At 39.0% G+C, this 144,179-nt stretch overlaps 4 protein-coding genes and 2 pseudogenes across 6 annotated transcripts; 3 read left to right on the forward strand and 3 right to left on the reverse strand.

Annotated features, from left to right (window-relative positions):
- Positions 1-41,938: 41,938 nt before the first annotated feature.
- LOC109193233 (probable acyl-activating enzyme 18, peroxisomal) lies at positions 41,939-60,101 on the forward strand. The gene is made up of 12 exons (XM_019344072.1): positions 41,939-42,458; positions 42,625-42,729; positions 42,867-43,233; positions 43,325-43,463; positions 43,572-43,774; positions 44,084-44,178; positions 44,275-44,466; positions 57,446-57,470; positions 57,744-57,869; positions 58,183-58,281; positions 59,189-59,395; positions 59,724-60,101. Exons 5-10 carry the CDS (start codon positions 43,610-43,612, stop codon positions 58,240-58,242), a joined length of 663 nt encoding a protein of 220 aa, XP_019199617.1. The 5' UTR covers positions 41,939-42,458; positions 42,625-42,729; positions 42,867-43,233; positions 43,325-43,463; positions 43,572-43,609; the 3' UTR covers positions 58,243-58,281; positions 59,189-59,395; positions 59,724-60,101.
- A 63-nt stretch (positions 60,102-60,164) lies between these two features.
- LOC109193232 lies at positions 60,165-61,563 on the reverse strand (annotated as a pseudogene).
- Positions 61,564-79,430: 17,867 nt separating this feature from the next.
- LOC109193234 (kunitz trypsin inhibitor 2-like) lies at positions 79,431-109,276 on the reverse strand. Of its 2 annotated transcripts, none has more exons than XM_019344074.1 (2): positions 108,376-109,045; positions 79,431-79,503 (listed from the first exon to the last, which is right to left on the reverse strand). In XM_019344074.1, exon 1 carries the CDS (start codon positions 109,040-109,042, stop codon positions 108,377-108,379), a length of 666 nt encoding a protein of 221 aa, XP_019199619.1. In that variant the 5' UTR covers positions 109,043-109,045; the 3' UTR covers positions 79,431-79,503; position 108,376. The 2 variants fall into 2 exon arrangements, with proteins under 2 accessions (XP_019199619.1, XP_019199618.1); XM_019344073.1 differs by lacking the exon at positions 79,431-79,503 and adding an exon at positions 109,270-109,276 and having other exon boundaries at positions 108,377-109,045.
- LOC109193237 lies at positions 92,527-93,876 on the reverse strand. The gene has a single exon (XM_019344079.1). The coding sequence runs from the start codon at positions 93,874-93,876 to the stop codon at positions 92,527-92,529; it is 1,350 nt and encodes a 449-aa protein (XP_019199624.1).
- A 1,084-nt stretch (positions 109,277-110,360) lies between the features above and the next one.
- On the forward strand, positions 110,361-116,785 carry LOC109193235 (miraculin-like). 2 transcript variants are annotated; one of them, XM_019344076.1, is made up of 2 exons: positions 110,361-110,509; positions 116,273-116,785. In XM_019344076.1, exons 1-2 carry the CDS (start codon positions 110,392-110,394, stop codon positions 116,704-116,706), a joined length of 552 nt encoding a protein of 183 aa, XP_019199621.1. In that variant the 5' UTR covers positions 110,361-110,391; the 3' UTR covers positions 116,707-116,785. The 2 variants fall into 2 exon arrangements, with proteins under 2 accessions (XP_019199621.1, XP_019199620.1); XM_019344075.1 differs by lacking the exon at positions 116,273-116,785 and having other exon boundaries at positions 110,361-111,022.
- Positions 116,786-139,016: 22,231 nt separating this feature from the next.
- Positions 139,017-140,068, forward strand: LOC109193240 (annotated as a pseudogene).
- The last annotated feature ends 4,111 nt before the right edge of the window (positions 140,069-144,179 follow it).

The raw sequence follows: 144,179 nt of genomic DNA on the forward strand, positions 1-144,179 counted from the left end.
AGTTATATATGTCTTGCCTCGTTTGTATCTTAAACAAGTAGAAGAAATTCAATTGACATTGATGCAAGCTCTCAAACCAGCATCAAAGGAAGAAATCAAAGAGAGAAAAGTGGAACCTCCATGTTTGGAATTGCAATCACCACTCCAATCTTCTATTTCGGTTTGTAGCCAAACAAAGGGACCACAATCAGTGATACAGTGGAAAGGACCAGCCCAAGGTGTCAAAGTGTAACCTCTCTTGGTAACTACAAAGGATATTAAGCAAGAGAAAAGAAGGGGAGTAACTATTTACTCATTTTTATTTCAAAAGCATGCATTAAAATTCTCTAGATTTGTTTGTCATGTTTCTATTAATGAGCTCCTTGCTAGATGTGTTAGAAATTTGTTTGCGCCCATACATCCGAGATTCCTTAATTTTGATTTTACTAAAACTTTATTTGATAGAGATAAGGAATCACTGGGAAGTTATAAGGCACATTTGAAAACTTCTTATGTGAAATACTACTTGCTCAAGGGGTTTTCGTTCAAAGTCAATGGGATTGGCACTTTTTGCTTGGATTTGAGCAATGATTTAATTATTGATCCACATAAGGGACAATTTGATTTTCCAAAGAGTGATGATGTTTTGCATGGATATTTTCATTGGCCAAAGAAGAAAAAAGATGTAGAATCTTATGTTCATAATTGTGCTACTTACCACCACAATGCATCTAAATCATTACTTGATATTTTCATGGATTTTGTGTTTGGTTTAGCCTTAAGCTCTAGGCGGAAAGATTTTGTGCTTATTGACAATTCAAACAAGATGCATAAATTTAATATGTCTCGTTTTGTTGAATTATTACCATCCAGAATGTTTAAATTCCCTGATGTGTCATTAGACTTAATTGCCTTACTTGTTGATTGTAGGATGATGATTGGAGCGACTCATGTCAAGCATCCGAAGAAAAAGTTCCATGAGCGTGATAAAACAGAAAGTGAGCTTGCTACTTTGTCTTTCACTGAAGATTTGGATTCGAGGATGAATCCTTTTCAAGAATGGGAGAATAATAGGAACCAGTACACATGGAATCCAGAAAGGGTAAATAGTGGGCTCATCACAAGGCCCATAACGACGACCTTAAAACATCATTGGTGGAAGAAACAACAATGACCAATAATAAGTCCATTCGATAGAAGAAAATATTATAGTGGCCAATTTCAAGTGATATCATGGATCGAAGACAATACTTACAAGATTCGAGGTCGAATCATTTTCAAGAAGGGGAGGATGATGCAGCCCAACATATAAAGATCCATTAAGAATACTAATTGGGCCAATCACAAGGCCCAAGTCCAAACAATTAAGGCAACTCTTCATTGGTTATGTTCAAAGATGGTGGAAATCCAAGTCAAGCCCATTTGCAAAATATGAAGAATAACTCAAGGCTTTTTTATAATTGTTTAAGTGCTGATTTTGGTGATTAAATTAGGCCCAAATCAGCCCTATTATTTTTGGTCATCATTAATTTAAATTGTTTGGCATAAAAGAGAAAACACTAGTTGTATTTAGAAAGGATTCCTTAAATCCTATTCTAAATAAAACTCTATTTACTTGTTTTCTAGATTAGGTTTAGGACTCTTTTTCCCATTGTATTTAGATTACAATGCTGCCCTATACCTATAAATAGGGCACATCCATATCAGTTTTAGACAGACTTTAATTCAATAAAATTCTTAAGTTTTTCTTTACACTTGTGTAAGAAACCTTATAGCTAATTGTGGACTCAATTAGTGACTAGTCGTGGACTCGACTAGCAAATTGATTCGTGGACTCGAATCAATCTTACTTTCTTCAACCTTAGATTTAGGTTCGTGGACTCGTTCTTGAATCGAAGGAAACTAGATCCGACTCTAGTTGATTGAAGATTGCATCATCGAGGTACTTGAAGCTACAATGGGATTCTTCCAAGTCTTTGAGGATTCGAGACAAAGGGTTTCTCGTGAGGTTTAAGGTATTTCGATCCATCTCTATCTTTACATTGAGAGCAATTCTTGGGACAATATTCCATCTTATTTCAACCTTGGACTAGGTTCATATCACTAACCGGGAGGCCAAGACGCGGGATGCCCGGGGGTGAAAGAATGGATTAACACACCCGGCTTCGGGGACGAAGCCCCTCAAAAGGTGGGGAGAGTGTAACACCCCGTGTTACGACCCCTAAAATCAATTAAATCATTTAATCAATTACCCAAAAGAAAGAATTAAATCACAATAATTAATTATGAAAGGCCCACCATAGTCCACGGGCCCTTATCCCTAAACCCAATCCTTAGTCCCAAAAGAAATAGAACTAGCAAGCCTACAATATTAGTTCCTAACTAGGACTCCTAAATATATAAATAGGGGACTTAAAAGGCACCTAGAACCCCCGACCACAATAAACGTCCTACCACCTCAAAGAGCTCCAAGAATTCCCTTAGAAGAAATCAAGAAAACAAGAAAGCTTAAGAAAGACCCTTCATAGCCAAGGAATTAATTAAGGCTAAGAGGTAACCCATGTCTCAACAAAACCTATTTTCATAGTTATGATTCCTCCTTAGGATCCCCCATATTATTGTATGTTGATGATTTGTTATATTGATAATTGGTGTTATGATCCCATTGATATTCTTGATAATCTTGACGATGATGGGTTCTTGATAATTATGGCGTTCTTGATGATTATATGACGTTCTTGATAATTACATGGTGTTCTTGATGTTCTTAATGATTATATGAGGTTCTTGATAGTTGTATGATATTCATACCGAATCTTGATTTTGGAAGGTGAATTGTAATTAGAACCCTAGGTTATATCGTGGAATTCGTATGGTATTATTCTTAGTATATTGGGTGGGATTTCGCATGATTGGGTGTTTATTATGTTTAGAAAAGCATGATAGGTTATGTGCCGTTTGCTTCTTGATTTCGATCCGTTAATTGTCTACGTGTGTTACCAATTGCGTTTGAAAGTGTCTGAGCATGGTTTCGGGTTCCACAAAGGTTCCCGGGGCCTTTATTGTGTTAATGAGTCAGTGGGGGGTAGGGGACCCGCCACCTACCCGCGGCCAAAAAGGGGAGCTCCGGCAGCGGGCAGCCGGCGGGCGGGCAGCTGCCCGCCGGGCACCCGTTGCCCGGAACACTAGATACCGGCGGGCAGCCGGCGGGTAAACCCCCACCCACCGGCTACCCGCTGGAAATTCCCACACTTCGGGACCCCGGCTTCCCCGTTTGATGTTTCCCCCGACCCCCGTGGTGTCCCAACGGACTCCGTCTATCGTGCCTATGTCTAGTTTGATATTTCGGGTACCGTTCGTAGGTTGTATGAGTCTTATATATTGCATGCTAGTTGATTTGGTATCCCGTTGACCTAGGTATAAAAAGTATGAACCCCTTAGGAGTATTCCTAGTTGTGGATGACCACGCATAGGTTTCGTTATACGTTTCCCCCCTTCCCAATGTGTTAATATGGGCTGCATGTGCTTGCTATGTGTTATGTGTGCATGTTACCCCGATTTGGTTGAGATCAATCGGGCTATACGGGCTGTCGGATGGGCTGAGAACCATACCGGCTGTTAACCAGGCTGGTAAAGACCGGTCAGGTATATAAATATTATATAGGACTAAGGTCCACTATACGGGCAGTCGAATGTGCTGAGAACCATACCGGTTGTTAACCAGGCTGGTAAAGACTGGTCAGGTATATAAATATTATATAGGACAAAGGTCCACTATACGGGCAGTTGAATGGGCTGAGAACCATCCCAACTGTTAACTAGGCTGGTAAAGACCGGTCAGGTATATAAATATTATATAGAACTGCGGTTCATCAGTCGGTTGCGATCGACTCCTCCGTAGTGTGAGACGGGGCAGGGTGCTGCGGGGCCGTGTCAGAGCTATATGCGCTGACCCTCATGTATGGGCATGCGATTGGTCCTGTGGCGCCAACAAAGTGTGCTATGTGATGAGATGAGAAGAATTGATGATGTGACTGTTATGGAAACGTGACCATAGGACTCTTACTAGTAATGCTTAATTGTGATCATTGGTTGTGCTTATCTATAACTGTTCCCTATGTGAGAATTGTTTATGCTTGATTATGACTATTGATTGTGTGTACCCCTATCTGTCGAGTCGGTTCCCTGATTTGAAAGCTAGAGTCTCGTAGGATATATCTTCATGCTTCGAAATGACTTTTCGTATATCTATATATATATATATATGTGTGTGTGTGTGTGTGTGTGTGTGTGTGTGTGTGTGTGTGTGTGTGTGTGTATTGTATTTCAACGCGTTGGAGTGGGTTACCAGCATCTCTCGCTGAACAGATATATTTGGCTTTCAGGCACAGAAGAATAAGTCACTGGAGCGCGCTAGAACTTGGAGCGTAGAAGTAGATAGTTTCCCTTTCGTCCTGCGTGCCATGCTTATGCATTTACATCATTGAAGATATTAGTTAGTTAGCATGTGCACCTGAGTTCTCTAGCTCAGGTGTGGCATAGCACCCCGTACTCTTGTATTATGTTTTGGGATTTAATGAGATTTCACCTTTATTTTATAAGATTTAAATGTCTTGAAAATCTGGGGTGTTACAGTGTTAATGCTACAAGCATTGACCCTCATGTTCGGGGCATGCGATTGGTCCCGTGGCGCCATCAACGATTATGTGATATGAATGATGATTGAATGATGATGTGTTTGAATTGAAAAGTGAACTGTGACCTTAGATGCGTATTCCTTATGATGTTATCTCTACTTAACTGTCTATTACTGTTTGATGTGTCGCTACTTGTCGAGTCTATTCCCGATTTTAAAAGCTAGAGTCTCCTAAGTATATATCTTCTTGCTTCAAAATGGTTTTCCTATATCTATATCTATATATATACCTATATTGTATTTCAACGCGTTGGAGTGGGTTACCAGCATCTCTTGCTGAACAGATATATTTGGCTTTCAGGCACAGATGAGTAGACACCGGAGCGCGCTAGAGATCTGGAGCGTAGAGTAGCTAGTTTCCCTTTTTGGCCTGCGTGCCATGCTTATGTATTGACATCATTGAGGATTTTAGTTAGTTAGCCTGTGCACCTGAGTTCTCTAGCTCAGGTGTGGCATAGCACCCCATACTTTTATGCTGGATTTCGGGATTTAATGAGGAATTACCTTTATTATCTAAGTTTTAAAAGTTTCAAAATTTCGGGGTGTTACAAGATCAGTTGAAACTGAGAAAGCTGAGAGTGATCTTCCTGTCAGACAAGTGTTTAAGAACTTGAGATCTTCTGTTAAGGGTAAAACTCCTGTTGTTGCTTCGTCTACCAAAAGCAAGAAAAAGAAACTTGTTACCAAGCCAAGGGGAAGGAGTGTCACCCCTGATGTGCCATGTGATCCTATCGAAATTCCATAAAGTCCTGATTCCTCAATCTACAAGCCCATGTTTGTATATGAAGTTGCTCAAGATAAATGGCCTACAATGGTCAAAAGGGAGTTGATTGTCCAAAGATCGGTTGATGAAAATCAGCTAAACTCAGTGTGTGATGTGCTGCCCCTTCTATGTGAAGTTGGCCTTCTGGAAACTGTGAAGTCTGTCTGTGACTATTCTAATCTGCTCACATATGAATTCTACTACAATTTGAACGAAGATATTGATGATTTGACAAGTGAAAGATTCATGCAAATTTTCATCAGTGGTATTTGGTATGTGTTTGGCCCTGATGTGTTCAACGAGTATTATGGTTTGAAGCCTGTTGATGGAGAAGAGATCACTGACTGGGATCTGGTGGCTAAGACTCTCACAGGAGGTGTGGTGACTAAATGGCCATCGACTGATGCTGATGCTTCGTCCAGTTCTGAATTCACCTCAAAGTTTGTCATTCTCCACAAGATTGCTCTGCACAACAGGCTGCCTTCTGCTCATTTTTATACAGTGAGTAAAACTCTTGCTGGTATGATCTATCGAATTGGCACCAAGAAGACAGTTGACCTAGGGAAGTGGATCTTCAATCATATGCTCGCCTTGATTCATCCTAGAGAACAAAAGGTTAAACTTCCTTATCCCAATCTTATTCATGGTGTACTAATATTGTAACACCCCACTTTTCTGAAACTTACTTAACAAGTTAAAACCAAAAATAAGATAAACTAAGCAGCGGAAAAGTAAACTTAATTAACAAACTTAATGGGAGTGTCACCGCCACAACCACCTTCCTACGGTGATTGCACAGGCTAAGAGTAAAACTAAACACCAAGTCAAACTAACATCCGAAATTTACTACATTAAAGTAACTTGGGGAAATAAGTTCTCCATGGTCTGTCACCAAACAAAATAACAAGTGTCTACATCCATAAATCCAAATCATCATCAATAAAACAAGAGTTTAGACTAATAGCAACAAACTACACTAGTCTAACTCGAGCACTCTCAAACGCTGGGCCCACCTGGAAGGGGTTTTGCAAGACAACAAGTAGACAAGTAGAAAACACCCGTTAGCACGAAGCTAAGTATAACCACACTCAACCCTGTAAAATACTACAATATATACTTTGGAAAAACATTTGATCACATTCCCAAACTTAAGCAATCTCAAACACTTAGACAAAAACCATAATAAAAACCACAAAGCTTTCTATATGCTCACAACCTAATTTATCAATAGACATACTTTAACAATAAACAACTTATCAACATGCTCATACCAACACATAATTAACAAGCAAAACACAACTTTATGGAACAACTCCTTAACTATCTCATGCTAGCAAGTTCTCATTATGCAATTAAGTATAATCAAATATCCAATATACGATCTAACAAATTCATATCATGCAAACTCGTGCAACCAGATATCATTAGGCAATCTAGTACAAACTTCCTCGATATGCAAACTTGTGCAACACTATACTCAAATGCAATGAAATGCTATAAGTATACATATAATCTCATTTCTAAATAGAGTACTTCTCTGTGGAGGTTTCTTAGAGCCACAAGGACTCGCTTGCTTTTGTTTCTTAGAGTCGCAATGACTCGCTTTCTTAGAGTCTCCATGACTCACTTTCTTAGAGTCGCAATGACTCGCTTTCTTAGAATCGCAATGTCTCGCTTTCTTAACAAATGGATGAGGTAGGAACTTCACCGTAGCGTGAACGAACCTATCCGGGTCCGACCTCTAGCCGACCCATGCTCAATCTCATCCACCGAACCACTCTCTTGTTTCTATGCTCAACTCCGTGGGATCAGGAATCGAACTTTCAGCGTGCACACCCCCTGACCAGGAGTCCAAGCCTGGCGGGCAGTTTCCAACCTCGTAACATGGGAATAAACCGCGTTACAAAACATTGGATCTCAATATCCTGTCATCATCATCCGAAAGGACATAGTCCCAACGGGTCCTCCGAAACCTCACTTATATGGATAGTATATATATATATATATATATATATATATATATATATATATATATATATATATATATATATATATATATATATATATATATATATATATATATATATATATATATATATATTTCTCAGGTAACTCTTCTACTTTTGCAAACTTATGCATGTCACTTCTCAACAAACTCTCAATGCAACAAGGAAATGACATTACACATGCTCATGAGTTTTGGAAAATAATACTAGGCTCACGCTGGCTATTTATGCACTTTTAAAACATGAAATGCTTGGAATGTAATTTATTGGACAACATGCTTTTATTCCATATGCAACTGTGAACTCTCAAAAGCACAATATCATGCTTGAACACCAAAACAACAGACTCTGAATACTTCCACAATTATAAACAGACTATAATTTCCATGAAACATAATATACACTTGAGCCATGCTTTTCTAACAAAACTTAATCACTTAATGATCATGCTTCTCTATTTAAAACTCAAATAGCATCAGGAAGTTCAAATAGGCAGTCTTAGTATGATACAACTCGTTTGCATATTACTGTATACAATTCCAACACAATTTCTATCATAACTTGCTCATTTCTAATCCAAATTCAATGAAATCAAAGCCCAAACGTGCGTCATAACAGCCCCAAGGTACCGAGCTACAAGGGCCCGTGACACCCGGTCCGAAATGACATGTAGCTGAGCCACAAGGGCCTGGTCACTACGTAGGTAACCATCAACGGACCTAGTGGCGGGGCTAGGGATGTGACACCCCATAATCCAAATTCAATTAAGGGATTAATTACGTAATTAATCCTAATCCAATTGGTAATTTAATCCCTTAAATTCCCGAAAATTAAATAGTCGGGGACTAGTAATTGACTAGTCAACCCAAAGTCAAGTGTTGTACCTAAAGCTTTGTGAGTAGTTCCCTTGTTCCCTTACACTTCTTTAATTTAGTAAGGGTAATAAAGACATTTCACCTCATGTTAGTATTGCAAGCTAACCTAGAAGACACCCCTCATTCTTTCCCTTACACTTTCTAAACTTGAGCTCCTCTTTCTCTCTAAAAGTTAGATAGCTTTTCTTCCAAGCAAAGTTGGAGCTTTACCAAATCTTCAAAGTTTGTCTTCAAGATTTCACCTTTCTTACCTTTGAGCATCTAGGGGGGTAAGATCTATGTTTTCTTTGTGTTTTTAGTGTTTTCTAAGGTGTCTTTCCTTAAAGATAGAATCTTTATGATCTTTTGGTGTGTTCTTGAAGTGGGTGAGGAAGGTGAACCTTGTTAGGAGCATTGTCTTGTGAAAGTGCATATATAGAGTTTATTATTAGGGTTCTTGTATGCCATTGCTTGGCTATTCCTTTGACTCAAGTCATTTTGTTTTGTTTGGTGAGATTTGGCATGTTTTGGACTTGAATTTGAGCTTGGAGTTGAAAGTCCCCGAAGGGATTAATTTTGGTACAGGTGTGTACCCGCGGGCGGAACGGCGGGTAGAGCTACACCCGCCGCCCCACTCGCGGGGTACATGGCTTGGTGGGTGTGGTACCTGTGGGGTACATATGAGGCTTGGACGGGGATTTGTTCCCCGTGATTCTTTTGACTCGATATTTGGTCTTTTGACTTCCCGATGTTCTTTTGTGGAACTATTTGAGTGTCTTCTTGATGTTTCGTATGTGTAGAACTATATGGTAGGTTTCCATGTAGGTTTTGGTGTCTTGAATCGTGCTAAGTGTTCAACCTTGTGATTCGTTGAACCATTGTGAGTCTTGTGTGTTCTTCGGAACTACTTTCGGTTTACCCGTTTGATTAGCATGCTAGTTCGGTGTTTAAATGCTAGCGTGTGTGTTGTTTGTCCCTTCCTATTGGGGATGATGACTTGTGTTAATCTTCATTGGAGTCGGATGGTGATCCTTTTCCTTGATTGAGTATGGTTTCATATCTTCCTTGTGATCCGTTGATTGATTCCTAATGTGGTGTGGTGTGTGTAGTTATACCTGGATTGCACAATTAATGGTATGGGACATTAGTCACCAAGGTACGGCAGTGGTCCTCGTGGTGGCCATGACGCGATTATGGAGTTTGTGACCTTTGTGTAAGGTTCACGTATTTGTTAAAGGGTAACATGTGTTACCAAGGCATGTGTTGCCGTGTGTGATCAGTACCCTCGTGTAATATGAAATCGGTGTTATTGTTGGAGATTGTCGGAGTTGGGACGACGGTCCTCGGGGGAATAAGGTTGGACTTAGTGTACAGGGGTCCTGGAGGTAAAGGTTGGAACTAGATATAAGGTCGGGGGTAGCCATAAGGTTATAACCGGGCATAAGGAAGGCATCTCAATTCGTGATGGGTGATGTCACAAAGGCTTGTGTAGCCATTATGTGTGTGATTCTCTATTTGTGACATGTGTTGTCACAAAGGCATGTGTTGCCAATGGTTGTGTCCTTATTCTCTTGTGCTGTGCATGTCGTGTGTTAATCTACTGTGTGATGGTAGATTATACCTTGAGGCGTTCTCGTGAATCGTGGTACTTCTTGTTGTATTGGGATGTGTTCCCTTATCTTTATTGTGAGTTCAAAGAGTCTTGTGTTTGACTTCTACTCTTGGCTTTGAACTTATATATACTATATTCCGTTTCGCAAATGATTTTGTATATATAAAATATCTACATATGATATTTCACATGTATTGGTGGGTTACCAGCATCATTCACTGACCAGGCGTCGTCCCATATATCTATGTGTTTCTGTCAGGTTCTGAGTAGACGAGACCGCGGTCTAGAGACAGTTAGTGTAGATCCTTTCCCTTGTGATGGCTTGGGCCTGCGTGCCTTTGATTAGACTCTAGACATTATGTTGTTGACTTTGCTTTTGGATTGATAGATTATGTTGCAGATGTTTACGTCGGTGCGTTCACCGATGTGTGAGCGTGGCATAACACTCTACGTTTTCCATCTATTTCATGCCTAAATCTTCCGCTGTGTTTACTTTTATGGTTAGAATTTATCTACATGTCTAAGGTTTAAATTGGTATGGAAATCGGGGGTGTTACAGTTGGTATCAGAGCCTAGGTTTGAGCCTAGGATGATAGAGTCTAGACTTCTAAGTGGCTAAGTGTGGTTTGAGACCTTAAGGTGACCAAAAGAATCTAAGTGTGTAGACTTAGGATTCTTAGGATGCGCGGTGAGTTGAGTGTTGTTTATAAGTTGCTTGCTTGTTTGTTGTTCTGCTGGTAACCATGTTGTTGTTGTAGAAGCTTTGCGATGCCTCCTCGTTAGCGTGCACGTACACCGGAGACCCTGACGAATGAACAACATGCCCAGAACCTACACCCGTTGACGCAGACTATGCAGACCCTCAGCGAGGTGTTGTTGCACAACAACCATCCCGTGCCACCTCCGCAGCCTGCCAGGCATAGGAATATAAGGCGCCTTGTGTCGAGCCATAGACCTCCGACGTTCGCGGGTGAGGAAAACCCCGTTGTTCTCGAAGAGTGGATAAGGACGTTGGATAAGATCTTTTCAGTTGTTGGATGCCCAAAGGAGCGGAGAGTAGAGCTTGTGACGTTCTACTTCAGCCACGAGGCCGACTTGTGGTGGGTGCACGATGGCCCAGCTTGTCTTGAGGAGCCTGGCTTTGATTGGTCTGCCTTGAGGGATCGAATGCGTGAGAGGTTCTACCCAGCACATGTTAGAGCTGCAATGTACGGGGAGTTCCTTCACCTTCAGCAAGGGCCTTTATCGGTGGTTGAGTACCACAAGAAGTTTCATGAGCTTGCGCGCTTCGCCCGGATGCTTGTGCCCACCGAGCTTGCCAAAGTTGAGAAGTTCGTAGCTGGCTTGAACTACGAGGCACGAAAGGCCCTAACCGTGAGTAAGCCAAGCTCTTTGAAGGAAGCATACCTGAGTGTCGCGGATTTGTATCGTGTTCAGCAGCTGCAGCGAGGGTCTTATGAGCTTGCAAGAAAGAGAACCGAGAGTGGAGGCTCTTCCAACTACAAGAAGCCACGACCAAGTTTTCAAGCTAAGAATGCATCATCTCCAACCCAAGGACCCAATCGAGCGGAGCATGGAAATCAAGCCAAGACGTTTCCTTGTCGTAAGTGTGGGAAGGTGCATAAAGGCCAGGATTGCAATGGCTTCGCGTTTCGATGTTTCCGTTGTGCAGATAGGGGTCACAAGATCACCGAGTGTCCTCAGCAAGCCAACAAAGGGGCGTTGCCACCACCCCCACGAGCCGGAGGAGCAGCAGGAGGAAGCTCGAGCCGTGGAGCATTCGGGGCCAGACCATCGGGGAGAGTTGTGACACCCCGAAATCCAAATTCAATTAAAGGATTAATTGAGTAATTAATCCTATTTCATTTGGTGATTTAATTCCTAAAAATCCTGAAAATTCAATAGTCGGGGACTAGTAATTGACTAGTCCACCCCAAAGTCAAGTTGCACCTTAAGCTTTATAGGGAGTTCCCTTGTTCCCTTACATTTCCTTATGTTAGTAAGGGTAGTCTTGACCTTTCACTTGGTGTTAGTATTGTAACCTAACCTAGTAGACCACCATCATTCTTTCCTTACACTTTCTAAAAATCTAGCTCCACCTTTTCTCTAAAACGTTGGATAGCTTTTCTTCCAAGCCAAGTTGGAGCCTTGCCAAAACTTCAAGAGTTGCTTAAAGATTCAACCTTTCATATATTTGGGCATCTAGGAGGGTAAGATCTAAGTTCATCTTGTGTTTTTAGTATTATGTAAGGTGTCTTTTCTTAAAGATAGGATCTTTATGATCTTTTGGTATGTTCTTGAAGTGGGTTTGGAAGATGAGCCTTGTGAGGAGCTTGTTGATGTGTAAACTGAAGTTTTTAGTCTACAAGAGGTAACCCATGCTCTACAAAATCTATTTTTCTTACCTCTATGTGATTTCTTGGATTCTACATGTGTTTTGCTATGAAATGTGAGTGTTTATGCATTATCTTGTGAAAAATGCATATCTAGAGCTTGTGTTTAGGGTTCTTGTGTGCCATTGCTTGGCATTTCCTTTGATTCAAGTCATTTTGTTGTATTTGGTGAGATTTGGCATGTTTTGGACTTGAATTTGAGTTTGGAGATGAAATCCCCGAAGGGATTTATTGTGGTACAGGGGTGTACCCTCGGGCGGAACGGCGGATAGGGGTCCAACCCGCCGCCCACCCGCGGGGTACACAGGTTGGGCAGCCTGTACCCGCGGGCGGAACCGCGGGTAGAGGCCTACCCGTGGGCCTACCCGCAGGTACGTGTTGTGATGGTGGTGGGGCTTTGTTCCCCGTGATTCTTTTGACTCGGTATTCGGCTTTGGACTTCCTGATGTTCTTTTGTGGAACTATTTTAGTGTCTTCTTGATGTTTCGTATGTCTAGAACTATATGGTAGGATTCCATGTAGGTTTTGGTGTCGTGAATCGTGCTAAGTGTTCAACTTTGTGTTTCATTGAACCGTGATGAGTCTTGTGTGTTCTTCGGAACTATCTTTGGTTTACCCGTTTGATAAGCATGCTAGTTTGGTGTTTAAATGCTAGCATGAGTGTGTTGTTTGTACCTTCCTATTGGTTGATGATAACTTGTGTTATTCATCGTTGTTGTTGTTGGACTGTGATCCATTCCTTGATTGAGTATGGTTTCATATCTTCGTTGTGATCCGTTGATTGATTCCTGTTGTGGTGTGATGTGTGTGTGTGGCTTTACCTGGATTGCACGATTAGTGATATGGGACACTAGTCACCAAGGTATTGCAGCGGTCCTCGTGGTGGCCGTGACGTGATTATGGAGTTGTAACCTTGGTGTAAGGTTCACGTGATTCTTGGGTGGCATGTGTTGCCATGTGTGTGATCGGTACCCTCGTGTACTATGAAATCGGTGGCTCTGTTGGAGATTTGTTGGAGAGGGAACAACAGTCCTCGAAAGAATAAGGTTGGACTTGACGTACAGGGGTCCTGGAGGTAATGGTTGGAACTAGATATAAGGTTGGATGTAGCCATAAGGTTGGAATCGGGCATAAGGAAGGCATATCAACTCGTGATGGTGATGTCACGTGGGCTTGTTTAGCCGTTGTTGTGAGTTCTCTTCTTGTGACGTGTGTAGTCACAAAGGCATGTGTTTCCTAGGCATGTGTTGCCGTTGGTCTTGTCTTTATCCTTTTGAGTCGTTGTTGTTCTTTGTGGTTTTGGGATGTGTTCCCGTATTCTTGTTGAGAGTGTTGAGTCTGGTGTTGACTATTACTCTTGGTTTGTACTTATATATATGTATTCCGTTTCGAAACTGGCTTTACAACTTATATCTTACTTATGTATGTTATTTCACATGTATTGGTGGGTTACCAGCATTATTCGCTGACCAGGCGTCGTCCCATGTTTTATTGTGTTCTTTCAGGTGATGTCTAGACGAGTGCGCGGTCTAGTGCTTGCTATATAGCTTCTCCCTCTTTGTTTTGTGGCCTGTGTGCCAGTTTAGATGTAGCACTTTGAGACTATGGGTTTAGATGTAAACATTGCAGATGTTGCCGTAGCGTTCATCCTTTTGGTGAACGTGGCATAACACCCCGTGTTTAGGATTATGTTTATCTATCTATCTTTTAGACTTCCGCTGTGTTTGTTGTTTAGTTCAGTTATCTGCATGTTTAAGGCTTTTAAATGGCATGTTTTTAGGGGGTGTTACAGTTGGTATCAGAGCCTAGGTTTGAGCCTAGGAGGGTTAAGTCTAGACTTTCTAAGTTGTTAAGTGTGGTTTGAGACCTTATGGTGACCTTAAGGACTTTAGGACTTTAGGACGTGTGGTGAGGTTGTGAGTTCTTGTGTTGTTTTCTGTTGTGTTTATGTGCTTGTTTTCCTTTTAGCTTTGGTTCTCTTTAGTTAAGGCTGCAGGTAAGGGTGCAGGCCCTAAGTTTCCCTTCCGTTACCGTGTTGTTGCTATAGAAGTCGAGGATTACTCCATCGAGACGTCATGCAAGGTCTTTAGAAGCAATCACCAGTGAATAGTTAGCTCAAAGTCTTCATTCACTGACGCAGATCATCCAAACGCTGAGCGACGCCCTCCTCAACAACCACCCTCTTCAGAATGGGAATCGTGACATAGTACGCCAAGTCGCAAGTCTCCATCCCCCGATCTTCGCCGGTGAAGAAGATCCCGCAGTGCTGGACGAGTGGATCCGGATGTTTGACAAGATCTTCGAAGCTATGGTTTGCCCGGAGGATCGCAAGGTAGAGTTGGCTACGTTCTACCTTTAGCAAGAAGCGGACTCGTGGTGGATGCTTGAAACGCCAGCTTGTAGACAAGATCCGGAGTTCAGTTGGGAAGACCTGAAGGTTAAGTTACGTGAACGGTTCTATCCTGCTCGTGTCAAGGATGCCTACCTTTGTGCAGCCGACCCCTACCGAGTTCAGTAAGTACAAAAAGGAATCTGGGAGGACCGCAAGAGGAAGCTTGATGGAAGTGTTTCACCTGTGGTTAGGAGTTTGATGGCTTCTAGTGTTGTATCAACTAGAAGCTTACAAAGAGACGACTCTAAGAGAGGTAAGGCTCCCAAACCAATCCGGAAGATCAAGGCTAAGGGAAGGCGTTCCGTTCGCTAGAAGTGTGGAAGTGACCACCTCGGCGTTGTCTGTCATGGTAAACTGATAGAGTGCTTTGTTTGTGGTAAGAAAGGTCACCGATCCTTTAAGTGCAGGACTAAGAGGAAGACTTCAGCGGACTCAAAACCAGCTGGTAGTGTGAGACCCCGGTCGGGAAGTATGCATCGAAGTGGAAGCAACGATGGGCTATGTGGAAGTAACAACCAGGACCTGTGTACGAAGTCGGGACCTCGGCAAAGCAAGACCTACAGTCGTGAGGCAGATGCAAGTGGAAACCGTTGAAGTGAGATCTTTTACCCTTTTTGTTGCACCTCCCTTCGTCTTTGTGCCTTTCCTTGCGTGTGAGCTTCGAGTGTTAGCTTGTTTGAGTGTTACCCTTGACCCTCGTTGATCTCTTCTTTCCTTTAGACAAACCCAATCACCCTTTTTGCCAAGTGATCCTTTTCTTCCGAACCTTGTTCTTGTGTTCTTTCCAAACCATCTTGTGCATAGCGGCGGTGACATCAGTTATGAAGGAATCCGGCAAGGTCTAAGAGTTAAGTCGCGTTCGAGTCGAGGAAGAGAATCCTTAACCCTCTTTAAGCCGTCTTTCTATCATCTTCTTGTTAAATCCCTTGTCTCTTTCCGAGAAATCTTTCCTATCTCTTCGAGCGTCGTTCTCGTTTCCTTCTTAATTTGATTCTATACAAGATGACAACCTCATTCTCCTAAGTTGTAATCTTGAAAATCTTGATTTCTTTCTTAACCTACGCTATTCTTGAGCCTAAATCTGGTACCCTTCATTAGGAAATCCTTTCAATTCTTTCAAACCTCGTTCTTGTTCCTCTCTTGATTTGACTCTATTCAAGGTTACGGCCTCATCTTTCTTAAGTTGTGACTTTGAAAATCTTGATTCCCTTCCTAATTATTGCCATCCTTGAGCTCAAACCGGATACCCTTCGTGGGGAAATTCTTTTCAACTCTTTTAAACCCCGTTTTGATTCCTTACTCCTTGAGTTGTACCCTTGTTTACAATTCTCTTTTTCTTAATCAACATGGCCCTCGAATTGTTGAACCTAAATTCTTACCTTGATCGTCCCTTTGAATCGAACCCCGTTCTTGTATTCCCCGCTTCTAACGATTCTGTGCAAGGTGGCAACCTTATTTCCTAAGTTGCAACTTTGATGAATTTGATCCTACTCCTAAGTAACGTGGTCCTTGAGTTTCTGAACCTTAAAACCCTTCACTCTAATCTTTCCCTTTGAACCGAATCTCTTCTTGTGAGCCTTCTTTCCCCAGTTATACCTTTCTCCTTTGTTATCGTTCCTGTTTGAACCTTTCATCCGAACCGGAGTTTTGAAGTTTCAAGCGTTGCTTTGTAGAGAGTTGTGGGCGGTGTGCTAATGCAAGTGTTAAGTCGGTCGCCTGCATCAATTTCACCCTAGAGCTAGAGGGAATGACATCCAACTCGTGTTTTGGATCTAGCAATTGAAGCTTTTGTCGGAAGTGTTGGATCAAGTTCAAGCAGATGCCGAGCTCAATTTATGAAGTGGGGGTACCTTGTTTCCTTTCGTTGAAGAAGCCAGCAGAGATCAGTTGAAGATGCAACCCTAGTTCCGTGATCTCGAGTGATCTAGTTTAGAGTTCTTGTGGTGTCAGTTTCTGTTTGTGCCTTGTGCCTTAGCTGAGCCGTCTCGTTTTGAGCAAATCGTTGGCTAGTTTTGAGCAGGAGATAGGCTCGGTGAGAAGTTAGCTTTTCTTTCCGGTAAATCTTTTATCTATCACCTTATCTTTCTTTCTTGACTTACTTTTGTGAACCCTCAACCTATCTCTAAGTCTTGTCTCTCATTTTGTTAACCGACGGTTTTGGTGTTGAACTTCGTTGTGTCCAAGCCGATCAATCTTACCACCTTAATTTGAACCATTGATTTCCCTAACCTTGGTTAGTTGGCAAGCACCTTTATTGCTTAAACCTCGTTTGCAACCCATCTCTTAAGCTTTGTTATCTGTTTCGCAAGTCGACCGTTTTCGTTGTGGAGCCTTGTTGCGTCCTTTGCTTGTTTTGTTAGTAGGTTCATTGGTAGCTGTTTTCTCAGTTGTGCGTTTAGTCTTTCTCTTTTTTGCCGTGGTTGTTAGCTTATAGTTTGAGTAGTTGGTTTAGTTGCTTCGCTTTTATGAAGACGCCGTTCGTCGCAGTTAACCAGAGGTTGGACCAGCTTGAGGCCAGTTCTAGCCGAGGAAGAGCCGACGAAGAATCTGAGGATTCCAAGTCGTTGGAGAGCGAGTCCTTCTAGAGTGGAGTTGTGGCCGTCTTGTTTGCTCTTCTTTAGTTGTTGTTATCTTCTTAGCTGTTGTTACCGTTTAGTTGTTACTTGCCTTGTATGCTTGTCTTTGCTTGTTGTTTGTTGCTTAGTTAGTTTTGTAGTTGGTGTTTGGAGTTAGTTGCTTAGTTTTTAGTTGTTATCTAGAAGTTGATGTTTATGTTGAGGCTAAAGTTCTTGATGCTCAATTATCCGTTTGTTTAACTCTTGTCAATCCTTGATTTGAAATGCCTTCTTTCTTGCTTTGAAATTCTTGTGAATCCTTTTTAGTTTTGACCAAAAGAGTTTGTTTTTGAACCTCTTGTCACAATGCTGTTTCCGTTCACCGTTTGCTTTTAATTCGTCGTACCCAAGCTTCTGGGACGAAGCTTCTTTGAAGGGGGAGAGGATGTGACACCCCGAAATCCAAATTCAATTAAGGGATTAATTGAGTAATTAATCCTATTTCAATTGGTGATTTAATTCCTAAAAATCCTGAAAATTCAATAGTTGGGGACTAGTAATTGACTAGTCAACCCCAAAGTCTAGTTGTACCTTAAGCTTTATAGGGAGTTCCCTTGTTCCCTTACATTTCCTTATGTTAGTAAGGGTATTCTTGACCTTTCACTTGGTGTTAGTATTGTAACCTAACCTTGTAGACCACCTTCATTCTTTCCTTACACTTTCTAAACATCTAGCTCCACCTTCTCTATAAAAAGGTGGATATCTTTTCATCCAAGCCAAGTTGGAGCCTTGCCAAAACTTCAAGAGTTGCTTCCAAGATTCAACCTTTCATATATTTGGGCATCTAGGAGGGTAAGATCTAAGTTCATCTTGTGTTTTTAGTATTAGCTAAGGTGTGTTTTCTTAAAGATAGGATCTTTATGATCTTTTGGTATGTTCTTGAAGTGGGTTTGGAAGGTGAGCCTTGTGCGGAGCTTGTTGAGGTGTAAAGTGAAGTCTTTAGTGTACAAGAGGTAACCCATGCTCTACAAAATCTATTTCGCTTACCTCTATGTGATTTCTTGGATTCTACATGTGTTTTGCTATGAAATGTGAGTGTTTATGCATTATCTTGTGAAAATGCATATCTAGAGCTTGTGTTTAGGGTTCTTGTGTGTCATTGCTTGGCATTTCCTTTGATTCAAGTCATTTTGTTGTATTTGGTGAGATTTGGCATGTTTTGGACTTGAATTTGAGTTTGGAGATGAAAATCCCCGAAGGGATTTATTGTGGTACAGGGGTGTACCCGCGGGCGGAACGGCGGGTAGGAGTCCAACCCGTCGCCCACCCGCGGGGTACACAGGTTGGGCAGCCTGTACCCGCTGGTGGAACCGCGGGTAGAGGCCTACCCATGGGCCTACCCGCGGGTACGTGTTGTGATGGAGGTGGGGATTTGTTCCCCGTGATTCTTTTGACTCGGTATTCGGTCTTTGGACTTCCCGATGTTCTTTTGTAGAACTATTTGAGCGTCTTCTTGATGTTTCGTATGTCTAGAACTATATGGTAGGGATCCATGTAGGTCTTGGTGTCTTGAATCGTGCTAAGTGTTCAACATTTGGATTCGTTGAACCGTGATGAGTCTTGTGTGTTCTTCGGAACTACGTTTGGTTTACCCGTTTGATAAGAATGCTAGTTCGGTGTTTAAATGCTAGCATGTGTGTTGTTTGTGCCTTCCTATTGGTTGATGATAACTTGTGTTATTCATCGTTGTTGTTGTTAGGATGTGACTCATTCCTTGATTGAGTATGGTTTCATATCTTCGTTGTGATCCGTTGATTGATTCCTTTTGAGGTGTGATGTCTGTGTTGCTTTACCTGGATTGCACGATTAGTGGTATGGGACACTAGTCACCAAGGTATTGCAGCTGTCCTCGTGGTGGCCGTGTATTGATTATGGAGTTGTCACCTTTGTGTAAGGTTCACGTGATTCTTGGGTGGCATGTGTTGCCGTGTGTGTGATCGGTACCCTCGTGTACTATGAAATCGGCGGTTCTGTTGAAGAGGGGACGACGGTCCTCGGAGGAATAAGGTTGGACTTGGCGTACAGGGGTCCTGGAGGTAAAGGTTGGAATTAGATATAAGGTTGGGGGTTGCCGTAAGGTTGGAACCGGTTATAAGGAAGGCATATCAACTCGTGATGGGTGATGTCACGAGGGCTTGTGTAGCCGTTGTTGTGAGTTCTCTTCTTGTGACGTGTGTAGTCACAAGGCATGTGTTGCCTAGGCATGTGTTGCCTAGGCATGTGTTGCCGTTGGTCTTGTCTTTATCCTTTTGAGTCGTTGTTGTTCTTTGTGGTTTTGGGATGTGTTCCCGTATTCTTGTTGAGAGTGTTGAGTCTGGTTTTGACTATTACTCTTGGTTTGTACTTATATATATGTATTCCGTTTCGAAAATGACTTTACAACTTATATCTTACTTATGTATGTTATTTCACATGTATTGGTGGGTTACCAGCATTATTCGCTGACCGGGCGTCGTCCCATGTTTTATTGTGTTCTTTCAGGTGATGTCTAGACGAGTGCGCGGTCTAGTGCTTGCTAGTATAGCTTCTCCCTCTTTGTTTTGTGGCCTGTGTGCCAGTTTAGATGTAGCACTTTGAGACTATGGGTTTAGATGTAAACATTGCAGATGTTGCCGTAGCGTTCATCCTTTTGGTGAACGTGGCATAACTCCCCGTGTTTCGGATTATGTTTATCTATCTATCTTTCAGACTTCCGTTGTGTTTGTTGTTTAGTTCAGTTATCTGCATGTTTAAGGCTTTTAAATAGCATGTTTTTAGGGGCTGTTACAAGAGTCTTTGTCATGGGAAGATTGCAGGCGGAGACCAAGGGCTTAGTTGAGGAGGAGTTAGCAGGTAACCCTTTCTTAACCTACCCCTATCTTTAGAACGCATCTTGTTCTTTGTTGTCTTCGTGTGCTGTCTTGTTCCTTCGTTGTTGTTTGAGTTGCCTTGTTATCCTTGTTATGTTTTCCTCCTTGGTGAATGATTCTTTTGGACTTAAGTGTAAACCTTTCTTGATGGATGATTCTTTTTAGTTGTAAGTGCAAGCCCTTCCTAGAGATAGTTGTTTATCCCTAAAATGAGTCATGCTTGAGTTAATTCCATAATCTTTGCACATGTATAATTTGCAACCTCCCCTTCTTGTGAGTCACTTAAAATTCTCCAAGCATTCTTCGAATTTGGAATGAAAAATCCATAAAATTCCTTTCTTGTGAAGCCTAAAAGACCAAATAGCTTTTAAATTGCAAGTCTTGTATTTCGAACCCGAGTGTGCCATTTGCCAACCTAACCCCTTAACTACTTAAGCTAGTTATGCTTCTTAAAACCTACCTAAATTTAGTTCCATCTAAACCATAAATTTCCACTTTACGTATTTCCCAAATTAAATCATCTTCTTTCCCCAATTTTTCCCCCAAATCCCAAAAACCCTTATTTTTCCCTCTCCTCTCTCTACCCGTGAAGCTCAGCCGAACCCCCCCCCCCCCCCCCCCTCTGCCCGTCGCCGCCGAGACCAAGTAGCCGCCGCCACCTGAAGTCGTCGTCGACCGCCGGAGCACCGTCGCTGTGCCGAGAAGCCGACGCGTTGCGAGAAGAGAAAAAGAAATAAAAGGAGAGGGAAGTCTTGGGTCCTTTTTGTTGAGCTTTGGGTCATCTTTAATCATTCCTAGAAGATCAAGTTTGGCAAGGAAAGCGGAATGGGTGGATGCCCATTATCTCGTTCTTGAAGGTAAAGCTTTCGACCCGGAATCTTTCTCTAGTTCTTTGCTGGATATGCCTAGATACCAAGGGTTGTTAGATGGGTTTTTCGCCATAAGGGCCGAGACCTACCCAAGTTTGGTTAAGGAATTTTATCGTCACATGGTTGTGACAAAGGATGGTGGTAAGCTTGAAATCACCTCTATAGTGAGGGGTGTGAAAGTGGTTTTGTCTGAAAAGAGGTTAGCTCAACTTTTGAGTTTATCTGCTTCGGGAGTTGCTTAGTACAGTGGTAACTCATGGATTAGTACAGATACAATGGGGTACCGGGACTATTTGAGTTATTTGTTGGGTCGCACGAGTGGTTTCACTCAAGCTTCAAGACCGGAGAAGAAGTGGTTATCTGCCGTGCAAAGGATTCTGGTTATGCTTGTGTCAGATTGTTTGTTGCCCAATAGCAATAAAAGTCGGCTGTTGGGGAAGTTGGAATACACCTTTGCTTTTTATCTGAAGAATATGGTAAAGTTCAATCTGCCGGCTTTGATGTTGCAACATATGGCCTTCTGCCGTGATCACAACCGAAAGAGCCTACCGTACGGCACGGTGTTGAGCTGGATTTTTGTAACACCCCGAAATTTTTCAATTTTTAAGACTTATATAATAAAGGTAGATTCTCATTAAATCCCAAAACATAATATGAAGGAGTACGGGGTGCTATGCCACACCTGAGTTAGAGAACTCAGGTGCATAGGTTAAGTAACTAATATCCTCAATAATGTAAATACATAAGCATGGCACGCAGGCCGAAAGGGAAACTATCTACTCTACGCTCCAAGTCTCTAGCGCGTTCCAGTGCCTACTCATCTGTGCCTGAAAGCCAAATATATCTGTTCAGCGAGAGATGCTGGTAACCCACTCCAACGCGTTAAAATACAATATAGGTATATGTATAGATATAGATATAGGAAAAACTATTTTGAAGCAGGAAGAGATATCCTAGGAAACTCTAGTTTCAAAACCGGAATAGACTCTACAGATAGGGATAAGAATATCAGACAATAATAACAATATCATAAGGAATACGCATTTACGGTCACAAGCCACTTCTCAATTCCAATCCACATCGTCATCCAATCATCATTCATATCACATAATCATCGATGGCGCCACGGGACCAATCGCATGCCCCGAACATAAGGGTTAATGCCTATAGCATTAACACGGCCCCGCAGCACCCTACCTTAGTACCGCAGTACGAGGGGAGTTGATCACAACCAACCCTTGGAGAACCGCTGACGAACTCAACGTCGGACCACGATCCGACACACCGCTGACGCGCCCAGTCGGTGGACCATGATCCCCTTTACAAGGGGGGACTTACGACCCTACACACCGTTGGTGCGCACAATTGGCGGGCCGTAGCGGATCAAGCCCGACACACCGCTGAGCTAAACTCTGTCGGTGGGCAAAGATCCTCGGAGACTACGGTCCTGCATACCGATGTCCCACCACTCGGTGGATCGCAGCCAGTCGTAGCCCTACAGACCGCCTGATTACTCAGGTCGGTGGACTACAACCTTCCTCGGCTTGTTGGCCTCATACCGCCTGGCGCATCCCGGTCGGTGGGTCATATCACCGAGGCCCATGTGGACCTTCAGTCCTATACATAATCTTTATATACCTGACCGGTCTCTACCAGCCTGGTTAACAGTTGGGATGGTTCTCAACCCATTCAACTGTCCGTATAGTGGACCTCAGTCCTATATCATATCAATATCCCTGACCGATCTTAATGGGCCTAGTTAACAGTTGGGATGGTTCTCAGCCCATGCAACTGCCTGTATAGCCCAATTGGTCTTAACCAAGTTGGGGTCATGCATCACGTAACACACAATAGCACATAATGACACATTGTTCACATAGGGAAGGGGGAACATATAATTAAGCCACAACAGGCAAGACAGATAAAGCTGAGCATAATTAATAATCATAACCCAACATAAACAATCCCCAGCATAAATCCTTTAGTCACATCCCCCAATATACTCATAAACACAACTCCTCCATATCTCGTCACATAGCACACTTTGTTGGCGCCACAGGATGATATGAATCTAGTCCAAGATTCAAATAAGATGAGTACTATCCCAAGAATTGCTCTCAATGTAAAGATAGAGATGGATCAAAATACCTTAAACCTCACGAGAAACCCTTTGTCTCGAATCCTCAAAGACTTGGAAGAATCACATGTAGCTTCAAGTACCTCGATGTTGCAATCTTCAATCAACTAGAGTCGGATCTAGTTTCCTTCGATTCAAGAACGAGTCCACGAACCTAAATCTAAGGTTGAAGAAAGTAAGATTGATTCGAGTCCACGAATCAATTTGCTAGTCGAGTCCACGACTAGCCACTAATTGAGTCCACAATTAGCCATAAGGTTTCTTACACAAGTGTAAAGAAAAACTTAAGAATTTTATTGAATTAAAGCTTGTCTAAAACTGATATGGATGTGCCCTATTTATAGGTATAGGGCAGCATTGTAATCTAAATACAATGGGAAAAAGAGTCCTAAACCTAATCTAGAAAACAAGTAAATAGAGTTTTATTTAGAATAGGATTTAAGGAATCCTTTCTAAATACAACTAGTGTTTTCTCTTTTATGCCAAACAATTTAAATTAATGATGACCAAAAATAATAGGGCTGATTTGGGCCTAATTTAATCACCAAAATCAGCACTTAAACAATTATAAAAAAGCCTTGAGTTATTCTTCATATTTTGCAAATGGGCTTGACTTGGATTTCCACCATCTTTGAACATCACCAATGAAGAGTTGCCTTAATTGTTTGGACTTGGGCCTTGTGATTGGCCCAATTAGTATTCTTAATGGATCTTCATATGTTGGGCCGCATCATCCTCCCCTTCTTGAAAATGATTCGACCTCGAATCTTGTAAGCATTGTCTTCGATCCATGATATCACTTGAAATTGGCCACTATAATATTTTCCTCTATCGAATGGACTTATTATTGGTCTTTGTTGTTTCTTCCACCAATGATGTTTTAAGGTCGTCGTTATGGGCCTTGTGATGAGCCCACTATTTACCCTTTCTGGATTCCATGTGTACTGGTTCCTATTATTCTCCCATTCTTGAAAAGGATTCGTCCTCGAATCCAAATCTTCAGTGAAAGACAAAGTAGCAAGCTCACTTTCTGTTTTATCACGCTCATCGAACTTTTTCTTGGGATGCTTGACATGAGTCGCTCCAATCATCATCCTACAATCAACAAGTAAGGCAATTAAGCCTAATGACACATCAGGGAATTTAAACATTCTGGATGGTAATAATTCAACAAAATGAGACATATTAAATTTATGCATCTTGTTTGAATTGTCAATAAGCACAAAATCTTTCCGCCTAGAGCTTAAGGCTAAACCAAACACAAAATCCATGAAAATATCAAGTAATGATTTAGATGCATTGTGGTGGTAAGTAGCACAATTATGAACATAAGATTCTACATCTTTTTTCTTCTTTGGCCAATGAAAATATCCATGCAAAACATCATCACTCTTTGGAAAATCAAATTGTCCCTTATGTGAATCAATAATTAAATCATTGCTCAAATCCAAGCAAAAAGTGCCAATCCCATTGACTTTGAAAGAAAACCCCTTGAGCAAGTAGTATTTCACATAAGAAGTTTTCAGATATGCCTTATAACTTCCCAGTGATTCCTTATCTCTATCAAATAAAGTTTTAGTAAAATCAAAATTAAGGAATCTCGGATGTATGGACGCAAACAAATTTCTAACACATCTAGCAAGGAGCTCATTAATAGAAACATGACAAACAAATCTAGAGAATTTTAATGCATGCTTTTGAAATAAAAATGAGTAAATAGTTACTCCCCTTCTTTTCTCTTGCTTAATATCCTTTGTAGTTACCAAGAGAGGTTGCACTTTGACACCTTGGGCTGGTCCTTTCCACTGTATCACTGATTGTGGTCCCTTTGATTGGCTACAAATCGAAATAGAAGATTGGAGTGGTGATTGAAATTCCAAACATGGAGGTTCCACTTTTCTCTCTTTTATTTCTTCCTTTGATGCTGGTTTGAGAGCTTGCATCAATGTCAATTGAATTTCTTCTACTTGTTTAAGATACAAACGAGGCAAGACATATGTAACTCCATTCATGTGAAACACATAAGTGTTCCTCATTCCATGATAACTTATTTTTCTGTCAAATTGCCATGGTCTACCTAACAAGATATGAGCATCCTGCATTGGGATATTATCACACAAGATTTCATCAGAGTAACTATTAATAGATAAAGGAATAAGAGCCTGTTTGGTTACTCTAGCTTCTCCTACATCAGTTAACCATTGCAAACAATAAGGATTTAGATGATTAAGCAAAGGTAACTGAAGAAATTTAACCATAGTTGCACTAGCCACATTTGTGCAACTTCTAGAATCTATTACCATAGCACACACATTCTCTCTAATTGACCCTTTGGCACAAAATATATTTTCTCTTTGAGACTGATCTTCTTTTAAAGGGTGAACATTCAAAACCTCCTTAACAACAACAATATGACTAGACTCACTATCAACATATTTAGAATCAAAATCTAGAGGTATGGATGGTTCTCTCTCAACATGTTCATTGGGGGTTTCAAAATGGTCACAAACCTCATCCTCAGATTTATATTCAAGACAAGAAGTAAAATTTTCAAATTGTGTTGTTATCTTAACTACCCTCTTGTTAGGGCAATCACGAGCTATGTGGTCTCTCCCATTACATCTATAACAAATCAATTCTCTATCATGTTGAGGCCTTACTGACTCACTTACCTTTTCCTTACCTTTGTCTCGTGAATCATCTCTTGGAGGAGGATGTTCATCACGCCTTTGAGGGGTGGAACAAGTGTTGTTCCATCTTGATGCACCATTTTTGGTATGAATCTAGTCCAAGATTCAAATAAGATGAGTACTGTCCCAAGAATTGCTCTCAATGTAAAGATAGAGATGGATCAAAATACCTTAAACCTCACGAGAAACCCTTTGTCTCGAATCCTCAAAGACTTGGAAGAATCACATGTAGCTTCAAGTACCTCGATGTTGCAATCTTCAATCAACTAGAGTCGGATCTAGTTTCCTTCGATTCAAGAACGAGTCCACGAACCTAAATCTAAGGTTGAAGAAAGTAAGATTGATTCGAGTCCACGAATCAATTTGCTAGTCGAGTCCACGACTAGCCACTAATTGAGTCCACAATTAGCCATAAGGTTTCTTACACAAGTGTAAAGAAAAACTTAAGAATTTTATTGAATTAAAGCCTGTCTAAAACTGATATGGATGTGCCCTATTTATAGGTATAGGGCAGCATTGTAATCTAAATACAATGGGAAAAAGAGTCCTAAACCTAATCTAGAAAACAAGTAAATAGAGTTTTATTTAGAATAGGATTTAAGGAATCCTTTCTAAATACAACTAGTGTTTTCTCTTTTATGCCAAACAATTTAAATTAATGATGACCAAAAATAATAGGGCTGATTTGGGCCTAATTTAATCACCAAAATCAGCACTTAAACAATTATAAAAAAGCCTTGAGTTATTCTTCATATTTTGCAAATGGGCTTGACTTGGATTTCCACCATCTTTGAACATCACCAATGAAGAGTTGCCTTAATTGTTTGGACTTGGGCCTTGTGATTGGCCCAATTAGTATTCTTAATGGATCTTCATATGTTGGGACGCATCATCCTCCCCTTCTTGAAAATGATTCGACCTCGAATCTTGTAAGCGTTGTCTTCGATCCATGATATCACTTGAAATTGGCCACTATAATATTTTCCTCTATCGAATGGACTTATTATTGGTCTTTGTTGTTTCTTCCACCAATGATGTTTTAAGGTCGTCGTTATGGGCCTTGTGATGAGCCCACTATTTACCCTTTCTGGATTCCATGTGTACTGGTTCCTATTACAGGACCAATCGCATGCCCATACATGAGGGTCAGTGCATATAGCTCTGACACGGCCCCGCAGCACCCTGCCCCGTCTCACATTACGGAGGAGCCGATCGCAACCGACTGATGGACCTTTGTCCTACATAATATTTATATACCTGACCGGTCTTTACCAGCCTGGTTAACAGTTGGGATGGTTCTCAGCCCATTCAACTGCCCGTATAGTGGACCTTTGTCCTATATAATATTTATATACCTGACCGGTCTTTACCAGCCTGGTTAGCAGCCGGTATGGTTCTCAGCCCATCCGACTGCCCGTATAGTGGAACTTAGTCCTATATAATATTTATATACCTGACCGGTCTCTACCAGCCTGGTTAACAGCCGGTATGGTTCTCAGCCCACCCGACTGCCCGTATAGCCCGATTGATCTCAACCAATTCGGGGTGGCACGCACACATAACACGTAGCAAGCACATGCAACCCACATTAACATATTGGGAAGGGGAGGAAACGTATAACAAAACCTATGCGTGATCCTTCACATGCTAAGAATAGTCCTAAAGGGTTCATACTCCTTTCACCTAGGTCAGCGGGATACCAATTCAACTAGCATACAATATATAAGACTCATACAACCTACGAACGGTACCCGGAATACCAAACTAGACATAGGCACGATAGACGGAGTCCGTTGGGACACCTCGGGGGTCGGAGGAACATCAAACGGGGAAGCCAAAATCCCCAATTGGGGTGCAAACCAGCGGGTAGCCGGTGGGTGAGGGGTCACCCGCCGGCTGCCCGCCGGCGGTAACAAAACCGGGCAGCGGGTGCCCGGCGGGCAGCTGCCCGCCCGCCGGCTGCCCGCTGCCGGCGTTGCCCAAGGAGGCCGCGGGTAGGTGGCGGGTCCCCTACCCCCACCTACCCCCCACTGACTCTTTTCATCAAGAAACGCCCCGGGAACCTTTGTGGAACCCGAAGCCATGCTTGGACACTTTCAAACGCAATTAACGGATCAAAATCAGGAAACAATCGGCACATAACCTATCATGCTTTTCTAAACACAATAAACACCCAATCATGCAAATTCCCACCCAATATACCCGGAATAATTCCATACGATACAACCTAGGGTTCTAATCACTTTTATGCCAACAAGAATACGATTCGTCTTCTAATTACAAGATTCGGTACAAATAACACATAAGTATCAAGAACGCCATAGAATTATCAAGAACAACATATAATTATCAAGAACTCTACGTAATCATTAAGAACACCATAATTATCAAGAACTCTACGTAATCATTAAGAACGCCATAATTATCAAGAATCTCCCGATATCAAGATCACCCATGGAATTATCCCATCCGTCATCAATAATAACATCACAGATCATCAATACACAATAATATGGGGAAATCCTACGGGGGAAATCATAGCTATGAAAATAGGTTTTGTTGAGACATGGGTTACCTCTTAGCCTTAATTAATTCCTTGGCTATAAAGGGTCTTTCTTTAAGCTTTCTTACTTTCTTGATTTCTTCTAGGGGGATTCTTGGAGCTCTTTGGGGAGGTGGGGCGTTATTCTTGGTGGTGGGGGGGGGGGGGGGGGGTTTCTACGTGCCTCTTAAGTCCCCTATTTATATATTTAGGAGTCCTAGTTGGGAACTAATATTATGAGCTTGCTAATTCTATTTCTTTTGGGACTAAGGGTTGGGTTTAGAGATAAGGGCCCGTGGACTATGGTGGGCCTTTCCTAATTAATTATTGTGTTTTAATTTTTTCTTTTGGGTAATTGATTAAATGATTTAATTGATCTTAGGGGTCGTAACACGGGGTGTTACAAATCACTTCGGGAAAAGCCCCGAGAATGCAAAATTTTAAGTTGAAGGAATTTCATACTTATGTGAACAACGAAAGGGGTTTGAATACATGGAAAAACTCAAGGGATCACATTATTAATAAGGAATATGGGAGACTTCAACTAATTATCATAAGGATCCAACAACCCATTCTTCCCCTTCTCAATTAAAGCTACGTTCTCCAAAGTTTCCCTTCATGCAACTCATGTAAGTACTTATCGGGCTATTTAGTGAGTTAACTATATTGGTTAATTATGATAAGGACAAGTGAGCCCTTATAAGATGAATAAAATTACTAATTACAAGTTCCAAAATACTTTATCAAGTAACAGATATCCAAATAATGCATGTTTGATAAAATAGTTAAGTAATAATATGCAGTTCCTAACACGGTCTAAAGTTAATTAGGAACATATGTTTAAGCAAATAAACAAGTATGATAATCAAAGAGTGATAAGCAACAAAGCAAGTAAAAGCATGCAATGACATCTCAAATTTCTAGGGCCAGTATGTGGAATGAAGAGTTAGTGTGTTGTACCCTTACCTTGATGTGATAAGCGAAGGGGGAAATTCTTTAAATTAATGTGGGGTAAAGTGAGGGGAGGTTATGTGATGATAGGTAGGTTCACAATCTCACCGCGCGTCCTAAGATTCCTGAATCCTATGTGCCTAAACACCTAGAGTTCAAGCCTAATGTCATAAAGTCTGGTCTTAAGAGTCATATCCTAGGGTCAAACTTAGGCTCTGATACCAACTGTAACACCCCGAAATTTTTCAATTTTTAAGACATATATAATAAAGGTAGATTCTCATTAAATCCCAAAACATAATATGAAGGAGTACGGGGTGCTATGCCACACCTGAGATAGAGAACTCAGGTGCACAGGCTAACTAACTAATATACTCAATAATGTAAATACATAAGCATGGCACGCAGGCCGAAAGGGAAACTATCTACTCTACGCTCCAAGTCTCTAGCGCGCTCCAGTGCCTACTCCTCTGTGCCTGAAAGCCAAATATATCTGTTTAGCGAGAGATGCTGGTAACCCACTCCAACGCGTTAAAATACAATATAGGTATATGTATAGATATAGATATAGGAAAAACCATTTTGAACCAGGAAGAGATATCCTAGGAAACTCTAGTTTCAAAACCGGAATAGACTCGACAAATAGGGATAAGCATATCAGACAATAATAACAACATCATAAGGAATACGCATTTACGGTCACAAGCCACTTCTCGATTCCAATCCACATCGTCATCCAATCATCATTCATATCACATAATCATCGATGGCGCCACAGGACCAATCGCATGTCCCGAACATGAGGGTTAATGCCTATAGCATTAACACGGCCCCGCAGCACCCTACCTTAGTACCGCAGTACGAGGGGAGTTGATCACAACCAACCCTTGGAGAACCGCTGACGAACTCAACGTCGGACCGCAATCCGACAAATCGCTGACGCGCCCAGTCGGTGGACCGTGATCCCCTTTACAAGGGGGGACTTACGACCCTACACACCGTTGGTGCGCACAATCGGCGGGCCGTAGCGCCGTAGCGGATCAAGCCCGACACACCGCTGAGCTAAACTCAGTCGGTGGGCAAAGATCCCCGGAGACTACGGTCCTGCATACCGATGTCCCACCACTCGGTGGATCGCAGCCAGTCGTAGCCCTACACACCGCCTGATTACTCAGGTCGGTGGACTACAACCTTCCTCGGCTTGTTGGCTCCATACCACCTGGCGCATCCCGGTCGGTGGGTCATATCACCAAGGCCCATGTGGACCTTCAGTCCTATACATAATCTTTATATACCTGATCGGTCTCTACCAGCCTGGTTAACAGTTGGGATGGTTCTCAACCCATTCAACTGCCCGTATAGTGGACCTTAGTCCTATATCATATCAATATCCCTGACCGATCTTAACCGGCCTAGTTAACAGTTGGGATGGTTCTCAGCCCATTCAACTGCCTGTATAGCCCAATTGGTCTTAACCAAGTTGGGGTCATGCATCACGTAACACACAATAGCACATAATGACACATTGTTCACATAGGGAAGGGGGAACATATAATTAAGCTTACATGTGATCACTCACTTTCTAAGAATAGTTCCTAAGGGCTCATATAACTTCCACCTAGGTCCACGGGTTACCAATTCAACTAGCATGCAATTCCTAAGACTCGTTTAACCTACGAATGGTACCCGAAATTCCAGACTAGACTTAGGCACGACAAACGGGGTCCGTTGGGACACCATGGGGAACGGGGAACATCAAATGGCGAAGCCGGGGACCCGGGGTGGGTGTGGACCAGCGGGTAGCCGGTGGGTGGGGGTCACCCGCCGGCTGCCCGCAGGTGGGCGCTGTTTCGGGCAGCGGGTAGCCGGCTGCCCGGTGGCTGCCCGCTGCCGGGCAGCGCCTCTTTGGGAAGCGGGTAGGTGGTGGGTTCCTCCACCCCCACCTACCCCCACTGACTCATTCATCACAAATTCGTCCCGGGATCCTTTGTGGAACCCGAAACCATGCTTAGACACTTTTAAACGCAAATAACGACATCACATAAGCAATTAACGGATCAAAAGCAATAATCATGTAGGACTTATCCTATTATGACTTCTAAATCTAAACAACACCCGAACATGCGAATTCCCACCCAAATATAAATCAAGAACATCCTCAATACAAATTCCCAATCCAACCTAGGGCTCTAATCCCACTCAAATCATCAAGAACATATTTTATTCTTAACATCAAGAAAATATCAAGATTCGTCAAGAATCATCATATCATAATCAAGAACTTCTTTTTAACATCAAGGTCATCAAGATTCCCAAGAAAGCATATAAATCATCTTATCAATCATCAAGAACATAACATAATTATCATAGAAGAAATCAATCAAGACACAAGAATATAGAGGGAGGCCAAGGAAAGAGATTATAGCGAAGAAAATAGGTTAAATGAGACATGGGTTACCTCTTAGCCTTAATTAATTTCCTTGGCTATGAAGGGTCTTTCTTTAAGATTTCTCCTTTCTTGATTTCTACTACAGGAGTTCTTGGAAATTTCTTGTGTGGTGAGGGATTATTTGTGGTGTGTGTTCTAGGTGCCTTCTATGTCCCTATTTATATAATTAAGAGTCCTAATTATGGTCTAAGTGGCATGGGTTTACTAAGTCTATTCCTTATAGGACTAAGGGGTTGGCTTTAGGGATAAGGGCCCATGGACCATGGTGGACCATATTAATTAATTAAAGAGAATCCTAACCATAATCTGAATAGTAAAGGTATACTTTCTTTATTCCTAATAGGCTTATGACTCTAGTTTAGGCAACGGTCCATGATCCATGGTGGACCACGTTCATTAATTAAAGGGATTTCTAATCAAATTAAATCCTTTTTAATTATTATTAATGGAATTAATTAAATAATTAATTCGGGATTAAGGGCCGTAACACGGGGTGTTACAATTTTTGTCAAGAAGGGTGTGAGCGTTGATGGTTGTATGCCGAAGCCCGTAGGAAAAATGGTGTTGGATGCCATTAATCTTTGGAATTCCAACTTGTTCCTGTTGGATGACGGTGGGTACATCACTCTGGAGGAGGTTGCTAGGAAGTCATCCGGGGAAAGAGACGAGTTGGTTGCAGAGCTCGAGATCCCTGTTGGAAAGTTTAACCTCGCAGTTCAGAGCCTAGGAGGCGATGTGGGGGATGAAGAAGAAATAGGTCAAGAAGAGGAAGCCGAGGCGGGAGAAGATGCCGAAGTTGAGGAAAGTGACCCTGTAACACCCCAAAATTTTTAAAACATTTTAATCTTATAGAATGAAAGCAATTCTATTAATCAATCCTAAACAGAGCATTCTAAAAATAAGGGTCTAGGGTGTTATGCCACATAAGAGCTGGAGAACTCAGATGCACAGGCTACATTAACTAATTATCCTCAAATTACATCATCAAAGCATGCAGGCCGAAAGAAAAGACTAACTATCTAAGCCGAGGTCCTCTAGCGCGCTCTGGTAGCTAATCCTCTGTGGCTGAAAGCCAAATATATCTGTTCAGCGAATAATGCTAGTAACCCACTCCAACGCGTTAAAATGCAATATAGGTATATATATGTATATAGATATAGAAAACCATTTTGAAGCAGGAAGATATATACTTAGGAGACTCTAGCTTTGAAACCAGGAATAGACTCGACAAGTAGGGACAAACACATTCAACAGTCATAATCAAGCATGTAAAGACATCATCACATATATATCCTAAGGTCACAGGTTACTTTCATGTCATTCATATCATCTTTCAATCAATATCTTTATCACACAAGCACACTTTGGTGGCGCCACGGGACCAATCGCATGCCCCGCAGCACCCTACCTCATACCGAAGCATGAAGGGGTTGACCGCAGACAACCGATGAACCGTAGTCCAATAAATCGTTGACGAGCTCAACGGTGGACCACAACCCTACACACCATTGACGAGCTCAATCGGTGGGTCGTGGCCCTTTTGTGGACTACAGCCCTACACACCGTTGACGAGCTCAATCGGTGGATTGCAGCCCATGTAAAGCCAATTTGACCGCAGCCATTACTGGGGAGTCATGCACATATAACACGTAGCAAGCACATGCAATCCATATTAAGACATTGGGAGAGGGGAGAAAACGTATATTGAATCCTATGCGTGGTCATCCACATACTAGGAATAGTCCTAAGGGGTTCATACATCTTTCACCTAGGTTACGGGCTACCAATTCAACAAGCATACAATACACAAGACTCTTTTATCCTACGAACGGTACCCGAAATGTCAAACTAGACTCAGGCACGATAAACGGAGTCCGTTGGGACACTACGAGGGTCGGGGAAACATCAAACGGGGAAGCCAACGTCCCGAAGTGGGGAAAAATCCAGCGGGTGGAGGACCACCCGCCGGCAGCAAGTCTCCTGGCAGCGGGTGCCCGGCGGGCAGACGACTGCCTGCCGGCTGCCCGCTGCCAGCGACGCCAATTTGGGCTGCGGGTTGGTGGCGGGTCCCCCTACCCCCACCTACCCCCACTGACTTCTTTTCAATATTTGGGTCCCGGGATCTTTTGTGGAACCCGAAACCATGTTTGTATACTTTTAAACACAAACGACGACACCACGTAGTCAATTAATGGATCAAAACCAAGAATCATATTGAACACATCCTAACATGACTTCTAAACATAATCAACACGCGAACATGCGAAATCCCACCCAAATATATCAAGAACATCACAATGCAAAATTCCCAATTTAACCTAGGGATCTAATCATATTCAAATCATCAAGATCGTAGCTTATCTTTAATATCAAGAAACATCAAGATTTATCAAGATCATCACACAATCATCAAGATCCTCTTATAATCATCAAGATTATCAAGATCAACACATAAAATCATCTCATCGATCATCAAGATCATATCATAAACATCATAAAAGATTCATCAAGACACAGGCATAGAGAATGAGCCAAAGAAGAAGATCATAGCAAGGAAAATAGGTTTTGTTGAGACATGGGTAACCTCTTAGCCTTAATCAGAATCCTTGGCTACTAAGGTTCTTCTCTAAGATTTCCATCCGATTGATCTCCCTAGGCTTGGTGGTGGGGGAATCTCCCGGGAGTATTTTCGTGTAATATAACTATGGGTGGTGTGGGTTCTAAATGCTTTCTAATCCTCTATTTATAGAATCAGGAATCCTAATCATAATCTGAATAGTAAAGGCCTACTTTCTTTATTCCCAATAGATATATAGGTCTAGGATTCCTAATTAGAATCTGTCTAGTAAAAGGTTTACTCTCTTTATTCCTAATAGGCTTAAAACTCTAGTTTAGGCAAGAGTCCACGACCCATGGTGGACCACATTAATTAATTAAAGGGAATCCTAACCAAATTAAGTCCTTTTTAATTAGTATTAACGGAATTAATTAAATAAATAATTCGGGATTAAAGGTCGTAACACGGGGTGTTACACCCTCCCCCCCTTACAAGAAGCTCGTCCCCGAAGCTTAGAAATTATTTTGGGGTAAAGAGCCCGAATTAGTATAATGGTACGTAAGGAAAGTATTATACGGGAGATATCCACATATGCACATATAAATTTTATTGGGTTTAAGCCTAACTATTGTGCTAGCAAAATGCACCAAATAACAAGTTTATAAATATGCAACTCATATTATGTTAATTTTACGGATGACTAATAACATAACATAGACGGCATGCTCATTGCTTAATTATTTTATAATGTTTAAACATATAGGATCACAAGTTGCACTGAACATATAATTATTTATGTACCTAAATGAGAAGCAAATACTATGCGGGTGCAGATTCGGATAGCCACATAATTATTATAAAGCACTTATGCACATATATCAACACAGGCGAACCTCATTTACGAATGGATGCAAATATATAATATGTAGTGTAGTATGTCATGAGCTAAAATGCCATATATGTAGGATCTATGCCTAATCATTGTGCTAAGCAGGCTATACCAAATACTCACAGTTACAAAATAACAAGCCTAATACGTATGATAATTAACTATTATGTTATATGCGGAACCTGTAAGTTGTCATGCCTATATGCATACAGTCGTAATCATGCTAAATATGCAATTTCTTAGGTCTATAGGCATAGAGTATGAGGGCATGTGAACCCATTTCGGGTCTTAAATAATAACTAGTCCTATGGAATCATAAAGCACATATACGTATTATTCAATATGTTAAATTAGTGCATGATTAACAATTTCACGTTCTCAACATTGTGGTATAACCAAACATTTGTCATATAAATTCAGGAAGGTCATAAATCATATAACAATTATTCAAATAGGAGGAAGGTTCTTGTTTCTTATGGGGTAAATAAATTACGGGGAGACAATAGAATTAGGGTCTTTATTTTGCATATCATGGATGATGGTGGGTGATCACATAACAATTATTGGCACTTTTATGCAGGTTGCTTTTAATTAATATTATTGTATATATGCATAGTGGGATGCCTTATAACATACAATTTTGTCTATCACGCTTTGTATGAATGCGTGTAAGTGTGTGTTTTGACATAAACATGCGAGATACGTGCATTACATATGAAAATATAAATTTCCACCTATAAATGGGAACATGCAATTCGCATACAAATATTCTTTAATAATTACGAGTAAAATAGCATATGTTGTCAAATACTAAAAGGTTTATCTTAAGAAATCTTGACAGAATTTGATCACACAAGTACTTAGGAAAATTAGTTTTATTTCGGTGGTAAGTAAATTTTAGGTAGGCATAAACCTTACCTCTAGAAGCCCCGGATACCTAAACAATTTAGAGTTGAAGACCCCTGATTGCTAATTCCTAAATTAATTGGTGACCTGATGATGAGGCTAAAGTTTTTAATTACTTAGGGAAGGTAGGGGTGGTAACAGGGAGGTCATGTGAGGGGGAAATGTAGAATTAGGGCTATCTCAGGATATGTGTATATAAGAGTGATGGAATTTGTACGGAGTGATATTTCAGGGTTAGGACATGCCAAGTGCAAACTCATAGATGCATATAAGATTATCATAGCTAGGGTACATGTGTATGGTTTGGGGCTAGGGATATTATTGTATATAATATGACTGTAACAATTTATATGAATGTGCATGAATAAGGGAGGATGTTCTATAGGCTCACAAGTTTATATGTATATATATATATAAGCATATAGGGACGTACCGTATATGACGCAACCGTGGAAAATTTAGGTTTAGGCAAGGTGATTAGGGTTAGGGTGTAATAATAATGAAAATAATAATAATAATAATAATAATTTGCGTGTAAGTGTAACATACAGATGTAATTGGGATTTACTACATACTTTAGGATATATATATATATATATATATATATATATATATATATATATATATATATATATATATATATATATATATATATATATATATATATATATATATATATATATATATATATATATATATATATATATATATATATATAATAGAAGTTTAGGGGAATATATTCATAGTAGTAGTGATATACCTATTTATGTATAAATGTTTGTTTAGGGTGTCCTTATCTTAGTGGTCAAGGGTTATAAACAAGGCATTGGAGGCTTGTGGTCTATTATGCAACGTGGACCAAAGTCTAGAGGGATAGTTTTAAGATAGTTTGGGGACGCAATATAATTTTCCAAGGATAAATTCTAGATGACCACTTGGTTTAGGTTCCTCGGATTTCTCCCGGTCTTACTCATATTGCCTTTCGGGTTAAAACTTAACACGCAATGTACCCGTGGATTTAGATTTGTAGAAATAGAATTAGTCCCTATAATTTTTATGCAACTTATAAACAAATCAATTAGGAAGATTATTCGTCTTTCAGGTTCAAGCATTAGATTGTTATTTACATGTTAAACACATAAGAAGTATCAAGAAACACACACAAATGCACAATGGATCAATAAAATGAGAAGTCAAGAAAACATACCGTACCAGTGGGCGCAAGGTGGGCGGTCGACCGCCTGTCAAGTCCCCACTGGAATGTGGCAGTGGGCACATGGTGGGTGGTCGACCTCCTGCCAAGGCCCCACTAGAACGTGACGGTGAAGAAGGAATCACTTCGGGAAATTCCAGAGAATGCACAGATTTGAATCCAAACAATTCCATACTCATATGAACAATAAAAGGGACTTAAATGCATGGAAAATCTTAAGAAATCACATTATTATTACACTAACAAGGAACACGGAGGACATTCAATGAGATATCATAAGGATCACACACCCCATTCTCCCCCTTCTTAACTAAAGCTACGCTCCCATAATGTTCCTCCATGCAAACTGATGTAAGTACTTATCGAGCTATTACTAAGTTAATTATCAAAGTAATTGGTCAATTATGATTTACGAAAAGTGAGCTATTATATGCCGAATAAAATTACCAATTACAAGTTCCAAAATACTTTGTCAAATAATAGATATCCAAATAACGCACGTTTGATCAATTAGTTAAGCAACAATATGCAATTCCTGACTCGGTCTAAATCAATTAGGAACATAATCCAACTTTCATGTTCAAGAAAATAAACAAGTATGGTATTTAAACAAAATCGATAGTTTATCAAGTTTTAGTATGTCAAAGTAAATTGTTAGTAATCAAAGAGTCATATGCAACAAGGCAGGTAATAGTATGCAAGGATGTCACAACTTTTAGGGCAAGCATAAGGAAGGAAGAACAAGTATGTGAGAAAGAGCGATAAACTCACAATCTCAACGCGCATCCTAAGATCCCTATATCCTAAGTTCCTAAACACCTGAAGGTTAAGCTTAGCGTTCTAAAGTTCAAGCCTAATGTCTTAAAGTCTTATCCTAAAGGCATTGTCTTAGGGTCGAACTTAGGCTCTGATACCATCTGTAACACCCCGAAATTTTTATAACTTTTTAATCTTATAAAATGAAAGCAATTCTATTAATCAATCCCAAAAAGAGCATTCTAAACATAAGGGTCTGGGGTGTTATGCCACATCTGAGCTGGAGAACTCAGATGCACAGGCTACATTAACTAATTATCCTCAAATTACATCATCAAGGCACGCAGGCCGAAAGGAAAGACTAAATATCTAAGCCTAGGTCCTCTAGCGCGCTCCGGTAGCTAATCCTCTGTGCTTGAAAGCCAAATATATCTGTTCATCGAATAATGCTGGTAACCCACTCCAACGCTTTAAAATACAATATAGGTATATATATGTACATAAATATAGAAAACCATTTTGAAGCTGGAAGATATATACTTAGGAGACTCTAGCTTTAAAACCAGGAATAGACTTGACAAGTAGGGACAAACACATTCAACGGTCATAATCAAGAATGTAAAGACATCATCACATATATATCCTAAGGTCATAGGTTACTTTCATGTCATTCATATCATCTTTCAATCAATATCTTTATCACACAAGCACACTTTGGTGGCGCCACGGGACCAATCGCATGCCCATACATGAGGGTTAGTGCATATAGCGCTAACACGGCCCCGCAGCACCCTACCTCATACCGAAGCATGAAGGGGCTGACTGCAGGCAACCGATGAACCGTAGTCCATTAAACCGTTGACAAGCTTAACAGCGGACCACAACCCTACACATCGTTGACGAGCTCAATCGGTGGGTCGTGGCCCTTTTGTGGACTGCAGCCCTACATACCGTTGACGAGCTCAATCTGTGGACTGCAGCCCCTGTAAAACTGTTGGCGGACCACAGCCTTACACACCGTTGATGAGCTCAATCGGTGGACCGTGGCCCTTTGGTGGACTGCAACACTACACACTGTTGACGAGCTCAATCGGTGGATTGCAGCCCATGTAAAGCCAATTTGACCGCAGCCAATATTGGGGAGTCATGCACATATAACATGTAGCAAGCACATGCAATCCATATTAACACATTTGGAGAAGGGAGAAAACATATAATGAAACCTATACGTGGTCATCCACATACAAGGAATAGTCATAAGGGGTTCATACATCTTTCACCTGTGTTACAGGGTACCAATTCAACTAGCATACAATACACAAGACTCTTTTATTTTAAGAACGGTACATGAAATATCAAACTAGACTCAGGCACGATAAACGGAGTTCGTTGGGACACCACGAGGGTCGGGGAAACATCAAACGGGAAAGCTAACGTTCCGAAGAGGGAAAAATCCAGCGGGTGGCCGGCGGGTGGACCTCCACCCGCCGGCGGCAAGTCTCCGGGCAGCGGGTGCCTAGCGGGTAGTCGTCTGCCCGCTGTCGGCGATGCCAATTTGGGCAGCGGGTAGGTGGCGGGTCCCCCTACCCCCTGTGATACCCCATATTTTCTGGGCACTGTACGAAGACCGTACGTGCGTACGTGACTAAATTATTTAGAGTCTCTTAATCCATATTATCTTGGGAATATTATTCTTTGAGCCTAATAACTTCCTAATCCTAATATAATATGTACATAAGATATATTTTTCCTAATGATAATAATTATTTAAATATATATATGTCCTAATCCAAATATATATACAATGTCTTCCTATATGTAAATATATACATATATACATATATACAAATATATATAGGTACGTATGAATCTAGCTTCCTATATATATATATATATATATATATATATATATATATATATATTTGTATGTATATAGGTACGTATGAATATATAACACCTTTGAGCATATAAATATATACTGTAAGTAATTCTTGCATATATGACTTCCTTAGCCTATTACAGCAGTACGTACTAACCCTAATATATAAACCCTCCTTTTTTTCCCTAATCCTAATTTATATCATTCTCATCGTCTCCTTTGTCACAATACTGTCGAACAAAAAGATAATAAGATACGTAGCCTTCTTCTTCAATCGATTGGTTTTCTCCCTCTGTCGTTATCGGGTTCTCTCCTCTGTTCACCGTAGGGATTCAAGGATTTTTTTGATATTGGGAATCCAGGTAAGATTTATGTTCACTAAAATCCTTTTACCCTAAATCAAAAATTGATTTTACTAATTGTTTATGTGATTCGTGATTTTGAAAAATTGATGATATTTATTGTTTTAAGTTATTTGATTATATTATGTAGGTAGATATATGAGTTTAGATGTTTTGAAAATCCTGCATATGTGATAAGGTGATTTTGTGGTGATTAAAAAGGAAACATTTTACTCAATTTGTTCATTGCCTGAGAAAATTCTGACTGGCGCAGCTGGAAAGAAAAATTCATAAACAAATGCTTCCTAAACTTATTTTTGCTTGATATTTTCTATGGAGAACCTAGGCTTGTTATATTTGATGTTTGTAAAAAGTTTTGGTTAAAAATATGTCTCTGTTTTTTCAGAATAATTTCGTAAAGTTGAGGCAGTCTTCTGCCAGTTAAATTACAGTCTGGCGCTGTGTTGAGAAGAATTTCAGGAAAAATACTATTAGGCCTTGGATTGGCTTGAAAGTTTTTGTGTGTAGTGTAGACTCACTGTACCTATTATCTGTAAAATTTCATGTGAGAATGTGTTACCGATTTTTCTTAGTAAATTTTGCAATTCAGGTCATATCTTCTGGAAATATTTCTGTCAGTTCCTTATTTGAGGTGTTGAGAATTTTCTTTCTTGGGAAATATCAGTAATGTTATCATCTTTATAAAGATGGATGATAAACGAAATTGATTCTTAAGACTTGTGTAGTATCCTGTTGTGAAGTTCTGGATGCTTGGGCTGTGACCCAGTTTGTTCTGGAGTGAGCGGTTGAATATACCGACTCACTAGGGAGCTTGAAAACTCTCTCACTAGTACAAAATTGAACATAGAAGATTGATCATAGACTGGCAATTTATATCCTACACCACGGCGCGCGTTGCACTATGCACCCAGATGCAAAACGACGTCGTTTTAATTTTTTTTTTTTTTGAAATTTCCCGTCCCAGTGAATGGCAGTAGTTTTTTCTTAAAAAAAAAAACCCGCTGTTCAAGAATGTACATAATGTTATACTAGAATACACATAATGTTATACATGAATGTACATAATTATATAACAAAATATACATACTCTTTTTAAAAGATAATACACATAATCTAACATAATACATAATAAACATAAACTTTTAACATAATACACATCAACTATTAACATAATACACACAAATTTTCTGATTCGGATGTACATAATTGTATAAAAAGAATGTACATAATTGTATAAAAAATACACATAACTGTATGAACCAATACACATAACGTTGTGAAAAATACACATAACGTTGTGAACAAATACACATAATCTCAGCAACTTCCTACCGCGCCTCCCAACACTACCCAAAACGACGTCGTTTTGGGAGGCGCGCGGCGCACAATGCTATGTCCACCGTGGTGTAGGATATAACGATTGTCATAGACTACCATTGTTGAAAGAATGGTGGCCTAATCTTAACCCAAAAATTCGTGGGGGCAATTTTGTAAATAAGTGATCAATAATCCGCCACCATTGTTAGCTATAATGGTTGCCCATTGTATTTTGTATTTATTTTTAAAAAAATTGATTTATAATAGGCAACTATTTCTAATAGAAATGGTTGCCTTAAAATAGAACTTGTTTTATAATAGGCAACCATTCCTAATAGAAATGATTGCCTAAGATTAACCCTACATCTATGCAAATCATCGAATCAGATCAGACGATCGACCTCGACTTGGCCTGGTGAACGAAATACTCCATCGAATCAGAAAACATCCATCGATCTGCCGACGTCGACGCTCCTTTCGACCTGCCGTTGCTCTCGCCCAGCGACCCATCGCCACCACGCGATCTGCGCCCGTCCGATCTGCTCCCATCCGACCTCGATCGACGCTCCGTTCCGAACGCCGCTGCTATCGCCCGGCGACCCACCGCCACCACGCTGTTGGCGGAGACCACGTCCACGACTCACCGCGACGCACCGCCACACGCACAGCACCACGACGCGCCGCCATCCCCGCCGGCGCCACTGCCGCCTCCCCTTGCCGACGCACAGCAAAAATTAGGATTTCTCTTGCTGTCAGTGTCCTACCATCTGGAAAATCCCAATGTATAGTAACATCTATTTTACATATATATATATATATATATATATATATATATATATATATATATATATATATATATATATATATTCTCATCTGCACAATTGAATGTTAGAGCTTAATTACGGGATAGTTTTCTGAGAATTGTGTGTGCAATTTATATATGAACAGAATGGATCAGTAGAGAAGAAAGAGGGTGGAACATTGTTGAGCCATTTTTCTAGGGTTTTGCGCACAATTCTGGAGGAGTTAATCTCACCTCCAACTGTTGGAGCTGTGAGTTCGTTTCTTTTTTTTTTTCTTTTCAATTATTTCTGCTGAGTTTTTGCATTATATTGTGTCTGTTTCTTATAGCTTTTTGTATAGTGTAGTATTTCTTTATTATTCACAATGATCTTTGGCTTTATATCCAGTGCCTTCAATGCTCATGCTTTGGGAGCTTTAGCAGAGGTTGCTGGACCTTGTCTTGATGCCCCCCTTGGGTACCATCCTTCCTGCTTTACTCACTGCAATGGGTTATACTGTAGTAACCTAATTTTTATGCCATAATGCCATTTACTTGGTTTCGTCTTTCACATCATTTAAATTTTGAGTCATTGCTTAATTTGATTTGTGTTTTTTTATCATTGCACAATTTGCATGTGTCATGCTTTCATCTTGAAAATATCGGAGGTTCAATGTCTTGCCAAGAAAGCAGCAGAAACTGTTGTCACTGTAATTGGCGAGGAAGGTATCAAGTCTTTGCTGTTGGGGCTTCTCAAAGGAGTTGGAGATATTCAGGCATGATTTATTGTTTTACATAATGATAATGTGACTTTCTTTTCTTTGAATTACATTTTTTAGCTAACACTATTTAAGTTTTATTCTTCAGGGCTTCAGTCAGACAAAGTTCTGCATACTTTATTGGATATTTATTAAAAACCAGTTATCTATATCTTGTTGATGAGGCTCCAAATGTGATATCCACCCTGATTATTTTACTAAGTGATTCAGATTCAGCTACCTTGACGGTATTATTTTGATTCATTGCATGACATTTATACAATGCACTTCAATGTACTAGTTTACCCCTAGCATTTTTTTTATCTCATTGATTGCATCCACTTTTCCTTCGCCAGGAGATCCAAAAGCAATACCTTGGACTCACCTCTCCCCCATGAGAACTGCTGCTGATGTCCAAGCTGGAGATGTATATTGCTGGCCAAAAAATTTGGGATGGGTGATGGGGCCAACTTTAGTATATGCTTGCTTTTTGACTGGTGCAACTCTGGTACTCTATCATGGATCTCCTTTAAGCCGTAGTTTTGGAAAATTTGTTCAGGTGATTCACTAACCTCTGCATTTAACTTGCAAGGGATCATTATTTGTAAATAAAATATTTTAGATTTATGGAATACACTTGCTATTATTATCATCCTTTTGTGTGATAGATTGGATTCATCTTTCCGCAATGATTGGGACTACGACAGTTTAGTACGGAGTATAATATTGCATTCTTTTTTTGGAATTTATAATGACAATTGATGGAAAGTTTCTTGTAGGAACAATGCTATTTTGCAAGCACTTTACAATGAACTAGTGAAGGACCACATCTAAAAACTGACCTTATTTCTTCCTTCTATTATACCAGGATGCAGGCGTAAGTATTTTGGGCACCGTTCCTAGTTTGGTGAAGGCCTGGAAAAGCACAGACTGTATAAAAGGCCTAGACTGGACAAGAATAAGGTACTCTTTTTACTAGCTTTTGAACAAAATATTATGTACACGCATCTAACAACCAGTCCACTACATAAAAGAAGACTAAATAACAAGAATATGCAGGGTATTTGCTACTACTGGAGAAGCCTCTAATGTTGATGATGACCTATGGCTTACTTCGAGGGCCTACTATAAACTCATTGTGGAATGTTGTGGTGGCACAGAGCTTGCATCCACCTACGTTGCAGGAAGTCTTTTGCAGCCACAAGCTTTTGGAACATTTAGCTCAGCATCTATGGCTGTTGACTTTGTCATCTGTTAGGAATAAATTGTAATAGATTTTGATATGTCATATTGTAAATCGTAGATCCCCAATTTTATTTTATTAGACTAGTCGAGTCATAGACCAAGAAAGGGAAAATTAAATTCATTAGTTGAGGAAATGGATGAAGAAGAGATAAAGCCAAAAATCAAGAATTTGCCTAGAGAAAATGGCAAACAAAAGAGGAAGATGTATGCGTATGATATTCAAGAAGAAATCCCTCAAGAAATCCCGAAGAAGAAAGAACGTGACTTAAAGTTTGCATGAAGCTATCTTGAAGATCAAGCATCTATGGAAAGAAAGGAGTACACCAAGTGAAACAAGAAGATAACCAAAAAGTTGTACGGATGAGTTGGTAGAAGCTTGAATTATTATATGCAAGGTCACAGGTTCGAATCTCACATCCCACATTTTTTAAAGAAGCCAAGTTTAAATTCCATCATATAAAGTATGAGGCGATGGTTTGGCCGAAAGGATGCAATTTGCAAAGTCAGTCAAAATTGACTAAGGGATGAGATTGCAAGTCCAAATCAAAGTCAGTCAAAATTGACTAAGGGATGAGATTTCAATTGACAAATCTAGCAAGATTGTAATTCCAAATCAAGTAAGGGATGAGATTTCAATTGACAAATCTAGCAAGAGATTGCAAGTCCAAATCAAGTAGATGAGATTTCAATTGACAAATCTAGCAAGGGATGAAGTTTCACAAGGGAAGAGATGAAGTCTGGAAGCAGTATACTGACCCAGACATGAATAAGAAGAAGCTGGAGATTATATTTTGAATATAAAAATCCCGTGATCTACACCAGATGGAGATTTATGGGACGCCAGTTTTGAGAAATCCTCAAGCTCAACTTGCAGAGAAATCTCTGACATATCTGCAACGTTATCTTATCCTCTGACAAAAGGCTATACAGCTAAGAGAAATTCAAAAATGAGAACGTTTCTCTCCAACGGAAACATTCTCATTACCAGCTATAAAAGGATGAAGATTGAAGCAGTGGAAAGCAGGGGCGAACAAAAAGAAGCAAGAATACAAGAAGCGAAAAGAACAGAGCTAAACAGAGCATAAAAAATTCAAAGAAAGCTTTCCATCTCAAGAGCTTAAATTGATATATTCTTTGTGAGATAAACACTCAGAGTTATACAGAGCTTACAAAAGAAATATCCAAGAGTGTTAGAATCTTCATCAACTTCAAGAGACTCAGCGCACCATTGAAGATCATCTACAGAGTCTCAAAGTTGGAATCAAGGCAAAACTTGTTTTGGAGCAAAACAAGGGAAAGGAGGAAAGTAACACGGAGTTGTGAAATCCTGGATTGTCAACGGAGTTGTGAGATCCAAAGCAGCAGTGTCGGAGGACATTGGGCGTGATTGGTGCGGGCTTTGTGATCAAAGCACTAGATCACGGGATACGTTTCTACCGGATCGTAGAAGACAAGGGCAAAGTAACGCGGAGTCGTGAAATCCTGGGAAAGTAACGCGGCGACGTGAAATCCGAAGCAGCAGTGTTGGTGGCACTGGGCGTGATTATTGTGGGCTTGGTGATCAAAGCACTAGATCACGAAATTCATTGTATCTTGGAACCAAGAAGTGGTGGATATAGTGAATTGCTCTTGGAGATAAGAGCAAGTGGAGTAGGAGGATTACACCACCTCGCGAACCACTGTAAATTGCCATGTGTTCTTTACTGCTTTCTTTACTTACTGCTCTTGCTTGCTTCTGACGAGAATAATCTTGACACAATCTACACACACACAGTATCGTTTATTAATTTCCGCTGTGCACCATACTCTAACAATCTAGTTAAGAGTTTTGGTTTATCTCTGGCTTAGCAATTGTGGTACTGTGCTAAAAACTTTGAAAGTCTATTCACCCCCCCCCCCCCCCCCCCCCCCTCTAGACTTTCACCATACCTCTTTTGGAACCAACAATTGGTATCAGAGCCTGTAGCCTATTTGAGTCAAATTTGTTTCAAAGCAAGTTGTCTCTTTGGGTCAACCTTGTTTCTGACTGCTAGGCAGATCCATCTTACCCAGTGTGTGTAAATTTGATTATTTGTCTCTCGTATCTACCGAGAAGATGAATAAAGATTTAGCTCGAAATCTATTATTCTCGCTTGATAAATTTGATGATTGGAAAGTTCGTATGCAAGTTCATCTATCAGCTTTACACGATGAAATGTGGGAAGTTATTTCCACTGGCCCGATCGAAATATTGAAAGTAAATACGGCTTTTCTTCTATTTCCGGATGCTCAACAATTCGTACCAAAGCCAAAACCGGAATGGACATCGGATGATAGAAAGAGGAACAATCTTGACAACATTGCCAAAGATATTCTGTTCAAAGCCATTGATGATACAATATTCCCAAAGGTTCGAAAATGTACAAATGCAAAAGAAATTTGGGATACTCTCATCAAGATCGGAGAAGGAGATGAACAAGAAAAAAGATAACAAGCTCACTATTGCTATGAAGAAGTTCGAGGACTTCAAAATGCTTTCAAATGAATCCATTGTTGATATGGAAGCTCGAATGATCAAAATCCTTGGAGAAATTAATGACCTTGGCAAAAATATTAGCCAAAAGGAAATTAATCTCAAAGTTCTACGAGGCTTACCATCTACATGGGATATGAAGGTTACGGCAATGCGAGATCACCGAGATCTAAGAATATTGGCAACCGACAAATTATTTAGTGATCTTAAAGCATATGAGTTCGAAATGAAGGCCAAAGATGATGATGTTCAAGAAATTCGAAATCCAGCTCTAATGGCCGAACAACCATCAACCTCCAGGTCAGTAGATAATATTGATTTTATAACTGACGAACAATTTGCTCTTTTTGTTTGAAAATTCAAAAGATTCATGCGAAAAGGAAACAACAAAAATTCTGCTCGTGGTAAATTTGTCTCTCGCACGACACAAGAAGAAAAAGTCGAAGAAAACAACAATTTATGCTACAATTGCCGCAAACCCGAACATTTCAAAATAAATTGTCTGTATCCGATCGTTAGCAAGTATCAAGGCATAAATGTTGAATCTACACCGAATAAATCCGAAAGCAAAGATTGAAGGTTCAAGCGCGACAAAAGAAAAGCTCTCGTGAGTAACGAACCAAACGAAAATGATGAGTCGAATGGATTGTCATCAAGTGAGTTGAGTTCAAGTGAAGAGTGCTTTATGGCTCTTGGAGCAGAGGAAGAAGAGGTAACATCTAATTCTTTCAATTCTGTTAATTCCTCTTTTTCTCGTGAATCTATTGGCAGTCTAATGCGAGATTGTCAAGAGATTATGCTCACTCATCCTCAACTCAAGGAGCGCAATAATATTCTAATTTCTGAAAAAGAAGAGATGAATAAAAAATTGCAAGATGCTTTACTTGAAGTGAGTAACTTGAAAAGTGAAAATATTCACCTTCAAGAAGAGTGTAAAGCAAGAGAGGTTAGAGAACATAACCTTCGGGCTACCATTGCTACGTTTACTAATTTGTCCAAAATTATGGATAAAATGGTAAACATGCAAAAGCCATCAGGAGATAGAACCGGAATCGGTTATGACTCCACATGTTCTCAAACCCCTCCGAAACTGACTAATTCTACTACTCCTTTAACCAATAAAGTGCAAGTGGTAAAATTTGTTAAAAGTCAGTATAGCACAATGAGACAAGGACTTGGCTATCATGAGAAAGCAAAGTTGAATGTTGAAAGGCCGAAACAGTTCAATACTACGGCAAAGCAACAAAAATTCTTCAAGCAAAGATATGCCAAAGAGTCAAGTGCAAAAAGAATTTTTAGAAAAGAGAGAAGCTTTTCTAGAAATAGAGATGGAAGATTTTATTCCACTCAAAAGGATTGGTTGTGTAAATCTTGTTTTAATGCTTCTTATAGACAAAAGCAACAATCCTCTTCCCGGGTGCCTAAGTTTAAAAATGTTTTTCAAAATCCGACGCCAAAAATGTTTTCAAAAGTTAATTATGATTATCGTGTTTCAAATGGTTACAAACTGCCTTATCTTAATTCAATAGGATCAAGGTGGGTTTGGTTACCAAAAATTACTAACAGCAAAGGACCCAAGCAAGTATGGGTATCTAAAACCAACTAATCTTTTTTGTAGGATGTTTGGTACATCGACAGTGGTTGCTCACGCCACATGACTAGAAATAAATCATGTCTAGTGAATTTCAAGAAAATCGATGGACCAAAAGTTATATTTGGAGGAAATCAAAATTATGGAACTACAAAAGGAGTTGGTACAATTGAAAGAAATGGTTTAAAGATCGAAGATGTTTCGTTTGTTGAAGGCCTAAAATTCAATTTGTTGAGCACTAGTCAATTTTGTGATAAAGGCTATCTTGTGGAATTTTCCAAAGATAATTGCCTAATCAAAAATGAGCTCTCAAATGAAGTTGTGCTCACTGGAAAAAGGCGAAAGAACATGTATATTGTTGATTGGAGCACAAGCAAAGATTCAGTATGCTTAATGGCCAGAAATTCGAATGAAGCAAATTGGGAATGGCACAAAAAGCTCAACCATTTAAACTTCAAGACTATCAATCAGCTTGCAAAGAAAAATCTAGTTGAAGGACTACCAAGTATTATCTTCAAAAAGGACCAAGTGTGTGATGCATGCCAACGCGGAAAGCAAATCAAATCATCATTCAAGTCTAAGACGCACGAATCAACATCAAGACCGCTAAGCTTGCTACACATGGACTTATTTGGACCGGTTGATCCAATAAGTGTAAGTGGTAAGAAATATACTCTTGTTTTTGTTGATGATTTTTCCAGGTACACTTGGACCGTGTTTCTCAAGAAGAAAAATGAAGTTGAACAAGTGTTGCCAAAGCTGTTGAAGCAACTAGAAAATAAGAAAGAATTGCAAATATCAAAAATCCGAACGGATCGTGGAACCGAGTTCGTGAATGGAGTTATACAAGCTTTTTGCAATTCACATGGAATTTCTCATCAATTATCTGCCGCTAGAACACCACAACAAAACGGTGTTGCCGAAAGAAGAAACCGGACGCTTAAAGAAGCCGCACGAGTGATGATCAGTGCAGTCGGTCTCCCGAAACGATATTGGGCGGAAGCTATCAACACTGCTTGCTACACGCAAAATCGAAGCATGATCCATAAGCAGTACAAGAAGACGCCATATGAGCTTTATAAAGGGAGAAAACCAAATATTGGTTATTTTCATATTTTTGGATGCAAGTGTTTTATTCATATTAATGATAAATCGCATCTAAAAGCTTTTGATGAGCGTGCAGATGAAGGAATTTTTCTAGGATATTCGACTACCAGCAAAGCATTCAGAGTTTTGAATAAAAGAACAATGGTGGTGGAAGAATCCATACACGTGGTATTTGATGAAAAATCACACGTCAATATTGATGCTTTGGATGAAAATGGCGAAAATATTGAGCAAAATGGTAACAAGTGTCATATTGATTTTTGTGATACTGATGATACGTGTGAAGAAAATATTTTGCAGGGAATGGATGAGTTGGAAATTAATTCTCTAGAAAATCCCATCTCTCATCCAGTAAGAAATGAAGTGCGGGATGCAATTGGTATTGAAATTGCAAATCAACCCAGGGATGCAGTTGAAGTGGAAATTGCAAATCAGCCCTTGGATGCAATTACTGGAGAAGTTGGAAATCTAGAAAATGAAGCAGAAATTCGAACCAGTGCTACCTCTTCTCAACCAGTGAATCCACCCAGCACCATGCACCCTTTTGAACCAGACTTAAGATGGCTAAAAAATCACCCACCAGAATTAGTGATCGGAAATGTTCGAGATGGCGTGAAAACAAGATCATCTACCATGGAAGCATTGTTCACATGTTACCTATCTCAGATTGAACCAAAAGAAGTGGACGAAGCTCTAAATGATCCAAGTTGGATTGACACCATGCAAGAGGAACTCGATCAATTCAAAAGAAATGACGTTTGGGAACTTTTTCCAAGACCAATGAACCACAATGTTGTAGGAACTAAATGGGTCTTCCGGAACAAAGCAAACGAAGAAGGCGTGATTGTTAGGAATAAAGCAAGGCTCGTTGCAAAAGGATACTCTCAAGAAGAAGGAATAGATTTTGATGAAACCTTTGCACCGGTAGCCAGACTCGAAGCTATAAGAATTTTCCTAGCCTACGCCGCACACAAAGATTTCACTGTTTATCAAATGGACGTGAAAAGCGCATTCTTGAATGGTCTACTCGAAGAAGAAGTTTATGTCGAACAACCCCCAGGTTTTGAGGTAAAAGGCGAAGGTGATAAAGTCTACAAACTTAAAAAGGCATTGTATGGGTTGAAACAAGCACCTCGAGCTTGGTATGATACTTTGTCAATGTTCTTGATAAGCTGTGGATTCACCAAAGGCCTTGTTGACAAAACTTTATTTAGAATTCAAGATGGTGATCATATTTTATTAGTGCAAATATATGTTGATGATATTATTTTTGGAAGCACTAACAATTCTTTGTGTGAGAAATTTTCGAAGCTTATGCAGAATAAATTCGAAATGAGCATGATGGGTGAATAGAATTATTTCTTGGGCTTACATGTCAAACAATTGAAGGAAGGAATATGCATCAATCAAGCAAAGTACACCCGTGACTTGATAAAGAAGTTTGGTCTTGATGGAAAATCATCGATCAAAATTCCAATGAGTACATCAATAAGGCTAGACAAGGACGAAGATGGAAAAGATGTCGACCAAACGAAATATAGAGGAATGATTGGTTCACTACTATACCTCACTACAAGCGGGCCGAACATTTCTTATGCTGTGGGAGTGTGTGCAAGATTCCAAGCAAATCCAAAAGAAAGCCACCTGACCGCAACAAAGAAAATCATAAGATACTTGAAGGGCACAATCAATGTTGGATTGTGGTATCCTAAAGGTACAGATTTCACGCTAACTGGTTTTTCAGATGCGGATTTTGCAGGTTGCAAAATAGACAGAAAAAGCACTTCCGGGACATGCCAGTTCTTGGGAGGAAGGCTTGTTTCTTGGTTTAGAAAAAAGCAAAATTCCATCGCAACTAGTACCGCCGAGGCCGAATATATTGCTGCAGGAAGTTGTTGTGCTCAAATTTTGTGGATGAAGCAACAATTGAAGGATTATGGAGTGAATTACGACGATGTTAGCATATTTTGTGACAATACAAGTGCAATCGCTATCACTCACAATCCGGTGCTTTACTCAAGAACCAAACATATCGAAATACGACATCATTTCATAAGGGATCATGTTGAAAAGAAAGATCTAAAAATCGAGTATATCCCTACGGAGAATCAAGTTGCAAATATTCTCACGAAGCCTTTATGCGAAACGAGATTTTCTACTTTAAGGCATGAATTGGGAATGTTGGAAATGAGCTAAGTATCACTGAACTTAATCTCTTGATCTAAAATGATACATATGCTCAAATTATGTGTTCTACGCGTATATATGCTTTTATATGTTTTACGTGTTTGCATATTTCTATGTGCTTAATTTTCATGTAAACTAATTTGCTAAATGTGTTAAGTGTTCAATTATGTATTTGCATGTAGTGTTTAACGTGATTTTATATGCCATGCAAATTAATGTGACTAAATGTGCAATTTTTATTTAATCTAATTTGTTTTTGAATTGCATGTTTTGATCGTTACTTGGACCGCAAGTTATGCTCATGTTTGTGTTAATTTGTTTGCATGAACAATTTATTTGTGATATATAATCTATAATTTGGTTTATACTTATGTGCTAATTTTTATTATTTTTTTTTCTAGTTTCTAAATAATTGCTTATGTGTTTAAGAAATTTGTTTACATATATATGTTTTAGTATCTACCGTATATATGTATGTTTATTTTTGGTGATTAATTGAAATTTGTCTAATTTTCTAAATCTGTGTTAGGAGATTACCGTGTATGTGCATATTTATATATGGATGTGATTTAATTGCTATATTTTAAATGTCCATATATGTTTCGAAAATTATATGTGAGATTTACGGATATGTGTGTGATTTATGTGATTATAATTATGTGATTTTATATGTTATATCTAACGTGTACATGTTTAAAAAAAAAAAAAAAAAAAAAAAAAAAAAAAAGAAGAAGAAGAGATCAGATTGAGTTGAAACCTCCACCTTCTAAACCTCTACCCCATAAAACTCAATCCCATTAAAACTCTTCACCTTTCAAACCTATACCTCTTAAACTTCCACCCATAAATTAAATCCCACAAAAATCTCACACTCTCTCACAAAATCAGATCCCCTCTCCCGTAAAATTTCCCAAATCCATACTCTCTCTCAAATCTTGAAGAATAGTCAGAGGTGTCCATTCATAATCTTCTTACTCTATACACCTTACGTATATAGGGTACCTAAGAGACTGTGAAGCATTTAATGCTCTTGTCTGCTAATGATAACCCTTTTCTCTTTCCTAGTAACACCTCAACCAAAAGACACCTCCACCCCTAAAAGTGTCTTGTCACCACACCTATTCTAAGGGTCTCAATTGAGATTTCTATCTGAGAATTATACCTCCTCGTAAATCCTTCTTAAACCATACGAAACCTTTCGTATTCCTCTCAGACGAAATTTTTCCAGTTCTATCAAGATCAGAAATCTCTCTCTCAAGCTCTCAATCTCACCGGCGAACACCATGTCTGGAACCAAAGCCATGCAACCCAAAAATTTGCTTACTCTACAACAACAATTGATCGATGGGATGACACTTAATCCGGAGTTCTTTATGTTTGGAGCCGTCGACAAGGAAATAGCAAAGAAGATTCTCAATGCTTTGAAGGATTGTGGACTATACGATTTCTTCACCTACAAATACGTTGGAATTTTTGAAACAGATGTGACCGAGTTCTATTTGCATGCCACTGTGAAGAACAACGTGATTCACTCTAAAGTTGGAAGAACAGATGTTCAAATTTGTGAAAAAGACATCAAGGAGTGCTTCAAATTTCCTGATTCGGAGCTAATGCCAGAAGCTCACCATTATGACGCTCAATCTTTCTAGAGAAATTCGTGGTCCAAAAGCACCTGTAATTCATGACTCAACCAAGCCAAAGAACGTGCTGAAACCAGAATATGATATGCATATAGAGATGATGTACAAGATTCTTGACAACAAGATTGAAAGTGTGGACGATCTATCTGGAACATCTGTGAGTCTGATGAATGGAATCATGCAAGGAATAAAATTCAACTAGGCAAAATACATCTTCAATCGCCTATTATTCTTTGTAAACAATGCAAAACCTAATGGAAGACCACTTGAAGGAAATCATTTTCTCCATAAAGTTGGGTATGGACTTATTATTGGAGAAATTTTGAGAAAGAAGAATGTGCCTCTTCGAAGACACAAAAATGTTGGAATCTACAAAACACTTTTCAGAAAATTTGGACCCGACTATGGCAAGAAAACAAATCGAAGAAAAGGATTTGAAGGAGGTGGTTCTACAAGCACACCTCAAAGCTCTCGAAAAAGGAACAGTAAAACTCCATCTGCAGCAAGTGCACACATGGGTTCTAGCAACCCAAGCAACAGAGATCAGGAAGCCGTAAGCTCGGCTATAGCACTTATTCCTTTTCAGGAAGTTGCAGAATCTGAAGCTCATGAAGTTGAGATACCCGTAATGCCAATGGAAGAAGATACCACCCGAATGGAGTTTGCAGGAGTTGAAGTGCAAGTTTCCAATGACTTGCAAAGGAGAATCTCGAATCAATCTGCAGTTGAAGCTAGTGTTGAACCCATTGTGTTCGACGAAACACAAACTCGAGATGATCCAGAACTGATGAAGGAATTAAACCGAGTTCAAGCATGGAAGGAATGGAGACTTGAAAGATATCACTCTTTTATCTCCAAAGTTGATTCAGAGTTAATACAAAGTGAAGAATTAGCCTTTGAATGGCTAGGAACTAACTCAATGCTTGAAGCACTAAACATGGATGCAAATCAAGTTTATAGGCTGAAGCTTCAAGAAAAGAACAGTAAAGGAAAACGAGTGGCCGCAGCAACTCAAGAAGATGCCAATCAAGTCTCTCCAAATGATATTGAAAAGGAGAATGAAATGAGGCTACAGATTGCTCTACACAGATCGTTGACTGACACTCATCAACATCCAGGTGATACTTCAATTAATATAGCCAATGATTTTCTTGAAAATTTTGGAGAAAGGGCAAATGAAGGAAGTACACTTGTAGAGGTACCAATTTCAGCTTCTGAAACTCATGAGTCTATTCCTGTCAGAGTTCACTGTGCTGAACTTTTGATATCAAATGTGACCCCCACCAATATTGATATAAATGAAATGGACCCTACAAGGGATGAATTAAGAGACCAAATTGATGGTGAAATCAGACCATCAATTGTGGGGGAATACTTATATAAAGCGCCAGTGCACAATAACACCTCTGTGATGTCTCTTCAAAATAACTCTCTGGAAGAAGTCAATTTAAATACAGAGATTATTTCAAGAACAGAGGTTATTGAAGAAGAAACTGGAAATCAACTTCAAGAAGCCGAATCACCAGAAGAAAATTTACAGCTTGTTGAAAATCCAGTTCTTGGTGATTCATGAAGGAATTTGTTCAAAAGTCTACACTCTCTGAACATGAGTAGAAGCCGAACCCGAGAAGAAGATGAAGATGATTTGTTAACATCACTATTTGCAAAAGTTACAGAATCAAGTGATGTTGTGTGTCAAAAGATTGGAACTACTCTTACCGAGCAAGGACATCTCTCGTTACAACACTTTGAGGACACACGAACAAATTTGAAGGAGCTATTGGAACATCAAAATGCTCTGCAAACAAAGATAGACAGAGCCGAAAGACATCTGAAAGGAGATCTCACCGAAGGATTATTGGAGATAATCCAACTTATGAAGAAGGAACGAGAAGCTGCCGAGAAGATCAACAATGAAAGACACATGAGACAAATAAAGGCCATACAAGATCAGGAGACAAGGATAAATCACCTTGAGGTTGAATTATCCTCTATGGCTAACAAAATATCTTATTTGTAGGATGTTTCTCTCAAAACACATGATGGTGTTAAACTTGTTAAAGCCAATCAAGAACAAGATTCCAAATCCCTTGACTTTTTGATTGATAATGCCATAAGGGGGGAAGAAATTCTCAATCATCTGGCTTTACAACAACATGAATTCATCATTGGAAGTCAACCGCAACAGCCAGTTTTGACCGCCGCACTAACAAAAGGCCGAGGCCGAGGACGTGGTCAACAATCCCAAGTTGGTTTCACTCAATTTGCAAATCCGAGTCTTGGATCAAGCTCATCTAAAGTTGCTGAAACTCGAAATTGGTTCGAATGCTCAAAAGGAACCTTAACACCGCAGAAAATTTAGACATCCGAGAATGTGCCAAGTATGGTGAAAAGATGGCACAAAGCTGATCAAGCTCAATGGATATCTGAGAAGAATAAGGAAGAAGAAGCAAAAAGGAAGCAAACCGAGATGTGGTATGAGCTCAGAGATTATACCAACAATAATGGTGAAAGTTTGGAATTCCAAAGAAGCTTTGAAGAATGCATAATTTGGTGGGAAGCCGGAACTCTTCCGGGCACCAATATTAAAGAGGCCTTTGGACACTACATGGCTGGAAATGTGACTAAGAGATTTGAATGTGAAAAATTCAAGAATGATATCTGCAAGATGAGAGAACATATCAAGGATATATTGAAAGCTGACATGGGAGTCAAGAAACCCAGAAGGTAATCCGATATGAACTCCTCAAAAATATGATGTTTTGAATATCTATTTTGGAATGATTTTGGCTATAATAATATTTCCTCTAATCGACTAATATGAATAAATATTTCCCATGGTCTGATCTAAGCCTGTTTTGATTTATTTTGGCTATCATGTATTAGTCCGTGAATTAAAAGACAAGAATTGTTAAACGCATGCAAAAATTTGAAAAGATAAAAATTGATTAAAAATTAATCAAGGATGCGTATAGGACTTGTCTGAATTAATTCACAAAGTATTTTCTATTTTCCCTAGAATTAATTTTGTCAAACTCATCTTGGCTTTGTCAAAATAAAATTGAGCAAAAATTGAAATTATTTTTCAAAGACTTAAAGCCAATGTTTGAGTATAAGTTATGGCATTATCAAAAGGGGGGAAATTGTTAGGAATAAATTGTAATAGATTTTGATATGCCATATTGTAAATCGTAGATCCCCAATTTTATTTTATTAGACTAGTCGAGTCATAGACCAAGAAAGGGAAAAATAAATTCATTAGTTGAGGAAATGGATGAAGAAGAGATAAAGCCAAAAATCAAGAATTTGCCTAGAGAAAATGGCAAACAAAAGAGGAAGATGTATGCGTAGTATATTCAAGAAGAAATCCCTCAAGAAATCCCGAAGAAGAAAGAACGTGACTTAAAGTTTGCATGAAGCTATCTTGAAGATCAAGCATCTATGGAAAGAAAGGAGTACACCAAGTGAAACAAGAAGATAACCAAAAAGTAGTACGGATGAGTTGGTAGAAGCTTAAATTATTATATGCAAGGTCACAGGTTCGAATCTAAATTCCATCATATAAAGTATGAGGCGATGGTTGTGATTAAGGGATGAGGGATGCAATTTCAAATTGAAGGGATGAAAGTAACACGGAGATCTTGTTGGAATAGGATGATTAATTTTCGCTCTGCACCATACTCTAACAATTTACTTACTGCTCTTGCTTGCTTCTCACGACGAGAATAATCTTGACACAATCTACACACACCGTATCGTTTATTAATTTATCTCTGGCTTAGCAATTGTGGTACTGTGCTAAAAAGTTTGAAAGTCTATTCACCCCCCTCCCCTCTAGACTTTCACCTTACCTCTTCTGGGACCTGGTACTGTGCTAAAAAGTTTGAAAGTCTATTCACCCCCCTCCCCTCTAGACTTTCACCTTACCTCTTCTGGGACCAACATCATCCTTGATGAAGATGGCCATGCTTATGTAAGATACTTTATGATGCTAACAAGAGTCTTCTTCAGATCTTTTAATTTTGTTCATAAGGATCTGAGCAAAGATCCCACAGATATCACATCAAAACTAGTCTCCTCCTACTTCTCTCTTAAATACAAATGGAAATAATGCACTGCTGAGCCACTGCATTGTTTAACACTGAAGTCATACTTTATAAACAAATAGCTGGCAAGTGGGCTATTCATAGCAATCTCATGACCTTGCATTAGTGTTGATTCGTTGATTCTTTAACCTGTGTCACAGCCAGATGATAAAGCCTGCATTGGTGAGGTCGGTTTATTTCCTATCAATTTCGCAGCTAGTGAGATCCTACTGAATGCTGATCATGAAAGTGTATACTTCAAGGGAATGCCAGTGCACAAAGGAATGGTATATATGCACTAAAAAATAGTAGAAAGCCAGTAGTAGAATTTTGCGACTTAATTCTCCAAATGTTAAATGAAATATGAATAAAATAATTACTTTCTATAACTGCTCTCTATTAAATAAAAAAAAAATTGAATTGATTGGAATGTATCATGTTTTATTTTGTAATGTCATGTGATTTTCAATATTTGTAGACTTTTCTATGTAAATTAAACAACTTGACTAATTATATTTAGTATTAATAACTGCTAATATTTAAGCTCATCTTCAAATGTCATTTAGCTTTGAAATATTCATACTTTATTGGTATTTCCAGCAACTTAGGAGGCATGGTGACATCCTTAAAAGAACTGTTGGTGGTTATCTTGTTGTATAAGGGAGAGCTGATGACACAATGAATCTTGGGGGTATTAAAGTAAGCCATTGCAAGTAACTTAAATCCCTCTTTAATTTCTCTATTCTCTTTCTGTCTGTGTTAATCAAATAGAATATATTGATTTGCCAGTTCATTTATTATGAGCTATTCAACATTTGAGCAGCTAAAATGTTTGTGCTCCTATAAAGTGTAGTTGACAATTTCCATGTAGGGGTGAGCATCGATTAGTTACAATCAACAATCAACCGAAAATCGAAAGTTATTTTTTTAATTTTCATAACCAATCAAAAACTGAAGTTTGGTTTTCAGTCGATTACTGAAAAACCGAAGGTCATAACCCATCAGGCATTGGGCTTATGGAGTGATGTACTAAACGTAAATAACCTCTCTCTCTCTCTCTCTCTCTCTCTATATATATATATATATATATATATATATATATATATATATATATTCAAGATTATATGAGAACACTTAGGTGAGAACGTGTGAACAAACATGAGTGCACAGAATCTACTCCCAGGCATGCCTAGATGATGGTGGAGACCCTGGAGTAGATTGCGTGCACTCACGCTTGTTCACACGTTCTCACCTAAGGAAGTGTTCTCATTTGAACACAAGTCTATATATATATTATCAGTTATTTGGTGACCGCAGTTTTTGAATGTCCATAACTGACTAATAACCAATAATTTTTTTAAACTTATAACCAATGGAAAATCAAAATTTTTGGTCAATTCGGGCATTGGTTATCAGTTTCGTCGGTTTTTCGGTAATTATGCTCACCCCTATTTCCATGTACTATCTTTGTATCATTCTGTAATATGCTTTTCATTCGGATAAGAATGCATAAGCTGCATGCACATCCTTGAACATTGCAGCCACTTATGTTCACAGTTTGGTTCTGTATGAGTCTAAGGGTACATTTTGCCTTCTCTGCATACAGACAAGTTCAGTTGAAATAGAGCGTGTTTGCAATCTGGCTGACAGAAATGTTGTCGAAACAGATGCTGTCAGTGCATCGCCAGCAAATGGTGGTCCTGAACAGTTAGTTATTTTTGTGGTGCTCAAAGAAGGATTTAAGATTGCACCAGAAGAGCTGAAGACAAAATTTTCAAGAGCCATACAGAGCAACCTTAATCCTTTATTCAAGGTTTGTTTCTCTTAAGTCTTTAGCGATGCTTGAATACTTTATTAAATCTGTCCTTTGTATTAACTGCATTGTATAGTATTTTTAACTTTACATTAGTTAATAATTTGAAATAAATCCTCTAAAGCAAACTGAAAAATACATGATGGAAGCACATAGTTGTTTAAGAAGGCCTTTGTGGATTGTGATTTTAATTTACCACTCAATCTAGGATCTTCAATGGCATTTAATATAAAATGTTGTCACATTGGCAGTAATGATTTTGACCTTCAGGACTTAGTATTGATAGATTCCAATGATGAACATGTTCATCTTTTCCCATTGATCATAGGTGAGTGCTGTAAAAATTGTTCCATCATTTCCACGAACAGCTTCAAATAAGGTACTGAGGAGACTTTTAAGGGATAAATGGAAGCAGGAGCTTCACACAGAGTAAACTTTAACTCACTATCTGGATGATGCAAGAGACATGGTACTGGCCTGTTGTGCATATTGATGTCTACATAGTTGGAAGTTTAGTTTATCATACATATATGTGTGTATGGTTGTTGTATGATGACAATGTAGCTTGCTTTATGATCTGTGTCAGAAAATAAAGTTCTAGAAGTCTCATGAATAATCTTTTTGCACGTACGTGTACAAGAATAATCTGTGTGCTATGACTGTCTTTACCTGCCTAAAATTTATGATTCAAGAAAGCATTATAAAAGTTCTATCTATTTCATTGATCAGATGATAAACTGAATACATGCTTTGGATACTCTTTCTTTTCTTTTTATTTCACCACTGCTAAAAATCAAGAGTGAAGCAGTTCTTATTATTGTAAGTACTCATACTCTCATATTTTTGCAAATTCAACTGTTTCCTTCCCATCATGAGCTTTCCTAAAGAAATGCTTGACATAGTCCGAGTAAAGAACTTGCTTGTACATTGGTTTCTCGCCGCTGTCTAACACTTCCTTCAAAGGACCAATAACATCACTAGGCCTAGGATTGACAAATATTGGTACTGAAACCCTGTTCTTGCTCTCATTAGCAACCACACGGTGCTCAACACTCTTGTATTTCCCATTGCTCATAATCTGAAGTGCATCTCCAATATTACTCACCAGAGCTCCCGGGACTGGCGGGACATGAATCCAGGTGTCATCATCCTGTTTTCGGATGTAGAGTCCTCCAATGTGATCTTGGAGAAGGATAGTCAGTGTTGAGACATCTGAATGGCGTCCTACTCCTATATATGGTGAGTTCGGGGTTTGGACATATAGGGTAATAGTTAAGGTTTATCCTCTTTGAACCCATTAGCATTAGTTCTTTTTCTCTGTCAATCTCTTTGACATTCAAACCTTTCATCAGTGCCTCCAAGAGTCTCCTGATCACAGATTCAGACATTCTAAGGAACTCGAGTGCTTCATCCCTGAAACATTGACATTAATTAGTGCCAAAATAATGAAAAAAAGGAATTTTTTGTTATGTCATTATGTCTTTGAGTTTTATTATTCTAACCTGCAAGCAGGAGGCCAAAGTGCAGCAGCTTCATCTTCAGAAACATAGAAGAGACTGAGATAATCTTTCCACTCAAAAGCCTTCTCTTCGTGGGGGAGTAAAACTTGTTCCAAACCGGACACAATTCGAGGCAGAGTACTCCTTCAGGTACTTTCTCTTCTCTTCCGCTGGCAACTCAAAAAACCTCTGAGTTGCACTCTTCACATTCTCAAATACCCCGGTAGGGATCCCATGATTGATAATTTGGAAAAAACCCCACATTTGTGCTGCATCCACCATCATATCCACCACCTTTTGCTTGTTCGAATTTGACATATCAATAACTGGGATGAAAAGTTCAGACGCTAACTTGCTTGTAGCAATTCTTTCTCTGGGTGGCTGAATGAATTGCTTAGGCAGAATCTGAATTCCCATGTCTGCAAGGCCTTTGACTCCATGGCCTTCATTTATGACAAATTTCGTGATTTCTTGTGCACTGTCAAGGTTTGCTAACAGCGATGGAGCCATGGCTATTATCTTATTATTAGTATGTGTTTGAAGAAGAAATGGTAAAGGTGATGGGTTTTAGGAAGCGAGAGTAGAGGAATATATATACTACTGGCGTTGTTGTCGTCAACAGTCTGCACATCTCAATCTCTAGCTTACTTTGGTAGTGATTTTCATGCCGTCCTGTTGTCTTGCTTTAGCAAACAGAACTAAGATAATACTTGTTGTTATTATTATTATTATTAAAAATTTTATTAATTTAATAATTTTGTTAATTTAATTTTTTGTAGGCATTTGAAAGAGATAGTCCGTATTCTATCGACGACATAAATGAGGTTCGAGAGCATTGGTTAAAGTTCTTCTTTTTCGAATGCTTATAACTTTTATTTTATTGATAAAAAGTATTTTGTTTTTTATGATAGTATTGATCGAGTTGGGCATGTTGTGATAATATTATTGTATTAAAGTATGAGAATTTTAAGTGCTATATATTGTATTTTGATGATAGTATTTGCATTGTGTGTTAAAGGTATTATTTTAAAGTGGGTTGATAGTGGAGTAATGTTGATAGGATTTCAATAAGCTGTAACAGGTACAAGAATTATAAAAAAAAAATTAGGGATTTTAATCAAATAAATAAATAATAAAAAAATTAAAATGTCATCCGCGACCATTCCTAGCCAGAAATGGTCGCGGATGACATTTTATTAAAATAATAAAAATAGAAAACGCGACCATTTCTAGCCAGAAATGGTCGCGTTTTCCCTTCGAATTAAAAAAAATTATACAATACGCGACCGTTCTTTGTCAAGAACGGTCGCGTATTACTAACAATGCGCGACAATTTCACAATGGTCGCGTAAAGTCGATGTCTTTCCGCGAGCCTCTCATAGGCAACCATTGTACAATGGTCGCCTATTGTCTTTTACAATGGTTGCCTATCTGCAATTCTGTACTAGAGTCTGTTATTTTTTTTGAGGAGTGAGCAGTAGAAACATATCCTGTCTCACTAGGACATTTAGTCCTGTTGTTTTGAGGAGTGGTTAGCGGAGTCTACCACTAGGGTATTTACCCTGTTGAGTAGTAGTCAGTAGAAACGTATCCTAGTTACTAGGACTAGTTACTACCCGTTGGGCCTGGAAACCCATTGGGGGTGTGCACACTTAAGGTATTAGTTCTGTTCCACTTTAATGAGATTTTTGTGTAGTGTTTAGTAGAGTGAGTACTGTTCATTAGGGCTTATTGAATAATACCCTGCCCATTATTTGGTTGGTTTAAATGGGATTTCTGCATAGTGTTCAGTAAAGTTATTACTGTTCACTAGGGCTTAAATAATTAAGACCCTGCCCATTACTTGAGATTGAATGGGATTTTGTGTAGTGTTCAGTATGGTGATTACTGTTCACTAGGGCTTGATGAAACAAGACCCTGCCCATTGTGTTGAAATTGTTGTTCCTCCATTTTGGAAAAAAATATATTACGTTTGAAAGGTTCCAAAAATTCCTATTGTGAGAAATACTGATTTTGTATTATTGATGAGAATAAAAATGTTTAAGGGGTCATTCTAGATACAAACTATCTTCTCCTATGTGTTACATGCTATGTGCAAAATATTTTACGGGGTGAAGTAGATCTTACAAGCTTAATGCTGAATTTGTGTGTTTCTTTGTTTTCTATTCTTTAATTGTTTTTGCGGGAACTCTTGCACGAGCATTGGGCATGAGAATGAGCGAACCACTTAGAGATATCATTTATTAGTTAGACAGTTGAATTGTTAGTTGTTTTTGTACTATTACATATCTTGAGTTGTTTATTGCAAGTTCTAAATTTAGCCTTAGCACTTAGGTTGTTGGTTGCCTAAGTGTGGCGGTAAAACCCATTTTCTTTTGATTAGTTCATGCTTCCGCTATGAGTTTAGTAAATTGTAAATTAAGGAGAAAATTTTAAGGAAATTTTGCATATGAAAATTGGGGTGTTACACCCCCACTGACTTCTTTTCAATATTTGGGTCCCAGGATCTTTTGTGGAACCCGAAACCATGTTTAGATACTTTTAAACACAAACGACGACACCACGTAGTCAATTAATGGATCAAAACCAAGAATCATATTGAACACATCCTAACATGACTTCTAAACATAATCAACACGCGAACATGCGAAATCCCACCCAAATGTATCAAGAGCATCACAATGCAAAATTCGCAATTTAACCTAGGGCTCTAATCATATTCAAATCATCAAGATCATAGCTTATCTTTAATATCAAGAAACATCAAGATTTTTCAAGATCATCACACAATCATCAAGATCCTCTTATAATCATAAAGATTATCAAGATCAACACATAAAATCATCTCATCGATCATCAAGATCATATCACAAACATCATAAAAGATTCATCAAGACACGGGCATAGAGAAGGAGCAAAAGAAGAAGATCATATCAAGGAAAATAGGTTTTTTTGAGACATGGGTTACCTCTTAGCCTTAATCAGAATCCTTTGCTACTAAGAAACTTCTCTAAGATTTCCATCTGATCGATCTCCCTAGGCTTGGTGGTGGGGGAATCTTCTGCGAGTATTTTCGTGTAATATAACTATGGGTGGTCTGGGTTCTAAATGCTTTCTAATCCTCTATTTATAGAATCAGGAAACCTAATCATAATCTGAATAGTAAAGGCCTACTTTCTTTATTCCCAATAGATATATAGGTCTAGGATTCCTAATTAGAATATGTCTTGTAAAAGGTTTACTCCCTTTATTCCTAATAGGCTTAAGACTCTAGTTTAGGCAAGAGTCCATGACCCATGCTGGACCACATTAATTAATTAAAGGGAATACTAACCAAATTAAGTCCCTTTTAATTATTATTAACGGAATTAATTAATTAAATAATTCGGGATTAAAGGCCGCAACACGGGGTGTTACAGACCCGGAAAGTGAGGAGAACCAAAGAAGAAGAGAAGCTGAAACCAAGAGGGAGCATGATGCTATGACGCACGAGGAGCGTGTGGTCACCCTTCTACTTCAACAGAACCAGATGATCGAAGCAGGTTTCGCTTTTATGAAGACGCAGTTTGTTTCCGTTCACCAGAGGTTATATCAGATCGAGGTCAGCTCAAGCCAAAGAGGAAGAGATGACGAGGAGTCCGAGGAGGGCACCGATGAATCGGAGAGCGAGTCGTTTTAGTGCGGTGTCGTGGTAATCCCGTTCACCCTTTTTCCTTAGCTTGTGTTATCTTTTAGTTATTGCTACCGTTGCTAGTTGTTGTGGTTTGCTTCATGTGTTTGTTTTAATTGCTTGTTTTGTTGGTTTGTTGGTTTAGTGGTTTGTGCTAGGAGTTAGAGCGAGGTTTAGACCTTTTGTGGTTGGATAGAAGTTGGTGGTTGTGCTTAGTTTAGAGTTGATATGCTCAATGTCTTCGTTGATTATTTCTTTCAATCCTAGTAATGCTATCACTTCTTGCTTATCTTTGATACCGTTTTGAATCCTTTGAGTTTGATCAAACAGGGATATTCTTGACACTCTTGTCACATTTTTGTTCCATTTCATCGTTTGATCTAAATCGTCGTACCTAAGCTTCGGGGACGAAGCTTCTTTGAAGGGGGAGAGGATGTGACACCCCATAATCCAATTTTAATTAAGGGATAAATTAAGTAATTAATCCTAATCCAATTGGTAATTTAATCCCTTAAATTCCTGAAAATTCAATAGTCGGGGACTAGTAATTGACTAGTCAACCCAAAGTCAAGTGTTGTACCTAAAGTTTTGTGAGTAGTTCCCTTGTTCCCTTACACTTCCTTAATTTAGTAAGGGTAATAAAGACATTTCACCTCATGTTATTATTGCAAGCTAACCTAGAAGACACCCCTCATTCATTCCCTTACACTTTCTAAACTTGAGCTCCTCCATCTCTCTAAAAGTTAGATAGCTTTTCTTCCAAGCCAAGTTGGAGCTTTACCAAATCTTCAAAGTTTGTCTTCAAGATTCCACCTTTCCTACCTTTGAGAATCTAGGAGGGTAAGATCTATGCTTCATTTGTGTTTTTAGTATTTTCTAAGGTGTCTTTCCTTAAAGATAGAATCTTTATGATCTTTTGGTGTGTTCTTGAAGTGGGTGAGGAAGGTGAACCTTGTTAGGAGCTTTGAGAACTGTTATGTGACACCCCAAAAATCCACATTCAATCCATGGATTAATTGAGTAATTAATCCTATTTTATTTGAAGATTTAATCCCAAAAATCCCGATTTTTAATACTCAAGGACTAGTATTTGACTAGTCAACCTTAAAGTTGTGTTGTACCTTGAGCTTTGAGGGGAGTTCCCTTGTTCCTTACACTTTTTAAAGGTTAGTAAGAGTATCCTTGACTTTTCACCAAGATTTAGTATTGTAACCTAACCTAGAAGACTTCTTCATTTCATTCCTTACATTTCCTAGAAATTAGCTCTACCTTCTCTCTAGAAAGAAGTGTAGCTTATTCTCCAAGCTAAGTTGAGACCCTTGTCAAGATTCCAAGTTTTGCTTCTAAGATTCAACCTTTCACCTATTTGGGCATCTAGGAGGGTAAGATCTAAGTCCATCTTGTCTTTTTGGTTCCATCTTAGTTGTCTTTTTCTTAAAGGTAGGATCTTTATGATCGTTTGGCTTGATCTTGAAGTGGGTTTGGAAAGTAAGCCTTGTGGGGAGCTTGTGGTAGTGTAAAGTGAAGTCTTTTGGTCTACAAGAGGTAACCCATGCTCTACAAAACCTATTTTGCTTACCTATATGTGATTTCTTGGATTCTACTTGTGTTTTGCTATGAAATGTGAGTGTTTATGCATTTGTCTTGTGAAAATGCATATCTAGAGCTTGTGTTTAGGGTTCTTTTGTGCCATTGCTTGACATTTCCTATGATTCAAGTCATTTTGTTGTATTTGGTGAGATTTGGCATGTGTTTGACTTGAATTTGAGCTAGGAGTTGAAAATCCCCGAAGGGATTATTTTGGACCCAGGGACGTACCCGCGGGCGGAACGACGGGGAGAGCCCTACCCGCGGGAACGAGGCTTGTGGGTGTTGGTACCCGCGGGCAGGACCACGTGTAGGGGCCTACCCGTGTGTCCACCCGCGAGGTACATGTTGGCGTTTGTCCGGGATTTGTTTCCCGTGATTCTTTTGACTTTGTATTTGATCTTTTGACTTCCCGTTGTTCTTTTGTGGAACTATTTGAGTGTCTCCTTGATATTTCGTATGTCTCGAACTATATGGTAGGAAGCCATGTAGGTATTTGGTGTCTTGAATCTTGCTAAGTGTTCAACATTGTGTTTCGTTGGACCGAGAGATGTCTTGTGTGTTCTTCGGAACTATCTTGAATTTCCCCGTTGATAAGCATGCTAGTTTGTTGTCTAAATGCTAGCGTGTGTGTTGTTTGTACCTTCCGTTTGGTTGATGATAACTTGTGTTATTCATTGTTGATGTTGTTGGGCTGTGACCCATTCCTTGATTGAGTATGTTTAATACCTCCGTTGTAATCCGTTGATTGATTCCTGTTGAAGTGTGGTGTGTATGGATTTACCTGGATTGCACGAATAGTGGTATGGGACACTAGTCACCAAGGTATTGCAGCGGTCCCCGTGGTGGCCGTGACGTGATTATGGAGTTGTGACCTGTGTGTCAGGTTCACGTATTTTCTTGGGAAGGCATGTGTCGCCGAGGCGTGTGTCGCCGTGTGTGTGAACGGTACCTTGTGTACTATGAAATTGGTGGTTTTGTTGGTGGGGGACGACGGTCCCAGGAGGGAAAAGGTTGGACTAAGAAGTACAAGGGTCCTGGAGGTAATGGTTGGAAAGAAGATACATGGTTGGGGGTAGCCATAAGGTTGGAACCGGGCATAAGGTAGGCATACCAACTCGTGATGGGTGATGTCGCGAGGGCTATTGTAGCCAGTGTTGTGTGATCTTATCTTGTGACGTGTGTAGTCACAAAGACATGTGTGGTCTTGGCATGTGTTGCCGGTTGTGTGTGTCTTGTTCTTTCGCGTTCTACTTATCGCGTTATTTTAGACCCAGGGACGTACCCACGGGCGGAACGACGGGGAGAGCCCTACCCGTCGGAACGAGGCTTGTGGGTGTTGGTACCCGCGGGCAGGACCACGGGTAGGGGCCTACCCGTGTGTCCACCCGCGGGGTACATGTTGGCGTTTGTCCGGGATTTGTTCCCCGTGATTCTTTTGACTCGGTATTTGGTCTTTGGACTTTTCGTTGTTCTTTTGTGGAACTAGTTGAGTGTCTTCTTGATATTTCGTATGTCTAGAACTATATGGTAGGATTCCATGTAGGTTTTGGTGTCGTGAATCGTGCTAAGTGTTCAACATTGTGTTTCGTTGAACCGTGATGAGTCTTGTGTGTTCTTCGGAACTATCTTTGGTTTACCCGTTAGATGAGCATGCTAGTTCGGTGTTTAAATGCTAGCATGTGTGTTGTTTGTACCTTCCGATTGGTTGATGATAACTTGTGTTATTCATCGTTGTTGTGTTGGGTTGTGACCCATTCCTTGATTGAGTATGGTTTCATATCTTCGTTGTGATCCGTTGATTGATTCCTGTTACGGTGTGATGTGTGTGTGGCTTTACCTGGATTGCACGATTAGTGGTATGGGATACTAGTCACCAAGGTATTGCAGCGGTCCTCGTGGTGGCCGTGACGTGATTATGGAGTTGTGACCTGTGTGTCAGGTTCACGTGTTTTGGGAGAGGCATGTGTTGCCGTGTGCGTGATTGGTACCCTCGTGTACTATGAAATCGGTGGTTTTGTTGGAGGGACTGTTGGAGGGGAACAGCGGTTCCCGGAGGAATAAGGTTGGACTTCGCGTATAGGGGTCCTGGAGGTAAAGGTTGGAACTAGATATGGTTGGAACAGGGCATAAGGAAGGCATATCAACTCGTGATGAGTGATGTCACGAGGGCTTGTGTAGCCATGGTTGCGTGTTCTCTTCTTGTGACGTGTGTAGCCACAAAGGCATGTGTTGCCTAGGCATGTGTTGCCGTTGGTCTTGTCTTTATCCTTTTGAGTTGTTGTTATCCTTTGTGGTTTTGAGATGTGTTCCCGTGTTCTTGTTGAGAGTGGTGAGTCTTGTGTTGACTATTACTCTTGGTTTTGCACTTATATATATGTATTCCGTTTCAAAAATGGCTTTACAACCTATATTGTATCTATGTATGATATTTCACATGTATTGGTGGGTTACCAGCATTATTCGCTGACCGGGCGTCGTCTCATGTTTTATTGTGTTCTTTCAGGTGATGTCTAGGCGAGTGCGCAGTCTAGTGCCTGTTAGCATAGCTTCTCCCGCTTGTTTTATGGCCTGTGTGCCTATCTAGTTGTAGACTTTTGAGACTTTGGATAGTTGTAAACAATGCAGATACTGCCATAGCGTTCATCCTTGTTGGTGAACGTGGCATAACACCCCGTGACTCAGATATATGTTTATCCAGTTACCTTTCAGACTTTCGCTGTGTTTGTTGTTTAGTTTTGTTATCTGCATGTTTAAGGCTTTTAAATAGCTTGTTTTTAGGGGGTGTTACAATATGGTAGGATTCTATGTAGGTTTTGGTGTCTTGAATCGTGCTAAGTGTTCAACCTTGTGATTTGTTGAACCATGGTGAGTCTTGTGTGTTCTTCGAAACTACTTTCGATTTACCCGTTTGATTAGCATGCTAGTTCGGTGTTTAAATGCTAGCGTGTGGATCGAGTTAGAACTTGTGGATCGAGTTAATGGAGTTCAAGCACATGACTTGCGTTAAACTAGCTAGACCTGTTAGCTAGAGCAGTAAATGTTGTATCCCGCCTATACAATAAAATGCACAGTACACTTGAAATTAAAGTAGTTTAATTTTATTTCATGATCTCCGATCCCCTAGGAGGAAGTACAGTCATTTATTATTGATTATATTTATAGCAATTTTTTGAAATTTAATTGCTTTGCTATAAAGTTGGGAAACCTTTAAGCCTTCCTAAAGTTGATTTCCAGAGGGATATTGCTGAGAACCAAACGCCTTTGTCCTCCTTCCATCGATATGCCAACATCTTGGCACACATATGAGCAGTAATTACACACACTTGGACAATACATAAACTTATAGGCATTTGTTGCTTAGAGTTTGTTGACCAGGATTGCCTTTACTGCCGCCATCTGTAATATAATGAGTAATGTCATGTCACATTCAATTCTTTTGGATTTAGTAATCCAATTACTGAAGTTTTTTTTTTTTTTTAATATCATCGACTCTATTACAAAGTATTATATGTTTCATACTTTTTCTATTGTTGCAATTCAAAGAGTTAATATCTCACCACCACCACCAGGGTTCGATCCTATGACCTTGGGAGATTCTCATATGTTTGGTTGAATGTTATATCCAATTATTATGTTTGGTTGATTTTTTCTATTGTCATTTTTATCCATTTTTAACCATTGATTTCAGTTAATCCATTGGTCAAGATCTATCCACAGTCTGCACCAAGGGAGGTCGCTGCCACTTCATATAAGTAAAAATGTTAAGGATATATTTAATTTAGAATTTTAATAACTTTTACATATTTCTTAATAATAAAAACATCTATAAAAATTAATAAAATTAAATTCAATAGTTAAGGACTTTTTGGTCTAGTGGCACGAAGTTGTACTCTCATATGGGAGGTTGTGGGTTTGAGCTTCAGTGGAAGCGTGACTCTTTGTGCTTTCGTAGGTTGAGAAAGTGGGATGTTGTGAGTTTAAGCCTCAATGGACGCGCTATTAATGGCGCTATTAACTCTTTGTGCTTCAGTAGGTTGAGAAAATAGTTATGAATTGAACCGATACCGCATTAGCATATTTTATGTACTAAAGTCTGACAATAGTTGACTTGCTAACCACAAGTTTAAAAATTTAATAGGAGCGGTCTATTGGTCTTCTTGTTTTGAGCATGTCAGTTATAGACAACTTAAAATATTTTATCTTCTTATAACAATTTACTGACTCTACTAAATCACATTACAGAGTTTACTCAGTATACATATTCATTTAATAATGCGAGTTTTCTTCGTAAGAATAATATTTTATTTAGATTGGACATGGTATATTATTACAGACGAATGCACTTGTCAGTTTGAAATGGTTACGTACGTGAAAGAATATAATATTAGGAGTTTGGCACTAAACGGATTCATTTCATTAATTGTTTTTGACTAAACAGTTAGATTATGACGACTAAAGGATGTTGGACTTAATTTAATCTAAAACAATAATCTATTGCATATGCCGTCGTGATTATTGCATATGCCGTCGTAATTTTCGATTTAATTAAAGTAAATTATATATAATTCATTTTTAATTTATACCTTTTTGCAAAAATCATTGATTAGTGAATGTGCAGACAATTTTAATTTATTGAGTCAAATAAAGTAGTATCCCTTTCAGCCAACTTTTCTTCATCTTTGTTGATCATCTCCAATCAATGAGTTTTTGTGAGATTCTGTGAGTTGGATCTCAAAAACGAGTTTGATGATCTTTTTAGCTAAAAGAAAAGTTTAAAATTAATTTTAAAAAACAAAATTTTACATGCCATCTGTTACAATCTCATAAACATGTTAATATCTTGCAAAACTTTTTTTTTTCCCCTAAAACATAACACTATTGAGGCAATAATTACTTTTTAAATTGAAAACTAAATACTTGTTAAGAAGCATCTCACACAGATAAGAACCTAAATTGGTATTTACTCTTTTCTGTAATTAAAACCCCAAATAAGAACCTAAAAATCTCAATTCAATGTGAACTCTTCTTTTTTCTCCTAAGTTTTATTCCTTACATTATCTCTGAAGAGAGCATTCAGATGCCCATCGGACCAGAGTTCAACTTTATAATAGCAATCGGAGCTCTTAATTGTCCAGAGGTATAATTCTCATGAAACCATATTTGTCATTTATGTCACGATTCAATCATCGTCGTCAGAGTATTGCTTGTCGCAATTGTCGTTCTCCAGCTTCTTCAATGATTCCGGCGAATTTCTAAGTTTAAACTTTCACATACAATTAACGAAGAATGAGGTCGCAATTAACAAATTTCTCTAGTTGATTAAGGATTAGGGTACGGCATGTCAGACAATTTGGAAAATACTTTGATTTTAATTACAAAAAGATAATAATGCCCTTATTAATTTAAGAATATGGCTTGGTTTAATTTTTTCTGGTGACCGGAGTGATGAATTTTGGTAGTACTCATGGGACTAAAATTGGTATTAGCAAATACCATTTGAATTTCCAAATGAGTAAATACCAATTTTAGTCCCATGAGTATTAGCTAAATGACAATTTTGGTCCACATATTTAATTCCTACCAAAACTCATCCCACAACTATTATTTTACTACCAAAATTCATCACTCCGGTCACCAGAAAAATTAAACCAAGCTGGATTCTTAAATTAATAAGGGCATTATTATCATTTTGTAATTAAAATCAAAGTATTTTCCAAATTGCCTGTGGCATGGATTATTGCCCAAGTGTATACAGTACCGTATCTATAGAGCGAGTAAGAGAATAGTAGAATAATAACAAAGCGAAGAAGCCACCAATGTAGCTCAAAGGGATCCTCTTTTATTAAGTGTCGTTCTTGTGTATTGTAGAGAGAGAGAGGAGAGGATGGTACACTTTAGAGAGAGAGAGAGAGTGTCTAGTGAAAAGAGGAGAGCCCCCCAAAATAAAGGGTTAGATGCCCTTATATAGGCACAAGTGTAGGCAGGTTTGACTTTGACACGTGGACCGGGACCCGAGCCGTTTAACCCGGACCCAAATAAGAGCACGGAGCGTACGGGGAGCATGAACCCGGGTATATTCCTCGTCAACCTGACATGTCGTACCCTAATCCTTAATCAACCAGAGAAATTTGTTAATTGCGACCTCATTCTCCGTTAATTGTATATTTGTATGTGAAAGTTTAAACTTTGAAATTCGCCGGAATCATTGAAGAAGCTGGGGAATGACAATCGAGACCATCAATACTTCGACAACGTTGATTGAATCGCGATAGAGATGACAAATATGGTTTAATGAGAATTATACCTCTGGACAATTAAGAGCTCCGATTGCTATTACAAAGTTGAACTCTCGTCCGATGGGCATCTGAATGCTCTCTTCAGAGATAATTTAAGGAAAAAACTTAGGAGAAAAAAGAAGAGGACATGTTGAATTGGGATTTTTAGGTTCTTATTTGGGATTTTTAATTACAGAAAAAATGATGAGGATGAGAAAAGACAATAATACCTTTATTAATTTAAGAACCCAGCATGTCCTAATTTTTCCGGTGACCGGAGTGATGAACTTTGGTAGTAAAACAATAGTTGTGGGATGAGTTTTGCTAGGAATTAAATATGTGGACCAAATTGTCATTTTGCTAATACTCGTGAGACTGAAATTGGTATTTACTCTTGCAGAAATAATGATGAGGATAAAAGACAATAATACCATTATTAATTTAAGAATCCAGCATGTCCTAATTTTTCCGGTGACCGGAGTGATGGACTTTGATAGTAAAACAATAGTTGTGGGATGAGTTTTGGTAGGAATTAAATATGTGGACCAAAATTGTCATTTTGCTAATACTCGTGGGACTAAAATTGGTATTTACTCTTTCCAAATTATTAAAAGATATATTGGTCTTTTTGCAAATATTTTCTAAATTCCCTCCATAAATTTTCATACGTACAACACTCTCACTATAAAATACTTGTTTGTCTTGATTAAAGAAGAATTTGAAAAGAAAAAATGACAAACAGAAGATTACTAAAGATTGACGATACACCGAATTGTAAGTTTAATATGGTAGTTTATTACAAATTTTCCTTTTGTTGTATGTAAATTACTCATTTTTACATCTCATTGAATTCATACATTAATGGGTAATATATGAAATTTAGTTATTTTAAGGGATAAAGTACAAATAAGTCATCAACATATTTGGAAAACAACAATTAAGCTACCCAATTTGAATAAGCTGCAAATAAATCTATGAACATTGAAAAATATTGCAATTGACATATTTAGTAGGTAACCTGCTGGTTTCTGCGGAGTAGGATTGCTGATGGGATTGTAATTTAGTGGGGTGATGTGGAATGGATGAAAAGTGTAAACGAGGATATGAAACCCCCGAGTGTCGAACTCAATGATGGCAAGTTGGAGTTAACAGAGTGCAAGACAATCACGTATCACAGTGCATTAACAAGAGTAATACTAGGTGCAAGGAGTGTAGGTGAGAGCATGTGTGCAAGAGAGCGTAAGGGAAAAAACATAACTAAGGAAATAAAAAAATAAATAAAAGAAACTATAAAATAGAAAGCGTAGTGGATTGGAATTCCCATTCCTTTGTGTGTGTGAGGTGAATCTGGGCTAGTGTTGGACTAATCAAGTGAGATGACTTCAAATACCGTTCACCTCTCGGTAACTAGGTCATTCATAGGTGTGGAACCACCATTACATGACCACGTTCCTTATGAGCATTTCAACAAACACTTTGTCCACATCTCATTCCCCTCTCCACCCTCTCGGATCTTAGAGAAGGAAAATGCAAGGAGACAAGTCTAGGATTAAGCCACAATCACTTGTCGACCTAATCCGACTCAAACCTCAAGCATATGTTGTACACCATACCAGGGCCGTTCCAATAAAAATGGAGGTCCTGTATGACATCGTAATTTGGGCCCCTTTTCAAGTATTACATATATATAAATAATAGTTGTTCAATTGTATAAATACGTTGCACTACTCTAAAGGAATCCCTTGTTTTGCCACAACTATTTGCAATATCATGCACACAAAGTCAAGTTACGATTGTGACTACCACTACAAGTACAAAATGCTCTACAATTTACATCCAAGAGTCTTTTTTTTGTACACCTTGAACCACTCCTCCAGACCCTGATTAAACTACTTAATGAAGAACTTCAGTCTTCGAAATTCAGAACTTGAATACAGTATACTACCCGCCGACAACCTCCACTTAGACCACTTCTAGAAAATCAAAGAATCTAAGTCCCCACCACCGGGGTTCAAACCTATGAACATCCATTTGGAATGGTAACCGGGTTGACAATCCTCATATAATATATGTATATAAGTATATAATTTTATTATTATTTTTTTACAACTATGCCCCCAAATTTGGGGCCCAACTGTAAAAAAAATTATGGCCCTATTTGGTAAATGGATGTTAGCTGATTGGGTTAGAAGATATGACTAATTGATAACATTTGATTGTAGAAAAATATTTGGTAAATTAGCTGTTAGCTGTTTTGTATAATTTATTTTCTCAAAAAGCTAATTGAAAAAATTGCTTTGAGCATCTTTTTAAATTTTAGCTTTTGGAGTTACAAAAAACTGATTAACCAAACACTTATATTAGTTTTTTAACCATGTCAAATAGTTAAAAATAATCAAATAAGCCAAAATTAATAGATAAGCTAACTATGTTACCAAACATGACCAATATATATAACTCATATAATATATTATATATGTATATAAGTATATAATTCTTTTTTTTTTTTTAACAATTGGCCCCCAAATTTGGGGCCAATTGTTTAAAAAAGAAAATAAAATTAATATATACACATACTATATAGCAGGCAGTACGCTGCCTGCTGTATAGTATATGTATATACATGTTCTCTAATTGGGGCCCCCTGTGCAAGTGCCATGGCCAGTCATGCCAAGGGACGGTCCTGCACCATACACAAGAGTCCATACAAAGTCTCTTTACAACAAGACATCAACACATAGCCAAACAAATAGATCAATACATATTCAACACAAAGAAACAAGATCCAATCCACTACTAGAATTTTAGTCAATCATTATAAAGAGCAAGATCTATCAAGTATAAAATGGATGAATCAAGATATAAACAATAAAGAACAAAGAGTAGATTTCACCCAAAATTCAAGCTAGATCCCTTCAAATGTTGGTAGAAGATGAAGATCCAAGCTACAAGCACTCCAAATTTTCAATCCTTCTTGCAAAACATATAGATTTTGACTAAAATCCTAGAAAGAGAGAAAATGAAAGCTAACCCTAATCTAAAGCTACCTAAGAAAACTTCTCTCTAGAAAATGTTGAACTCTCCAATCCAAATCTGATTTTTTCCCTTAAATAAACACTTTTGGTTCGTCACCCTATTCACGCACGGCTTCACGCCGTGAGGCCGGCGTGAATAGGGAATAATCCCTTCCGTGTTAAGGCTTTGGCCGGCCCTTTATTTCCCATTCATACGGCCTCTCACACCGTGAAGATGGGCGTGAATGGGAAATAATTCCCATTCCGTCCTTCTCTCGTGCGTAGTCCCGGTGTGTTCGGTCCTCATTCGCGCGCTTTTTCTCGGTTTTGCTCATTTTGACCTTTTTACCACGTTTTCTGTCCAAAAATACCTAAAAACATACCATATGCCTCTCTTAAAGAACATGTCCTAGACCAGCCTAAGAATGGAATCCCTTGAATTATTTCGAAAATGTGTTAATCATGCATCAGTTAGCAACTCGCGGAGTATTTAAAAAAATTGTCCCCTTAAGAAGGTAAAAATATTTAAACAAAATAGGGTGACTCACTCTATACACCACTAGTCAAGCATGTAATCCAAGGTGGGGAATTCACCTCTTATTTTACAAAGGCTTATAGTCGAGCCTCACTAGTGGGAACGATGTGCAACCGTCGTCCAACCTTATATCGCCAAGGTCCTGTACAGAAAGTAAGTGAAAGGTTTAGTATAGACCGCTCACCAACCTCAAGCCAAGGTCCAATCTCCTCCGGCACAGAGCTCTGTGTTTTAACCCGGGGAGACTTTTCATGGTCCCGACTTAAGCGTTGGTTCTCACCTGCCTCCACCCTTATGCCAAAGATCGATTCCCCTCGGCATAGATCTCTATGTTTTAGCCCTAGAAACAAAGGGGGTGAAACTCAAAGAAAACAATATTATCTTTGGCAAAACACTGAACAAACAATAATGAATTAGAGAGGCCAGGAACATGCAAAACATCACGTAACTTAAACGACCTAGAATCAGTAGCTAAAGAAGCGGAACCAACATTAACAATAGGTAAACTTGTACCACTGCCGACGCGAAGAGTCTCAGGGCCATCATAGGACGTTGCAGAAGCCATTAAGGAGGAATCAGGCGTAACATTGTTTGGAGCACCAGTGTCAGGAAACCATGCATTCATGAGGGCCACTCGAGTCATCAACACTCGAGACAGCTACATTCGCCTGTGAGGCCGGGGAGGCCGAAAAACACTGCCAACACGATATTGCAATGTGACCTTGTTTGTTGCAGATCTGACGTCGCGGCCCAGAACCGGAGCGCCTACGAACACGGCCCCGACCGCCTCTGCCACGGCCACCGCTTCCTCGTGGCTGCTGTGTACCGCCACGACCGCCGTGACAACCACGGCTCACGGCCAAGGCTGCTGGAACGCCAAGACCGGCCCCATCATCGGCGTAGATCCATTCTTGCGAGACTAAGAAGTCCGCCACCTCAGTCAGCGGAACCAGAGCACTTCGCGCCAACGTTGCCACCAATGGGCGAAACTCAGGTCGTAAGCCACGAAAGACATATAGGTTTTCATCGTCTAACGTAACTTCCCGACCGGCAAGAGCCAGGTCTTCAATCAGCATCTGCGCATGGCCGATGTAGTCTTATATAGAGGAATCACCCTGACGCAAGCCTTGCAACTCACCGAACAACCGCAACGCCCAAGACCGAGTAGAAGAGGCGAGATATTGTTCAATAGTTAGCCAAAGCTGCCGCGAAGTCTTTCGACCAACCGCAAAATGCAACGTCTCCTCCGAGAGAGACCAAATCAGTAGCGATAGGATCACCTTGTCCTGCCGCCTGCTGCGACGAGAGCTTTGCCGCGGCCACCACCGCATTTTCCACCGTCGACGCGGCGGCCGACGAGGGAGCCGGATACAACATAGTGCCGTTTATAAATCCGAGCAGCCCTTGACCCTCGAGGAACGGCAGCATCTGTGTACGCCAAAACAAATTGTCCCGAGAGGTTACCTTCAGGGAGACGAAGTGATGAGCCGATGAGAGGCTATTCCCGATAGGAACGGGGGAAGACTCGGTAACGGTCCGCTCAGAAGATCGAACAGAGCCGTCATCATTAGCACCGAGAGATTCCATGAGAAAAAGCCTAGAAACTGATACCAGATGAGAATATAGATTGTGTTGTATTAAATGCCAAAGTCTGAAGATACAAATATATAGACACGAAATAGAGTTCTAGTCTAATACTAATAATATAGTCCTAATAATATGTCAATTATTTAAAATATGAAAAAAAATACTATAATAGAAGGAGACAATACTAGTCTAAATATGAAAATCCCTTGTACCTTAGATAAATTTCAAGAATGGATGAGTCAAAAAAGGGTATGGGGAATATTAACCCTAAAATCAAGAATTGAAGATATGTTAAGACATAAAAGAACCAGTGTAAAAGGACATAGTAAATGAGGATAAGTAGAAGAAATAATAACCTTTTTATATTATAATAATTTTGAAGTAATAACTAATGATCCAAAACCCTTAATAGAAATGCATAATAAATTAATAAACTTATAGCATAAGCATGTTCCAGCTACTACCGAGTTCTATATAACTGTCATCGAGCAGAGGAAAAAACAAATTACTATTAAGGCAAGTCTGAGCTCCGAAGATCCATTTTGAAAGAGCTGAGGATGTATTATCTTACCTGATGTAATAATTGTGATGAAAACTTTAAACAATGGGATAAATTTATTAATAATAAGAATAAGCTAAAACAAGAAGAAAGAGATTGGTATGAAATAGGCAATTATCATAGAGCCAAATGTATAACATGTGAACTAAGTGGCTTGTGGTCCATTGATATTCGGTTTGCTCCTTTATGTGGGAGGTTTAGTGTTTGAGCCTCGGTGTAGGCGAATATTGTATATATGTGGGTATTTAGACATTAGAACTTGAAAAAAGAAGCCCCGATTAAAATCATGATTTTCAACGTAGAGATCATAGTTAGCTTTTTTTTTTTCTCTTCTGTGGGTAGTATGCTTATACTCTTAATAGTTAGTTATAGACGAAATGAAGTTTAGAAAGCCATGAAAAGAAACAACTTTTCTGATACTTTTATTAAACAAAGAGGCTCCTTATATAGAAAACCTAGTAGGAAACTTACAAGATTTTTACAATTCCAAAGAGATAATTACTACATAAAAAGTCTTCAAACTAAGTACAATAAGATAAGATTTTAGTTATTTCAACTAGTACACAAAGATAAAGTCTAGTACAATAAGATAAATCTATTAAAGTGCCTTTATTTCTTCCTGCTTACATTTTGTCTTCTAGCATTTTTTGTCTTTTCCTTCTTTTGTTGATAAGGCATTTCTTCTTGATCTTCATAATATTTTGCAACTTTTCTTTGGCTGATTCTATTTCTTCTCGTGGGATTTCTTCCTCGAATACTTGTTAATATTGAACTTTCATCAGTAATAACATGAATAATACGACTTTAATACTTTTGATCTTTCTTGTTAATATTCTGCTAATACTTCCATCGGATCAGAAAACTCGTGATAATATGGCTCTTGGGCCAGAGAACCATGATAATTTTTTGATAATAATTTGTTAATTTTTTTTTATTGTAAATGGATATCAAGGTGCATTTGTTTGGTTCATTTTGTGGATTTATGTTGTGGTAATGTGGTGAATTTTGCATTGAATTTAATTAAACAATGTAAAAATTGTGTACTATTCGTGCTTTATAAAACAATTGCTATTGGTCGAGTTTTGTTGTGAAGATTGTAGTTTTCAAGAAATATATAATCAATGATTGATTTTAAATTTTAGTAAATTTGCAATGTAATGATTATTTTAAAATATGTTTATTGGATATCAACGTATTTAATTTAGTATTTTAACAGTCATTGGCCCCCTGCACCATGATATCCAATCCTGGCACCCCCCCTGTGCACACCCCTACCTACCATGGTGGGACGAAGTACATAGTAATTTACTGATTTATTTGTGTGTAAATCCAATTTTGTTATATATAGCTCTGCTATCAACATGAGAAATGTAACCATTTGGCTTGATTTCAAGAGGGGTATCGCTACCATGGTGTTGGACCATTATCTAAACTGTACTATTTACTGTATACATTCTGGATCTGCCTGGGATTACAGTACATTTTGGAATTTTAGTTAGTAACTTTTGAGCTTAATTGTGCTATGAAATTAATAAAATGCAAAGGAAGACATGACATGCAGTAAGTAGTTTTAATTTATTTCATTTCATGATGGATCTGTAAGGTTGAGAAAGAAGTGTGTTGATCAACATAAATGAGCAGAGTTTAAATAGAGTACAAGAGAGGAGAAATAGAGGGAAGATAGAGTTACTGGCCTAGTCTACAGGAGCCTATTTAGAACAATTAAGTAAATATAAAATATCAACCACTCATATGCTTAATACGCCCCCGCAAGATTGAGGATCCATCGGAGACACTGATATGAACCTAGTCCAAGGTTCAAATAAGATGGAATATTGTCCCAAGAATTGCTCTCAATGTAAAGATAGAGATGGATCGAAATACCTTAAACCTCACGAGAAACCCTTTGTCTCGAATCCTCAAAGACTTGGAAGAATCCCATTGTAGCTTCAAGTACCTCGATGATGCAATCTTCAATCAACTAGAGTCGGATCTAGTTTTCTTCGATTCAAGAACGAGTCCACGAACCTAAATCTAAGGTTGAAGAAAGTAAGATTGATTCGAGTCCACGAATCAATTTGCTAGTCGAGTCCACGACTAGTCACTAATTGAGTCCACAATTAGCTATAAGGTTTCTTACACAAGTGTAAAGAAAAACTTAAGAATTTTATTGAATTAAAGTCTCCTCAAAACTGATATGGATGTGCCCTATTTATAGGTATAGGGCAACATTGTAATCTAAATACAATGGGAAAAAGAGTCCTAAACCTAATCTAGAAAACAAGTAAATAGAGTTTTATTTAGAAAAGGATTTAAGGAATCCTTTCTAAATACAACTAGTGTTTTCTCTTTAATTCTAAACAATTTAAAATAAATGATGACCACAAATAATAAAGCTGATTTGGGCCTCGGATCTTGTGATTGGCCCAATTTGTAATCTTAATGGATCTTCATTATGTTGGGCCGCATCATCCTCCCCTTCTTGAAAAATGATTCGACCTCGAATCTTCTAAACATTGTCTTCGATCTGTGACATCACTTGAAACGGGCCACTATAATACTTTCCTCTATCGAATGGAATTATTATTGGAATTCCTTGATTTTTCCACCAATGATGCTTTAAGGATGTACTTTTTGGGCTTGTGATGAGCCCACTATAGACCCTTATTGGATTCCATGTGTGCTGGTTCATATTATTCTCCCATTCTTGAAAAGGATTCGTCCTCGAATCCAAATCTTCAATGAAAGACAAAGTAGCAAGCTCACTTTCTGTTTTATCACGCTCATGGAACTTTTTCTTGGGGTGCTTGACACGAGTCGCTCCAATCATCATCCTACAATCAACAAGTAAGGCAATTAAGTCTAATGACACATCATGGAATTTAAACATTCTGGATAGTAATAGATCAGCAAAACGAGTCATATTAAATTTAGCCATCTTGTTTGAATTTTCAACAAGCACAACATCTTTCCTTCTAGAGCTTAAGGCTAAACCAAACACAAAATCCATGGAAATATCAAGTAATGTTTTAGATGTATTGTGGTGGTAAGTAGCACAATTATGAACATAAGATTCTACATCTTTTTTCTTCTTTGGCCAATGAAAATATCCATGCAAAACATCATCAGTCTTTGGAAAACCAAAGTGTCCTTTATGTGAATCAACAATTAAACCATTGCCCAAAACAAAGCAAAAAGTGCCAATCCCATTGACTTTGAACCAAAACCCCTTGAGCAAGTAGTGTTTCACATAAGAAGTTTTCAAATGTGCCTTATAACTTTCCAGTGATTCCTTATCTCTATCAAACAAAGTTTTAGTAAAATCAAAATTAAGGAATCTTGGATGTATGGAGGCAAACAAATTTCTAACACATCTAGCAAGTACGTCATTAATAGAAACATGGCAAAGAAATCTAGAGAATAATAATGCATGCTTTTGGAATAAAAGTGAGTATAAAGTGACACCCCTTCCTTTCTCTTGCATACTATCCTTTTTAGTTACCAAGAGATGTTGCACTTTGACACCTTGGGCTGGTCCTTTCCACTCTATCACTGATTGTGGTCTCTTTGTTTGGCTACAAACTGAGTTAGAGGATTGGAGTGGTGATTGCAATTCCAAACATGGAGTTTCCACTTTTCTCTCTATGATTTCTTCCTTCTTTGAGGCTGGTTTGAGAGCTTGCATCAATGTCAATTGAATTTCTTCTACTTGTTTAGGATACAAACGAGACAAGAAATATGTAACTCCATTCATGTGAAACACATAAGTGTTCCTCATTCCATCAGAACTTATTTTTCTGTCAAATTGCAATGGTCTACCTAACAAGATATGAGCAGCCTGCATTGGGATATTATCACACAAGATTTCATCAGAGTAACTGTTAATAGATAAAGGAATAAGATCCTGTTTGGTTACTCTAGATTCTCCTACATCAGTTAACCATTGCAAACAATAAGGATTTGGATGATTAAGCAAAGGTAACTGGGGAAATTTAACCATAGCTGCACTAGCCACATTTGTGCAACTTCTAGAATCTATTTCCATAGCACAAGCATTCTCTTTAATTGACCCTTTAGCACAAAATATATTTTCTCTTTGAGACTCATATTCTTTTAAAGGGTGAACATTCAAAACCTTCTTAACAACAACAGTATGACAAGACTCACTATCAACATATTTAGAATCAGAATCTAAAGGTATGAATTGTTCTCTCTCAACATGTTCATTGGGGGTTTCAAAATGGTCACAAACCTCATCCTCAGATTTATATTCAAGACAAGAAGTAAAATTTTCAGATTGTGTTGTTATCTTAACTACCCTCTTGTTAGGGCAATCACGAGCTATGTGGCCTCTCCCATTACATCTATCACAAATCAATTCTCTATCACGTTGAGGCCTTACTGCCTCACTTACCTTTTCCTTACCTTTGTCTCGTGAATCATCTCTTGGAGGAGGATGTTCATCACGCCTTTGAGGGGTGGAACAAGTGTTGTTCCATCTTGATGCACCATTTTTGGACTTGTACATTTTCATCTCTTTGATTTTTGCCTCAGATTCACGTGCAGCATACAGGGCATCATAAAGGGTGTCATATCTCTGAATACTCATTCCACACCGAATTTCTAAGTTCAATCCATGTACGAAACGAGCAACAGTTTTTGTCTCTTCTTCATGTATGTCTCCCTGTTTAAGCAAAATACTTATAGTTTGGTAGTACTCATCAACTGACTTATTTCCTTGCACCGTTCCCTGCAATTTTCTTTCAAGATCATTGAAAAAAGATTTAGGACGAAAGGTTAGGCGCATATCTTCCCTCACTTGAACCCAAGATTCATAGGGAATAAAATTAGCAACTCTTTCTATATTTCTTTTTCGCCACCAAGATAATGCATACCCCTTAAAAGATGTAGCAACTATCCTAATTTTTGTAAGATCAGAATATTGCTTTAAATAAAAAAGAGTTTCAACAGCATTCTCCCATTCTATGTATTCGGTAGGTCCTTTCTCACCGGTGAAGTTAGGAATTTCATGTTTAATGTTTCCTAACTCCGCATTACGCTGCTGGATCCTTTGACATATAGGATCCACTCTTCCTACTGGTGGCAGGTGTCGCTCATCATTGTGTGGTGGTTGCACTTGTTGTGAGCGTTGCTCCAAATTATTCATTCGTTTGAGTAACCTGTCTATCTTTTGTTCTAATGTCTGGGGAAAGTTTGGAACTTGATCAGCCATCTGTATAGGAAAAAAATATCTAAAAAAAAAAAAAAGATGTGTGAGTAATCACGTTAGTGAAACCAAAAAGTTGGCTCGCTCCCTCACTATTCTCAGCTCGCAGGTAAGAGGTGGATTATATGGCTCTGGTGGTGTACTACACACTCTTACAAACACACACTCCACTCGTGTATCGCTCAAGATGGCAGATACTCTCACAAACCTTTTTCCAAAAAGAAAAATTCTAGTCCGGTACTCAAGTTGATATGGATTTAACCTCAAAGTTCAAGAAAACGTACCTTGGAAGACTTCACAAGCCTTTGAGAGTAAGGGTGTATCGTGAGATAGATAATAAAATTGAGAGCAAGAAGCAAAGAAAAAGGACAATACGAGCAAAGAAACTAAATAAGATTTGAAAGAAAAAGGAAACTAAAGAAGGAAGTATGGCAGAAAGATATGCAAGACCAATATCAAAAGATAGAGACAAATAGAATATAAAATGGGTTCACGTGTACCACAACCAATTAGGAATCATTAAAAAACTCCTTCCAACCTTATACTTTTCCCCTTCCTTGTCCCTCCAAAATTCTCCTACCAGCCAAATTCTTTCCCCAACCTTATTTATTCTTCTTCTTTATTGCTTTCTCTTTTTTGCTTTTTTTTTTTTTTCAACTTTCTTGATTTTTTTTTTGATTTTTTTGATAAATAACCTCCAAATAATTACTGTAAATATCACCAAAAATTTCAGACCAAGTGGTTCCACACAAGCACTTCAAAACAGAATCAAGAATTTCAAGAATCACCCAGAAAAACAGAAACGCTGCCCTTACTTCGAAGATCAATATCTCAATGACCGTAAGGAATTAGCAAGTGTATAATATATCAATAGAATGCCCCAGAAGATATCTAAAACATATCCAAATTTCAGATAAAACTAACTGGTGGATCTCGAGATATAGGTCATTCTTTGAAACTGGTCACAGAATGCGGAAATCTGGACAGGGTGTGATTGCGACGTGATTGCGCGTAAATGCGCTTTGGATATAGGTAAGAATGAGATGGGTTGTTTTCTTGACAGAATATATGGTAATATGGTGCTTAGGAGGTGTGAGGTCTCATTGATATTGGACGGGAAAAAGGGAAAACTCTTTCGGGATTGTTTTTCAAGAAACTGGAGAACATGTATCAAGATTCAAGAACACAATCAAGAATGTAAAGGAAATTTTTTTAGGGTTTTTTATGAATAAGACACGAAAAAAGAAGTAGTATGTAAGATAAAAATGAGATAAACCTAGACTCTGAATACCAAATTGATATGAATCTAGTCCAAGATTCAAATAAGATGAGTATTGTCCCAAGAATTGCTCTCAATGTAAAGATAGAGATGGATCGAAATACCTTAAACCTCACGAGAAACCCTTTGTCTCGAATCCTCAAAGACTTGGAAGAATCCCATTGTAGCTTCAAGTACCTCGATGATGCAATCTTCAATCAACTAGAGTCGGATCTAGTTTCCTTCGATTCAAGAACGAGTCCACGAACCTAAATCTAAGGTTGAAGAAAGTAAGATTGATTCGAGTTCACGAATCAATTTGCTAGTCGAGTCCACGACTTGTCACTAATTGAGTCCACAATTAGCTATAAGGTTTCTTACACAAGTGTAAAGAAAAACTTAAGAATTTTATTGAATTAAAGTCTCCTCAAAACTGATATGGATGTGCCCTATTTATAGGTATAGGGCAACATTGTAATCTAAATACAATGGGAAAAAGAGTCCTAAACCTAATCTAGAAAACAAGTAAATAGAGTTTTATTTAGAAAAGGATTTAAGGAATCCTTTCTAAATACAACTAGTGTTTTCTCTTTAATTCTAAACAATTTAAAATAAATGATGACCACAAATAATAAAGCTAATTTGGGCCTCGGATCTTGTGATTGGCCCAATTTGTAATCTTAATGGATCTTCATTATGTTGGGCCGCATCAGACACCAATCTTGGATCGGAGGTGAAGAAACTGCTGACGGCCAAGCGGCTTGGTGAGAAGATCAGCAAGTTGAGCAGAGGACGGAATGTGTCGTACAATTAGCATGCCACTAGAAACCAAATCCCGGACGAAGAAGTAGTCCAGGGCCAGATGTTTCATGCGGGAATGAAACACCGGATTCTTTGAAACATACGTGGCGCTGAGGTTGTCGCAAAACTGGACTGGAGGCTTTACCAGACCTAATTTTAACTCCTGCAACAGACTCTTAACCCATTGAACCTCCGCTGCTGCATTTGCCAAAGCACGGTACTCAGCCTATGTAGACGACCGGGAGATAGACTTCTGTCGCGAGGACTTCCACGAAATAAGATTATCACCTACGTACACCAGGTACGCAGTAGTTGAACGACCTGCGGTGACACTACCTCCCCAGTCTGAGTCTGTAAATACACGTAACGAGAGCGGTTGACCTCCTTGAAGAAATAGACCATGGCACACTGTTCCCTTGAGGTAATGCAGTAATCGTTTTGCGGCCTGCCAGTGCAACTTAGAAGGCGCATGCATAAATTGCGAGAGCCGATTGATCGCAAAAGCCACATCTGGGCGGGTCAACACCAAATACTGCATTAGACCCAACAGTCGACGAAACTGAGTAGCATCAGTCACAGCACTGGATGATGGCGTCGGCAGGAGTTTGTCCGAAACAGCAAGTGGTGTTGAAACATCCTTTGCACCATCCATCTTAAACTGACTCTGTGATAGAAAAATACCTCCAATAGTAGGAATGACCTCCACACCTACGAAATGATGTAAGGGGCCAAGGTCTTTGAGAGCAAACCGTGCTGACAGGGTCCTCACAAACCGATCGAGCCAGGTTGTATCACTCCCTGTCAACAAAATATCATCGACGTACACTAAAAAATATGCAATTACATCAAGAGCTGAGTATACAAATAAAGAAGCATCAGCCTGTAAGTTCATGAACCCACACCGTTGCAAAAATTGTGAGAGTTCCTGGTACTAAGCTCTTGGCGCCTGCTTAAGCCCATACAACGCTTTCGTCAACCTGCAGATATGAGTCGGGTACTGAGGGTCAACGTATCCCGGTGGCTGTTCCATGTAAACTTCCTCATGCAATGTACCATGTAGAAACGCGTTGTTGATATCCAACTAGCACAAACTCCAGTGATTACTCAGCGCAACGGTTCAAACAAGTCGAATGGTAACAGGCTTCATGACTGGGCTATAGGTTTCAAAGTAATCTCTGCCAGCAGTTTGCAAGAAGCCCTTGGCAACAAGGCGGGCTTTGTACCGATCAACCAAGCCATCGGGTTTGCGCTTGACACGGTAAACACATTTGCAACCAATTGGAACCCCTGCGTCGCGAGGAACCAGGCGCCATGTCTTGTTACGATGCAACGCGTCAACCTCTTCATCCATGGCTTGCCTCAACCTAGCATCTTTTAGGGCCTGAGCAACGGTAGAGGGTGCTAAAGCGGGAGGTATAGGGTGGGCAGTGGTTTGGTTGACAACATAGTCGGTGTACCGTGGATTAGAACGGCGGTTCCTAGTAGACCGACGCACACCGCCTTGTGACTGAGAGTCGCCAGAGGTGGTTTCGGGCTGGGAAGACATAGAAACAGGTTCACTGGTTGGTGGGGCGGGTTTCTGGAACAGTAGGTGACGAACTATGGGCAGAAGATGACGAACTGGGAACAGAGCTTGCAGCATTGTTTCCACCTGTGGGCGTAGTGGATGACTTAGGTGACAGCAATTGCACTCTGGTAGATTCTGAGGCGGAAGAAGTAACGGGCGTGGGTATGGACAAAGATGGCAGATTAGGAGACGTGGCACCTGCGGAAGAAGGCAACCGAAACAGAACCTGTTCAGAGGCAGTAGTTTGGTGCCCAGATACGGTTCCCGTATCCAGATGTAGTTCTTTTGTAAGAAACTCATTTGAAACAAAATGCACATGCCTGGATAAAAACACTCGATTTGAAAATAAATCAAGACATTTATAAGAAGATTGAGTGTTAGAGTACCCTAGAAAAATACAAGGATGATACTTTGGCTCTAATTTCGTAGAGTTATAGGGTCATAGCCAAGGATAGCACAGACAGCCAAACAGTTGCAATTTTGCATAATTGGTTGGCTGTTTAAATAAAACCTGAAACGGAGACCGATTACCTAATATTGGAGTCGGGAGCCGATTAATGAGGTAAACGGCTGTGAGGAAGGCATACGACAAAAATGTGGATGGTAGGGAGGCAGAGTGCAGAAGCGACAAGCATGTTTCGACAATATGTCGATGTCGTCGTTCAGCTATTCCATTATGCTCAGGTGTGTGAGGTGGAGTAGTTGATATGAACCTAGTCCAAGGTTCACATAAATATGGAATATTGTCCCAAGAATGCTCTCAAAACTAAAGATAGAGATGGATCAAAATACCTTAAACCTCACGAGAAACCCTTTGTCTCGAATCCTCAAAGACTTGGAAGAATCCCATGTAGCTTCAAGTACCTTGATGTTGCAATCTTCAATCAACTAGAGTCGGATCTAGTTTCCTTCGATTCAAGAACGAGTCCACGAACCTAAATCTAAGGTTGAAGAAAGTAAGATTGATTCGAGTCCACGAATCAATTTGCTAGTCGAGTCCACGACTAGCCACTAATTGAGTCCACAATTAGCCATAAGGTTTCTTACACAAGTGTAAAGAAAAACTTAAGAATTTTATTGAATTAAAGCCTCCTCAAAACTGATATGGACGTGCCCTATTTATAGGTATAGGGCAGCATTGTAATCTAAATACAATGGGAAAAAGAGTCCTAAACCTAATCTAGAAAACAAGTAAATAGAGTTTTATTTAGAAAAGGATTTAAGGAATCCTTTCTAAATACAACTAGTGTTTTCTCTTTAATTCTAAACAATTTAAAATAAATGATGACCACAAATAATAAAGCTGATTTGGGCCTCGGATCTTGTGATTGGCCCAATTTGTAATCTTAATGGATCTTCATTATGTTGGGCCGCATCATCCTCCCCTTCTTGAAAAATGATTCGACCTCGAATCTTATAAACATTGTCTTCGATCCGTGACATCACTTGAAACGGGCCACTATAATACTTTCCTCTATCGAATGGAATTATTATTGGAATTCCTTGATTTTTCCACCAATGATGCTTTAAGGATGTACTTTTTGGCCTTGTGATGAGCCCACTATAGACCCTTATTGGATTCCATGTGTGCTGGTTCCTATTATTCTCCCATTCTTGAAAAGGATTCGTCCTCGAATCCAAATCTTCAATGAAAGACAAAGTAGCAAGCTCACTTTCTGTTTTATCATGCTCATGGAACTTTTTCTTGGGGTGCTTGACACGAGTCGCTCCAATCATCATCCTACAATCAACAAGTAAGGCAATTAAGTCTAATGACACATCATGGAATTTAAACATTCTGGATAGTAATAGATCAGCAAAACGAGACATATTAAATTTAGCCATCTTTTTTGAATTTTCAACAAGCACAACATCTTTCCTTCTAGAGCTTAAGGCTAAACCAAACACAAAATCCATGGAAATATCAAGTAATGTTTTAGATGTATTGTGGTGGTAAGTAGCACAATTATGAACATAAGATTCTACATCTTTTTTCTTCTTTGGCCAATGAAAATATTCATGCAAAAGATCATTACTCTTTAGAAAATCAAAATGTCCCGTATGTGAATCAACAATTAAATCATTGCCCAAAACAAAGCAAAAAGTGTCAATCCCATTGACTTTGAACCAAAACCCCTTGTGCAAGTGGTATTTGCCATAAGAAGTTTTCAAATGTGCCTTATAACTTCCAAGTGATTCCTTATCTCGATCAAATAAAGTTTTAGTAAAATCAAAATTAAGGAATCTTGGATGTATTGATGCAAACAAATTTCTAGTACATCTGGCAAGTAGGTCATTAATAGAAACATGGCAAACAAATCTAGAGAATTTTAATGCATGCTTTTGAAATAAAAGTGAGTAAATAGTTACTCCCCTTCTTTTCTCTTGCTTATTATCTTTTTTTGTTAGCAAGCGAGGCTGCACTTTGATAGCTCTGGCTGGTTCTTTCCACTGTAACACTGATAGTGGTTCCTTTGTTTGGCTACAATCTAAGTTAGAGGACTGGAGTGGTGACTCCAATTCTAAACGTGGAGGTTCCAGTTTGCTCTCTTTGATTTCTTCTTTCTTCAAGGCTGGTTTGAGAACTTGCTTCGATCTCAATTGAATTTCTTCTACTTGTTTTGGAAGTAGAGGCTTAAGCACATGTATAAATCTATTATAGGTGACATTGCATGTGTTGTTGAGTGCATTATAATAAAAATGTCTATCATGTTGCCATGACCTTCCAAGTGAAACATGTGCAGTACGCAATTGGCACAATATCGCATAGAACCTCATCATAATACTTGCCAATACAAAAAGAAATAAAAACTTGTTTAGTCACTCTCACATCCCCAGAATCAATAAGATTGTATGGTTGGGGGTGATTGATAAGAGGTAACTTAAGGTAGTCCACCATGGCTGCACTAGCTAAATTCATACAACGATCCGAATTGATAACGATAATGCATCCCTTTCCATGAATGTTTCCCCTAGTATAGAGTGGCAGTTGCACTCGCTTAGGGTGTTGCTCTAGATTAGTCATTCGAGTGCTTAAACCTTCCATAGCAAAGGCTAGAGCATCTATTTTATGCTCTAATCTCTTACGTGTGTTTGGAACCTCTTCAGCCATCTGTAGATGAGAAACAAAATCTAAAAACAAGAAGATATGTGAGTATTCATGTTACTGAAACCAAAAAGTTGGCTCGCTCCCTCTCTATTCTCAGCTCACAGGTAAGAGGTTGATTATATTGCTCGGGGGTGCACTACACACTCTTACAAACACACACTCCACTCGTGTATCGCTCAAGACTCTCACAAGCCTTTTTCCAAAAAGGAAAATTCTAGTCCGAAACTCAAGTTGATATGGATTCAACCTCAAAGTTCAAGAAAACGTACCTTGGAAAACTTCACAAGCCTTTGAGAGTAAGGTGTATCGCGAGGTAGGTAATAAAATTGAGAGCAAGAAGCAAAGAAAAAGGACAATACGAGCAAAGAAACTAAATAAGATTTGAAAGAAAAAGGAAACCAAAGAAGGAAGTATGGCAGAAAGATATGCAAGACCAATATCAAAAGATAAAGACAAATAGACTATAAAAGGGGTTCACGTGTACCACAACCAATTAGGAATCTATCAAGAACTCCTTCCAACCTTATACTTTTCCCCTTCCTTGTCCCTCCAAAATTCTCCTACCAGCCAAATTCTTTCCCCAACCTTATTCTTCTTCTTTATTGCTTCCTCTCTCTTTTTTTTTTTTCAACTTTCTTGATTTTTTTTAATTTTTTTTGATAGGTAACCTCCAAATAACTACTGTAAATAACAACAAAAATTTCGGACCAAGAGGAACCACACAACCCCTTCAAAACAGAATCAAGAATTTCAAGAATCGCCCAGAAAAACAGAAACAATGTTCTTACTTCGAAGATCAATATCTCACTAACCAGAAGGCATTAGACAGTTTATAATATATCAAAAGAACGCCCCAGAAGAGATCTACAACATATCCAAATTTCAGATAAAACTAACAAGTGGATCTCGAGATATAGGTAATTCTTTGAAACTGGTCACAGCTCGCGGAAATCTGGACAGGGTGTGATTGAGACGTGATTGCGCGTAAATGCGCTTTGGATATAGGTAAGGGTAAGATGGGGTTGTTTTCTTGACAGAATATGTGGTAATATGGTGCTTAGGAGGTGTGAGGTCTCGTTGATATTGGACGGGAAAAAGGGAAAACACTTTCGGGATTGTTTTTCAAGAAACTGGAGAACATGTATCAAGATTCAAGAACACAATCAAGAATGCAAAAGAAAATTTTTTTTGGGGGTTTTTTTAATGAATAAGATACGAATAAATGTAGTATGTAAGATAAGAACGAGATAAACCTAGGGAACCAAAGAAACCAAATTTCCAATGATAACGAAACAAACCTAGGCTCTGATACCAAATTGATATGAACCTAGTCCAAGGTTCACATAAATATGGAATATTGTCCCAAGAATGCTCTCAAAACTAAAGATAGAGATGGATCAAAATACCTTAAACCTCACGAGAAACCCTTTGTCTCGAATCCTCAAAGACTTGGAAGAATCCCATGTAGCTTCAAGTACCTTGATGTTGCAATCTTCAATCAACTAGAGTCGGATCTAGTTTCCTTCGATTCAAGAACGAGTCCACGAACCTAAATCTAAGGTTGAAGAAAGTAAGATTGATTCGAGTCCACGAATCAATTTGCTAGTCGAGTCCACGACTAGCCACTAATTGAGTCCACAATTAGCCATAAGGTTTCTTACACAAGTGTAAAGAAAAACTTAAGAATTTTATTGAATTAAAGCCTCCTCAAAACTGATATGGATGTGCCCTATTTATAGGTATAGGGCAGCATTGTAATCTAAATACAATGGGAAAAAGAGTCCTAAACCTAATCTAGAAAACAAGTAAATAGAGTTTTATTTAGAAAAGGATTTAAGGAATCCTTTCTAAATACAACTAGTGTTTTCTCTTTAATTCTAAACAATTTAAAATAAATGATGACCACAAATAATAAAGCTGATTTGGGCCTCGGATCTTGTGATTGGCCCAATTTGTAATCTTAATGGATCTTCATTATGTTGGGCTGCATCAGTAGTGAAATGAGATATACCATGAGCATTAAACAAAGGAATCAATTTAATAAACTCACCCCCGTTGCCTAAGTAAACGGACACTATTGGAAGTTCAAAAAACTTCTCAACCAGTCGTTTGAACTGAGAGAAAACCGAAAACACATCCGACTTGTATTTTAAGGGATACAACCAAATGTATTTTGAGAAGTGATCAATAAAATTAAAATAACATAATAGCGATATTCATCAATAGATTTGTCAAAAGTTCCCCATACATCAGTGTAAATCAAGTGTAATGGTTTGGTACTAACAAGAGTACTTTGTGAGAAAGGCAATTTGTGACTTTTGTGGACACTGCAAGACGAACAGTGAAGTTGACACAATGAGGAAGCAGTAACTGGAATATTGCAGCGTTGCGACACAAGTTGTAACACATTGTTTGAAGGATGACCGAGCCGATGGTGCCACTAAAACGCATGAGATAGACGCACAGTGTTTATTGTAGGCTCATAAGACAAAGGTCCATAGTAGACACCGTTAATGTTCGTCCTCCGTAACTGTGTGGTCCCCGTTTGAAGTTCCTTCACAAGAAAGTGGGAATCAAAAAGTTCAACAGATACTTTATTAGTTTTAAACAGCTGAGAGATGGACACTAGATTATTTTGTAACTTTGGAACACACAAGACATTGCGCAGAGTAAGGACGGAAGCGAAAGTGGGAATGGTAGACTGACCTATATGGGAAATTTGTAGAGAATTATCGTTGCCCAGGCGAACTTCATTAGGACCAGTGTACTCTGAAAAGGTCTGCAAAGGGTTCACACTTGGAGTGGCGTGGTGAGAAGCGCCCGTGTCAAACAGCCATGATGAGGTCGAGCCGATGGTGGAATTGGCCGTAGGAGACGGATATGACGAAGCGGCCTGCATGGGAAAAACATTATGTTCTTTCAAAAATCGGGCTAACTTCCGGCAAACTCGCGTTTCATTACCAGCAAAATTACAAAATTTGCAAACAACACCCATTCGATTGGTTCTTCCTTGCGGTGAATTTGGTCTGTTATTGGCGGTACCGTTGTTATTATTATTACGGAACCTTCGGATCGACGCAGGCTGTTGATTACGAGAACCAAAAGAGCCACGTTGAGTAATATTAGCACTGGTCATTAAGGACTGGTGAGCATCATCGGCCTCCTTTAGTTGGCGTTCATGATCAGTGAGAATGTCTGCTAATTCTCCCAAGGAAATTGGAGTTTCACGAATGCGGACAACTGACATGATAGATTTGTACTCATCTCCTAATTGAGTCAAAACATAGACAACAATGTCTTCATCGGAGACCGGACACTGAGCCAAAGCAAGTTCATCAGCTATGGAACGCATATCATTGAGATAGGCGGTAACGGACCGAGCGCCTCTCGGGTTTTTCCTGAGCTTGGCCTTGAGGGAAATGATTCGTCCTCGAGTGGCACTAGCATAACTGACGAGAAGTCGTTGCCAGGCATCATTGGCAATTTTAGCTGTGGATATGATGAGGGGCTGGATTGTGTCACAACAGCTCACCAAAAGAGCGTTGATGATTATCTGGTCTTGGCGATACCAGACAAGATGAGCCGAGTTCGCGATCGTGTGAGCAGAATCATTAAATGCGGCTGGTTCTTTGACAGAACCGTCAATGAAGCCGAGAAGATTGAAGCCAATCAATGTGGATTGGACCTGGCGCCTCCAGACAGAAAAGTTCGAAGGGGTGAGTTTGATAGGAAAATGTGATGGGACTGTGAGTTGGATAACCTCAGTGGTGTTCGCAGGTGTACTGGCCATTTGATAAGGAGATAGCAATAGGGAAGGAAAAAAAAAACTCTAACGAGATTATAGCTCTTGATAGTAAGGTTGCGAAAGAGTGTGTTGATCAACATAAATGAGCAGAGTTTAAATAGAGTACAGGAGAGGAGAAATAGAGGGAAGTTAGAGCTACTGGCCTAGTCTACAGGAGCCTATTTAGAACAATTAAGTAAATATAAAATATCAACCACTCATATGCTTAATAGGTTCCACATTCACCGTTCCCCGTGCTGGGTGGAAGTACATATATAGGTGACTACAAATACGTGAGGTTGTCTTTGTGCATTTTTCTTGTAATGATAAGATGATGAATTATAGTAATTTGTTCCGACCCGAGACATAAACAACGACAAGGATAATCAGATTTGCCAACTGAACCAATGTAAAAATAAATAATTGTGAAATGGATATATCCATATATCGCTAACTCATATTTACGAAATGTAAAATATGGCAAAAGCTATATCGAGAAGAAGTTCTTGTAGGAATAGACGTATTTGGTTACCATAAGAGTGCACGTAGAATACCAAAGGGAGTTATTCATGTTCAAGCTAGGCTAGTTTCAATAATACCATTGTCACTGTTACAGATGTACCGGGTGGTCGTGTAGTTTCTTGGGCTTTCGCCAGTACATCTGGATTCAAGGGAATGAGAAGAGAAACACCTTTTGCTGCTGAAACCGTGGCATCAAATGCTATACGTACAATAGTTGATCTGGGTATGCTACGAGCAAGAAGTGGTGATAAAGGGTCCCGGTCTTGGAAGGGACGCAACATTACGAGATATTCTTCTAAGTGGTATACTATTAACTTTCTTACGGGATGTATGCCACACAATGGGTGTAGACCTCTGAAAAAAGACGTTCGTAGAAATGAACATTGAAAAAATCTCAAGGGAAAGAGAAATAAAATCATGAATTTGCTAATCTAATCAAATAATATTGCTATGATTCGAGAGAAAGTCATAGTATCTACTCGAACACTACAGTGAAAATATGTTGAATCAAGAATAGAAATTAAACGTCTTTATTATGGCAGCTTTATTCTGTCTCCACTTATGAAAGCTCAAGCCGAAACAACAGGCAGTGCGATGCAAAGAGCTTTGCTTGGGGAAATAGAAGGAACATGTATCACATGTGTAAAATCTGAGAATGCCCTGCATGAATATTCTACCATAGCGGGTATTCAAGAATCAATACATGAAATTTTAATGAATTTGAAAGTTTAAATTGTATTGAGAAGTAATCTATATGGAACTTGTGACGCGTCTATTTGTGTCAAGGGTCCTGGATATGTAACTGGTGAAGATATTGAAATTAATATAGATGTTTGAATTCGGTAACGTTGAAACAGACGTAGTGACACAAATATTTATAACGCAGTTTCGGGCAAGCAGCCCTAATCTGCGAGGCACTTCTCAAATTGAGAATTTGCCTAAATCCACTAAAAGCTCAATATTTGAAGTACACTTGGTTTAGGGAACGGGGATTACACAATATGATTTCCTATCAAGCTATTGAGACCTAAACACTTGTACTACTTTTCAAGGGGATTTGGGTATCTCTCTCAATTACTCTCGTGCTCACGATTAGGTGCTGAAAGCGTAAGAAGAGGAATTGTGATGCATCTTCTTTTATAAGCCGAGAGTTATTGATTGAATGGGAATAGGGTTGCTAATCCTATTTAGATTAGGAATTGAATTCCTAATCCTTGTTTGACTTGATGATCCCCTTTTGTCTAGAATTTGACAAACTTGTCAACAATCTCCCCCTTTGTCAAATTTTAGCAAAAACATTGATCCATCTGGAATCTTCTCAAGAGTTGCCACATGTGATTTGTCTCCCCCTTAATTTGTGGATCTCTTCTTCAATTTTGATAACATTGATCCATCTGGAATCTTCTCAAGAGTTGCCACGTGTGATTTGTCTCCCCCTTAATTTGTGGATCTCTTCTTTAATTTTGATTATTCTCATGGGTTGTCTCAGCAATTTTTCTCCCCCTTAATTTGTGGGGTTATTTTGGTTGATGGTTTTGGATTCTTGTCTTCAGGGAAATGATTTGAGTTGATGCCAAAGATTGGGGTTGCATAAATAATATGCTAGGCTTTCACAAAAGAAGTTTGCCTTTTTTTTTTTTTTTTTTTTTTTTTTTTCATAGTGTCATTTGTCTGAACCAAACAGAAATAGAGATAAAAGGACTTGTTCTGTTTCAGCTGCTGTCTGCCTGCCTGCTTTACAAAAAAAACTTCCTTGTGTTTCATAGTAACAGATTTGCCTGAACCAAGGAGAAACAAAAATAAAAGACCAAAAATAAGGGGACTGTTCACAAAAATAAGGGGACTGTTCAGTCTGCTGATGCCATTGCTTCCACATTGTCTCCCCCTTTTTTGCTAAAAGGTTTAAGGTCTGTTTTCTGATGTTGAAACAGAAGTTTCAACATCCTTGTCTTGAGAGTGTTCCTGACTTCCTTCTTCTGATCCTTGTTCTTCTTCTTGTTTTTCTTCATCATGCTCTTTTAGAACTGTTAGCCATTCTGATATCTCTGCTTTTTCTTCCTTGATGTTCATATGTTTTCTTAGGAGTTCTTTTTCTGAGATTTCTAACTCTGTTAGTCTTCTTTCAAAATATTTGATCAATGTCTTGGAGGCTAGTGGATTTTCCTTTGGAGCTGTGGTTTTTAGATCATTTTGATGGTTCCCCTTTCTCAGCTTGATAGTGGTGTTGATGTTCTTGACACTGATTTTTGGACCATGTGTTTTGAGACCTTGTTCTATCAGGATGGCAAAGATAAGGTTTGGAAAAATCAGGGAGGTGTTGGATTTGGTGTCCTCTGCTAGGTTTATGATTTGAGAGTGAATAATGTTACCCATATTTGATTGAATCCCTTTCCCTATCTTGTACAGTAACTCAGCTAGGGTCCATTTCACAGTAGATTCATGTAGAGAGGGCATCCAGTTGGCAAGTGCTATTTTCTGGAGGACTGCATATTTGCTTGTAAGAGATGCTGCCTTGATCTTGTTCCTTTCAAAGATGACATTTCCAGCTGTGAGTTCTTGTGCAATTTCCTCACTATTTATCTCCATGTTTTGTTCTGCTTCTGGGGTTCCTAGGTACTTGTTGATAGTTGATGCGGCCCAACATAATGAAGATCCATCAAGAGTACCAATTGGGCCAATCACAAGGCCCAAGTCCAAATGATGCGGCCCAACATAATGAAGATCCATTAAGAGTACAAATTGGGCCAATCACAAGATCCAAGGCCCAAATCAGCTTTATTATTTGTGGTCATCAATATTTTAAAAAGAAAACACTAGTTAGTATTTAGAAAGGATTCCTTAAACCCCTTTCTAAATAGGACTCTATTTACTTGTTTTCTAGATTAGGTTTAGGACTCTTTTTCCTATTGTATTTAGGATGCTGCCCCTATACCTATATATAGGGCACATCAATATCAGTTTTGGAAAAAGCTTTAATTCAATAAAATTCGTAAGTTTTTCTTTACACTTGTGTAAGAAACCTTATAGCTAATTGTGGACTCAATTAGTGGCTAGTCATGGACTCGACTAGCAAATTGATTCGTGGACTCGAATCAATCTTCCTTTCTTCAACCTTTAGATTTAGGTTCGTGGACTCGTTCTTGAATCGAAGGAAACTAGATCCGACTCTAGTTGATTGAAGATTGCATCATCGAGGTACTTGAAGCTACAATGGGATTCTTCCAAGTCTTTGAGGATTCAAGACAATGGGTTTCTCGTGAGGTTTAAGGTATTTTGATTCATCTCTATCTTTGCATTGAGAGCATTCTTGGGACAATACTCATCTTATTTGAATCTTGGACTAGGTTCATATCAATTTGGTATTCAGAGCCTAGGTTTGTCTCATTATCATTTGAAATTTGGTTTCTTTGGTTCCCTAGGTTTATCGTTTTTATCTTACATACTACTTTTTTCGTGTCTTATTCATTAAAAAAAAACCCCAAAAAATTTTCTTTTGCATTCTTGATTGTGTTCTTGAATCTTGATACATGTTCTCCAGTTTCTTGAAAAACAATCCCGAAAGTGTTTTCCCTTTTTCCCGTCCAATATCAACGAGACCTCACACCTCCTAAGCACCATATTACCACATATTCTGTCAAGAAAACAACCCCATCTCACTCTTACCTATATCCAAAGCGCATTTACGTGCAATCGCATCTCAATCACACCCTGTCCAGATTTCCGCGAGCTGTGACCAGTTTCAAAGAATTACCTATATCTTGAGATCCACCGGTTAGTTTTATCTGAAATTTTGATATGTTTTAGATCTCTTCTGGGGAGTTCTTTTGATATATTATACACTGTCTAATTCCTTCTGGTTAGTGAGTTATTGATCTTCAAAGTCAGAGCATTGTTTCTGTTTTTCTGGGCGATTCTTGAAATTCTTGATTCTCTTTTGAAGGGGTTGTGTGGTTCCTCTTGGTCCGAAATTTTTTTTGTTATTTACAGTAGTTATTTGGAGGTTACCTATCAAAAAAAGTTTTAAAAAATCAAGAAAGTTGAAAAAAAAAAAGCAAAAAAAGAGAAAGCTATAAAGAAGAAGAATAAGGTTGGGGAAAGAATTTGGCTAGTAGGAGAATTTTGGAGGGACAAGGAAGGGGAAAAGTATAAGGTTGGAAGGAGTTCTTGATAGATTCCTATTTTGTTGTGGTATACTTGAACCCCTCTTACATTCTATTTGTCTCTATCTGTTGATATTGGTCTTGCATATCTTTCTGCCATACTTCCTTCTTTGGTTTCTTTTTTCTTTCAAATCTTATTTAGTTTCTTTGCTCGTATTGTCCTTTTTCTTTGCTTCTTGCTCTCAATTTTATTACCTATCTCGCGATACACCCTTACTCTCAAAGGCTTGTGAAGTCTTCCAAGGTACGTTTTCTTGAACTTTGAGGTTGAATCCATATCAACTTGAGTACCGGACTAGAATTTTCCTTTTTGGAAAAAGGCTTGTGAGAGTATTTGCCACCTTGAGCGATACACGAGTGGAGTGTGTGTTTGTAAGAGTGTGTAGTGCACCCCCAGAGCCATATAATCCACCTCTTACCTGCGAGCTGAGAATAGTGAGGGAGCGAGCCAACTTTTTGGTTTCACTAACGTGTCTACTCACATATCTTCTTGTTTTTAGATTTTGTTTCTCATCTACAGATGGCTGAAGAGGTTCCAAACACACGTAAGAGATTGGAACAGAAAATAGATGCTCTAGCGTTTGCCATGGAAGGTTTAAGCACTCGAATGAGTAATCTAGAGCAACACCCTAAGCGAGTGCAACTGCCACTCTATACTAGGGGAAACATTCATGGAAAGGGATGCATTATTGTTATCAATTCGGATCGTTGTATGAATTTAGCTAGTGCAGCCATGGTGGACTACCTTAAGTTACCTCTTATCAATCACCCCCAACCATACAATCTTATTGATTCAGGGGATGTGAGAGTGACTAAACAAGTTTTTATTCCTTTTTGTATTGGCAAGTATTATGATGAGGTTTTATGTGATATTGTGCCAATGCGTACTGCACATGTTTCACTTGGAAGGTCATGGCAACATGACAGACATTTTTATTATAATGCACTCAACAACACATGCAATGTCACCTATAATAGATTTATACATGTGCTTAAGCCTCTACTTCCAAAACAAGTAGAAGAAATTCAACTGAGATCGAAGCAAGCTCTCAAACCAGCCTTGAAGAAAGAAGAAATCAAAGAGAGCAAACTGGAACCTCCACGTTTAGAATTGGAGTCACCACTCCAGTCCTCTAACTTAGATTGTAGCCAAACAAAGGAACCGCTATCAGTGGTACAGTGGAAAGTACCGGCCAGAGCTATCAAAGTGCAGCCTTGCTTGCTAACAAAAAAGGATAATAAGCAAGAGAAAAGAAGGGGAGTAACTATTTACTCACTTTTATTTCAAAAGCATGCATTAAAATTCTCTAGATTTGTTTGCCATGTTTCTATTAATGACCTACTTGCTAGATGTGTTAGAAATTTGTTTGCCTCCATACATCCAAGATTCCTTAATTTTGATTTTACTAAAACTTTATTTGATAGAGATAAGGAATCACTAGGAAGTTATAAGGCACATTTGAAAACTTCTTATGAGAAATACTACTTGCTCAAGGGGTTTTCGTTCAAAGTTAATGGGATTGGCACTTTTTGCTTTGTTTTGGGCAATGATTTAATTGTTGATTCACATAAGGGACAATTTGGTTTTCCAAAGAGTGATGATGTTTTGCATGGAAATTTTCATTGGCCAAAGAAGAAAAAAGATATAGAATCTTATGTTCATAATTGTGCTACTTACCACCACAATGAATCTAAATCATTAATTGATATTTCCATGGATTTTGTGTTGTGTTTAGCCTTAAGCTCTAGGAGGAAAGTTGTTGTGCTTGTTGACAATTCAAACAAGATAGCAAAATTTAATATGTCTCATTTTGTTGAATTATTACCATCCAGAATGTTTAAATTCTCTGATGTGTCATTAGACTTATCTGTCTTACTTGTTGATTGTAGGATGATGATTGGAGCGACTCGTGTCAAGCATCCCAAGAAAAAGTTCCATGAGCGTGATAAAACAGAAAGTGAGCTTGCTACTTTGTCTTTCACTGAAGATTTGGATTCGAGGACGAATCCTTTTCAAGAATGGGAGAATAATAGGAACCAGTACACATGGAATCCAGTAAGGGTAAATAGTGGGCTCATCACAAGGCCCATAACTACATCCTTAAAGAATCATTGGTGGAAGAAACAAGAAGGCCCAATAATAATTCCATTCGATAGAGGAAAGTATTATAGTGGCCCATTTCAAGTGATATCATGGATCGAAGACAATGCATACAAGATTCGAGGTCGAATCATTTTCAAGATGGGGAGGATGATGCGGCCCAACATAATGAAGATCCATCAAGAGTACCAATTGGGCCAATCACAAGGCCCAAGTCCAAATGATGCGGCCCAACATAATGAAGATCCATTAAGAGTACAAATTGGGCCAATCACAAGATCCAAGGCCCAAATCAGCTTTATTATTTGTGGTCATCAATATTTTAAAAAGAAAACACTAGTTAGTATTTAGAAAGGATTCCTTAAACCCCTTTCTAAATAGGACTCTATTTACTTGTTTTCTAGATTAGGTTTAGGACTCTTTTTCCTATTGTATTTAGGATGCTGCCCCTATACCTATATATAGGGCACATCAATATCAGTTTTGGAAAAAGCTTTAATTCAATAAAATTCGTAAGTTTTTCTTTACACTTGTGTAAGAAACCTTATAGCTAATTGTGGACTCAATTAGTGGCTAGTCGTGGACTCGACTAGCAAATTGATTCGTGGACTCGAATCAATCTTCCTTTCTTCAACCTTTAGATTTAGGTTCGTGGACTCGTTCTTGAATCGAAGGAAACTAGATCCGACTCTAGTTGATTGAAGATTGCATCATCGAGGTACTTGAAGCTACAATGGGATTCTTCCAAGTCTTTGAGGATTCAAGACAAAGGGTTTCTCGTGAGGTTTAAGGTATTTTGATTCATCTCTATCTTTGCATTGAGAGCATTCTTGGGACAATACTCATCTTATTTGAATCTTGGACTAGGTTCATATCAATAGTGTCTGGTGTGAATTTATAAAATTTACCTCTCAAGTATGCCTTTCCATACATAGGACTGCTAGGTGTAGAGATGGTTTTTGTAAGATTGCAGTAGAACTCTTGTACTATCTTTGCTTCATAGGGCTCAATATTAGTCACTGTTCCAAGAAGCTGGTTTGTGACTAAGATATCTTGAATCTGTTCTTGGTTTTCTAGCTTACTTATGTCAAGCAGTTTTTGGCTTATAATCTTTCTTCCCACTATTCTTTTCAGTAGACTTGCTGATTCTTTTTTCAAAAAGACTGTACTGTGGGGTTTTGGCAGGTTTGGCATGTCAGCATTAGTAACTGCCTTCTGTTTCCCTTTTTCCTTTTTAGACAGTTTAGGTGTTTTCTTTTGTTGTTTATCTTTTCTGGCAGGTACCTGGGATTTCATTTGGGCTCGGGTCTTTACTCTAATAAGGCTTTCATTTTCTTCATGTGGTGACCAGTCCGGTTCATCCTCTGTTGCTATCCTTCTTGATTTCTTGCTTGTTGAGGGCATAGATGGGATGTTTGGCTTTCGTTGAGGAGGACCTACCCGTATTGGGAAGTCGTTTGGCCTTTTTGCCCTAGGATCAGCTCCTTCAAACGGGTCGGGTTTCTTCCTTTTTCTAGGGTTTTCATTTACTGGAGAAATTGGAACAGGGGATTCAATGGGTGATTCAATGGGTGTGGTGTGTTCTTCGTTCTGTGGTGTGGGGGAACGGTTTGTCTCTTTGGAGTTTGCCTCTTCTACGGAGCTGACATAAGATCCTAAATCGGGTTCCCAACCGCGATTTATGGCAAACCTAAGTTGCACTACAAGGTCGTTTGGGTCGACAATTCGATTGTCCCCAAAGTCAGTCGCAATGGGCATGCATTCAGGTTGTTCAACAGGATCAATTAGGGGAAGATTTTGGTTACCTGGTGAATTGGCGTTCTGTTCTTGTGGTTTTCCGAATGGTACTCTGGCTATCGGAACAGGGTCCATCGCAATGTTGGCGGAATCCTCTTCTTCGACACACACAGGGTTCGATGATTCTCCAGTGCCGGTGTGTTTTGAGGTGCTGTTGGTTGTTCCTCTTCCAGGTAACTTTCCCATTCTCTGATTTCTGGTTCTCACCATGGTTACTGTTGTATGAAGGTTGAGGATGGGTGGTGATTTTCTTAGGTGGAGGTTGAGTGGAATCGGGTGAGGGTGATGACTCTGTTTTGGATTTGGGACTTTTGAGGTATGGATCCGGGTTTGAGCTTTTGTGAAGGGGCGGAGGATGGTAAGACATGGGCCGGTTATGGGTTGATGAACTTGTTTTGTGGATTGGACCCATGTGTTATTTGTTTTAATTGGTGAGTATTATAGGATACACAGGCCCATTTCAGCCCTTAATTTTGTGTATCTATTCCCATCTAGCGCTTTGGTCAAAATATCTGCTAGTTGTCTTTCTGTACTTATGTGAGTAAGACTGATGATTTCATCTTCAACTAATTCCCTTATGAAATGATGTCTGATGTCTATGTGTTTTGTCCTTGAGTGTTGGACGGGATTTTTTGAAATGTCTATTGTGCTCTTATTGTCACAGTGGATTGTCATGGTTGATTGTTGCATTCCATAGTCTTCTAGCATCTGTTTCATCCAAAGTAGTTGTGTGCAACAGCTTCCTGCTGCAATATATTCGACCTCTGCTGTTGATAGGGAAATAGAGCTTTGTTTCTTGCTGATCCAAGATACTAGATTAGTACCTAGGAAAAAACATCCTCTTGACGTACTTTTTCTATCATCTATGTTACCTGCCCAATCAGCATCACAATAAGCTGAGAGATGATGATTGGTGTCAAATGAAACCATATTCCTAGATCAGATGTCCCTTTTATGTATTTAATGATTCTTTTGACCGCTTTTAAATGTTGCTCGGTTGGATTTGCTTGGTATCTTGCACAAATTCCTACTGCAAAGCTTAGATCTGGTCTACTAGCGGTTAGATACAGTAACCCTCATATCATGCTTCGATACAGGGTTTGTTCAACCGGTTTTCCCTCTGTATCCCTTGATATTCTCTCTGTTGTTGGAACAGGTGTTCTGACAACTTTGCTTTCTTCTAGACCGAATCTCTTGACTAAATTTTTGGCATATTTGCTTTGAGAATTGTCTAGTTGTCTGATTTGCAGACCAAGAAAGTAGGTTAATTCCCCAACCATGCTCATCTCAAATTCTCCTTCCATGTTGATGATGAATTGGTCTTTGTGGTCCTCGAGTGTTGAGCCAAATACTATGTCATCAACATAGATTTGGGCAATGACTATGTTTTGACCAAGTTGTTTGACGAATAGGGTTTTGTCCACGCTGCCTCTTGTGTAACCCTTTTTGACTAGGAAATCAGTGAGGCGTTCGTACCAAGCCCGTGGTGCTTGTTTTAGACCGTATAGTGCTTTGTTGAGTTTAAAAACACTTTGTGGAAAATGGGGGTCTTCAAATCCTTTTGGTTGGGCAACATAAACCTCTTCTTTTAGATATCCATTCAGAAATGCAGTTTTCACATCCATTTGGTAGAGTTTTATTTTGAGTATGCAAGCTACTGCTATGAGTAGCCGAATTGATTCAATTCTGGCTACTGGGGCGAATGTTTCCTCGAAGTCTGTTTCTTCTACTTGAGTGTATCCTTGAGCTACTAGTCGGGCTTTGTTACGTATGATGTTTCCTTGTTCATCTGTTTTATTTTTGTAAATCCATTTTGTCCCTATGATATTAGCATGTTCCGGTTTGGGGACTAGCTCCCAGACATTGTGTCTGTTGAATTGCTGTAATGCTTCTTGCATGGCTTCTACCCAAAATTCATCTTTTAGGGCTTCCGTGATGTTTTTGGGTTCAATTTTTGAGGTGTAGCAATAGTCATAGTCTCCTTCTTCCATTTTTTGAAAGTCTCGTTTCTTTCCTCTGGTCCTGATTCCTTCATTTAGTTCTCCTATGATGTTCTCTATTGGATGATTGTTCTGTACCCTGGTTTCATCAGTGGTATGGATTTCTTCTTTTTCTTCAAGGTCTAGAGCTTCTTCTTTTTCTAATGTTTCTGGCTCTGATTTCTGATTGTGTGATGTTGGAACGGCTGTTTCAACACCACACCAGTTATCTCTTCATCATCTTTGGGAAAATCTTCTGTTGTGTCATTGACCACAACATTGATGGACTCCATGACAGTGTTTGTCCTAAAGTTATATACTCGGTATGCCCGGCTGTTTGAGGAGTATCCTAGAAAGATCCCTTCATCTCCTTTGATATCAAATTTTCTCAATGGTTCTCTATCTTTTAGAATATAGCATTTGCTTCCAAACACATGTGTGTGTTTTAAATTTGGTGTTCTTCCTTTTCCAGATTTGATATGGTGTCATGTTGATTTCTTTTCGAATGAATACTCGGTTTATCAGGTAGCATGCTGTGTTAACTGCTTCTGCCCAGAATTTTGATGGAAGCCTTTTGTGATTTAAGAGGACTCTTGCCATTTCTTGGATGGTTCGATTCTTTCGTTCAACTACCCCATTTTGTTGGGGTGTTTTTGGTGCGGAGAACTCATGATGAATTCCATTTTCTGTACAGTATTCTTTGAATTTTGAATTCTCGAACTCTCTTCCATGATCACTTCTTAGACGAATAATTTTTCCTATTCTTCCTTCTTTTTCATTCTGAATTTTGATGATGAGGGTTTTGAATGTTTCAAATGCTTCTGATTTTTCTCTAAGAAAGTTTACCCATGTGAATCTTGAGTAGTCATCAACTGTTACATAGACATATCTTTTTCCCCCTATGCTTTCTGTCTGAGTTGGTCCAAACAAGTCCATGTGAAGTACTTCTAAGATTCTAGAAGTGTATAATCCTGAGGTCTTCTTATGGGCTGTTCGGGTTATCTTGTTTTCAAGGCATGCATCACATTTTTTGCTATCATCTATGTCAAGTGTTGGAACTCCTCGATAGACTCCCTTCTTTAAACCCTTTTTCATGTCATGAAAGTTTATGTGGCCCATCCGTTGGTGCCATAGTTGTGTTTGATTGATAGTTGTCTGTAGGCAAGATAGATCACCGTCCCATGTGTAGCATTTATTTGTGGATTTTCTTCCGATCATAACACATTCATGATTATGATTGAGAACATTGCAACTATTTTTTGTGAATTCCACTTTAAGTTCATCTTCACATAGTTGACTTATACTAATCAGGTTTGCTTTTAACCCCTGTACTAGGAAGACTTTTGACAGTTTTGGTAGTCCATGTACATTCAGGATTCCATTTGCAACGATTTTCCCTTTTCCTCCATCTCCGAAGGTAACATATCCTTCATCTTTATAGTGTATGTTCTCTAAATTTTCTGGATTTCCAGTCATATGCCTGGAACATCCACTGTCAAAATACCATATATCTTGCTCCTTGTTTGTTTTGGAAGTGTATGCAACATTTTGGTCTTTTCTTACCCAGATTTTCTTGCTATTATTTCTGTTGTGTGGTGACCATACCCTGTTGTTTTGTATGTAGTAATAGTCGTTTTGTCTTTTGTAGCAATGTGCTTTGATGTGTCCTAGTTTGTGACAATAGTAGCACCTTATTCTTCTTCGATGTCGGAAGTGCTGTTGCGACACCTCCTGTATTTCAGGTTGGTTATTCTCACTGGTGTCCGTGCTTGGAGTCCCGGGTCTTTTGGTAAGCTCCTTAATTTCTTGTAGCAGTTTTGTTTCTCTGTTCTTGAGGTCTAGGAGTTCGTTCTGGGCTTCTTTGTACTGTTTTTCTATTCGCTCTTTTTCATTCTTTAAATAGTGATTATCTTCCATGAGTTCCAAGTTTTTCTTGATGATTTGCTCCCATTTGGCATTTAGTTGAGAGTATGCCTCTAGTAACTCTTGCATGTCATCACTATTGTTGTCTTCATGACTAGCAGTGAATGCTACGAAGTTCGTGTTGTTATCATCTTCTTCACTATCTGAGTCATCGCTCAGAGTTGTTATATATGTTTTATTTTTCCTTTTCAAGTATGTAGCACATTCTATTTGAATGTGTCCAAAGCCTTTGCATTCATAGCATTGTATTCCTTCAGTAATTGTATTATCTCTTCTCTTTGGATTGGATGGTTTTTGATTTGTAGAATTTACCGGGTTGTTTGAGAAGTTTTTATTTCTGGACTTGTTAAACTTCTTGAGAACTCGGTTAAAATTCTTTGTTAGTAGTGCAATTGACTGTTCCATGGTTTCTGAATCAGTTTCTGAGTTCTCTTCTTGTCTGGACTGTAATGCTATTCCTTTACCATTGTTTTTCTGACCTTGTAGCATCTCCAGTTCATAGGTTTGAAGATTTCCGATTAGGTCACTTAGTCTGTATATATTCAGATCTTTATGCTCTTGAATAGCGGTGACTTTCATTTGGAATCTTCCCGGTAGTGAGCGTAGAACCTTTTTGACGATCCTATGTTCGGGTATAGGTTCGCCTAAGTTGAATGCGTCTCCAGATATAATTAAGACTCTGCCACTGAATTGGGTGATGCTTTCTTCCTCCCCCATTTTCAGGTTTTCAAATTCAGTTTGTATCATCTGAAGCTTCGATTGTCTTACAGTTGTGTTTCCTTCATGATGATCGCACAATATACTCCACGCAATTTTGGCTATGCGTGTTGATGCAATTAGTTTAAAAGTGTCTTCGCTTACTGCCCCATATATTGCATTCATAGCTTTTGAGTTGAAGTCATATTCGGTTTTCTCTTCTTCGCTCCAATCAGTTCTAGGATTTGCATTCCCTTTATCATCAACTGGAGTTTTCCATTCGTTTTCTATTGCATTCCAGACGCCTTCTCCTTGTGCTAGAATGTATATCTGCATTCGAGCTTTCCAGTAGGAGAAGTTTGTGCCAAGTAGAGCTGGGGGTCTATTGTTTGAAAGACCTTCTCTTGGGAACTCCATTTGGATCCTGCTGGTAACTTCAGCAGACCAGCTCTGATACCAATTGAAATTAATATAGATGTTTGAATTCGGTAACGTTGAAACAGACGTAGTGACACAAATATTTATAACGCAGTTTCGGGCAAGCAGCCCTAATCTGCGAGGCACTTCTCAAATTGAGAATTTGCCTAAATCCACTAAAAGCTCAATATTTGAAGTACACTTGGTTTAGGGAACGGGGATTACACAATATGATTTCCTATCAAGCTATTGAGACCTAAACACTTGTACTACTTTTCAAGGGGATTTGGGTATCTCTCTCAATTACTCTCGTGCTCACGATTAGGTGCTGAAAGCGTAAGAAGAGGAATTGTGATGCATTTTCTTTTATAAGCCGAGAGTTATTGATTGAATGGGAATAGGGTTGCTAATCCTATTTAGATTAGGAATTGAATTCCTAATCCTTGTTTGACTTGATGATCCCCTTTTGTCTAGAATTTGACAAACTTGTCAACAGATATCATCTTACCCCCTTCTGTAGAAATCGTTGATAACACACAACATATAGCTTGGTTGACCGAACCAATTGTATTGGTCCAACAATTACCTACCATGGTGTTGGACTATTCATTCTCTAATTCAACTGTACTGTTTACTGTATACATGCATTCTCGATATCTTTAGATTTAAGTATATTTTGGAATTTTAGTTATTAACTTTTGAGCTTAATTGTGCTAAGAAATTAATTAAATGCAAATTAAAGGAAGACATGACATGCAGTAAGTAGTTTTGATTTATTTCATTTCGTGATGGATTCACCGTACCCCGTGCTGGGAGGAAGTACATATATAGTTATTTATTGATTATTGATTTATTCATTAATTATAACGCAGCTCAGCCCTGCTGTCTAGGCCACTAGAAAAACCTTTAATTTAGGCCTTTCTAAAGTTGATTTCAAGAGGGGTATCGCTAAGAACCAAACGCTTTTGTCCACCTTCCACCGAAATGCCAACATCACGGCAGTTGTATGAGCAGTAATAGCACACATCTGGACAAGACATGAGCTTGTAAGCATTTGTTGTTTTTACAATCTTGAACCAATTGTTTAGGGTTTGTGAACCAGGATTTCCTTTTTCTCCACCTGCTGTTATGTAATGAGAATCATCATACACCGAGAGATCGCCAACTATCGTCCAAACATTATTCTCTGGACATCCCATAGTGTATGCGTCCGGGAATTCAATGTTGAGGTCACTCCATTCACGAACCACACCTTTCTTCGGATCAACTGGGTAGAACTGCATCGTGTTTCCCCACCAGTAAGGATCATCTTGAACCACACTTTGTGGGCAACTCTGACTACCAGTGGAAGCTAGGTCCAACCCACCGCCTTGGTCCTGGAGAAGTGGTACAACGTAGTACTTGACACCAACCCGAACAATCTTTCCGTACATATCAAGTACCGGGCTTTGTGTGTTTTGTGAGGTTTTTATGTTGAGTGAGCTTTGTGTTTTATTTGGTTGAAGCACTCTTGCTTCGGAAAGGAAGATGGTCATGAGAAGGAGAGAAAGTAATAATAAGACGAATGGTGTCTTCATTGTCTTCTTATATTTGTGGAAATGTGTATGGTATTGGTGTGAGCTGATGAGGGAAGAGGCATATATGCATTATGGTATTTATAGGCAGTGAGAGCACATTGGTAGAGTTATTACAGAAAATGGAAATTAAGCTTTATTTTGTGAGTTTGAAATGGTTACGAATATAATATTAGGTGTTTGGCACTAACGGATTGATTTCATCATTAAACTGTTTTTGACTAAACAACGAAGTTAGATTATGAGTGGATTCACGACACCGGCTTAGTATTATATACTTCATATTAATTATTGATTAATATATATTTTTTTATATCTAAAAAGGAAGGGTGAACAAAATGTTACAAATCAGCTATACACACTTGACGCCATCTAGGTATATCTATCATCAATATCGTCAAACAAAATGTTCAGCATCTTATCTGGAAGGCTTTCCATCCCAGTACGTTGACCATCCATTAACACTACATGCAATACATCAAAGAAGTTGAACTAAGAGTGCAAGCTAATTAATTAATGTTTATACACTTAGGCCCTGTTTAGTAAAATGGCTGTTAGTTGATAACTGTTAGCTGTTTGATTGTAGAAAAGTGTTGGGTAAATTAGCTGTTGGCTGATAACTGTTTGGTATAATTTCTTTTCTCAAAAAGTGAATTGAAAAAATTACATGGAGTAGCTTTTTGAATTTTAGTATTTTAGAGTTGCAAAAAGCTAATTAACCAAACATTTATATTGATATTTTCACTAAATCAAACAATTAATAGTTGTCAAATAAATCAAAATTGGCCTATAAGCCAATTTTTTACCAAACAGAGCCTTACTAATCCATAACAAACATGCATGAAGTACATAATACTAGGTGTAAATCCACTAGCTAGTACGTAGCAATCTAATTATACAATCAAAACTATGTAATGGAAGTATTTTTTATTATTTCACATATAGTACATAACAATTTCAAAGTCACATGCAAAAGCTTTAATTTCATCTGTAATTTTTAATATTAATCATACCAATGTCTCTCATCTAATTAAATATAATATGATTATCGATGCATGTGAAATGATGAATGTCAAAAACCGTTGATGAAAACAATGAGATGGATGAGTGAGTTGGCGTCAAACACCGTACCTAAGCAACTGATCCGTAACAATATAAAATAATTTAATTTCAAACTCACAGGAACAATCCTACCAATGTGCAGTTAGTGCCCTCACTCACCTATATATATATATATATATATATATATATATATATATATATATATATATATATATATATATATGTCTCTTCCCTCCTTCTGTATCCTCACACCAATAGAATACACATTTCGATCATATAGGATAGCCACAATGAAGACACAATTCTTCCTCCTTTCTCTCTTCCTCTTCTCCATCTTGCTTTGTGAAGTAATAGAGGCACAGGACACAAACGCGGTGCTTGATATCCGTGGGAAGATCCTCCGAGCTGGTGTCAAGTACTATGTTGTACCACTACTCCAGGACCAGGGTGGTGGGCTTGACCTAGCTTCCACGGGACATCGTCAGAGTTGCCCGAAAAGTGTGGTCCAGGATGATGTTTACTGGTGGGGCAACGCTATACAGTTTTACCCAGTTAATTCACAAAAAGGTGTGATTCGTGAATGGATTGACCTCAATATTGAATTTCCAGATGTATACACAGGATGCCCGGAGTCTAAGGTATGGACAATTAGTGGAGATCCCTCATCATATGATATTATGCATTACATAACAGATGGCGGCAAAAAAAGCAATCCTGGTCAACAAACTCTAAGCAACTGGTTCAAGATTGTTAAAACAACAAATGCCTATAAGTTTATGTTTTGTCCAAGTGTGTGTGATGACTGCTCATATGTGTGCCAAGATGTTGGCGTTTCCAAGAAAAGAGGACACAGACGTTTGGTTCTCAGTAATACCCCTCTGGAAATCAACTTTAGGAAGTCTTAAAGGTTATTTAATATAATGCAACTTTATTATTATATTATAGCAATAATAATGCAAATAGCAAAAAATAATCGCATATATATATATATATATATATATATATATATATATATATATATATATATATATATATATATATATATAGAGGAAGGTTCAAGTGCGGCAGTGCACTTAGGTGCGGCGGTGCAGTTAATTGTAGGCCATTATATTAGATAAATCCAACGAATCACATTCATCAAGGCTTTTCCGATATTTTCGCGCGCGTTCTCACAGTACGCGAGCTGCAAGGTTAAAGTCGTCATTGGGCACCAGAATATATCAAATCATAGTGTTGTGTGTTTTATGTTCATTATTGGTGCATTATTAACCTTACTGTGGTGTATTTGAGAATTCATGTTGGTGCCTTCCCGAGCGGTCAGTGCGACCGCACTAATAGTTATACAAATATACACCATCCATGTTAGAAAATGCACACAAAAAAAACATGCACAAATTCGATACGCATCACCAGAACGCACCACTAGGTATCACTAAAAGCATCACAGAGTGTTCAGAATACACCATTGGGGTGGTGAGTTATATGGGGTATTTTTTGGGTGTGTTGTGTGTTTTTTTGTGTATTTGTGCATTTCATTGTTGTGCTTTTTCCTAACACTATTGGTGTCTTTTGTTAACACTGTTGGTGTATACTGACAAGCAACCGATATAAATAACCACTATAATTACCATAATACCCTCCACTTACCAGGACGCGCTTAAATCTTTAAATCTTCAGAAATTAGCCGCTGCCGTTAGATTAAGCAGAATGGACGACGCTGATATGGCCGCACCGCCGCACCTAAAGCCACTGCCGCATATGAGCCTTATTCTATATATATATATATATATATATATATATATATATATATATATATATATATATATGCAGCTTTTAATCACTATGTAATTCCTCGCTCTTAGGGGATCGGGTCGGAGATCATGAAATAAAATAAAACTACTTTAATTTCTAGTGCATTCTGCATTTTTATTTCCTAGAAATGTAAATTACCAGAATATACTACAAGTTTTAGTAAATTCTTGTATGAAGCAAGATTTTTTCAAGAAGAAGAAATAACATATCGACAATTTTACTGCGATTATCTACTTCCAGCACCATATAATACTGAAATAACTAAGGTATATAGTCAATATGAACCAAAAGAAAATACTTTAGGAGAAAGAATTAGAGTATTAAGATCATATTTAAAGAGAAAATGCGAAAAATATAGAATACACCAAAAGATTAAAAAAGATAAGATAAATTGATAAAGAGAAATATGTGGATTTATAGAGAAAAGACTAATATTTGGATGTGATAGAGACTATAAAGACAGAAGAAGAAAAACAAAATATTCTAAAAAGTATAGGAAATATAGGAAAGATAGAAAAAATGAATCTTATTACAAGTCATATATAAACTTTGAAAAAGCACGTGGATCTTGAATGCAAAAATTAACCTAGGGTTCTAATTAATTTTATTTCAATTATAAAGCTAGACTAGTTCCAGTACTACTCCAGGTATAATAACGAACATAAAATAGAGAGTAATAAAGGAAAACGTGCATCAGGAAATGTTCACGCAGTTCCAAGCCTCACTCCTACGTCTGCGGGGCCACTCACATCAACCCAAATCCACTATGATAAACAGGAGTGCAAGAGGAGAGTTAATTACACACTAAAGTATAACCTATAACTACTCTAGAACCTACTCCAGCGGATTCGATGTGCAGGCGATCCTCGTTACTTCATGATCTTATTAAGAACCCTTCTCCACACTCAGCAATACAGAATATAACCAGTATAAGTAGATGAAGACTCTCAGAACAAGGGCTTGTAAAAGTGTTTAATCAAAATGCTAACCAAAGTAGCATTTTATATAGGTAATGAGAGGTTTCTTCGATCCACAAATCATGCATTCTTTCCTTTCTTGATTTCGGCTGCTCCAATTGATTTAGATCTCCTCCAAGATAGGGTCTTGACTAAATAAAAGAATTGAAGAGGTTTTTCATCTCCTGGATTACTTTCTTGCGCTGATCCAGTCAAATACTCCAGACGTTATGACTAATCCAGCAACTAATCGAGTAACTACTTTGCCAACTAATCCAAGCCAATATTAAGAGGTTAATGTGCAACATTTTTTACACTTACAATCTCCCCCTTTGGCTATTAGTTGACAAAACTACCAAAAAGATCTCAACGGCTTATAAAAACAAAAAAAAAAAAAATTGCCAGATGAGAAAATAAAGATAAAACTTTGACAAATTTGGATTAGTCACTAGTCAGGAGTAGATTGATGCACACCCTTCTTAAGAAGGAATAATGTATATATGCATAAGACTAGTTCTTTCCTGCTTTGTAGTAGCACTAGAATAGGTCCTGTATCTGTTCTAAGATTATGGTGAGTCTGTTGTATGCATGGCTATTTAAAGCCCCTAGACCTATTGGTTTAATATATAGTTCATTCCGTTTCTATATGGTATCCAGAGCCAAACTCTAATGAGATTATTTTTTTTTTCTTTTTCTTCTCTATCATGGCTTCTTCCTCAGACATTCAAATCATTCAAATCAATGCTCCCACCAACTTTCCTATAAGATTAACATCCTCCAACTTTCAAGTCTGGAGGCGACAAATTCAAGCCTCGTTCATTGGCTTGGGTTTGCTTGGCTATGTTGATGGCACAACTCAGGCCCCTCCTCAGTTCTCTGACACGGCTCAGAAGGAAGTCAACCTTGCCTACACCATTTGGTTTAGACAAGATCAAACCATCCTGAATGCTATTCTAGGGAGCTGCTCCAACACCATTCAACCGTTGATCTCGTCAGTAGTATCTTCGGCAATGGCATGGAACCGGTTAACATCCACCTATCCTAGTTCCTCGCCATCCCGCATTGTGTCACTCAAGACTAAACTGGCGTCCAATCCTCAAAACGGCCGCCCGATAGAAGAATATGTGGATGACATGTTCAGCATTGCAGAATCACTTGCCCTTGCTCAACATCCAATTAGTGAGCAAGACCTGGTGGTTCATATTCTCACTCAGTTAAATGATGAATATGATCATATCGTCCCCGCCCTCCGTGTGCGTCCAGAACCCATCACTTTCTCGGAATTAAAAGACGTGCTTGTTGAGTTCGAAAGACAGCAACGGAAGAAAGATGCGGCTAGACAATCTATGGTTGCGACTGTGAACGTAACGCAAAAGCTGCCGGGGTACTCCAACTCTGGCCGGAACAATTCTAAATCAAATAGAGGTAATACTGGTCAATCCTTTTCACAATATTCGCAATCACGGAATTTTAATCCCCACCGTCGGAGTGTAATCTGTAAGTTCTGCAATCTCACCGGTCATGAGACACGTGAGTGTCGCAAGTTGCAACGTTTTCTACGGGATAATAATGTTTCACTAGAAGCTAAGTATGGCACCAAACCAGTGGTCAACGCTACCACGACTACTTCTGCTCATCATCAACAACCGTGGTTGTTTGATTCTGGCGCGTCCCATCATACTACTTCTGACCCGTCAGTGCTACACTCTGTTACTGAGTATGGTGGTCCAGACCAAATCCACCTTGGCGATGGTACGTCTTTGTCAATATCTCATACTGTTATTTTGTGAGTTTGAAATGGTTACGTATATAGTAGCTAGCTAGGTGAAAGAATATAATATATATATATATATATATATATATATATATATATATATATATATATATATATATATATATATATATATATATATAGGGATGCACTCAGGTGCGAATAAGTGCCCAGGAAGGAAATGCGAACGAATCAGCGCGTGACACGTGTCCAGATCTAATAACTTAAAAAAAACGCGGTTGCATTTTCGTAAATAATTGAACATCGAAGTGCAAGTAAAATCTCTTATAAGTGCACCTATTTTCACCTATAAGTGCATGTAATTTTGCCTTGTTAGCATTCACTTTCCGCAACCATTCATGCACCTGGGTGTGCTTATAACTATATGTGCAACTATTTATAACTATATGTGCAACTACTTATAACTATATGTGCACCTACTTTCACCTATAAGTGCATGTAATTTTGTCTTGTTAACATTCATTGATCTGAGTTCAGCGGGTAGTAATACTCCTGAAAATCACTCGCAAACATTCATACACCTAGATGCAACTACTTATACCTATGTGTGCAACTACTTAGAACTATAGGTGCAACTACTTAGAACTATAAGTGCAACTAAGTATTGATGCTCAGTGTAAATTTTTACTTGCACCTATAATACATTTTACATGCACTTGTAATACATTTTACTTGCACTTCGATGTTCAATTATTTACGAAAATGCCACCGCGTTTTTTAAAAAAATCAGTGTTTCTCATCCATTAGATTTGGACACGTGGACGAACAGAATCCATTCCTATTTCGCACCTGGGCGAGCCGTTCGCACCCGAGTGCAACTCTCTCTCTCTCTCTCTCTCTCTCTCTCTCTCTCTCTCTATATATATATATATATATATATATATATATATATATATATATATTAGGTGTTTGGCACTAACGGATTGATTTCATCATTAAACTGTTTTTGATTAAACAATGAAGTTAGATTATGAGTGGATTCACGACGCCGGCCTATACTAGTATTATATACTTCATCTTAATTATTGATTAATATTTTCTTTTTTATATCTAAAGAAAGGGGGAACAAAATGTTACAAATCAGCTATACACAGTTGACGCCATCTAGGTATATCTATCATCCATATCGTCAAACAAAATGTTCAGCATCTCATCTGGAAGGCTTTCCATCCCAGTACGTTGACCATCCATTAACACTACATGCAATACATCAAAGAAGTTGAACTAAGAGTGCAAGCTAATTAATGTTTACACACTTACTAATCCATAACAAACATATATGCATGAAGTATATAATACTAGGTGTCCTAAATCCACTAGCTAGTACGTAGTAATCAAAACTATGTAATGGAAGTATTATATATTATTTCACATATAGTACATAACAATTTCAAAGTCACATGCAAAAGCTTTAATTTCATCTGTAATTTAAAATATTAATCATACCAATGTCTCTCGATCATCTAATTAAATATAATATGATTATCATATCGATGCATGTGAAATGATGAATGTCAAAAACCGTTGATGAAAACAATGAGATGGATGAGTTAGTTGGCGTCAAACACCGTACCTAAGCAACTGATATCCGTAGGAAGATCCTCCGAGCTGGTGTCAAGTACTATGTTGTACCACTACTCCAGGACCAGGGTGGTGGGCTTGACCTAGCTTCCACCGGACGTCGTAAGAGTTGCCCGCAAAGTATGGTCCAGGATGATGTTTACTGGTGGGGCAACACTATACAGTTTTACCCAGTTAATTCACAAAAAAGTGTGATTCGTGAATGGATTGACCTCGATATTGAATTTCCAAATGTATACACAGGATGCCCGGAGTCTAAGGTATGGACAATTAGTGGAGATCCCTCATCATATGATATTACTCATTATATTACAGATGGCGGTAGAAAAGGCAATCCTGGTCAACAAACTCTAAGCAACTGGTTCAAGATTGTTAAAACAACAAATGCCTATAAGTTTATGTTTTGTCCAAGTGTGTGTGACGACTGCTCATATGTGTGCCAAGATGTTGGCGTTTCCAAATAAAGGGGACAGAGGCGTTTGGTTCTCAGTTATACCCCTCTGGAAATCAACTTTAGGAAGGCTTAAAGGTTATTTAATGCAACTTTATTAATTATTATTATAGCAATAATAATGCAAATAGCAAAAAATAATCGCATATATATGCAGCTAGCTTTTAATCATGTTGGATTATGGAGAATACAGATAGTGATGATTGATGATTGAACTCATTGCAGAGAAGAAGAAGAAGAACACTCTCATTATTGTCTCAGTATTGACTTATTACAGCAGCAAGAAGAGCAAGGCATTCAAAAAACGGTTATAACCGAAAAGGAGGTGTAAAGACAAGAATGCCCTTTGGACTCAAGTAGACAAGAACATCCCTGACTTCCTTGACTCTTCTTGTGACTGCATCAGCTTGCATCAGCCTCCAACACCCCCCCCCCCTTAAGCTGGGGAATGGACATCCTGATGACCCAGCTTAGAGTGGAAGGCCTCAAAAATGGGTTTTGACAAAGCTTTTGCAAAGCCATCAGCAATCTGCTTCTGTGATGAAATAGGGAGTAATCTGATCACTCCTTCTTGTACTTTCTGCTTGACAACATGACAACCAATCTCAATGTGCTTGGTGCGCTCATGGAAAACATGGTTCTCACTAATGGCAATTGCAGACTGATTATCACAAAAGAGAGAAGTTAGACTATCACATGGCACACCCAAATCTGTCAACAGATAATGCAACCATTGGATTTCACATTCAGTAGAAGCCAAAGCTCTGTATTCTGCCCCAGAAGAAGACCTTGAGACAGTAGCTTGCTTCTTAGTTCTCCAGGAAATTAAAGCTTCTCCAAAGTATATGTAGTAGCCAGTGATGGACTTTCTAGTTTCTGAACATGTAGCCCAGTCTGAATCAGAAAAACCTTGTAGCTTAGGATGAGTATGTGAAGGATAGAATAGACCTTTTCCTGGAGATCCTTTGAGGTACCTGAGTACCTTATGAGCTACTGTTAGATGAATGTGTGTAGGTTTATCAACAAATTCACTCAATTGTTGAACTGGGTGTGAAATGTCTGGTCTGGTATTGGTCAGATAAAGGAGCTTCCCAACCAACTTTCTGTACACTTCTGGATCATTCAGTGGAACTCCCTCTGCACTGGTTAATTTCTGACCTGTGGTTGCAGGAGTTTTAGCAGGTTTGGCCTCCAAGAAGCCATTCTCTTTCAAAATTTCCAGGGTATATTTCCTTTGGCAAATATTGATGCCATCAGAAGTCCTTAGAGCCTCAATCCCCAAGAAATAATTCAGACAACCAAGATCCTTTATTTTGAAAGACATATCCAAGAATTTCTTCAGCTCATTGACCTGTGATGAATCATTCCCAGCAACCAATATATCATCCACATAGATAAGTAGGGAAGTAAAGGAATTTCCTGAAGTCTTTGTGAATAAGGAAGGATCTGCTGTGGACTGATGGAAACCAATTAGCATTAATGCCTGTGTTAACTTTGCATTCCATTGCCTGCTAGCTTGTTTCAAGCCATATAATGATCTTAGAAGCCTGCACACCTGCCTAGGTCCATCAATCTGGAAACCAGGAGGTGGAACCATGTAAACTTCCTCCTTTAGATCTCCATGCAAGAAGGCATTATCGATGTCCAACTGTTGAATGTCCCAATTCTTTGCAACTGCATGCTACAGTTAAGAATGTTCTAATGGTGGTCATCCTGGCCACAGGTGAGAAGGTTTCAGTGTAGTCAACCCCCAACTGTTGAGTATACCCTTTTTGCAACCAATCTAGCCTTGTATCTCTCTATAGAGCCATCTGCCCTATGCTTTATCTTGTATACCCACTTGCAACCAATAGGAGATTTTCCTGTTGGAAGATCGGTTAGAGTCCAAGTGTTGTTGGCAATCAGTGCATCTATTTCAGTCTGCATTGCCTTTCTCCAAGGTTCATGTTGAACAGTTTCTTTATAGGACTGTGGTTCATGAGTAGAGGAAATGGACATAGCACATACTCTATGACCAGGAGGAAGATAATCATAAGATATGACTTTGTCTAGTGAGTGTGGGGATGTTGTAACACCCCCCCAAACATGCTATATAAAAAGCCTTAACACATGCAGATATCACAACAAAACACTAGCACAGCGGAAGGTAAAAAGGTAACTGGATAAAAGTAAATCCAAAACAGGGGTGTTATGCCACGTTTACCAACAATGATAAACGCTACGGCCAAATCTGCATGGTATCCAACTATCCCAAACTCATAAGTCTATCACTACATCGGCTCACAGGCCGTAAAGCCAACAAAAGGTACTATACTATCGGGCACTAGACTCCGCTCTCGTTTAGACATCACCTGTAAGAACACAAATAAACATGGGACGACGCCCGGTCAGCGAATAATGCTGGTAACCCACCAATACATGTGAAATATCATACATAGATAGATATAAGTTACAAAGCCATTTTCGAAACGGAATACATAAGTATATAAGTACAAAACCAAGAGCAATAGTCAACACAAGACTAAATACTCTCAACAAGGACACGGGAACACATCCCAAACCATAAAGGATATCACAACACAAGGACAAAGACACAACATATGGCAACACATGCCCAAGCACACATGCCTTTGTGACTACACACGTCACAAGAAGAGAACACACAACCACGACTACACAAGCCCTCGTGACATCACACATCACACATCACGAGTTGATATGCCTTCCTTATGCCCGGTTCCAACCTTATGGCTATCCCCAACCTTATATCTAGTTCCAACCTTTACCTCCAGGACCCCTGTACACCAAGTCCAACCTTATTCCTCCGAGGACCGTCGTCCCCTCTCCAACAGATCTCCAACAGAACCACCGATTTCATAGTACACGAGGGTACCGATCACACACACGGCAACATATGCCTCTCCCAAAACACGTGAACCTTACACAAAGGTCACAACTCCTTAAACGCATCACGGTCACCACGAGGACCGCTGCAATACCTTGGTGACTAGTGTCCCATACCACTAATCGTGCAATCCAGGTAAAGCCACACACGCATCACACTTCAACCAGAATCAATCAACGGATCACAACGAAGGTGTGAAACACACTCAATCAAGGAATGGGTCACAGCCCACAACAACAACGATGAATAACACAAGTTATCATCAACCAATCTTAAGGTTCAAACAACACACATGCTAGCATTTAGACACCAAACCAGCATGCTTATCAAACGGATAAACCAAAGGTAGTTCCGAGGAACACACAAGACACATCACAGTTCAATGAAACACAAGGTTGAACACTTAGCACGATTCAAGACACCAAAGTCCTAAATGGATACCTACCATATAGTTCTAGATATACGAAACATCAAGAAGACACTCAAATAGTTCCACAAAAGAACATCGGGAAGTCAAAAGATCAAATACCGAGTCAAAAGAATCACGGGGAACAAATCCCCAAACAACACCATACGCGTACCTGCGGGTAGGCCCACGGGTAGGCCTCTACCCGCGGTTCCGCCCGCGGGTATAGGTCTACTCCGCCATTGTACCCCGCGGGTGGGCGGCAGGTTGCACCTCCACCCGTCGTTCCGCCCGTGGGTACACCCTGTACCACAAACCAACACTTCGCGGATTCTCTTCTCCAAACTCAAATTCAAGTCCGAGACATGCCAAATCTCACCCAATGCAACAAAATGACTTGAATCATAGGAAATGCCAAGCAATGGCACACTAGAACCCTATACACAAGCTCTAGATATGCATTTTCACAAGATCATGCATCAACACTCACATTTCATAGCAAAACACAAGTAGAATCCAAGAAATCACATATAGGTAAGCAAAATAGATTTTGTAGAGCATGGGTTACCTCTTGTAGACTAAAAGACTTCACTTTACACCTCAACAAGCTCCTTCACAAGGCTCACTTTCCAAACCCACTTCAAGAACAAACCAAAAGATCATAAAGATCCTACCTTTAAGAAAAAGACACCTAAGATGGAACCAAAAATGCAAGATAGACTTAGATCTTACCCTCCTAGATGCCCAAATAGGTGAAAGGTTGAATCTTGGAAGCAACTCTTGATGTCTTGACAAGGTCTCTACTTAGCTTGGAGGAAAAGCTACTCACCTTTCTAGAGAGAAGGTAGAGCTAAATTTTTAGAAAGTGTAAGGGGTAGAATGAAGATGTCTACTAGGTTAGGTTACAATACTAACACTAGGTGAAAGGTCAAGAATGCCCTTACTAACATTAGAAAGTGTAAGGAACAAGGGAACTCCCTTCAAAGCTCAAGGTACAACTTGACTTTGGAGTTGACTAGTCAAATACTAGTCCTCAAGTATTAAATTTCAGGATTTTAGGAATTAATTCCTCAAGTAAAATAGGATTTATTACTCAATTAATTTATTATTTGAATTTGGATTTCGGGGTGTCACATCCTCTCCCCCTTCAAAGAAGCTTCGTCCCCGAAGCTTGGGTACGACGAATTAATGGCAAACGATGATAGGAAACAACATTGTGACAAGAGGTTCAAGAATAAACTCTTTTGGTCAAAACTCAAAAGATTTCACAAGAATTCCAAACAAGAAAGAAGGCATATCAAATCAAGAATTGGCAAGAGTTTAACAAACAGATGGATGGATTGAGCATCATGAACTCTAGTCTTAACACCAACATCAACTTCTAGTCAAACACTAAGGATAAGACAACAAACACAAAACATCCACTACTACAACTAGGCTAACTAAGCAACAAAGTAGCAAACAAAACAAGCACGAAAGCAACACAAACAACCAACAACGGCTAAGGAGACACAACAACTAAGGACAAGGCGAACAAGGTAGCCACGACTTCTAGAAAGACTCGCTCTCCGACTCCTCGGACTCTTCCTCGTCTTCTCCTCTATGACTCGAGCTGGCTTCGATCTGGTCTAGCTGGTGGTGTACGGCGACGAACTGCGTCTTCATGTAGGCATAACCCTCCTCGATCAAGCGGTTCTGCTGACGAAGCAAAGCAACAACACGCTCTTCGTGCGACATGGAGTCGTGCGAGCTTCTCTTCTTCGTTGGTTCTCTTCGCTCTCCGAGTCACTTTCTTCAGCTTCGACGGCTTCTGGTGCTCCCACCTCATCCTCAAGGTCGGCTTCATCTTCGGCTTCCTCAACACCTCTCAAGCTCTGAACAGCGAGGCTCAACTTCCCAGCATGGATTCCAAGCCCAGCTGCCAACTCGGCCCTTTCTTCGGGTGCTTTCCTTGCCACTTCCTCAAGCGTGATGTACTCACCATCATCCATCTGAAACAGATTACAACTCCGAAGGTTGGTGGCATCCAACACTAGCTTTCCCACAGCCTTAGGGAGACAACCGTCCACACTAACACCCTTCCTAATCCAAGATCCAACTCAACACCATCCCGTATGGCAAACTCTTCCGATTGTGATCCCGGCAAAACACCATGTGTTGCATCATCAAAGCTGGCAAGTTGAACTTAACCATATTCTTGAGACAGAAGGCAAAAGTGCACTCCAACTTACCCAACAACTTGCTCTTGTTGTTGTTAGGCAACAAACAGTCAGACACCAACATGACCAAAATCCTTTGCTCCGCAGTCAACCACTTCTTCTCTGGCCTGGACGCTTGAGTGAAACCACTCGTGCGGCCCAACAAGTAGCCCAAGTAGTCACGGTACCCCATGGTATCCGTACTAATCCAAGAATGACCACTATACTGAGCCACTCCGGTAGCAGTCAAACTCAAAAGCTGAGCCAACCTCTTCTCAGAAAGCGCCAACTTCACACCTCTCACCTTGGAAGTGATCTCAAGCTTCTCACCCTCTTTTGTCACGACCATGTGACGATAAAACTCTTTAACTAAACTCGGGTAAGTCTCAGCCCTTATAGCGAGAAACCCGTCCAACAAACCTTGGAATCTAAGCACATCCAACAAGGAATTAGGAAAAGATTCCGGGTCAAAGGCTTTACCTTCAAGAACAAGGTAGTGGGTATCCACCCATTCCGCTTTTCTAGCCAAACTTGATCTTCTAGGCATGGTAGGAGATGACCCAAAGCTCAACAAAAGGTTCCCACAACTTCCTCTTCTTTCCTCTTCACTCTCGCTGCTCTCTTCTCTCTCTCGCCCGATCAGCTCTCTCTCGGCGACAGCAGGTCGGTGGCTTCGGCTGCGTCGACGGCGTGGCGGTGGCTTGGCGACGGTGGGGTGACGGGTTGGTGGTGGTGGCGGTGAAGCTACGGGTTGGGGGTGAGGTTTAGGTGATCTCACGGTAGGGGAAAAGGAAGGAGAAGGGAAAGGGAATTTCAGGGATTTGAGAGAAATTGGGGAAAAAGATGATTTAATTTGGGGATTTTGGGCAAGGTGGAAATTTATGGTTTAGATGGGATTAAAATTGGATGGGTTTCAAGGAAGACAATTAGCTCAAATGGGTTAGAGGTTGGGTTGACAACGAATAAGCTTCACAAGGAAAGGTTTTTGGTATGAATTTTGCTATTTCCAAATTCAAAGAATACTTGGAAAATTTAAGGAGCTCACAAGGAATTGTTGTAAGAACAACCAAATATAAGGATTGTAGGATTGACTCAATCACAAAACATTCCAAAGATGGATAACTAACTTCACAACGAGACTTATATACCAAACTAAATGAATCACTTAGCAAGAAGAGTTTACACTAAGCTCCAAAAGAATTACAACTAAAGAAAAGCATGCCAAGGATTGCCAAGCAATTCAATTAGACGACTACGAAACACAAGATAGCACACAAGACAACAAGGAACATGATGCTCGCGGAAAACAAGGGTAGGCTTAGGAAAAAGGGTTACCTGCCAACTCATCCTCCAACAAGCCCTCCGACTCCGCCTGTGGACGCGCCATCACGAAGACTCTCCCAGGTGGCCTAGCTCCAACTGCTCCACGACCCGTGCTAACTCCCGATGCTCCTCCGGCTCCCGGGGGTGGTGGCAACACTCTCTGACCGGCTAGCTGGGGACACTCTGCGACTTTGTGACTTCGATCTCCACATCGGAAACACCGCAACGCGAAGCCGCTGCAGTTTTGGCCAGCATGCACGTTTCCACATCTTTGGCACGGAAGCAACCTAGCTTGATTCCCTTGTTCCATCTTGTTAGGTCCTTGAGATGAAGATGACACGTTCTTGGCCTGGAAACTCGGTCATGACTTCTTAAAGGTAGAAGAACCTCCACCCTCAATCCTCTTCCTAGCTTGCTCGTACGATCCTCTCTGAAGCTGTTGCAAGCGATACAGATCAGCGGCACACACGTAAGCATCCTTAAGAGAACTTGGCCTACTCACAGTCAAAGCTTTTCGCGCCTCATAGTTTAAACCGGCCACGAATTTCTCGACTTTAGCGAGTTCTGTAGGCACAAGCATCCTCGCAAAACGTGCCAACTCCAAGAACCGCTTGTGGTATTCAACCACAGACATGGACCCTTGCTGCAGGTGGAGAAACTCTTCATACATGGCGGAGCGCACATGTGCTGGGTAGAAACTCTCGCGCATTCTGTCCTTGAGCGCGGTCCAGTCGAACTTGGGTTCTTCAAGAAGAGACGGACCTTCATGGACCCACCACAAATCCGCTTCATGGCAAAAGTAAAACGTTGCCAACTCCACTCTCCTCTCTTCGGGGCAACCCACAACGGTAAAGATCTTGTCAAACACCCGTAGCCATTCTTCCAAGACTACCGGGTCTTCCACGCCGGCGAAGGTTGGCGGTCGATGTCCCGACACCAAACGACCTACATCACGGTGCCCAGCAGGGGGAGGAGGCGGCACAGCGTAATTGTTGTTCAACAAAGCTTCACTGAGCGTTTGCATGGTCTGTGTCAACTGGTAGAGATTCTGAGCGAGCTACTCGTTGGTCGGGGTCTCCGGGGTGCGTGCTCGGGGACGAGGAGGCATCGCAACTTCTACAACAAAAACACGATTACCAAAGATAGCAAACAAGCAAAGAACAGAAAGCAACACACAGCTCACCGCGCAACCTAGAGTCCTAAGCCTAGCACTTAGCTTCTTAAGATCGCTTAGAGGTCTCAAACCACACTTAACCACTTAGAAAGTCTAGACTTAACTCTTCCTAGGTTCAAACCTAGGCTCTGATACCAACTGTAACATCCCCTCAAACATGCTATATAAAAAGCCTTAACACATGCAGATATCACAACAAAACACTAGCACAGCGGAAGGTAAAAGGTAACTGGATAAAAGTAAATCCAAAACAGGGGTGTTATGCCACGTTTACCAACAATGATAAACGCTACGGCCAAATCTACATGGTATCCAACTATCCCAAACTCATAAGTCTATCACTACATCGGCTCACAGGCCGTAAAGCCAACAAAAGGTACTATACTATCGGGCACTAGACTCCACTCTCGTCTAGACATCACCTGTAAGAACACAAATAAACATGGGACGACGCCCGGTCAGCGAATAATGCTGGTAACCCACCAATACATGTGAAATATCATACATAGATAGATATAAGTTACAAAGCCATTTTCGAAACGGAATACATAAGTTTATAAGTACAAAACCAAGAGCAATAGTCAACACAAGACTCAATACTCTCAACAAGGACACGGGTACACATCCCAAACCACAAAGGATATCACAACACAAGGACAAAGACACAACAAATGGCAACACATGCCCAAGCACACATGCCTTTGTGACTACACACGTCACATAAGAAGAGAACACACAACCACGGCTACACAAGCCCTCGTGACATCACACATCACGAGTTGATATGCCTTCCTTATGCCCGGTTCCAACCTTATGGCTACCACAAACCTTATATCTAGTTCCAACCTTTACCTCCAGGACCTCTGTACACCAAGTCCAACCTTATTCCTCCGAGGACCGTCGTCCCCTCTCCAACAAATCTCCTACAGAACCACCAATTTCATAGTACACGAGGGTACCGATCACACACACGACAACACATGCCTCTCCCAAAACACGTGGACCTTACACAAAGGTCACAACTCCATAAACGCATCACGGCCACCACGAGGACCGCTGCAATACCTTGGTGACTAGTGTCCCATACCACTAATCGTGCAATCCAGGTAAAGCCACACACGCATCACACTTCAACCAGAATCAATCAACGGATCACAACGAAGGTATGAAACACACTCAATCAAGGAATGGGTCACAGCCCACAACAACAACGATAAATAACACAAGTTATCATCCACCAATCGGAAGGTACAAACAACACACATGCTAGCATTTAGACACCAAACCAGCATGCTTATCAATCGGATAAACTAAAGGTAGTTCCGAGGAACACACAAGACACATCACAGTTCAACGAAACACAAGGTTGAACACTTAGCACGATTAAGACACAAAAGTCCTACATGGATACCTACCATATAGTTCTAGACATACGAAACATCAAGAAGCCACTCAAATAGTTCCACAAAGGAACATCAGGAAGTCAAAAGACCAAATACCGAGTAAAAAGAATCACGGGGAACAAATCCCCAAACAACACCATACACGTACCCGCGGGTAGGCCCACAGGTAGGCCTCTACCCGCGGGTATAGGTCTACTCCGCCATTGTACCCCGCGGGTGGGCGGCGGGTTGGACCTCCACCCGTCTTTCCGCCCGCGGGTACACCCTGTACCACAAATCAACACTTCATGGATTTTCTTCTCCAAACTCAAATTCAAGTCCAAGACATGCCAAATCTCACCCAATGCAACAAAATGACTTGAATCATAGGAAATGCCAAGCAATGGCACACAAGAACCCTAAACCCAAGCTCTAGATATGCATTTTCACAAGATCATGCATCAACACTCACATTTCATAGCAAAACACAAGTAGAATCCAAGAAATCACATATAGGTAAGCAAAATAGATTTTGTAGAGCATGGGTTACCTTTTGTAGACTAAAAGACTTCACTTTACACCTCAACAAGCTCCGTCACAAGGCTCACTTTCCAAACCCACTTCAAGAACAAACCAAAAGATCATAAAGATCCTACCTTTAAGAAAAAGACACCTAAGATGGAACCAAAACGCAAGATAGACTTAGATCTTACCCTCCTAGATGCCCAAATAGGTGAAAGGTTGAATCTTGGAAGTAACTCTTGATGTATTGACAAGGTCTCTACTTAGCTTGGAGGAAAAGCTACTCACCTTTCTAGAGAGAGGGTAGAGCTAAATTTTTAGAAAGTGTAAGGGGTAGAATGAAGATGTCTACTAGGTTAGGTTACAATACTAACACTAGGTGAAAGGTCAAGAATGCCCTTACTAACATTAGAAAGTGTAAGGATCAAGGGAACTCCCTTCAAAGCTCAAGGTACAACTTGACTTTGGAGTTGACTAGTCAAATACTAGTCCTCAAGTATTAAATTTCAGGATTTTAGGAATTAATTCCTCAAGTGAAATAGGATTAATTACTCAATAAATCTATTATTTGAATTTGGATTTCGGGGTGTCACAGATGTGATGTCCTTACTCTTCACCATGGATTGATAATTGTAGTCCTGCAATTTAGTGGGGATATTTCTGGTTCTCCCAGACCTTCTAGGATGTGTTAGGCTTATTTCTGTTGCATCATGCACTCCATTGGTGAGATCAATCTCTATAGAATGTGGTTCAACAGTTAATGGTGGTTGATCAATTTCAGAAGGATATGGCTCAATAGCTGGTGATGGCTGATTAAATTCAACAGCTGGTGATGGCTGATTAAATTTAGCAGCTGGTGATGGCTGATTAAAGTCAACTGAATGTGGCTCAACAACTGGTGGTGAATCATCCATTTCAACAGAATGTGGTCCAACATTTTGAGTATTGAAATACATATGCCTTCTTGTAACATCTGCATCAACTGAAACAGGAATTAAGGGCAAGGGGGGATTAAAATGTTGAGACTCACTGTTGATTTCTGAAATAGTGCCCTTATAGGGATAGATGTCTTCATAGAATTGTACATCCCTGGAAATGAAATCAGAGTTATCAATGAGATCATGAACTATGTACCCCTTCACATTTGCAGGAAAACCCAAGAAGATGCATTTCTTGGCTCTTGGCATCAACTTATTTCTTCCTTGTGAAGCAGTGGCAGCATAACGCAGACAACCAAAGGTTCTGAACTGAATGTAGTCCACCTTAATTTTGAATAAAACCTCATAAGGTGACTGTCCATTATTTAAGGGGGTGGGTAGCCTGTTAATTAGATAAGAGGCATGCAGGATACACTGACTCCAGAACTCCATTGGCAGCCCAGACTGAAATCTTAAGGCCCTTGCCACATTCAACAAATGTTGGTGTTTTCTCTCAGCTATTCCATTTTGCTGTGGGGTGTTCACACAAGACTTCTGATGTACAATGCCTTTTTCATTAAAGAAGGCATTCATAGAAAACTCACTTCCATTGTCTGTCCTCACAGTGTTTATTCTTGCTGAAAACTGTGTATCAACATATTGATAGAAGGCCTGAAATAAAGATCTAACCTCTGATTTGTTCCTCATAAGGTGATTCCAGGTGAATCTGCTATGATCATCTACTATTGTCAAGAAGTAGTGTTCCCCTTTCTAGGATGCAACTGCAAATGGTCCCCATACATCCATGTGGATTAAATCAAAACAATTTTCAGTTCTAGATGAGCTTAAAGGGAAATGAGACCTTTTATGTTTTGTAAAATGGCAAATGTCACAAGCAATGCCATGAATTTTATTAGACTGAACAGATTTTATTCCATACAAGTATTGGATCTTGTCCATAGGATAGTGTCCTAATCTATTGTGCCACAATTGCAATGTCACAGTATTGCACTGTTTGTCATCAACTCTACCAGACTGATCATCTTTCTTCTTAGCAGGTGGATGCTTGACCAAGTACAACCCACCCTTTTCTTCAGCAAAACCATGCACTATCCCACAAGGATTCTGAATATTGCATGATACATCATTCATAATAAGTTTGCAACTACCCTGCTTTGCCAATTTACTAGCAGAAATGATATTGAATGCAAAAGTTGGGATGTGGAGAACATTCTTCAATAACAGATTTGGATAAAGTTTGATTTCCCCCACATTAGCAACTTCTATTGTCTCTCCATTAGTTAGTATAGCCTATGCATCTGAGTTCTCCAGCTCAGATGTGGCATAGCACCCCAAACTCTTAAGTTTAGAGTATTACCTTTATTATATAAGTTTTCAAAAGTTTCGAAAATCTGGGGTGTTACAGCCGTTACCTAGAGCCGGCGAAATGGTGGTTCGAGGGGCGGGCCTAGCTGAGCCCCGCCCCAAGATCCGTGAGTTGTTCCCTGTGTAGTGGCGGGGCCCTTGCGGCTCAGAACCTCGGGACCGTCTTGACGCACGTTTTAGCTTTGATTTCGTTGGATTTGGTTAAGTTTTGAGCTAGTTATGAATGTTTTTGTATAAGAAAATGTTGCAGAAGCATGTCCAGTAAATGAGATGATGTGTTTATCAGACTTTGATCCTCTATATGTTGAGCATGATAATATTGACTTGTTAAATAGAAAATCATGAGTCCTAAGTGCTAAGTTTTGCTAGAAGAAGCATGACTAAAATGTCTAGTATGTTATTTGAATTGTCTACCCTTGTTGTAGAATCACCATGATATACTGAGCATGATTTCCTTGAGTATTGTTATACTGTGAGAGACGTTACCTCGAGCATTTTGAGTTCCAATGGCATGTTAAATACTTCCTAAGTGCTAGTTGAGAAGATTTGACAGTTATGACTTACAAGCATGATTTATTGAATTATTGAGTTTTCACAGTGATATATAGAATTGAAATATGTTGTACAGTAAATTGCATTCCAAGCATATCATGTTTTAAAAGTGCATAAGTGGCCAACGTGAGCCTAAGTATTATTTTCCAAAACTCATGAGCATGTGGAAAGTCTTTATCTTGTTGCTTTGAGAAGTTGTTGAGATGTGACATGCATAAGTTTGGTGCATGAGATATATATATATATATATATATATATATATATATATATATATATATATATATATATATATATATATATATATATATATATATATATTATCTATATCAGTGAGGTTTTGGAGGACCCGTTGGGACTATGTTCTTTCGGAGTAAAAGAGAAAGTAACGGACATTGGGATCCGACAGATTTATCACGTAACGCGGCGTATTCCCACGTTACGAGGTTGGAGACTTCCCGTCAGGCTTGGAATCCTGGTTAGGGGGTGTGCACACTAAAAGTACGATACCTGATTCCACAGAGAAAGTAAGCAAGAAAGGAAGATAAAGAACCAAGAGAGTGGTTCTGTGGGCGAGTTGAGCATGTGGCCGGATAGATTGCCGAGCCGGTTAGGTCCATTCACTATTCGTGAAGACCTACCTCCCCACGAGTTAGAGGTTCCGTAGCTACGGATGTGGCGGATGCACGAGATTGCACCGTACGCTAGGGCTTCGCTGCGGCGGAGTACCTGCCTCGCACAAGAAGAGAAACGAGAAGTATGAGAAAGTTTGAGCAAGAATGAAATCGAGTCAAGAGACTCAAGAGATAGAAAGTGAGTCATTGTGACTCTAAGAAACCTCCACAGAAAAGTATTCTATTTACAAACGAGTGTATATGTATAGTTATCCTATTGCACGAGATTGCATTTGAGTATAGTATTGCACGAGATTGCATAATGAGAATGTTTGTACAAGACTTCATTTGAGTATAGTATTGCACGAGATCGCATAATGAGAATGTTTGCACTAGATTGCATATTGAGAATGATTACCCGAGATTGTGTATTGAGTATGATTGCCTTAGTTGCATATTGATGTATATCTAGTTTACATGATGAGAACTTGAAAGCATGAGAATAATTTCTTATTGTTTGATAGCATGAAATTGCTTGTTAAGTTATGTGTTAGCATGAGATTGATATTGAAAGGTTATACAGGATTGAGATTTGCTATGTTAAGCATGCAGTAGTATGAGCATGTTGTTAGGTTTGATATCGCTGAAGTATGCCTATTTGATATTTTAGGTTGTGAGCATATAGAAAGCCTTGTGGTTTATAATAAGGTTTTGTCTAAGTGATTGAAATTGTTTAATTTGAGAATGTGAACAAATGTTTTTTTCCAAAGTATATACTGTAGTATTTTACAGGGTTTGGTGGAGTTATACTTAGCTTCGTGCTAACGGGTGTTTTCTACTTGTCTATTTACAAAACCCCTTTCAGGTGGGCCCAGTGTTTGAGAGTTGTTCGAGTTAGACTAGTTTAGTAGATCTAATAGTCTAAACTCTTGTTTTACCTTATGATGTTATGGATGATGGTTGTAGACTTATTTTATTTATGTTTGGTGATAGACACCGGGGTGTTTTTCCCCAAGTGAATTTAATGTAGTAAATTTCGGATGTTAGTTCGACTTGATGTTTAGTTTATCTTTAGCCGGTGCAATCACCGTGGGAAGGTGGTTGTGGCGGTGACATTCCCACTAGTTTGTTAATTAAGTTTGATTTTTCGCTGCTTAGTTTATCTTAATTTGGTTTTGAAATTGCACCGTGACACTTGAAATATGAAAGCTATGTGATTTTACTTGTTAATTAAGTTATGCACCAGTTTCGTTAATTAATTAGACTTGTTTAATCAAGTATAAATAATAACTGCAGAAAGCATAAAGTAAATTAAAAACACAAAGAAATTGTTACGCAGTTCGGAGCTCCTTCTCCTACGTCTGCGGGGCAACCCACGTCTGCCCAATCCACTATAGATGTTCACCAAAAGGAGTATTACAAGAGGTAAATGAAGACGGCCTCCAGCCTTTACCACTACCACTCTTTCTAACACCTATCCAGGACTGACACACGAATACCCGAACAATCTTCACAAGTTGCTTCAGCAGTACCACGTACTGATCATGTAGTACAGATTAAATGCTCTTAAGAGTTAAATAATAAATCACATTAAACTGAATAACTTAGTAAATCAGGATAGCTCTCGCAATTTGTAATAATCAAGTTGGTAGTGTCTTCTTTCGAACATCACCTTTTTATAGCATATCATGAGCTCCTTTTTTTATCCTCAAACGTAGCCCTTTTTCTTGCTTTCCATTGTTCGAATAAGCCACAGCCACACACCTTATTTCTTTAAATGCTTCATCTGTAGTCTTTATTCACCAATGCATGTCATCCACTTATTTTGTAACCACATGGTCCAAAACAGAGAAATAATTCTAACAACACTAATTTAATTTAAAGCTAATGAGACTAAAAATAAAATATTCAATATTGTGTAAATTATTTTACACTTACAATCTCCCCCTTTGGCATTTTATTTGGGAAAACTTGAGTATCAAATACTTTAGGCAAGAATCAATTTAATTTTATTTATGGCCCTTATTATAGGTACTTAACAAGGCACAAAAGTATAAAGCCAAAACAACTTAAGTTCTTTTTGGATCATTTGTGAATAAAGTACCTGATTTGAAATCTTCAATTCTTGGATCACACACAGAGGCATTGAATTCATAGCATACCACATCATAAATTAACGTGTTCATGTGAGAGAAGCATAACCCGAAACATCCATTATATTAGTTAGGAGCACCAAACACTACTACCCCCCCTAACTAACATAATTCTATTATTTCCATAATGGCTGAGCATAAAAACTTCCAACCAAAAATATAACCATTGTCAATAATCACTGCCAACCAATTCCATAATCATCCAATACTTCAAAAAAAATCAAAAGTGTCCAAAATACTCCAAAGGTACCATAATACTCCCCCTTACTCCTAAACTCCCCCTTTTTGCCAAATAAATGACAAAGGAAGGTGAACATCATAATAGTGGATTAGATTTACCGTGCAGACGGGGTGCCCGAGTCGGAATCATCATCAGTTTCATTGGTAGTAGCGCCAGTATCAGCCTTCATATTTACTTGCTGGGTTACACCCATGTATAATTTTTTTCATATCCAATTTGCCATCATATTGATCGGTATCAAATATCATACACCAAGAAGATAAAGCCTTATAAGCAATCCCATCCAAAATATTCCTCATAAATAATCTCATCAAGAAGATAATCCAAGAAGAATCCAAATAAGATGATGATTATAGAATGAGACCCCGGAGATTATGATGAGCCAAATAAAGCGATAACCCAACGAGATAATCCAAAAACGGATAGAGTCCAGTAAGAGAATCCATATATACCCAAGAAAACCAAAATAACCGAAAATACCCAATAAATACCCAAATGGAATTTGTTCATAAGAGATTAAGAAGAACTTCCCCTCAAAATATACATCATGATTGTTTCCTTTGCCCAAAAATTTCACATTAGCTTGAAGCTGTAATTGGGACTCCATAATAAGTTATTTGCTTTGTTTGAACCTGCAGAAGATTTTTTAAAAAAAAAAAAACGAAAGGCCTAGAGCCATGCACACGCAACTTGCAAACAACTCAGCAAAACACATAAGAAAGAAAAAATTCAGGAATTTTCAATTTTCAATTCGAGTCAAACAGATTAGCAAATAAAACAATAAGCACATTCATGTAAAGCAAGCCAAAGATTCAAAATAAATCAAATTCAGACATAGACACATATAAACCAAATTTAGGCACAGATTCAGACCAGATATCACGAAAAACACACAAATAAACAATTTAGGCACAGATAGCGCAGGAAACACATAGATAAACACAAATATGGTCATGTAAAGCATATTCATCCAGAGATTAAACTAAAGCAACATTACGCACAAATTCATATAAATCACTTTCAGGCAAGAATTCATAACAGTTAGCACTATAAGTACACAAGAAACCACAGATACGGTCATGACCGAACCAGCAAAACACATTCACATATTGTGCAAATAATAAACAAAATGCATCAAATTTTCATTCAAATAACCATAGAGAATTCAAAAGATGCAACACAAGAAACACCAATAAAGTAACCTCAGAAAAAATAGGTTTAAAAGCACTCACAACAACACAAGTAGAACATTTAGTAACACGTAGAAAATAGTCAAGAACAACACACAAAGAATCAATCTGCAATTTTGAGTAGTAGGTAATGAAAAGAACTAATTGCGAGAAAGAAAAAAAATGGAATAGAGGACAAATCAATCATAGATAGACACACCCACAAAAAACGACATAGATGCAATGTAAGAGCATGTAGGAACAGACCCATTAATTCAAAAGATAAATTCCCTTATCCTGAAACAGAATATATCATAGATGCAGAATATTACACTAGCAAAGATGAAGAATTTCAAGATTTTGATAAATGCAAGGATATTGAAGTAGAGGGCACCAAATTAGGTAAAAGAACACATAAAACTCAGCTTTAGATATAGGAAAATTTGCAGGTAATTCACAAGACACATTAGACAAATACACCCAAAAAAAACATTCAAGGAATTAACAAAAGGAATTAGAGAGTGATGAACCTGTAAACTTTATCACCAACGATGATGGCAAAATTAATTTTGAAGATGGGTGATCTATTTTGGATGCGTGTTGGAATGTCAATGTCATCTCGATCATTGTCTGATTCTGAATCTAGTTCAGGTTTAGATATGGGCGATGAGGTAGATGACTCAGGATCTGGTTCCGGAGTACCAGCATCAGGGGATTTAGGGCGGTTAGCTTCAGGATCTGTCACTGAGTCAGGTTGAGTAACTTCGATAATCTCATGTGGTTGATCATCGATTACAATATTTGTGGACACCATGGTGGTTTTGATCACCTTATTGTATACTCTGTAGGCTCTGCTATTTGTTGAATAGCCGAGAAAGATTCCTTCGTCGCTTTTTGGTTCAAATTTTGAGACTGGATTCCTATCTTTCAATATAAAACATCGTGAGCCAAAAATGTGAAAATATATAATGTTCGGCTTTTTACCTTTCCATAATTCGTATGGTGTTTGTGTTGTGCCTGGACGAAGGTAGACTCGGTTGATGATGTGACATGCTGTGTTTACAGCCTCTGCCCAGAACTTCTGTGGTAATCCTTTGGCGTTTAATTAAAACCCTTCCCATTTGCTGAGGAGTCTTTGGAGCTGAATACTCATGAGTGATTCCTGATTGGTTATAGAAGACATCGAACAACTTGTTTTTGAAATCTCTGCCGTGATCACTTCGGATTCGAACAATGGATTCATTTCTTTCCTTTTGGAGTTTTAATCCCAGTGTTTTGAATGCTTCAGGTGCTTCGAATTTTTCCCTGAGAAAGATTACCCATGAAAAGCGTGAAAAGTCATCGACACATACCAGTATGTATTTCTTACCTCCGAAGCTTTCTGTTTGAGTTGGACCAACGAGATCCATGTGGATCAATTCTAGGCACCGACTTGTGTTTATGGTATGTTGAGCTGGATGAGATTATTTGGTTTGCTTCCCATCTTGACAGGCATCGCAGATAGTTGACTCGACTTTCATCTTGGGTAAAACACAAACACCTTCTACTTTTACAAGTTTATCAAGGAGTTTATAACTTAGATGACCTTTTTTTTTTGATGCCATATCTCGGCTTCATTCATGCTGGTCCTGCAACAGAAGATATGTTAGTTAGAATATAGCAATTGTCAGTTGACCTTTTACCTTCCATAACGCATTGATTTGTTTTGTCCATCACACTACAGCTATTTTTAGTGAAGCATATGTTCCAGTTTTGGTCGCATAATTGACTTATGCTGATAAGATTAGCGTGAAGACCACGGACAAGCAACACTTTGTCCAGTTTTGGCAAACCAGCAACATTCAGAGTGCCTACGCCAGTCACCTGACCTTTGGCACCGTCACCAAAGGTAACTTCACCTTTATTGGTATTTACGTTGTTAAGGAATTTGACATTTCCTGTCATGTGACGGGAACATCCGCTATCAAAGTACCATTTCTCTTCTCTTCCTGCACTTTTAGAGTGAAACGAAACAAACGAAATATAATCAGTCTTTTTAACCCAAATTTGTTTTGTGAACGGTTGTATGTTCTTGTGCCTGAACTTCTCGATCCTTTGATCCTTGTAGAAATAGTAGCATTCAAGTCTGGTATGACCGCGTAACCTGCAATAGTGGCAAACGGGATTATATAGTTTATAATGTATCTTATTTGCGCTTACTGTACCATAGGAGCGATTTCCTTGTGCTGGACTCAGGGATGTCTTCTGAATCAGGTCCAGATGCTTTGACAAATACTGTCTTATCTTTGGAGTTACTTCCAGTGAAGCCCAAACCAAATTTTGCAGAAGATTTCCTGCTGGAATCAAGAATCTTATCAAGTGTTGAAGTGGTATCCATCATTTGGATTTGGCGTTTGTAGGTGCTGAGCTCCTGTTTCAATGTCTGTACTTCTTGCTGGAGTTTTTCTTCTCGGTCGGCTGCCTCCTTTATCAGTACATTGCTAGTTTGTACTTTGTTTTGTAATTTTTCTTCTCGATCAGCTGCTTCTTTAAGTAAGACATTCCTATCAGCTACTTGAGTTTGATATACTTTATTGGCATTGGTTACAATCTCTATCTCACTAGCTAGTTTGCAGTTCATTTTTCGTAAGGCTTCCCATTTGGGATACAACTTATTAAACTCAGCTTCAAAAGATAAAGTATTTAGTTCCACATCTTCTGCAGAGACATATTCACCACCTTCTGAGTCTTCAATGGGTTCTGAACAGCCAGTGACTCGTGCCGTAAAAGCAACAAAGTTACCCGAGATTTCTTCGACATCCGATCCAGTTGTATCAACGTCAGGCTCGTCATCACTCCAGGTAATGGCTGACATAGATTTTTTGCGTCGAAGATAGGTAGCACACTCAGCTTGTACATGTCCAAAGCCTCGCACTCATAACACTTGATTCCTTTATTGTTGGGTCTTTCTTTGGACTGTCCTGGACGTGAGACAGACTGTTTGAAGTTTGACGCCCCTGTCCTAGGCGCAGCTTTGAACGATGTTGCTCCCTTTTGTACATTCCTGTTGCGTGTGTTTTTGGATACCTGTTTCAAAATTTTGGAAAACTGTTTAGTTAAGAATGCAACTGTATCATCATTAGTTTCATCGGAATCGGATACAACGTTATTTTCTTCAGCAGCAAAAGCAACATTTTTTTGTTTTTTCGTATGATCAGTTAGAATCTCCATTTCATATGTTTTAAGATTTCCCATTAGCTGAGTAACAGTTTTATTTTCCCAGCCATCATGCTCTTGGATGGCTGTGACTTTCATTCGAAACCTGGGGGGTAGAGATCTCAGTATTTTCTTAACAAGTTTAGCTTGCGAGAATCGTTCACCAAGGACCATAGCGCGATTCGCCAGATCCTGTATGCGTGTGTGAAAGTCGATGATTGACTCATCCTCGTTCATGCAAAGCTCTTCGAATTCTGACTGGACCAGTTGCAGTTTTGACTGTTTTACCGATGTCGTTCCTTCGTAAGTAGACTCAAGAGCCTCCCAAGCACCTTTAGCTGAAGGAATACCTGCAACAATAGAGAACTGGCTTTCATGCATAAGAGAATAAATTGTGTCTAAAGCCTTATCATTGTTTCCAGTTGGTTATCTCTGTTTGAGTCCACTCAGTCTCTGGCTTAACTATTTCTGTTCTGTTAGTGCTGGAACTGGGTTTGGTGGGATGTGTCCAACCTGCGACCACAGACCGCCACACGGCTTCACCTTGAGCATTTAGATGCGTACGGGTGCGAGCCTTCCAATATGCGTAGTTGTTGCCTGTCAACTGGGGAATGACTTTAGTACGATCCATTCTGTAACACTTATCACCCCGTGAGATCAAACAAATAAGCAATAAACAAATAAATAAAAATAGCCACTGAAGAAATGAATTCAAGATGCACGGATTCGCCAGATCGAAAGACTAATAGATTAAGTCTACAGGCTCTGATACCAATTGAAATTGCACCGTGACACTTGAAATATGAAAGCTATGTGATTTTACTTGTTAATTAAGTTATGCACCAGTTTCGTTAATTAATTAGACTTGTTTAATCAAGTATAAATAATAACTGCAGAAAGCATAAAGTAAATTAAAAACACAAAGAAATTGCTACGCAGTTCGGAGCTCCTTCTTCTACGTCTGCGGGGCAACCCACGTCTGCCCAATCCACTATAGATGTTCACCAAAAGGAGTATTACAAGAGGTAAATGAAGACGGCCTCCAGCCTTTACCACTACCACTCTTTCTAACACCTATCCAGGACTGACACACGAATTCCCGAACAATCTTCACAAGTTGCTTCAGCAGTACCACGTACTGATCATGTAGTACAGATTAAATGCTCTTAAGAGTTAAATAATAAATCACATTAAACTGAATAGCTTAGTAAATCAGGATAGCTCTCGCAATTTGTAATAATCAAGTTGGTAGTGTCTTCTTTCGAACATCACCTTTTTATAGCATATCATGAGCTCCTTTTTTGATCCTCAAACGTAGCCCTTTTTCTTGCTTTCCATTGTTCGAATAAGCCACAACCACACACCTTATTTCTTTGAATGCTTCATCTGTTGTCTTTATTCACCAATGCATGTCATCCACTTATTTTGTAACCACATGGTCCAAAACAGAGAAATAATTCTAACAACACTAATTTAATTTAAAACTAATGAGACTAAAAATAAAATAGCCAATATTGTTTAAATTATTTTACACTTACAGGTGTTAGAACTGTAATAAAGTTTAAGAAAAGTGGGGTCACTAGTACAAAATTGAACATAGAAGATTGACCATAGGCCACCATTGTTGAAAGAATGGTTGCCTAATCTTAGCCCAAAAATTCACGGTGGCAATTTTGTAAATAAGTGAACAATAATCCGCAACCATTGTTAGTTGTAATGATTGCCCATTGTATTTTGTATTTATTTAAAAAAAAATTGATTTATAATGGGCAACCATTTCTATTAGAAATGGTTTCCTTAAAATAGAACTTGTTTTATAATAGGCAACCATTTATAATAGAAATGGTTGCCTAATATTAACCCTAGATCTACCCACATCACTTCATCAGATCTGATCTGCGCGCTCATCATCCTCTCATACACGACGTTAACATATCGATCGGGAGAAACCGCCGATCTCCGATCTTCGACGCCGCCGGCCACCCACCGCTCCTTCGTTCACCGCGGCGCACCGCCACACGCCACAGATCTGCTCCGATCTCGCCGGCCACCCACCGCCATCTCCTTCTATCACCGCGGCGCACCGCCACACGCCACAGATCTGCTCCGATCTTCAACGTCGTCTGACACCACTGACCGACCGCCGTCTGCTTCGTGACGCACCGCCACACGCCAGAGCCGTCTCCTTCTATCCTTTTGTCTCTCACAACTAATTCCTTTGCCCATGTGGCTGGTGAACCTGGTTGAACAAAATGTGTTGCACTTACATGGGCATATTTTTCAGGCTGAACTTAGGGCAAATGTCTTTGAGGCAATTGAGGAGGAGGATAGAGCAATTGAAAAGGATGAAGGCTTGCCTCCCTCTATTAGGCAGCTGCAATGATCGTGCTAAACATCTTCATAATTCTCCATCAGGTTTAGTTAAATATGTTATGTTTTGGACTTATCAATTTTTTAAACAACTACTTCTATAAAGAATATGATGCAGCAAGCGTTTTCTCTGGATTGAGTAGTTTGCTCAATATGTTCACAATTTCTAACCATTGTGTACCAGTCATAAGTATTACTCGTCGTTCATTGTTTGTCCCCATCAAGAAGTTTCTATGTAGATGCACAAATTTTTCTATCATGATATCATCCTCCTACATAAATATTAAGCAATAAACTCATTAGGATGTGTTAGTACCCCATAAATATCATAGAACGCTAACTGTAGAAACACTCAATACTTATGGCAAACCTTCCATCCTTGTTTTCCTGGACTGCTTTGTGTATAGTAAGATCCTGTGGTCAAGAATCTTACTTTACTACCTTCTAATCTGCTCTTGCTTATTTTTCTCTGTGCCAAATGCAGGAAGGCTACTAACTGCACTTGTATGTGAATATTTGGATTGGGCTCAATTAAACCATACATTGAAAGTTTATTTGCCAGAGTGTAATTTGGTAATCATGTATAGTTCCCCCTGGAATTAATTATACTTTATCATTGTCTGCAGCTCTTTGATCTATTTCTAATATCTAATTTCTTTTGGTGCAAATATTTTAAACAATGGTGCATTGCAGCAAAAGGATTTCTGGAAATCTGAGTTAAAAGAATTTAGTAGCAAGAATGGATATGATCTTAACATGAATGGAGACAGTGGCCCGTTACTTTTGGATGTTCTTGAAGGATTCTTGAAGTATGAGGTGCGGTATAATACTCTGTAGAATATTTTAAACCACGTAATAATCATTTCAATGGACTTCAAAAAAAAAAAAAAAAAAAAAACTTTTAATGTCAGAAAGCAATGCATTTTAGGTTTCAATGGCATTTTCTTAAAACACGGGAGCTTAATAGATGTGCAAGGAAAACAATAACATAAAGTGTAATGTTTATTGGTGTACTTTGCTTTAAGAGCCTTTTTGGGTTGTTGCCAACCAGAACATACTACCAGATCATCATCATCATCCTTTTCCCTTTCTAGCTAGTACCCACTCTTCTACCATACTATACAAATACACCTTTCTTTTCATTCAAAACCTGTTGAGTAGTGAATCTCTGTATAGTAGCAAGAAGATCATCATTCTCACCTCCTTTTTTATGTGTTTTCTTTGATTCAATCATACCCATCATCCATGGCTACTGATGAATCTACAGTTTCTTCTGTTCATCCCTCTGAGGTAACCTTCTTTACAATGTTTCCCCCTTCTCTTTGGTATATTTATATGTGCATACATATATACTTTACATACAGTGGCGGACCCAGGAATTTTTTTCAGCGGGGGCAAAATATTAAAGGAAAATTGATAATTAGAAAAAAAAAATGAAACACTTAAAAAGTATAACCATAAATAATGTTGGATATAGGAAAATTATAAAACACATCAAAACATTATAAAAATATTCATAACAAAATATGAATATAATCAATTTGATAAAATAATTTGAATAAAAGATCCATTATAAATTACACATCTCATCTCATTATTAATATCAATGAAGATTATATTATTCTGTTGAAGCAATATGCACTATTAATAATATTGAAAATGTGAAAAGATAGTGTTAATGGTGAAAATGTGAAAAGATAGTGTTAATGGTGAAAATGTGAAAATGTGAAATAAAATGTCAAAAAAAATGAAAACAGACCACACGCTCAGCCACAGATTCGAACACTGGGCTCCCTTTAAGCCAACCATGCGCTCTGCCAACTAGGCTAAGTCACATTCTCTTATCATTTCTCTATTTTTTAATACTTATACTTAAACTTCTACTATATATACACATATACATACAAGGGTTATATAAGAGGTGGGGGTGGGGTGAGTGGGGGCAGCTGACCCCACTGCCCCCACTGTGGGTCCGCCTCTGTTTACATGTGTGTATATATATATATATATATATATATATATATATATATATATATAACAGTTATGTGTTTTTGTTTTCTTTTCTTGATTATTTTTGGTTAGAGGTGGACACTAAACTTGGATATCAAAAGGGAAAAAAAAAAAAAACTTTTTGAAGCTCTTGCTTGATATATAGTTAACAGATAGCAGCATAAAACATGTTGGTATTCATTGGGTACTTATTATAAATTTGTGAGTTAATTAAAGTAGATCATCAGGCCAGGTTATTCAAATTCAAATGATATAAATTTTGGTTAAAATCTTGATAAAGAAGCAAGCTGAGAAGGTAAAGCTAAGGCTTCTATTACTTATTTGATGAGTTTCATGCTTTAATTTCCACCTAATAATAGCTTTTAGCTGGCTGATGATAGAAAGATGAAATTTTGTATACTTTGAAAAAAGAAGGAAAGAACTAAAATGTCCAGTCCTGAAAAACATTTTATATATACTGTGCAAACATAGATTGCAACCTGCTTTTCCTGTAAGTGCACACATCTATTAATTGAAGTTGCATAGCTACATAAAAGACATTATGCAGACCGTAATTTCCTTATTTCACTCGTTAACATTTGACGAGTGTTGCTCAGATGCTGTACGGAGTGCTTGACTGATCTTAGGGGCTGCTGCTGTTTAAACTGCACTACTGCCCCCGACTTAGACCCGTGCTACTAGTACATCAAAGATACAAAACGTGGCATCACTATCGTGACCTTGAAATGCAAAGTAGATGAAGTACTCTTTATGGTTATTGTTACCCTCATTTTGCAACTATCCTTTAATTATTGGTTGTAAATATTTTAAAAAAAAACAGCTTACTATGCAATGTATTATTGTATTAAAGTATGAGGATTTTAAGTATTATTGTGTTCTGATGATAGTATTTGCATTGTGTTAAAAGTATTGCGTTTAGTTTGATGAGTATGATGATAGTGTTGTTGATAGATAAATTGTATTGTGGAGTACTATTGATATGGATTTTAAGCTGTAACAGGTACAAGGATTATAAAAAAATTTAGAGCTTTTAATTAAAATAAATTAAATATAAAAAAAAAACAAAAAATAAGTCATCCGCGACCATTCCTAGATCAAAATGGTCGCGGATGACTTATTAATAAAAAAATTAAAAAAGAATACGCGAACATTTCTAGGATCAAACGGTCGCGTATTAACTTAGAATTAAAAAAAAATACAATACGCGACCATTCTTGGTCAAGAATGGTCGCGTATTACCGACAATGCGCGACCATTTCAAAATGGTCGCGTAAAGTCGATGCCTTTCCGCGAGCCTCTCATAGGCGACCATTGTACAATGGTCGCCTATTGTCTTTTACAATGGTTGCCTATTTGCAATTCTGTACTAGTGGGTGTTACAACGGTACACATGATCCATTTTCGGAACGGGTCTACCGGTATGTGCGCTGCGGTTCACGTCTACCGGTATGTGTGCTGCGGTTCACGTCTACCGGTGTACACATCGCGGTACACATGATCCATTTCCGGAACGGTACATGCGATACACATCCATTTCCGGTACGGTACGGACTTGTATATTGCCGGTACGCATTTCCGGAACGGTTCGTGACTGTTCAGTTCAGATGATTGTTGGGAGGATTAATTCAGTTGTTACGGAATTAATTTCAGATTAATTCCAATTTTGAATTCCAGAATTAATCATCATAATTAATGGTCAGTTTTGAAGGTTTTGAACATGGGTTTGAATGCCTAAGTAAATTCTATTTACACCATCTTTTCCTATATAAGATGTAGTAGTAGCAGCATAATTTTTAACGGTGAAGTACAGAACATTGACAATTGTTTTCCAGCTCCAAAATCTCTGCTTCTACTCCTCTCTTAGCCTACTGTGTTCTAAGCTCTGCTCTAGCAATATAAATTCGGCTCTCTCAATTTAGCATGTATAAATCTGTGAGTTTCCATAATGAGAAGCCTTCCTTTTTTTTTTTATAGCACTATTCACTTCAACAGACTTCACTACTGGAAATTATGAAATTTCCGACCACCTGAAAGTGATTTTAAATCAAGTTGAATGCCTTGTTCCGACCACTTTTAGTATCCGAAAAAAACTTTATTGCTATTTCCAACAACTTTTTACTTTCGACTTGATTTAAGATCACTTTCAGGTGGTCGGAAATTTCATAATTTCCAGTACTGCTTCCCAAGTAATTAGCTAACCCATAGAAACCAATCAAACCACAACCACTCTTGATAATAATAATTTCCTTGAAATTAGCTTCACCTGTCGACTTCCTCAAAGCAGACAATCTTCAACCACATAAATATTTTGCAACATACATCCATTAATTAAAAGCCATAGAATTAATAATGTCTTTATGATACGAACCGGTCCAAGTGCTTGTCTAAACTAGGCCTAATTATTTAACAAATAAATTAGCCAATATAAGGTTTTAAGCGTGTACTAACTTTGTACACTTACAATTTCCCCCTTTGACAATTTATTTGGCAAAAACTATAGCATCTTATACTTTGGGCAAAAAGGAAAAATAAAAAAAAAATATTTAAATTGGCCCTTAGTATATGTGCTAAAACAATAAACTTAAGACTAGAAATAATCAAGCAATTACCAAAGCTCTTTCGACCGAATTCCATCCATGAATCAATTGTATTAAGTTTCACACAATCTGTATTATTGATGAATCCAGTGAAGCTTCAATATTCAGAGAATAAATATTACCCAGATAGTCAAATAATAATTAGTAGATAGGCAAGCTAAATAAAAGATGATCTTCCAAAAATAAGCTTCATAATAGGAGAGAGATATATTAATTAGAGATTACCAATAATAATAAGCTTCATAATAGGAGAGAGATATATTAATCAGAGATTACCAAAAGAGAACCGAGGAAGTAGTAGTCAAGACATACCAAAAGCACCATATGCAGCAATCATAAACACCAATACATCAACCATTTAATTATTACTACTCC

This window comes from Ipomoea nil, unplaced genomic scaffold (assembly GCF_001879475.1).
Source record: "Ipomoea nil cultivar Tokyo-kokei standard unplaced genomic scaffold, Asagao_1.1 scaffold1847, whole genome shotgun sequence".
Classification (NCBI taxonomy): domain Eukaryota; kingdom Viridiplantae; phylum Streptophyta; class Magnoliopsida; order Solanales; family Convolvulaceae; genus Ipomoea; species Ipomoea nil.

Bases quoted from the DNA above. Each gene is read 5' to 3' on its own strand.
- LOC109193233 (XM_019344072.1), top strand. From the start codon at position 43,610: ATGAGAACTGCTGCTGATGTCCAAGCTGGAGATGTATATTGCTGGCCA. The intron at 44,179-44,274 runs GTACTCTTTTTA...AAGAATATGCAG, and splicing joins CTAGACTGGACAAGAATAAG to GGTATTTGCTACTACTGGAG. The intron at 44,467-57,445 runs CTGTTAGGAATA...GACCAACATCAT, and splicing joins ATGGCTGTTGACTTTGTCAT to CCTTGATGAAGATGGCCATG.
- LOC109193234 (XM_019344074.1), bottom strand. From the start codon at position 109,042: ATGAAGACACCATTCGTCTTATTATTACTTTCTCTCCTTCTCATGACC.
- LOC109193235 (XM_019344075.1), top strand. From the start codon at position 110,392: ATGAAGACACAATTCTTCCTCCTTTCTCTCTTCCTCTTCTCCATCTTG.
- LOC109193237 (XM_019344079.1), bottom strand. From the start codon at position 93,876: ATGGCCAGTACACCTGCGAACACCACTGAGGTTATCCAACTCACAGTC.